The sequence below is a fragment of the Ictidomys tridecemlineatus genome, chromosome 5, assembly GCF_052094955.1.
Source record: "Ictidomys tridecemlineatus isolate mIctTri1 chromosome 5, mIctTri1.hap1, whole genome shotgun sequence".
NCBI lineage: Eukaryota > Metazoa > Chordata > Mammalia > Rodentia > Sciuridae > Ictidomys > Ictidomys tridecemlineatus.
Genome location: NC_135481.1, coordinates 46,347,784 through 46,491,962, shown reverse-complemented (window position 1 = coordinate 46,491,962; position 144,179 = coordinate 46,347,784). Strand labels below are relative to the sequence as shown.

Sequence of the window (144,179 nt, the reverse complement as noted above, 5' to 3'; positions counted from 1 at the left end):
TGCTACAATACAACATATAAGTGCCATATGCAATGCATATTCCTGTATCTCTGTATCTATCTATGCATCCATAAATATGTAAATCTATAATGAGGTGTAAGCATAAAGGAGCAGATGAACAATTCTGCTTAGAAGTCTCAGAGGAGAAAGCTGAGCTTGGTATTGAAAATTGAGGAAGAAGATAAATATGTCCTGGCTCCCAAACATTCAGAATGGTGACTATGGTTAATAGTGATGTATTGTATTCTTGAAAATTTTTTAAGTGGGTAGATCTCATTTATTCCAACCAACAATAAAGGTAACTATGTGAGGTGATGGATATGGTAACTAGCTTGACTATGGTAATAATCTCATTGTGTAAATACTTTTATGAAAACATCCCATTGTACACTTTGAATACATACAATATTTCTTTCTCCATTATACTTTAGTAAAGCTGGTGAAAGTAGGAAATTTGCATAGGAGGTTGCCATCTAAGTGTGAGAAGGCATTTTATGCCATGTGAACACAATTCAAAGGTATGGAATACTGTACAAGGGCAGGCCTAATCAATGAGCTCTGAAGGTGTTCTTTTGATACATCACAGCAATAGAGATAGGGTTGAATGGGTATGAAGAGGCATAATTGATATATTTGGTACCTAGGACTAAGAGTAGTAATAGGTAATAAGAGATACATGAACATGAGGGTAACCATGAAAAGATTTTTTTCTAACATCACTTTTGTAACAGTGTAGGGGGTGAATTGGAGGGGTCCAAAGGTATAATGACTTCTGAAGCACAGGTAAAACTATCTGTAGAAGTGGCAAGTTTAAAGTGAGGATGAATTGAAGATAATTTTTTTGACTTATTGATTATTTCCATCAATAGTAAAGGAGTAGTGGTGAAGGTAAGTTCAAGATTGATGAGTTGTATAACTTAAGCTTATGTTAGATAAATCATCAAACTGAATTTCTGTCCACCTGTTAACTGACTTAAAATTAGATATGTATGAACATACTCTTATAAATTATGGCAACTCTGGCAACTTGTGTCTTGTAATTCATAGTTTCAGAAACTTTATTTTGGCCAGAAAACTTTGAATTTATTCTAAAACCATTTGGAGATATTTTGGAATGACCAGGATAATTAAAAATATCTCTTATAACTCCCCAATAAAATCAACATGTCACATTGTCAGAGTTATTTTGATGAAAATTCTTAGGAATGAAGGCTGAGTGATTTATGGAATGCTCCTTCTCATCTTAATTACCATTGGTGGTACACTTAACGAATGTTTTCTATATACAACCTTATTTATTCCTTATAACAATTCTATGGATCAAGCATTATCATTTTCTTTCTTTTTTGAGGGGGTGGGGGGGCTGTGGGGGGCAGGGGGTAGAGTATAGGGGTGATGTGATGGGGAGTAGGGGGGAGGGGTTACTAGGAATTGAACCCAGGGGTGCGTAACCACTAAGCCACATACCCAGCCTCCTTTTTTTATCTGAAACAGGTCTTGCTAAATTGTTTAGGGCCTCACTAAGATGCTCAGATGGGAATTTATAATCCTCCTGCCTCAGCCTCCCCAGTTACTGGGAGTACAGGTATGAACCACCATGCCTAGCTTAGTTTATTTCATTTTTGAGACAGGGTCTTGCTATGTTGCCCAGGCTGGACTTATACCTGATACCCCCAGCCTCAGCCTCCCATGTAGCTGGGATTACTAGCATGTGTTACCACATCCACTTTAGAAGTAAAAAATACATAAATAATCAAAATTTTAAAAAAGGAAATCTTGGAGAGGAAATTGACTTTATCATTTTTACAGCTTCCCAGTTATAGGAATTGCATCCTTTTAGGTGCTGTGACGAGCAAGCTATGACACAGCCATCCTTGTGCTCAACCAGTCTGTGCATCCTGATAGAGCATGGGAGCTCACCCAGGGAAGCAGTAACCCATGGATCTGAGATGATGTCACCTGCCTGGAATCAAAGACTGTTTGTTAGTTTTTAATATTTGGACATTGTATAACTGATACATAAAAGCATGATAATGAGATATCATGTAGTGTTTGATGCAAATACATTATTTAATGTTTAAATTAGTTTTAATATATCTATCTCTTCACTTATCATTTTTTATGGTTAAAAATGTTCAAAATTCTTCTAGCTTTTTGAAATATATGATACATAACTGTGATCTACAGCCCCCTACTGTACAACAGCACACCAGAACTTAACAAGGCAAAGCTGGCTATTCACAAGCTTTGTATGCAAGTCATTAATGTTTTGCCTCTGGATGGGAAGCTTTTTGCTCTTAGCTGTGAACTTCTTTTTTAAAAATTTTTTGACTCTTTTTTATTTGCTCTTTTTAGTTATACATGACATTGTATAACTAAATGGTGATATAATTATACAAGTTTAGGTATATCTTATTCTAGTTAGAGTTCCATTGTTATGCATATGTATGGTGGTAGGAACCACTGTGTTTTATACACACACACACACACACACACACACACACACACACAGGAAAATTATGTCAGATTCATTCCACTGTCTTTCCTTTCCTTCCATACCCCATTGTCTAATCTACTGCACTTCTATTCTTTGCCTTACCTTCCACATACAAACCTATGGTGGTAGCTTCCACGTATCAGAGAAAACATTTTACCATTGGTGTTTTGGGACTGACTGACTTTACTTAGCAAGATAGTCTCCAAATCCATCCATTTTCTGGCAAATGTCATAAATCCATTCAGATAATTCTCAATTTTCTAACCTCAAGGGAACAAAGACTCTCCTTGACCAAAATTCAGTCAATCTGGTCTCTCTTAGCACTCTTCTCAACTAGGACTTCACTTCACTTTGGTCCCCTTCCTTATTAGGTGTGCATAGCCCAGTTTTAGCAAGGATACTGCTAAGTTAGAGAATCCCCAAAACTTGATATCTAATTATAATGATTTTTAGTCCACTGACACCACAACCTTCTCCTTAGCCATACAAATCCCCACTTGTTTTTATGGTTTTGGGAATTTCTCCCAATGCTGTGCTGAACTCTCTTTTCTCGAGTTACAACAGTTCCTGTGTACACTCTCTGAAATAAGAGCTAGTTATTACTTTAGTGAAATTTTGTAATTAAAAGCCTACAAAATGGAAGAAGATCTTTGCCAACAGCTCCTCACATAAGGGATTAGTCTCCAGAATATATAAAGAACTCAAAAAAACTTAACACCAAAAATAAAATAATAACCCAATCAATAAATGAGAAAAACAAACACATCTCAAAAGAAATACAAATAGCTAACAACCATATTGAAAACTGTTGAACATCTCTAGCAATCCAGAAAATGCAAATCAAACAACATTGAAAAAAATTTCATTGATTTTTCATCTCACTCCTTACAGAATGGCAATTTTTAAGAATAAAAATAATTATAAATGCTGGCAAAGACAGAGGGAAGTACACTCATACATTGTTGATGTGACTGCAAATTAGTATAACCACTCTGCAAAGCAGTATGGAGTTTCCTCAAAAAAATGAGAATGGAACCACCATATGACCCAGCTATCCCTCTCCTTCCTATTTATCCAAAAGAACAAAAATCAGCACACTACAATAATATAGCCATATCAATGTTTGTAGCAGCACAATTCACAATAGCCACACTATGGAATCAGCCCAGATGCCTGGCAATACATGAATAGATTTTTTAAAATGTGGTATCTATACACAATGGAGTTTTACTCAAAGTAGAATGAAATCATAACCTTTGATGGTAAATGGATGGAACTGGGGAACATCATACTAAGTGAAATATGTCAAACTCAGAAAGCCAATGGTCAAATGTTTTCTTTCATATGAAACAACTAGACCAAAATAAGAAGATGGGTAGAGTGGGGGCGAGGAATGCCTTGAAAATAAGAGAGAGATCATGGGATGGAGGGGGAAAGAAGAAGGGCAGGGAAAGAGAATAGTGAAATGAAATTGACCAAACTTTCCCACATACGTATATAAATATAGCACAGTGAATTTCACTTTTGTGTTATCTATACAGCACTAATTTTTAAAAATATAAATAAATAGAAAGAAGACCATCAAGTAGGGGAAAGAAAAGAAGAGAGGGAGGAGGAAGGGAAAGTGGACATACTGGTGAATGGATTGGAGTAAATTATATTCTATAATGTATAATTATTTCATATTAAACCCCAATATCATGTATAATAACAGTAATGGACTAATAAAACAAAAGAAAAGTTGTGATTAAAATGGATGACTGAAGTGGTGTGAAACCAAGAAAGCAGGCAGCTTCTCTGTAAGGTGAGTGGACAAAAAAAAAAAAATGGGAGGGCTCTTTACTGGAATTTAAAACTGGACATTCAAAGTAGATGGGGACTCAGGAGGTTGGATATAATAAGGAAGAAATCCCCAGCAGTACAGCCACTGCCACAGCCTAGCTGGAAGCACCAGCCAGAGTGGTCCCTCTGCGAGCAAAGTGGAGAGTTAAGGGAATTAAAGGAACCCACATTTTTAGGAGGCCTGAGGTATCTAGATATGCAGCACTTAGAGATCAAGGACATTGCCCAACAAACCTGAAAGGTGCTCTGCACAATATCTGTGTTCACGGAAAGAAGCGACCATCTCTCTAGGCAGCATGCAGAAGACAAAGGAAGGAATCATTTTGCAGTTGTGTGGGGGCTAGCAACTGAGGAAGCTGATTCCTGGCAAACCCAGGTTTGGCCCGAAATACAGGCCTCATAAGCATACACTACATGACATGGAGTGTGCCTAAGTGACCAGAAGAAAATCAAACATTGAGAGAGGTTTACATAAGGGACAACTAGTCTCAGAAACCCACCCAGCTCTACCCCTACCCCTCTAATCCCACTGTTTGCAGGACCAGCTGGGAGAGATGCATCCAGCTAGAAATTCAGAAGGGCAGGGGCAGGATAAATTGTTTGGAGACTGAACCCAAGACCAGGAAACAAGGGTCTGCAGGTGATGTAGGGGACTAAGAATTGGCTCCCCGTCCCCACAAGTGGAATCCAGGGCAGCTTTCAGCATGGACCAGCAAGTGCTACTGGGCTCTGGAGGTGCACTGATTTAAAACCTCCAGATCAATTGGCATTCAGCAAAGAGCCTGGAGCCTACCTAAATCAAAACCCTGCCTCCAGGAACTCCTCTATGGGATTACCTCTCTCACTCCACCAATCCAGAGGGTGGAGCATTACACTCCAGAAGACCCCACCTAAAACTGCTGAGAAGATGCTGAGAATATTTTCAACTCCAACAGAAAGAATTCTTTAACTTTTTATCAAGATTTTTTTTAATTCTTTTTTCACTGTTTAATTGTGACCTTAATAGAACATGGACATTTATAGTTACCTACTTTTTTCGTCTCATTTCTAGCTTTTTTTCTTTTTTTAGTACCAGATATTGAGCTCAGGGATTGAACTCACTCAACCACTGAGCCACATCCCCAGCCCTATTTTGTATTTTATTTAGAGACAGGGTCTCCCTGAGTTGCTTAGTGCCTTGCTGTTGCTGAGGCTGGCTTTGAACTCAAGATCCTCCTTTCTAGTCTCTCTAGCCACTGGGATTACAGGTGTGCACTACCACAACTGGCATCATTGCTAGCATTTTTTCAGCCAGCTATTTTACATGGATTACTTTTTTGTAAACCAGGATGTTTGAGTAATATATTTTACGTTTGCTTTGTATTCTTTTTATTTTTTAGTTATAGATGAACACAATACCTTTATCTATTTTATGTGGTGCTATGGATCAAACCCAGTACCTCACATGTGCTAGGCAGGTGTTCTACCATTAAGTCACAACCCTAGCCCCATATTCTTTTATTTTCATTTTTTATTTAAATTTTTGCTTTATGTCTATTTTTTTTTCTTCTACCTAAGTTTTCCCCTGGATTCTCTCTTTTCTTCAGCTAACAGCCAGTCCCTACTATTCTCTCTTTCACTCTTCCTTTGATCTTTTACTTCTGTATTCTCTCCTCCTCCCTCATAATCATCACATCCTATATCACTTCTGTTCTCTCCCTGTCCACCATTTGAAATTGTAAACCCTTTTGCAAACTTCCTGTTTTTATTATAGGCATAATTGATCATAATGTTTCTATTTATTGTGATAATTAACATTGTAGACATCATAGTAGGAACATAGTTGGTTTAATGCTATACATTTTGCATTGTTTGTTATTATTTGTCTCCCCCTAAACAGTGAGGTACTGGAAACCTTCAGGGACACTATAAATCCATAGGGTAGAAACTCTACTGCCTCAGATACATACTGTTACATAGGTAGACAGACAAAAAAATCGCCAAAAGCAAACCAAGATACTTCAATAATAGCATAATAATAATAATACTCCATCAATATCTCAGTGGAGAAAAAATGTCAGAAAAGGAGTTTAGAATGTACCTAGTTAAACTGATCTGCAAAGTAAAGGATAATTTAAGAGAGCAATGACAGGCAGCAAAAGATCGCTTCAATAAAGAGATAGCGATTCTGGAAAAAAAACAGAAATACTTGAAATTAAGGAAACAATAAACCAAATTAAAAATTCAATAGAAAGCATCAACAACAGACTACACCACTTGGAAGACAGAACTTCAGGAAATTAAGACAAAATATATAATCTTGAAAATAGAGTTGACCATGGAGAGAAGATGTTCAGAAACCATGATCAGAACTTTAAAAAATTATGGCATAACCTGAAAAGACTAAATTTAAGATTTATTGAGATAATTGAAGGTGCAGAGATGCAAACAAAAGGAATGCACAATCTTTTCACTGAAATAATATCAGAAAATTTCTCAAACCTAAAGAATGAAATAGAAAATCAAGTACAAGAGGCTTACAGCACCCCAAATGTGCAAAATTACAACAGACCTACATGGAGTCACATTATAATAAAAATGCCTAGCATAAAGAATAAGGATAGAATTTTAAAGGCTGTGAGAGGAAAGTATCAGATTACATATAAAGGAAAACCAGTATAGATCTCAGCTGATGTCTCAAACCAGACCCTCAAATATAGGAGATCCTGCAATGACATATACCAAGCTCAGAAAAAAATATGCCAAACAAGAATCCTATATTCAGCAAAATTGGGCTTCAGATTTGAAGATGAAATAAAAATCTTCTATGATAAACAAAAGTTAAAAAATTCACAATAATAAAGCTTGCTCTACAAAATATACTCAATAAAATAGTCCATGGAGATGAAATGAAAAAAAAACTGAAAACCAATAAAGGGAGGAACTACACTAAAAGAATAGTCAATCAAAGGAGAAAACAATTCAAATTAAAAACTGGAAGTAAACCAAATGACCAGGAACACAAATCATATCTCAAATAATCACCCTGAATGTTAATGGCCTAAAAATCATCAATCAAAAGATAGACTGGCAGATTGGATTTTTTTTTTAAAAAAAAAAAAGACCCAACAATATTCTGTCTCTTCCAGACTCACCTCATTGACAAAGATATCAACAGACTGAAGGTGAAAGGATGGGAAAAAATATACCACTCATGTGGATCACGTAAGCAAGCAGGAGTTTCTATACTCAGATAAAGTGGGCTTCAAACCAAAGTTAGTCAGATGGAACAAAGAAATTACAGTTCATACGATGAACTGGTCTATTATAGGTTACATCAACAAGACCTACCAATCATAAATATTTATGCCCTCCAAAATGGAGCACCTATGCACATCAAACAAACCCTTGTCAACTTTAAGAATCAAATAGACCACAACACAATAATAATACTGGGTAACTTTACACTACTCTCTTGCTACTGGATAGATCTTCCAAACAAAAACTAACCAAAGAAACTATAGAACTAAACAATACAACCAATAATTCAGACTTAACAGAGATACACAGAATATTTCATCCATCAATGAGAAAATACACTTTCTTTCCAGCACATGGACCCTTCTCCAAAATAGACCATATCTTATTCCATAAAGCGACCCTTAAATTCTCAACAATACCATAAGAAAGTTCCATTTCCTGTGTCTCACCTTCACTTGGTATCATCATTTTTAAAAATTTTAGTGATTTTGCTGGGTTCGTGGCTCAGTGGTAGAGTGCCTGCCTAGCATGTATGAAGCCCTGGGTTTGATCCTCAGAACCACATAAAGATAAATAAATATAGGTATTGTGTCCAACTACAACTAAAAAATAAATATTTTTTAAAAGTTTAGTGATTCTAAAACATGTACAATGGATCCTCATATTTTTAATTTGTGTTTCCTTATTAATTAATGACTTCAAGAATCTCTTTATTTGCTTTCATCTATTTATCTTTTTGGCTAACATGATCAAATATTTTCACTTTTTTGTTTATTTATAGTGTTTTTCTTTTATTTTCTTAGTTTGCTTTGAGATTCCTTAATTCTTTTAAAATATCCTTTACAAGATATGAAATTTGCAAATATTTTCTCATATGATTTGGTTTGTATATTCATTCTTTTATTAGTGTCTTTCAAAGAGCAGAAGTTTTAAATTTTAATTAAGAAAATACCATCAGCTTTTTTTTAATGAATTGAGTTTTCAGTGTTCTTTCTAACAAATATTTTCCCAATCACAGATTGCAAAGCTTTCCTTTTTCATCTACTTCTGGATATTTTATTGTTTCAGGCTTTATTTTCAGGCCTATGAATAACTTTGAGTAAATTTTTATATGTAGTTAGAAAAATGATTTAAAGCTCTTTTTTATTTTGTTTTATGTTTAGCATTTGAATTTCTAATTTTGAATTTCTAGAATTTTAGAATTTGCTGAAAAGAAAATCTTGTAACTAAATATTGTCTTTGCATTATTCTACAAATTGGTTGAGTGTATTTTTGTGGGTTGATTTCTGTATTATAATGTTTCATTGATATATTCATGTTTGTACCAACATCACATTGATTGATCATTGTAGCTTTCTAGTAAGTCTTGCTGATGTAGTATAGATTTCCAACTTTGCACTTCTTTTTCAAATATTTTAGTCTATTATAGGTTACTTGAAGTGTCTTGTGAATTTTAGTAATTGTTTGTCAGTTTCTACATGAGTCTTCTGCATGGTACTGAATCTATGGCTCACTATGGGAAATCTGGCATCTGAACAATATTGAGACATTCAAATCTTAAATATGATGTATCTTTCCTAAATTTATTTGCATATTCTTTAATTTCTCTCACTAAAAATTTAGTAGTTTTTAATTCACAGATGTTTTATACCCTTAAAAAAGAATTCTATAAATTTAGGGTAAAGTAAATATGTATAAAGACAGTTTTCAGACTTTCTGCAATTTTTTAAATTCCTATCATCATTCAAGAATCATCCTATGGATGTTGCTTTTCCTGATGGTAATGTTTTTTACCTTTTCTTAATTTTCTTTTTTATTATTATTGCATTATTGTTTTAGATAACTGTGATTCCTCTCCAATTAAAAGATAAAGACTGGCAAAATAGATTTTAAAAACCTTATAGGCAAAGAGAGCCACAGGCTGAAGGTAAAAGGATGGAAAAAGATATATCATGCAAAATGGAGACTGAAAGCAAGCAGGAGAAGCTACTCTCACACTGACATAGTAGACTTTAAGCCAGAGTTAATCAGAAGAGACAAAGACGTCCACTTTTTGCAAAATCTAAGTAGATTATTTTTATGCCTTCCAAGAAAGTTTGTAATTTTCATGAGTCTTGTACTTTTTGGTAAGAGTTAGTGTTGTTTGTATCTGGTTTTTGTTATCATGAATAAACTTTTATAAAATTTTTAAAAAGAGAGACAGCATAAATAGTTTGCATGCAACCTGTTGGTAGTTTTTATGCAACCCTTGAGTTCATAAGAGAGAGCTGTTATAAAAGGAACAAGCCCAGCCCCTTTCTCCTCTCTCTGCTTCCTCATTTGAGATGTGACTTGCTATATTGCCCAGACTGGCCTTGAACATGTAATCCTCCTACCTCAGCCTCTAGAGTTGATAGGATTGCAGGTATGCACCATAGTTCCCAGCTTTCCTGGTAATTTTACGATATACAACATATCATTGTTAACTATAGTCATCCTGATGTGTAATACATCTCTTAAACTTATTTCTTTGGTCTAATTTTATGTTCTTTGACCAACATCTCACCAACTCTTCAACTTCCAGAACCACCATTTAACCCTCAGGGTCTTTCAGTTCAACTTTTCTGTATTCCATATGCAAGTTACATAATATACATCTCATCTACAAAGCTGTAATAAAGACAAAGTTATTGGGCTAGGGATGTGGCTCAAGCAGTAACACGGTTGCCTGGCATGCACGGGGCACTGGGTTTGATCCTCAGCACCACATAAAAATAAAATAAAGATGTTACGTCCACCTAAAACTAAAAAATAAATATTTAAAAAATTCTCTCTCTCTCTCTCTCTCTCTCTCTCTCTCTCTCTCTCTCTCTCTCTCAAAAAAAAAAAAAGACAAAGTTATACCAACCCTTGTTCTCTTAGTTTAGTTTCATGTGCTACAAAATTTTTCTTACCTGTTTAGGAAATTACAGAGGATGAGCATCATTCATAAAATCATCACTGGAATCAGAGTGATTAACAGCAAGATAAATCCAAAACATCATAAAAATACTTAACTTATTTACATTGTTTACATTACCCCAACACATGACAACACTGGACTTAGTTGTAAGTCCAGCTCAGTTACTCATTTCTAATTTTCACAATCATTTCCTTTTGTCACTATTATTCTCCAGTAGTTCAATATATATGCTAGACACTATCTCCACTGCTTTAAGATGACAGTTTTGCACTGTAGAAGATAATAAATATCCACAGGAACATCTGTAACAGAATCATGACTAAAAAGCTAAAGCTGCTCTCCTTATTGTTAAATTTATCTTCAATCCTCCAGTTAACCTACAGAAAGAAAAGGGAATCATCATGGAGTCTGAAATCTTCCTGTGTTCTCTAACACTTAGGGCCATAACATTGAGTCATGGGTGGAAATGAAGCTGATTATGGCTCAAGGACAGTGGCCAGGAGATATTGCATAGACATGAGTTTGGACTCTCCTTACGGGTCAAAGGACTTTGTCCCCAGTGGCTTATTCGGTTTTACCAGAAAAAAAGCAAACATCCTAACATCTTGTAATGAGATAGTAGAGAAGAGGAAATGAGAGTAGAATATTGCCTTCTTAAGACATCTGTACTATTTTCTTGAACATTTTACAAATATAGGTAATGGCTTATTAGAAGCAGTTCCTAACATAGTCATTAAAAAGCAAGTTCAGACTCTATAAAACTCAGCAACACACACTACTAAGTAGAACAGTGGAGAGCAAACTTGCATGTATAATGGGTTGCTAAGCATATAAATATTTACTCCTCTGAGTCAGGTACCATAGTGCAAGCCTATAAGCCAAGATACTCAGGAAGCTAAGGAAGGAGGATCAATAATTTAAGGCCAGCTTGAGTAATTTAACAAGACCTTGACACAAATTAGATATTTTTAAAAAGGCTGGTGTGTGGCTTATTGGCTCTCTAGCATGCATTAGGCCCTGGGCTCAATCCCCAGGTCTGCTGAATAATAAATAAATATTTACTTTTTTGGACAAATAGATATTTTCATAAATTTTTTGATAATTTCAGCACAGAGTCGTTATTAGGGGGGCGAAAATGGATTTTGACTTTCAATTTGGTATATTTGTATCAGTCAAGATCCCAACAGGACAAGAGATGGCACTGTCAAGTACAGAGTTTAATAAAGTTTAATAAAGTCATTTAATAATGACTTTCCTATATTTTAACTAAACATAATTTTATGTACATCAATTATTTGATAAATACATGTTTATTAATATTCATTAGGTATTGAAATGAAAATAAATTTCCTAAGAATACAAATGGGGAAGCCATGATTAAAAATCTCCATAGAATTAGACTCAAAAATTTTAATGTTAATGTATCAAAATGTCATAGGTAAAATCAAGAAGAGAACAACACATTTGGAAAAACACTTTGGAAAATGCTAAGAACAAAGAGTGAATGTCTTTAATAAATAAATGGGTATTGAATTTAACATGACAAACACTAATATTTCACCTGTGAAGGGCTAAAATTCATCCAAGAATATTATTTGTATCTCATATAAAAATGTGTGACTATTTTTTGCCTGTCCTGAATCATTTTCCCCTTTCACAATGGCTATACTCCATTTCCTTCATTTGGGAAATTACCCTCCTCAAATCCGTGTAGCTCTTTATAGGCTGTCAACCACAAGAACTTGGCCCCTCCCAACAAAGGTGAAAATGTGATCCAAATCTGACCCATTAAAGAACATTAAATCCAATTAGAATCCTTTCATTGGATTTTAACCTGGAGGCTAGGAAACTGACCTCTTTTCTCTGAGGTTGGCAATGCTAAGATGAATGTAACTTGAAATTATTTGTTGCCTCTCAGATCTCCGCATACCATCTATTAAAAGTAATGTACAGGACTGGGGTGTGGCTCAGCAGTGGAGTGCTTGTACAAGGCCCTGGGCTCACATTTCAGCACCACATAAAAATATATAAATAAAATAAAGGTATTGTGTCCAACTACTAAAAAATAAATATTAAAAAATAATGTAAAAAACATAGAATAAGACCAAGACACAGAGCTTTTTAAAAAAGAGTTTAAAATGAGAAAGAGTAAAGAGAAAAGCAAAGTGAGCAATAAGCAACAGAAAAGGAATGAATGAAGGAACAAATCCAAGAAGTATGAAATTGAGAGATCCTATAGAGGCCAACAAGGGCAACATAATAATCTTGCAATTCATGGAGAACTGAGAGAGTGGAATAAAGTACACCAGCAACCATGAATATACTTCACTGACCAGAAGGATTCCTCAGGGCAAAGAGGGACAAGGATGCAGGGGCAAGGATGAATGGGAGAGTCCCACTGGGCATCATATTTGTGGACATTCACAACCTCACTGCAGATGCTGGCAACCCTAGGACTACAGCAAAGTTAGAGGAGTACCCTAAAGTCTGCACCATAGCTCTGTTCCAGAAAAGGAACTTGTATTATCTCTTCTGCAACCCATAGAGCCCAGGCTGTAGCAGTGCAGGACACATAGTGGAATGGAGCCACACTGATGACTACAACTGACCCCATGCCACAGCAGGGCCTGAGATGCTGCCATATTTTAGTCAAGCCACATAGTTGATCCAAACTGCTGCCCTAATCAGCCCAACATGCTTCTCTAGTTGGCCTGTGCCATGTAGTTGGCTGGGCCACCAGTGAACCTATGAATGCACTCCATGGTTCATATCCCACATCACAGTTCTAAGACACCCAAACCACTCCTAAGTACAAAGGTCTTATTCTGTAATGTTATAGCAATGAATAAATGTGATTCCTCCCCCTTCCAGAATAATCCTTAAAGTCTAAACTCACTGATATCATGTAACATACATTTAATAAATTTTTAATTATTTATCATCTACTTATATAAATAAACTAAGAAACTATCATAAAAGCATTAATATTATCCTCAGAGTCATTGCCATTACATAAACATTTCAAAATAGTTTCAAAATAGTTGCCTTTCGGCATTTTAAAACCCATGTTCACACTTTAGTGTTAATAGGTAGTAGTATTTGAATACTGGTTAAATATAATAATAAATATTTTTGTACAACATATAATAAATACTTATTTTAAAAAAAAGGAGGGGGAGGGGGATATAGCTCAGTTGGCCAAGTGCTTGCCTCACATGCACAAGGCCCTGGGTTCAATCCCAGCACCACAGAAATAAATAAATAAATATAGAAATTAAAAAAGGAACAAAGATCTTCCACCACTACTAGGAAAATACTCACTGTGCTTGACATTTCCAGTACCACCACTCCAATTGCTGGGATAGCCACAAAGTGGACACACCACTCCTGTTGTGTGTACCACACACAGCAGGACCACTAGACGACACACTTCCCCCTTTTGTCCCTAGAAACACGAGGGATATCTCACCATGTCATCATAAGTACTATACCACAAGTCATTGATTAGAGCTAAAAAAGTTATAGGACAACAATATTAAGGTGCTGAACTGGAAACAAAGCCATTGTAGCACACCAAAGTAATACCAAAAGACATCTTCAGTAGAAAATCACTTACTACAAAAACCTTATAAAAGTGCTACAAACAATTGATCCATCAAATGCACAAATCTCAATTTAGATTCTCAAGAAATATGCAAAACAAGGTAAGGTGGTACCTCCAAAGAAACACCTCTCGCAACAGACCTCAAAGAAAAGATCACTGATGTAAAACTGATCAAGGATTTTCATAGCAATAAATGCCCACACAAAAAAATATTTTCAAATAAGCAACTCAGTGATGCAACTCAAGCAACTAGAAAACAAGAAAAACCAAGCCTATCAGTTGATGAATATATAATATGTAATACAAGCATTCATAAGAATAAAATCTCATTTGCCCCAAATGACTGGAGGACATGATGCTAAGTAGGTGAAATGCTAATTTTTGATCATTTCAAATTGTATACATGTATGGAATTATCACACTGTACCACACAAAGGTTTGTAATTTATTTGTCAATTTAAAACATTTTAGGGTTTTTTTTAAACAGAGAAAAGTGCAAAGAAGTTTTAATTAATCTTCACTAGAGGAAATCTAGAATAATACTTAGAATATTAAAACTTTGCAAGCTTCTTTAATTTTGGACATTGGTGTTTCTAATTTTTGTTCTAGTTTACTTCACTGTGATTAGCCAAAATTTTTGAAACCAAATAAAATAATAAAAACATTTTTTAAATGGACAATAAATTTAAATAGATATTTTTCATAAAAGACATAAAATAGAAGACAGACACATGAAAAATACTCAACATCGACTAACCAACTAATCATTTAAATGCGAATTAAAACCACAATGGGATATCTTAAGTTTTCCAGTTAGAATGATTATTATCAAAATTCTCAGGTGGAGCCAGGCATGGTGACAAATGCCTGTAATCCTTGTAATTCTGGAGGCTGAGACAGGAAGATAGTGAGTTCAAAGCCAGTCTCAGCAGTTTAGTGAAGCCCTAAGCAACTTAGAGAGAACCTGTCTCAAAATAAAAAATAAAAAAGGCTAGGAATGTGGCTCAGTGGTTGATTACCCCTAGGTTCAATTCATGGTTTAAAAAAAAAAAAAGAAAGAAAGAAAAAGAAAAAAAAAAGCTCTAAGGTTGGTATTTTACTGCTACCTATTTTGATGAAGTTTTTAAGAAAAGATTAATACATATAAATGTTTATAGTCCCTATTCTTCTCCCATTCAGAAAAGTGAATCCTTTGTTTGGTAATTCATATTTCATTTTTTCCTCACTCTTGTCTTAACTGCTGCTGGAATAGTCTTATACTTGCAAAATAGAGAACAGAATCAGGAATGAACATATAAGGAATGGGATACCTAGGTCATAGGATGATTCCATTCCTAATCTCTTGAGAAACCTCCATACTGCTTTCCAGAGTAGTTGTACTGATTTGCAATCCCACCAACAATGCAAATTATTTTGCCTCTTCCCCATATCCTTGCCAGCACTTATTATTGCATTCTTAATGATTCCCATTCTAACTTGAGTGAGAAGAATTCAGTACAGTTTAGATTTGGATTTCCCTGATTGATAAGGATGCTGGACATTTTTTCATGTATTTGTTGATCATTTGTGTTTCTTCTTTTAAGAAATATCTGCTTAGTTCATTTGCCCCTTTATGGACTGGGTTAATTTGGTGGTATTTTTTTCTTTTACTTCTTTACATATTCTGAATATTAAACCCCTGTCAGAAGAGTAGCTGGCAAAGATTTTCTCCCATTCTATAGGAACTCTTTTCATGCTCTTGTTTCCTTTGTCTTCAGAATTTTAATTTATTTCTTGAGTTTTAGGAATCTTATTAAGGAATTTGGTTGGTATTTATCCAAAAGAACAAAAATCATGGTTAAAAATATATGAAAAATGTTCAATATCTCTAGCAATTAGAGAAATGCAAATTAAAACTACACTGAAATTCCATCTCACTCGAGTGAGAATGGCGATTATCAAGAATATAAGTAACAATAAATGTTGGCAAGAATGTAGGGGGAAGTACACTCATACATTGTTGGTGAGACTGCAAATTGGTGCAACCATTGTGGAAAGCAGTATGAAGATTCTTTATAAAACTTGGAATGAAATCACCATTTGACCCAGTTATCCCATTCCTCAGCATATACCCAAAGGACTTAAAATCAGCATACTAAGGTGATGCAGCCACATCAATGTTTATGCCAGTACAGTTCACAATAGCCAAACTATGGAATCAACCTGGGTGCCCATCAATAGATGAATGGATAAAGAAAATGTGGCTTATATACACAACAGAGGATTACTCAGCCATAAAAAAGAATGAGATTATGTCATTTGCTGGTATATAGATGGAACTGGAGACTATTATGCTAAGTGAAATATGCCACACCCAGAAATTCAAAGGTCAAATGTTTTCTCAAAATAAAAGAAATATCAGAGAAGTAGAAGGGGATTGAGGGAGGAGGGACAGGATAAGGGAAAAACAGTGAAATTAACCTGACCTAACTTTCCTATGTACCTACATGAATATACCACAGTGAATCTCACCATTATGTATATTTATATATCCATAAGAAACTAATTTTAAAAAATGTAAGAAAATAGCAGAAAGAACAGTAGAGTAAAAAATAAGAAATAGAGGAGGGAGGAAGGAAGGGTAACAACAAGTACTGAAGAATGAATTGGAGCAAATTATGTTCCATGGATTTTTAATTATAAAAATGAGTCCTAATGTTATAAATAGCTAATATGAATGCTGAACAAAATAAATAAACCAAACCTGAATTTCAAACAGGTGCACAGAGATCTGTTTTATTAAGAAATTTGATTGGTATTTATCCAAAATAAAAAAAAATCATGGAACATAATCTCATTCTTGTTTATGGCTGAGAAATCCTCCATTGTGTATATAAACCACATTTACCACAGGTACTCAGTCAACTTTTTCTATTTGAAAACTTGCCTTCTGTTCTGGCCAATTTTTCTCGCCTTTTTTCCTTCACATTTTTTTAAATTTATGCATTGCAGTTGTACATACTGGTGGATTTCTTACTACATATTCTTACATGCACACAAATGACAATATAATTATTTAAAGAATTATTGTGCTCTTGTCCAGCTTCATATAAGCATATAAGTACAACAACATACTACCTGCTATTTTGCTATCCACTTTGTTAACAGTATGTTGCAGTTGTATTTAACCACAACAAAGTTGAACTTACTTTTTAGTGGCTGCAGAGAATTTGACTGTATAGGTGTAACATAATTCATTTAAATCAATCAATAGATATTTTTATTTGTTTTATTCACTTTTAAGCTTTATTGACTGAGTGAACTACTGTATGGCTAAGTCCATTTACACATTCTTAATTGCATGATATATTATAGTATAAAAATAAAGCCTTCATAATATTCTAAAAATGTAGCATTCTGGTTTTTTTTTAATTAAGTGATTATGTTAATTTTTAAGTTAATATTTATCTATTTGTAGGAATTGTGATATATAATTATCAAATTTTCAACAAAATAGCACAAAAATGCCAAAATATTCCACTTTGTTTCCCTCTCTTTTTTATTGATTTTTTAAAAAAAATAAATGACAGCAGAATGCATTACAATTCTTATTACACATATCTCTGGTTGTATATAAAGTATGTTGATACCAATTTGTATCTTCATACATGTACTTTGGATAATGATGTCTATTACATTCCACCATCCTTGCTAATCCCTTGCCCCCTCCCTTTCCTTCCCATCCCTCTGCCATATCTAGAATTCATTTATTATGAGTTTTTTAGATCCTTTGGTCACACTGACAAAAAAAAAAAAATTCTCTAGGGAAAAAGTCCCTAAACCATGAAGTATCATGTTTTGTAGTATCACTTGGTCACTGCTTCTTGATATATAAAATTAGCTTCATATCTTCCTATTGCAAGATATTATATGGACCTTTACACTAGAGAGCACAGGAAAATCTGAGTCCTAGAAGATGCTCTTCTCTTTACAGGTAAAATGGATGTATGGGAATAAATTTAATAATAGGAAGCATGGCTTTAGTTTGAGACATGATTCTGTTCTTGGAATTGCTAGGACCATGAGTCAGATCCAAAGGGCATGAGTGTGTCCTAAACTGAAATAGAAAATATCCTGGAGAAGGAGTTGAATAACACAGGAGAATCATTATGAAAAAAGCCTACAGACATACTGGAAAAGGCTAACTGACTTTAACCTAGAACTGAACCACATTTTCCCTAGGAAAATATGAAAGACATTAGAAAAAGACACAGTTTTGTAATATTTTGGATTCTGCATAGGTTGATATAAGTCATTCTATCGTAACTCATGATGACATTGTTGATCTCATTTTCTGCCACTTGGTGAATAGGCAAAAAAAACGTACATATGAAAAAAAATTTTTTAAGTTATATATTTTCTCTCCATTGGCTTTTCAAAAGATGGGTATAAACTGAAAATCTATAAAACAGAAGAAAATTTACTAGGAACTTATCAAGTTTGCCAGATGGAAAAGACTCTTGTAGACACTTGAACAGAAACAAAAATTTGACATGGTGACCAATGACCCAAAGCCAAATAATTTCCAGGGTAATGTCATTTTGTAATGTACAATCAATATATGAAGAGAAAGACTACAGATGACAAAAATTTCAAAGTGAAATAATATTTAAAAATACCAAGAGTTACTATATTTGTGTTTTCCCCATAGTTTATAGTTAGAGTGTTTATATCAGTTTAATCTCTGAACTGTAAGAAGAATGGAGAAGAGTTTAAAAAGTGTTCATAAAGGGAAGATTGTATAAGGTGTTATTATTTGAATTTTGCAAACGAAAGGAGACAGGCATTTATTTGAAAAGGATATGTTCCCAGAGTATTGAGTATAGATGTTCTCAAATTATAGGGGGTTCGATTTTGCTTGGATATAAAGAATGTTTTGTGACACTATGAAGAGTAAAAACACAGTAAGTTTGAGCTGAGGGAAATAATCAACTTGGAATATTTCTAGAGGACAGAGGAAACATACATGGATAAAGGTTTAGATGAGACCTAGATTTTCTATAGGTCCCATTTAACCTGATGACTCTGTATTTGGAACCCCATTACCAAATATTTCCTTCATTTATAAAAATTAAATGTCTGGGCATCTGAATTGGAGGATTTCTAAATTTCATATAAGTAGAGAAAAAGGAATCGATCGCAACACAGGGTAAAGAGGTCTCGTCTTTTGCATCATGGATATATGATTAGTTCAAATGAACATAATTAAAGCATTTAAGAAAAATTATTTCAAGGACAGCTGATTTATAAGAGAAGATGATTTTAAAAGTGCTCCTTCAGGAGTTTCCCTGAGGGTATTGATGACTTCTAGGTTAAAAAGCATCATGTCCTTGACTCTTCATCTCAAAACCTTTCCAGGACTTTTTCTCTAGAATTAGATTTGAACCCTGACCGTCAAGTGACTTTAAAGCTGTAATAGCTCAAACTTTATGAGCTTTAATATTCCCTGATATTTACAGGAATACAGTCTCATCCATTTGGCACATCTACATTCCATAGCTCCATCTCATTTTGTTTTAAACTCACTTTAAAGAGAAATTTGGGTTCCTATCTACTTCATAAGATCAGAGATCCAAAAAGACAATTGAATTTATCGATCATGAAAACTAACGGAGAAAATCTTCTAAGAGCCTTAGTGCTGAAAAGATTCCTGGAGATATATAATAATTTGTTTATAATTATACTATTTCTAAAGAATAGGTTAAAAGAACACTGTAGATCATATCTTAGAGACTGTCTAAGATATGATTTGAAATGAAATTTTTCTCTCTTCCCTTTTCATTACATGCATACTTCCAAAATTTCATAGCCCTTTTTGGATTTTCCTTTAAATATTTTTATTTCATACTTTCTGCAATTCTTGATCACTTTTATAATACTTCATTTTCTATTTTCTCTGCCACATCAGAACTGCAGTCTGCTTATCGTATTTAATTATATAATTAGGCATAACTTAATATGCCTTTAAATCATCCAAATACATCCTTTTATATCTTTCAGAAAATGCTTACTTGTTCCCATCATGTACCTGTTGTGATTCTAAGTTTTGGGAAGCACTGGAGAAAAGACAGATGTAGTCCATAACTTTATGGGGATTGTGGTCCAATTAAGGAGAACATAACAACAAATTATGTTTGTAGTAAGTACTATAAAGAAATACATTTAATTTATACTTAAAATTTACTTTTGATCACTGAAATAATGAATATTATAATCTTTTATTGATCAAAACAAGGCACTATATTTTGAAATATCTTTCAGACATGGTATTTAGATGTTCTCTACTTGTCAATACCATCTCCTGTTTTATTTACTTATTATCTCATGCACTAAGCACTATAATGGGTAAATGATGAAAGGAAAGTAATGTTAATATTTACTGAATATCTATCTATGGAATACCAACATATTGAATGCGTGATTACAATCTTATTTTATTCCTACAACTTACCATAAGAAGTCAGTATTTAAATTGGTTCGTCTGATAAATAAACTGAGGAGTAAAAGTTTAAGTACCTTGCCCAATATTAGCTTGTCAGTGGCTGAACTATGGTATATAAACAATTCGGTGTTCTGAATCCAAAGTCCTTTTTTGTTCTACTATATTACATTGCTTCCCTAAATACAATCAAAATTACAATGTAATGTCGTAAGTCCTTTCACAAATGTTTAAACAAAGTGCTGTCTACTACACCACAGTGACCTTCATAGGTTTAAGCTTTCAGATCCTGTTCTACTCGAGGGCAATGATTCTCACATTATCTTATTTTTCTCCCCCAGTGCTTCATGGACTGAAACTTTGATAGAATGCAAATTCAGACATTTATCTTTCATTGTAATGTCAGGGTGTTGGAGAAACTCCCAACGGCTTACTCGCCATTCCAGTAGTTAAAGTGATGCACACTGGTAATTGACAGTTCATGGACCTGCATCTCTGGGTCCACCACTTTTTCATTACATCAGAGATTCCAAATAACATAAAATAAGACCTTCTAGCTATGGTAAACTTTGAATATAGTGTTTCCCAGAGGTGAGGAATAGGAAGGAAGGGCTTATTTATCAGAATAATCTTATGGTCTTGGTGGAGACATGAGTTGAGTAAAGTTAAATAGTTTTATCTGACTGAACCAGGCTATGTGTTTTGAAGCAAAAATTGAAAGAACTTGGAGTTGAATCAATTTCCTGTGTTGGCCAACCTTCTATCTCACGTGGAACATCACTGCAACTTCTCTGGGATAAAGCAGAAGGATATTAAATTCAGAGACAACACTACATTGAACAGAACAACTCTGTATGACAGCCATCAACTTCTCTGTGTGGTCACAATTTCAAAATCTGTAGGCATAATAAGTGGATTCCCCTCGCTTCTAGTTTCATTAAGGTACAATTGAAAATACATATTAAATATATTTATGGTGAACAATGTTAGATTTGAATATGTGTATACACATTGTAAAAAGATTGGATTAATCTATGCTTATTTATGATGAGAACATTCCAGATCTACTTCTTAGGAATTTTCAAGTATGCAGTACACATTTATTATAAACCACAATCACCACACTGTATAACAGATATACAAAATTAAGGATCCAAACTGAATATTTGATGAATATCTTCCTATTACATCTCCCCACCACACCACATCCACCCCTGGCCCACATAATAATCTCTGCTTCTATGAAGGTGATTTCTTTTATATTATACATATAAGTGAAATCTTTCAGAAATTGTCTTTTCATGTCTCCTTAATTTTCTTGCCACAAAAACTTCCATTCTCATTCATAATGCCACAAAACACAGAATATTCTTTTATAAGATGAAGAATGTGTGTGTCATTAGCTGGTTTCCATATATTACACTCTCCCAGTATATTGTAAATAAGATTGTGATGAATATAGGAAATTGTCTTTTGAATATAATAATGTCAGTAATCTTCAGATATTTAGCCACAAGTGAAATTGTGGATTATATGGAAGTTCTACTGCAATTTTTTCTTTCTGGTGATGTTAGAGATATAATCCAGGGTACTGTACATATAAGTGTTCTACCACTGAGTTACATACCCAGCTACGATGTTTAAATTTTTGAAAAATCTATGTACTATTTTCCTGAATTGTGTGATACCTTATAGTCCAACTAACAGTTTATAAAGAATTTCTTACATGACATCCACCCCAACATTATATTTTGACTTTGTGATAATAACTCTTTTAACAAGTGTAAATATATATTTCACTGTGATTTTAGCTAATAATTTGCTGATTATTAGTGATGTCAAGCATTTGTTCATAAACTTTGTTCATATACAAGCCTTTGTTGACATTCAGGTTGATTTTAATGCTAAAATAAAACTAGGTTTTTATAACTTTGACTTCTCTCCTCCTAGATAATTAATAAACTTGTCATAATTTGCATTTTCTCCTCTTGTTCTTCAGGCAGCACCTCCAACAAAGCCAATGGATGGAGCAAATCACTCTGTGGTGTCGGAATTTGTGTTCCTGGGACTCACCAACTCCCGAGGTATCCAACTACTCCTCTTTGTTTTCTCCTCCACGTTTTATGTGGCAAGCATGACGGGAAACTCCATCATTGTGTTCACAGTGGCTTCTGAGCCTCACTTACACTCTCCCATGTACTTTCTGTTGGCCAATCTCTCCTTCATTGATTTGGGTTTTTCTTCTGTCATCTCCCCAAAGATGATTTATGACCTTTTCAGGAAGCACAAAATCATCTCCTTTAGAGGTTGCATCACCCAGATCTTCTTCATCCATCTCATTGGTGGTGTGGAGATGGTGCTCCTCATAGCCATGGCCTATGACAGATATGTGGCCATATGTAAGCCTCTTCACTACCTGACCATCATGAGCCCAAGGATGTGCATCTTCTTTTTAGTGGCTGCCTGGGTGGTTGGCCTCATTCACTCAGTGGTTCAATTGCTTTTTGTAGTAAAATTGCCCTTCTGTGGCCCTAATGAGTTGGACAGCTTTTACTGTGACCTTCCTCGGTTCATCAGACTTGCCTGCACAGACACCTATCGGCTGGAACTCATGGTCACAGCCAACAGTGGTTTCATCTCTGTGGGCTCCTTCTTCATACTGATCATTTCCTATGTTGTCATCATTCTCACTGTTCAGAAACACTCTTCTGCTGGTTCTTCCAAGGCTCTGTCCACACTGTCAGCTCACATCACTGTGGTGATCTTGTTCTTTGGTCCTTTGATATTCTTCTACACATGGCCATCTCCCTCCACACACCTGGATAAGTTCCTGGCCTTCTTTGATGCAGTTCTGACTCCTTTTCTGAATCCTGTCATCTACACACTAAGGAACCAAGAAATGAAGGTGGCAATGAGGAGAATATGCAGACAGTTAGTGAGTTCCAGGAAGATCTCTTAAATGATTGTATTTAGAACAGTCTTCTTTGAACACAGACATTCCTTGTTGATGATAAAACTCAGAGATAAGCCTTTCTTTGTCTACTCTCATTTGCTTATGCATGCTGATATTGAGGCCATTTTGTCTTCTAATTAGAAGGAAGCGAAAATCTCTTCTGAAAATAGAAGAAATCAAATAGAAAATTATTTGAAAAGCATAGATTATAATAATCCTGAACCTCAATTCCTAAGGAATAATGTTTAAATGAAGTAAATTTGTAGACATATGGAAGAGGGCAGGCTACTTTAAAGCCTTTAGAACAGGGAAAAGTTTCTTACTTTGTCTTTTTTCTTTTAAAAACTGCAATATGCCTCACATACAGGAATTTCTGGCTGTATTCAAAGAGAGGACATTACAATGGGTTTCTTTTGCTTTCTTGCAACTTGCAAACACTCTCCTCCCTCTTGGTACTCTGCAAGGCTGTGCAAGGAGGTTAGACTCTTGAGAGTACTAACCCGAGTCTATTGGATGAACAGTTCTTTGACAGAAAGGTCAAAGCTGTGTGAGCTATTTTCAGAAGGCCAAGAAGAAACTAAGAAAGCATCATGACTTTTCTTGAAAAGCATTATGCTACCCAAACCCAATTTCCATTGCCCTTTTTATCCTACTTCCTTATATTCGATTTTTCTTAGTATATTTCACCAAATGGAAAGTTTGCATGGTTTTTGGATGTAGAATTGATGAAACATTCACCTTTGGTTTGAAGATAGGTGTACTGTCCCCATGTTGCTTCTGGCATGCTGGCTCACCCTGTGGTGTGGGATAGCACCTAGGTCTGCAGTTCCCACTTCCTACTGGTTCTCTCCCTGAAGTTCCTCCAAATCCTGAGCCAGATGCAAGGACATGATAATGATGAATGTCCCCAGGTTACACAGTTACCTGCATTATCAAAATTGGAAGTACCGAGTTAGGTATGGTGGTGTATACCTATAATCTCAGCAGCTCCAGAGGCTGAGGCAAGAGGATACAGAGTGTGAAGGCAGCCTCATCAACTTAGCAAGGCCCTAAGAAATTTACCAAGACTCTGTCTCTAAATAAAATATAAAAACGATTATGGATGGGGCTCAGTAGTTGAGTGTGCCTAGATTCAATCCCCAGTACAAAAAAAAAAAAGAAAAAGAAAAAAGAAAGTTTTGAGAGACAGACACAATACTGGTTTACCTTTAGTCTCTGCTTCATGTCCATTTGTCCTCGGTCAGGCCAGTGAGATAAGTTGTTGAGAGACCAAAAATCTACACAGAGACAGTATATGAGTCATAAGTTTTATTGAGGAAATGCTCACAGGGAAGGTTCAGTGGTGATAGGATGAACACATAGCACCTCTGTCCCTTATGGAGCTTTCTCAAGAGGTACCTTGTCTACCTCATGGAATTTTATTCAGTGTTGACTGGATGGATGAGTGACACGTATCCTTTCCTCAGCACCTTCAGTTCCACACCTGTCCCCACTCGGAGAGGGGTTCTATATGTTAGGCTGCAGAAGCAATGACATCACCAGCATTAGTTTGCTTAGATTACTTCTATGACCAGCATCCCAAGAAGCAACTCTCCTGGTGAATATGCAAAAGCACCTTTTTACAGTAGCTGTCCCTAGTTCCCATTGTGCATGAGAGAAAGTATCCTTCAAGATAATATTTATCTACTCATTCTGACCCAGAAATTCTATTCACTTGGCTTCGTTATGTTCTTGGGAACTGAGATGGACATCTCAACATCCTGGTGTTTTACTGTCTTCCTTTTCTTTAAGGATGGCACATCTTCCACAATGTTGGCTTCACTGGCCTCAGGCTGGCATGGGGTTCAGTGGTACCAGACCTATATGGACTGCTTAATGGTATCCACCATTGCACAAAGTCTAATTCCAATAAGTAATACCTTATTCTATTGCACTTTAGTGATACCATTTCTTGGGTTAAACCCTGAGTGATAAATACTCAGCACTTCCTTCAGTCTAATCATCTGAAGATTTACATTATAGAAAAACTTTTCAATTCATCTGATATGTATGCAACGTTGTGTCTGAACAAGGGACTCATATTATAGTAAATGAGTTATAATAATGAGGTTATACCGCATGGAACTCATTAGTCCACCCACATGCCCCACCACTTACAAGGAACTGACTGATAGATTTTTTGGAAGAATGTGACTATCTGTTGTTATCCCAGAGATGAAGGAAGGGGGCCTAGATTAAGGGTCATTGTCAAAAGGTCTTTGGTTTTATTTGTGATATTGGAATTTTAAAATAAGAAGAGACTCATATTCTGTGTGCAATTAAAAATATTTAAAATTTTAAAGTAGTGACCTTTGTTGCTATCAAGTCATTCTGTGATTCATTAAACTGGATTTTCAGTTTTTAAAGTTATCATTAGTTAATATTAAATTTGAGATTTTCTTATCTCTAATGTACCATATATTTTCTCTTTTTTTCCAGCTAAAATGAAGCTTGATTACACTGTTTGAATTAGCTGTGTTTTAGACTACTTTAAGAGCAAAGTACCTCTGCGCTGCCAGATCCCATGCCTGCATCACAAAGCATTTTCTCTTTGGTTTCCTAGGCTTTTAAAAAGGGGGTTGTGGGCCATAATATGAACAGATTTGGATAAACACTAAAGGAGATCAGTGTTTTCTCCTACTTTGTTGACATGGGAAGTTTTTCTTGGGAAGCAGTTTAATACAGGCAGTAATAAGAATTCAGTTATTTGCTTATCATTCAACATTATTTTTAATGTCTTTTCTAAAAAATTGATAGTTTCTTAGACCATTGTATCATGACTTTTTCTATTTTAATCATCTTTTATGATTTTATTTTAAAATTATTTTTATTCTTTTTTACATTTTTGCTTTGGATTAATTTATTCATCATATTTCAATTTTGCTCAACTAAACAATTTTTTGTTTTAATTAGTTACACATGACAGTACAATGATCTTGACATATCATATATTTGAATCAGATGGGATATAATTTCTCATTTTTCTGAGTGTACATGTTGCAGAATCACATTGGTCATGCAGTCACGTATATACCCACAGCAATAATAATGTCTATTTTATTCTGCTGTCCTTCCATTCCTCCCTTCCCCTCCCCTCCCCTTCCATCACTTCTCTCTACCCAATCTAATGTGACCCACTTCTTCTTTTTTTTTCCCCCTCACATCATTCTGTATAACGAAGGAGGTCTCCTTCCCTCTTCCATGCAATTCCCATTCTCCCACCCTTTCCCTCCCACCTCTCTTTGCGATCTAGAGGTAATTTTCTTCTCAGGCTCTTCCTCCCTACCCAATTTTGAGTCACCCCCCCTTATATCAGAGAAGATATTCAGCATTTGTTTTGGGGGGGGATTGGCTAGCTTCACTTAGCATAATCTGTTCTAATGCCATCCATTTCCCTGCAAATGCCATGATCTTATTATTGTTTAGTGCTGAGAAATATTCCATTGTGTATAAATGCCACATTTTTTTATCCATTCATCCATTGAAGGGCATCTAGGTTGGCTCCACAGTCTAGCTATTGTGAATTGTGCTGCTATAAACATTGTTGTGGCTGTATCCCTGTAATATGCCATTTTAGGTCTTTTGAGTATAGTCTGAGAAGAGGAATAGCTGGGTCAAATGGTGGTTCCATTCCCAGTTTTCCAAGGAATCGTCATACTGCTTTCCAAATTGTCTGCACTAATTTGCAGTCCCACCAGCAATGTATGAGTGTACCTTTTTTCCCACATCCTCGCCAGCACTTGTTGTTGTTTGACTTCATAATGGCTGCCATTTTTACTGGAGTGAGATAGTATCTTAGAGTAGTTTTAATTTGCATTTCTCTGATTGCTAGAGATGGTGAGCATTTTTTTGTGTATTTGTTGATTGATTGTATATCCTCTTCTGAGAAGTGTCTGTTCAGGTCCTTGGCCCATTTGTTGATTGGGTTATTTGTTTTTTGTTGTTTAACTTTTTGAGTTCTTTGTATATCCTAGAGATTAGAGCTCTATCTGATGTGTGAAGGGTAAAAATTTGTTCCCAGGATGTAGGCTCCCTATTCACTTCACATATTATTTCTCTTGCTGAGAAAAAACTTTTTAGTTTAAATTCATCCCGTTTGTTGATTCTTGGGTTTAATTATTGTGCTATAGGCATCTTATTAAAGAACTTTGGAGATTAGGGCCTACTATTTCTTCTATTAGACTATTTCTTCTATTAGTCTCTGGTTTGATTCCAAGATCCTTGATCCATTTTGGGTTAACATTTGTGCATGTTGAGAGATAGGGATTCAATTTCATTTTGTTGCATATGGATTTCCAGTTCTCCCAGCACCATTTGTTGAAGATGCTATCCTTTCTCTATTGCATGCTTTTAGCACCTTTGTCTAATATAATGTAGTGGATTGGTCTCTGTGTCCTCTATTCTGTACCATTGGTCTACCTGCCTGTTTTGGTGCCAGTACCATGCTGTTTTTGTTACTATTGCTCTGTAGTATAGTTTAAGATCTGGTATAGCGATACCACCTGTTTTACTCTTCCTGCTTAGAATTGCTTTAGCTATTCTGTGTCTCTTATTTTTCCAGATGAATTTCATAATTGCTTTTTCTACTTCTGTGAGGAATGCTATTGGGATTTTGATTGGAATTGCATTGAATCTGTAAACTGCTTTTGGTAATATGGCCATTTTAATAATATTAATTCTACCTATCCATGAGCAATGTATATCTTTCCATCATGTAAGGTCTCCTTCTATTTCTCTCTTTAGTTCTATAGTTTTCATTGTATAGATCTTTCACCTCTTTTGTTAAGTTGATTCCCAACTATTTTTTTTAAGGATATTGTGAATGGGGTAGTTTTCATCACTGCCATTTCAGAGGATTTGTCACTGATATACAAGAATGCCTTTGATTTATGGATGTTGATTTTATATCCTGCCACTTTTCTGAATTTGTATACTAGTTCTAGGAGTTTCTTGGTAGAACTTTTGGGCTTTCTGCTAAGTATAAGATCATGTCATCAGCAAATAGTGCTAGTTTAAGTTCTTCTTTTCCTATATTTATGCCTTTAATTTATTCTGTCTGTCTAATTGCTCTGGCTAGTGTTTCAAGAACTATGTTGAATAGAAGTGGTGAGAGAGGGCATCCCTGTCTTGTTTCAGATTTTAGAGGGAATGCCTTCAATTTTTCTCCATTTAGAATGATGCTGGCCTGAGGCTTAGCATAGATAGCTTTTACAATTGTTGAGGTAAGTTCCTGTTATCCCTAGTTTTTCTAGTGTTTTAAACATAAAGGGAAGCTGTATTTTGTCAAATGCTTTTTCTGCATCTATCAAAATGATCATATGGTTCTTATCTTTAAGTCTATTGATGTGGTGAATTACATTTATTGATTTCCATATGTTGAACCATCCTTGCATTCCAGGGATAAAACCCACTTGATTATGGTGCATGATCTTTTTGATATGTTTTTGTATCCAATTTGCCAGAATTTTATTGAGGATTTTGCATCTATATTCATCAGAGAGATATTGGTCTGAAATTTTCTTTCTTTGAAGTGTCTTTGTCTGGTTTTGGAATCAGGGTGATGTGGGTCTCATAGAATGAATTTGGAAGTACTCCCTCTTTTTATATTTCCTGAAATATATTGAAGATTATTGGTATTAGTTCTTCTTTAAAGGTCTTGTAAAACTTTGTTGTATATCTGTCCGGTCCTGGGCTTTTCTTGGTTGGTAACCTTTTGATTGCTTCTTCTATTTCCTCACATGATATTGGTTTGTTTAAGTTGTGTATATCTTCCTGACTCAATCTGGGCAGATCATATGACTTAAAGAATTTATTGATGCCTTCACTATCTTCTATTTTATTGGAGTATAAGTTTTTAAAATAATTTCTAATTATCTTCTGTATTTCTGTAGTGTCTGTTGTAATATTGCCTTTTTCATCCCATATGCTGGTAATTTGGGTTCTCTCTCTTCTTCTCATTAGCTTGGCTAAGGGTCTGTCAATCTTATTTATTTTTTCAAAGAACCAAATTTTAGTTTTGTCAATTTTTTCAATTGTTTCTTTTATTTCAATTTCATTGATTTCAGCTCTGATTTTAGTTATTTCTTGCCTTCTACTGCATTTGCTATTGATTTGTTCTTCTTTTTCTAGGGCTTTGAGATGTAGTGTGAGATCATTTATTTGTTGGCTCTTTCTTTTTTTGAGGAATGAACTCCATGCAATGAATTTTCCTCTTAGAACTGCTTTCATATTGTCCCATAGATTTCGATATGTTGTGTCTGTGTTTTCATTTATCTCTAAGAATTTTTTAATTTCCTCTTTGATGTCTTCTGTAACCCATTGTTCATTCAGTAGCATATTCTCATTCTCCAAGTGATGCATTATTTTATGGTTGATTTCCAATTTCATTCCATTATGATTGGATAAAATGCATGGTAATATCTCTTCTCCTTTATATTTGCTAAGAGTTGCCCTATAGCACAATATATGGTCTATTTTTTAGAAGGATCCATATGCTGCTGAGAAAAAAGTATATCCACTTGATTTTGGTTGATATATTCTATATGTGTCAATTATGTCTAAGTTATTAATTGTGTTATTGAGATCTATAGTTTCTTTATTCAAATTTTATTTGGAAGATCTGTCCAGTGGTGAGAGAGGTATGTTAAAATCACCCATGATTATTGTGTTGTGGTCTATCTGTCTCCTGAACTTGAGAAGAGTTTGTTTGATGAACATAGCTGCACCGTTGTTTGGGGCATATATATTAATGATTTTTATGTCTTGTTGGTGAATGGTTTCCTTTAGCATTGTGTAGTGTCCTTCTTTATCTCTTTTGATTAACTTTGGCTTGAATTCTATTTTATTTGATATGAGTATGGACACCCCTGCTTGCTTTCTAGGTCCATGTGAGTGGTATGATTTTTCCCAACCTTTCACCTTCAGTCTGTGTATGCTTTTCCTATCAGATGAGTCTCCTGTAGGCAGCATATTGTTGGATCTTTTATTTAATCCAGTCTAATAGCCTATGACTGTGATTGGTGAGTTTAAGCCATTAACATTTAGGGGTATTGATATATGGTTTGTACTTCCAGTCATGTTTGTTTATTTTTGTTATTTAACTTGATTTGGTTTTCCTCTTTGATTACTTTTTCTCCTTACTGTACTACTTCCCACTGTTGATTTTCATTGTTGTTTTTCATTTCCTCTTTGTGTAATGTTTTGCCCAAGATGCTTTACAGAGCTGGTTTTCTACCTGTGAATTCTTTTAACTTTTGTTTATCGTGGAAGGTTTTTATTTCATTGTCAAATCTGAAGCTTAAACTTTCTGGATACAAGATTCTTGATTGGAACCCATTAACTTTCAGTTGTTCCAGGATCTTCTAGCTTTCAGCGTCTGTGATGAAATATTGGCCAGTAACCTAATTGGTTTACCCCTAAATGTAATCTACCTCCTTTCTCTTGTAGCTTTAAAATTCTCTCCATGTTCTGTATGTTGGACATTTGCATTATAATGTGTCTTGGTATGGGTCTCTTGTGGTTTTGTACATTTGGCATCCTGAAGGCTTCTAGGATTTGGATTTCTGTTTCATTCTTCATGTCAGGAAAGTTTTCTAAAATTATTTCATTGAACAGATTACTCATTCCTTTGGTTGGACCTCTATACCTCCCTCTATCCCAATAACTCTTAAATTTGGTCTTTTTATGGTATCCCAGATTTCTTGGATATTCTGCTCATGGTTTCTTATCAGTTTTTCTGAGTTGTTTAGGCTCTTTTCCAGATGATATATTTTTGTCTTTGTTGTCTGATGTTCTGACTTCTAATTGGTCTACTCTACTGGTGATACTCTCATTTGAGTTTTTAACTTGGTTTATAATTTCCTTCATTTCCAGGATTTCTGTTTGGTTGTTTTTTTGTTTGTTTGTTTGTTTGTTTGGGTTTTGTTGTTGTTGTTGTTGTTGTTGTTGTTTTTGTATAACCTCTATCTCCCTGTAGAGTTGATCTTTTGCTTATTGGAATTGTTTATGTAATTCATTGTTAAAGTGACCTTTCATTGTCTGCATTTGCTGTCTAAGGTCTTCCTTGAGACTCCAGATCAACTAAAGCATGTATATCTTGAAATCTTTATCTGACGTTTTTTCTACTGCAGCTAACAACTACTCAATTGTTGAGTTTTCCAGCATTGTTTGTGTCCCCTTTTTTCCCTTGTTTTTTCATGATGCTCACATTTCTTTCCAGCTCTGTGTGACTGCTGTGTTATTATTTACTCCTATAAATTTGTTTTGTTTTTGTATAGCTCTGAGTTTTCTCCTTTGTGATGGGAGATAATGTCTAGAAATGTTGGGTTCAATCATAATTTAAAGTAAATTCATTAGCTTCATAAAAGGCATACAGGTTCTGGTGGCATATAGAGATCTGAGGGTTGGAGGTAGGACTTTATGTTTAGGAGGAAAGATGTGAGGATATGGGGGTGAATATATCTTAGCTACTTTGGAGGAGAGCTCTATTGAAGGGGGTTATCAACAGGAGAATAGACAGGAGTACTTTGGGGTAGCTAAGTACTTGGGAGGACTATAAGAAGCATATAAACATTCACCTATTCGTGTTTAGTAAATTACACATGTTGAAATAATAATGCTGGGGAGGTTGAGAAGGGAAGAGAAGGGGGAAGAGAAATAAAAAGAAAAGAAGAAGAAAGTGAAAGAAAGAAAGAAAATAATTCCATTGTGTAACTCTGCTTTAAACCTGCTGCTCTGCTCTTGCTCCTTTTTATAGGCCCATAGTACACCCTCTGCACTACAGCAAACTGGTGACATTGAAACTCTGTTATTCTCTGTGCCCTGCAGTATGGAAGATTCTTAAAGGCAGGAATGTTGCCTTAGTTTTTCTCTCTTTCTAATTCCTTGTGTATTTTTGTCATATATTAGGCACTCTATAAATAAAAATAGTACAGAACAGGAGAAACCCAGAGTTGTTACATGCTTGAAAACCGGCCAGCAGAACTGAACGCTGCCAGCAGAAAGGAAAGCTTTGGAGTGCTGGCCGGTTTCTGTGCATGGAACAACTTCGGGTTTCTCCCATTCTGAACTATTTTTGTGACCAGACCCTGTTAATAATCCTGTCACAGGATCCATGAAGTTTAAAGTCGTGGATCAGGGCTCCTATGAGTGGGAGCATCTGTCCACCAACTCGGGGTCACGTAACAAGTTCTCCTCTAATCCACCATCTTGGAATGCCCTAAACAATTATTTATAGAGTGCCTAATATTAAGAGACTTGAAATATAATGATCTTTTTTAAAAAGGCTTTTGGTGTCACTTTATAGATTCCACACTGTAGGCTACTTTTTTTAATGCCAAATAAATTCAAGTAAAATATCCTCTTTTGCATTATGGGTACATAAGATGAAGTTCATAGTGAAATCCACATGAATTTGACAAATGTGTTCATCCTTCCCAATAGAACTCATTTTAAGCAACAAATGAGCAAGTCAGAATTGACAGATATAATTGCCAAAAGTGATTTTTTTCTTTTTTTCTTTTTTAAGAGCCTAGTGACACTTTACCACTGAGCTATATCTCCATTTCTTTTTTATTTTGAGACAGAGTCTCACTAAGTTGCTAAGGCTAGCCTCAAATTTGTGATCCTCCTGCCTCAGCCTTCTGATTTGCTGAGATTTCAGACTGCCACAGTCTGGCTGGGCACAATCAGGAGCCACTTGTCAAAAGAACCAAACTTTATTTTTAGAACCACACAAGCCAAAGAAAACTGCTCCTCAGGAAAAACCTTCAGAGCCCAACTGCCACCACCAGCTTCCCACAAGCCTCTCAACCTCCCCCACTCCTCCTGCTCTTGAGGCCGATTGGCTGGGTCACATGGGCGGAGCCACAAAAAGTCCCCCAATGAGCAGCTCCGAAGTCTGAAAGGGCGGGGAAAAAGCCCAATGAGCATCATCACAGAGGAGCCAATCAGATAGAAGTTGCTGGGGCTGCTGTGAGCCAATCATCAGCTGGCAGTCTGACAGTTTGCTGGGGCCCCTTCGGCTGTGGCTCTCAACATCTCCCCCTCTATGTTTAAACAACAAGCATGTGGCTTAGGGACCGTGCCTGCCTTAGGTTGTCCAATAGTACATATGGTCCTTACTCGTTATCAGATGAGCTGACCTCAAGGCATCAGGCCCCTGTCTTAGGTTGGTACCATTGCAATTGGATCTTATCCATCACTGACTACTGGTCCAGTATGCAGCCACACCTGTGGATAGGTCTTTGTACCAGCGGGGGGGTGAGGTTCTTTGCCTCACCTCTGTTGGCCCCCAAATTTTAGCTGAACAATCATGACAAGCAGAAGAGAGGAAGATACACCAAGCCAATTGACGGCTCCTTTTAGAAAAATTGTACCACCGATGACATCAGCAACAAAAATACCCCAACACTACCACAAGTCACTGCACCAACAGATAGTTCACAATGCATACAGGTGAGTTCACAATGCATACAAGTGATACATAGTCCAGGCAAGTTCTGCAAGCAGTTCAGTGATGGCTATTGCAGAAGCTGTAGATTGGTTTTATCTTTGTCTTCACTGGCACTAGGATGAAGATAGGAATTCTGGCAATAAAGGCTAAAGAAAAAATTATGTAACATTCCAGAAGGCACTAAAAGAAAACAATTTTCTTAGCAATTTACATTATCTTGAAGAGAATTATTAAATATAATGAAAAGGAAAGGTGAAAGTAAACAGATCTGTTAACCTCCTTATTTGTTCACATATCAAAACAATCCTCAACAGTTGTTTACCCAATTTAAATTAAACCATTTAAATCACTTGAATAAAAAAATATTTGGATCCATTTTTTCATGAGTGCTCATCATATATGATATATGGACATATGTACATACAAACATACAACATAAAACACAAGTGTGCACACATCACATAACATAATAGTAAAGGCCTTATAACTGTTTACAGGTGAAATCTCCATTGCAATGTTTAAAAACTCTATAGTCAAAAAATAGAACTGATCAGCAAAACATTAACCTAGGTCTGTATGAGCTCAAAAAACAAAATAGAACTTCATGATGTGGGAAAGGGCAATAATTAAATAGATATTGAAAAAAGCATCCTGGTTCTGTCGAAGATGTAAGGGTAGCCAAACTGGAGTTCTGGATATCAGCTGTTATGGGTTTAAGCCAAATCATCTTCTTTTTGGTCTGTAGAAATTGCTTTAGTTAATCTTTCTGGAATCCAAATTGGCTGCTGTTCTCCCTGTGGAAACACATAAACAGACCCCCGACTCCAGGCAATCACTGGGTCAGCACATTAGTTAATCTCTCTGGAATCCAAATTGGCTGCTGTTCTCCCTGTGGAAACACACAAACAGACCCCCGACTCCAGACAATTACTGGGTCAGGACCTTTCCATTGTCCTGTTAGAATATCCTTCCAAAGTACCTTGGGCTTATGTACATTTTTTGGACACATATGCCTTTCCGCAGCACTCAGCCCTAATGAATCCAAATTTAAAAAGTTTAGAGTAAAAAGGGTTATATTAAGTTTATCTTTGGGGAATATATACCCCTTCCCAATTCCATCTTTTTGCTTTAATAAGTACATCTTAATAGTTTGATGAGCTCTTTCAACTATAACTTGTCCCTGTGGATTGTATGGGATTCCTGTTAAATAAGTAATGTCAAATGTTGAGCGAAATTGTTTAAAAGAGGTGGAAGTATAACCAGGGGCACATACTTTGGAACAGCCACAGTGGCAAAATTTTGTAAGCAATGAGCTATAACATCTTTAGTTTTTTCTCCGGTATGAAGGGAGCCCATCAAAAATCCAGAAGAAGTATCAACTGTAACATGCAAATATTTTAATTTTCCAGATTCTGGCAAGTGTGTGCCATCCATCTGCCAAATATGGTTAGGTATCAGTCCTCTAGGATTGACTCCAAGTTTAACTTGTGGTCTTCACCTGAATCCAGTAGCCCATTAAATTCATGTCCTTGAATATTTAGTTTTAGCATGGGGCAAGAATCTAAATTTAAAGAAAGCATATCCCAATCTACACCTGTGGAGCCTAATCCCTTGAAACCTCTTTCTACAGTACAACTGGAAAATTTATCATGTAGGCTGGGTATTATTAGTAACTGTGCTATTCTATCTCCTGGTGAAATTACTGATATATCCTTTGGAGAACTGGCTATAATTTTTATTTCACCTTCATAATTGTGATCAATTACCCCAGAACTTATCATAAGTCCTTTTAGAGTAGAAGAGCTGCGTCCCAATAATAAGCCTACAGTTCCTTTGGGAAGAGGTCCTTTTATCCCTGTGGGAATGATTTGAACTCCCATCTCTGGAGTTAGTACTGCTCTGATGGAGGCGTAGATGTCCAACCCTGCGCTCCCTCTGGTTTGTCTGATGAGGGATCTGATGGACAATGTGTCCTGGGTACTACCCTGATGGGGTTGCTGGGTTCCTCCAGTGCTCCGTATATTTGTGGTCTTGGGTCCCGGAGCATTGGGCCCCCCTGTCCATTTTTTGGCAATGGAGCCCAATGCCTTTCTCCACGATATCGTGGATAAACACATGGTCCTTGTTCGTTTTTTATAATGGAGTACGCTCTATGGTGGTTTGAGAACAGCATTCATTAGCCCAATGTCTCCCTCTACTGCATCGTGGGCAAATACCCGGTATTCTACTCCTTTGATACCTAGTTTTGTTAAGCCCTCCTCCTATGGAGCAATTCCTTTTAAAATGTCCTGTTTGTTCACAATTGTAGCATGTTCTTGGCCTGGCATCTAAAGCGTGTTTTACTGAAGCTGCCAATATTTGCCCTTGTTCATTAATGTCTCTGGCATCTAAAGCCTGTTTTACTGCAGCTGCCATGACTTGCCCTTGTTCATTAATGTCTCTGACATCTAAAGCCTGTTTTACTGCAGCTGCCATGACTAGCCCTTGTTCATTAATGTCTCTACATAATTTAATATATGTGTTTAAATCTTCATGTTTCCATGGTCTAATGACTTCTCTGCACCAATGATTTGCTTACTCATAAGCCAGTTGTTTTATTAATGGCATTGCTTGTTCTGTATTCCCAAAAACTCTGGTAGCTGTTTGAATAAGCCTATCTACAAATTCAGGGTAAGATTTATTAGCTCTTTGTATTGCCTTAGATAATTGACCTTGTAAACCTCCATGTCCTTGTAATGACTTCCATGCCCTAATCGCATCTGCAGCAATTTGTGTGTATACACCAGGATCATATGCAATTTGTTGCTGCTCATCCTCATAAGGTCCCTTTCCTAACAATATATCTAGATTTCTCTGAGGATAACTAGCTGCTGCATTTTGCCTAGCCATCTCCTTGCAAAATTCCTCATTGGCAACCTTCCATAACAGGTATTGTCCTCCATTTAGCACATCTTTACACATATTAGCCCAATCTGCTGGCGTCATGTTCAAGTTGGTAATGGATTCAATCATGCTTACAGTGAAGGGTGCTTGAGGACCATAGGTTGTTACAGCCTCTTTTAGCTGCTTCACTTTTTTGAAATTTAAAGCATGGTGAATTCGCTGCCCTCCTGCCTCAAATACAGGGCATGTTAATATTTGAGATCCTGTCTCAGGATCCCAACTATCAATTGTGGGGGTTGGGAGCCTCCCAACATATGGAGGTGGCACTATTGTTTGGACACTTATGCCCTCTGGTGATAGAAAGGTGTTAGTAGCAGTCTCCTGTTGTAACTTTTCCCCTGGTGGCTTTTTCTGCTCTAAGCTTTCTTCCTCTATCTGACTAGCTCGAGAGACCTTCTCTTTTACTTGAATCTTTTCCTCTGTCTGACTAACTTGAGAGACCTTCTCTTTTACTTGAATCTTTTCCTCTGTCTGACTAACTTGAGAGACCTTCTCCTTTACTTGAATCTTTTCCTCTGTCTGACTAACTTGAGAAACCTTCTCTTTTACTTGAATCAACATGTCTTCTCCTTCCTCTACCATTGTCTGAACTGAAGGCTTTGGACTAAGCAAACAAGATACGAACATCCACAATGGCAATGTGCCAACTGGCAGAGTCCCTGGGCTTTTCTTTTCTATTCTTTTTAAATCTTCACCATGATGGTTCCATTGTGATATATTCAACAACTCCTCCTTAAAAAGCCATGGGCTACATTTTTGTATTGTATCAACATATGCCCTGACTGCTCTTGATTTTACTGGGATGCCTCCTTCCTCTAACAATTTACTTAACACTCTTTCAGTTTGTTTTTTACTAATTTCTGATCCCATATTTCTACTATAATACAACCCAACAAGATGACACCAAACAAAACCGAGACAGAATGAAATAAAAATGGAACAACTAAAAATCATTATAGGGGCTGGAGATGTGGCTCAAGCAGTGGTGGATTAAACCCTGGCATGCATGTGGCCCGGGTTCAATCCTCAGCACCACATACAAACAAAGATGTTGTGTCCGCCGAAAACTAAAATAAATAAATAAATACTAAAATTCTCTCTCTCTCTCCCTCTCTCTCTCCCTCTCTCTCTCACTCTCTCTAAAAAAATCATTATAGCCTTTCTATCCTTCTGAAATGTGCATCCATCCTTTCTCCCTATCTGTTCCTCAGACGTAAATAGTTTTTCCTCAGATGTGAGCAGTTTTCTTCCATCTCACTCATCTCCAGGGACAGGCAACTTAAAACAAAAGTGAAGCAAAACAAAAGAATAATCTTAAAATGGCTACCCATCCTCTCGCCCTGCCCTCAGGGGTGAGCAGTTTACCTTATCACTTACCCTCAGTCATTCCTGGTGTGGCCCACCAAATGCCACAATCTGGCTAGGCACAATCAGGAGCCACTTGTCAAAAGAAATGAACTTTATTTTTAGAACCACACACGCCAAACAAAACTGCTCCTCAGGAAAAACCTTCAGAGCCCAACTGTCACCACCGGCTTCCCACAAGCCTCCCAACCTCCCCCACTCCTCCTGCTCTTGAGGCCGATTGGCTGGGTCACATGGGCGGAGCCAAAAAAAGTCCCCCAATGAGCAGCTCCATAGTCTGAAAGGGCGGGGAAACAGCACAAAGAGCATCACCGCAGAGGAGCCAATCAGAGAGAAGTTGCTGGGGCCGCTGTGAGCCAATCATCAGCTGGCAGTCTGAAAGTTTGCTGGGGCCCCTTCAGCTGTGGCTCTCAACAACAGACATATACCACTCACAAGGCAATACTTTAAAAATATCCAGTTTCAGTTTTGCTTCCTCTCCAGTGACTCATTAGAAGGTTTTTCTTCTGGTTATTCTGACCAGAACAATTGGGTTTCAGGGACAATTCCTCTGATCTTATGAGAAAAAGTGGCAATTCCAGGTTTCTGCAGAAGTACTTGGTCATTATTCTCCAATGTTGATAATTAAGCACTTTTTTTGATTATTATAGTTTTTATATAATAGCAGTCATACAAGCCCAAAACTCAGCTACTCAGGAAGCCTAATTACTTGAAGATGCTGTGGTCTAGGAACTGGTAGGTGCAAAGACAGAAAGTAAAGATAACTACAGAAAAAAAATTGGACTTGATATATAAAATTCAGTTATAGAAAAATAGTCTAGTGATAGAATCTCCCTTTTCAGATGTCAAATACCTTTTTAGTTACAGTCAGCTAAGTATCAATGTAAAGGAGAAGAAACAGATCATACTAGCGAGTAAAGATTGGGGGAAAAGTAAATAAATAACTTTGGCTTTCGCTTTATAATAAAAATGTGTCTTGGTTTCAAGGGTAATACTAAAGCTAAGAGACTCAGGGTAAGCAAATGTGACATCTTTAACATAAACAGTGCATTTGGGAGTTCAAGAGATGATTTAGTAAATGATTTATTTATTTATTTATTTTACATCTTTAATCATTTCAACAAGAATGAAAGAAAATTAATAACCCATAGAAGTTCAAGTTTGAAATACTCACTTTGTCTTGTTTTTGTCTTTTCAGAAAAGGTGAAAGTTCACTACAGTCTAGGGAGGGGGCAGGAGGTTAGTAATGATAGTGGAATGTATTCAAAGGAAATTAATGGAGACATACTTTATATACAAACAGAAAAACTGTGTTCTATTTGTGTAATAAGAATTGTGATGCATTCCGCTGTCATATATTTAAAGCAATTTATAAAATTAAAAAAAAACACAGGAGATCCTGGAACAACATATATCAAGCTCTGAAAGAAAATAGATGCCAAGAATATTATGTCCAGCAAAATTAAGCTTCAGATTTGATGATGAAATAAAAACCTTCCATGATAAACAAAAGTCAAAAGAATTCACAGTGAGAAAGCCTGCACTACAGAGTACTCTTGGCAAAAGATTCCATGAGTAGGAAATGAAAATAAATAAATAATAAATAAATAAAACTATGTAAAGGGAGGAATTACACTAAAGGAACAGCCAAAGGAGAAACTAAGTCAAGTTAAAAACAAAATACCAAAATGCCCAGGAACACTAAATATATCTCAATAATAACCCTGAATGTGAATGGCCTAAACCCATCAATTAATACAGAGACTGGCAGATTGGACTTAGAAAAAAACCCAACAATATGCTGCCTTCAAGAGACACATCTCACAGGAAAAGACATACAAAACTGAAGGTGAAAGGATAGGGGAAAATGCACCACTCACATGGACCACATAAACAAGCAAGGTTTCCAGCCTCAGATCAGATAAAGTGGACTTCAAACAAAAGTTAGTGAACAGGGATAAAGAAGGACATTTCATACATCAGGAGGACATAACAGTCATACATATATATGCCCCAAAAACTTGGGCACCCGTGTATATCAAATAAACCCTTCTCAACGTCAAGAATCGAATAGAACACAACACAATAATCCTGGTGACTTTAACACACCTCTCTCACCATTGGACAGATCTTACAAACAAAAACTAAAAAAAGAAAACTTTAGAACTCAATAAAACAATTGATGATTTAGACTTAACAAACATATTAGAAAATTCCATCCATCAATAAGCAAATACACTTTTTTCTTAGCAGCACATGGATACTCCCCATATGAATCCTCCCCACATGGATCCTCCCCTACACCATATGTTATGCCACACACCAAGTCTTAGCAAATACAAAAAAATAGACATACTATCCTGCATTCTTTCTAACCACAATGAAGTGAGATTAGAAATCAATGATAAAATGAAAAATAGAAGTTACTCTAACACTTGGAGTCTAAATAATACACTATTGAATGACACATGGGTAACAAAAGGCATCAGGGAGGAGATTTAAAAAATTCTTAGAAGTAAATGAGAAATCTGATACAACATATTAAAGTCTCTGGGACACTATGAAGGCGGTACTAAGAGGAAAGTTCGTTGCATTAAGTTCATTCATAAAAAAAAAGAAAAATTCAAAAAAAAAAGACTTGAAATTACATGTCAAAGCCCTAGAGAAAGAAGAACAGACAAACACCAAAAGTAATAGAAGACAGGAAATAATTAAAATCAGGGCAGAAATCAACAAAATTGAAACAAAAGAAACAATTCAAAAACTTGACAAAACAATAAGCTTGTTCTTTGAAAAAATAAATATAATTGACAAACCCTTAGCCACCCTAATGAAAAGAAGAAGAAAATTCAAATTACTAAAATTTGTGATGAAAAGGAACTATCACGACAGATACTATTGAAATACAGAAGATAATTAGAAACTATTTTGAAAATTTAAACCTTGAAGATACCAACAGATTTCTAGAGGCATATGATCTACACAAACTGAACCAGGAGGACATACACAATTTAAACAGATCAATTTCAAACAAGGAAATAGAAGACACTATCAAAAGCCTACAAATGAAGAAAAGCCCATGACAAGACAGATTCTCAGCCAAGTTCTACAAGACCTATAAAAAGACTTAACACCAATACTCCCCAAATTATTCCATGAAATACAAAGGAGGAAACCCTTCCAAACTCATTCTATGAGGTTAGTATCACTCTGATACCAAAACCATACAAGACACATTAAAGAAAAAAAATTCAGAGCAATAGCTCTGATGAACATAGATGCAAAAATTCTCAAAAAAGTTGGCAAATTGCATACAAAAACATATTTTAAAAAATAGTGCACTGTGATTAAGTGGGGTTCATTCCTGGGATGCAAGGTTGGTTCAACATGTGGAAATCAATAAATGTAATGCCTCACATCAATAGACTTAAAGACAATAATCTTATGATTATATCAATTGATGCAGACAAAGCATTTGACAAAATACAACATGCTTTCATGTTCAAAACACTCAAAAAACTAGGGATAGTATGAGCATACCTCAGCATTGTAAAAGCTATCTATGCTAAGTCCAAGGCCAACATCATTCTAATGGAGAAAACTTGAAAGCATTCCTTCTAAAAACTGGAACAAGTCACGGATACCCTCTCTCACCAATTCTATTCAACATAGGCCTGGAAACCCTTGCCAGAGCAATTAGACAGACAAAGGAAATTAAAAGGATACCTGAAAAGGAAAAGAAAAACTCAAACTATCACTATTTGCTGATGACATGATTCTCTACTTAGAAGATCCAAAAAATTTCCACCAGAAAACTTCTAGAATTAATAAATGAATTCAGCAAAGTAGCAGTATACAAAATCAATACCCATAAATAAAATGCATTTCAATACATCAGTGATGAATCCACTGTAAGAGAAATTAGGAAAGCTATCCTATTCACAATAACCTCAAAAAAATACTTGGGAATCAATCTAACAAAAGAAGTAAAAGACCTCTACAATGATAACTACAGAACACTAAAAAAAAGAAATTTAAGAAGACCTTAGAAGATGAAAAGATCTCCCATGTACATGGATAGGCAGATTAACATTGTCAAAATGGCCATACTATCCAAAGTACAATACAGATTCATTACTATTCCAATTAAAATCCCAACGAAAAGGCAATTAAGAAATTCACTTGGAAAAATAAGAGACTCAGAATAGCCAAAGCAAATCTTAACAAGAAGAGTGAAGCTGGAGGCATCTCAATACCAGACCTTAAAATATACTACAAACCCATAGTAACAAAAACTGCATGGTATTGGCACCAAAACAGACACATAGACCAATGGAACAGAATAGAAGACACAGAACAAACCCACATAAATGCACATAAATACTAGACAAAGGCTCCAAAAACATATATTAGAGGAAAGATACCCTCCTCAACAAATGGTGTTTGGAAAACTGGAAATCCAAATGCAGCTAAATGAAACTAAACCCCTATCTATCACCTTGCACAAAACTCAACTCAAAGTAGATCAAAGACCTAAGAATTAGACCAGGTAACCTACATGTAATAGAAGAAAAAGCAGGCCCAAATCTTCATTATGTCAGATTAGGCTCTGATTTCCTTAACAAGACTCCTAAAGCACAATAAATAAAATCAAGAATCTATAAACAGAATGGATTCAAATTAAAAAGCTTCTTCTCAGCAAAAGAAATAATCAGCGAGGTGAAAAGAGAGCCTACATTTTGGGAGCCAATTTTTGCCACACACATCAAATACAGCACTAATCTCTAGGATATATAAAGAACACAAAAAACTTAACACCAAAAAACAAACAACCCAGTCAATAAGTGGGCCACAGAGCTGAACAGACACTTCTCAGAAGAAGATATATAATCTATCAACAAATATATGAAAAAATGTTCAACATCTCTAGTAATTAGAGAAATGCAAATCAAAACTATTCTAAGATTTCATCTCACTCCATTCAGAATGACAGTTATCAAAAATACAAGCAACAATAAGTGTTGGAGAGAATGTGGGGGGAAAGGTAGGAAAGATGGTGGAATGAGAAAGACATCATTACCCTAGGCATATGTACGATTGCACAAATGGTGTGATTCTACTTCATGTACAACCAGAGAAGCAAAAAATCTGCTCCATTTGTGTACAACGAATGGAAGAGCTTCCTATGGTCATGTATAATTGATCACAACTAATAAAAATGGGCTGGTTTATAGGGAAAAATGAGAATAATTAAAATTTCTTAATTAAATTCAATAAAATGTGTTTTTATTTTTAAACAGCAAAGAGCCTACATTTCTATCATTTAAAACCTATTTTATTATAGTTAACTGATTCCAACCACTTCTGTATTAGTAGTCATACACAGTAGTTTGTCATGCACAATAGTTTGTGTTACAAAAATTGCTTGGCAATAATTTATCTATTTATTGGAGTATAAATTTTCAAAATAGTTTCTGATCATTGTCTGTATTTCAGTAGTATTGTCATGATATTTCCTTTTTCTCCACAAATTTTAGTAGTTTTTCTCTCTCTTTTCATTTGGATGGCTATGGGTTTATCAATTATATTTATTTTTTCAAAGAACCAACTTTTTGTTTTGTCAGTTTTAAATTGTTTCTTTTGTTTCAATTTCATTGATTTCCATTCTGAATTTTAATTATTGCCTGTCTTCTACTGCTTTTGGTGTTGATTTGTTCTTGTTTCTCTAGGGCTTTTGAGATGCAATTTCAGATCATTTTGTTGTTGTTGTTGACTTTCTATTCTTTTAATGAATGAGCTCAATGTAATGAATTTTGCTCTTACCACTGCCTTCCTACTGTCCCAGAAATATGTTCTCATTTATCTCTAAGTATTTTTTTTAATTTCATCCTAGATTTCTTTTACTATCCATTTGTCATTAATAGTGTACTACTTAGTCTCCGGGTTCTGGAATTTCATCATTGATTTCTAATTTCATTCCATTGTGATCTAATAGAATGCAGGATAGTATTCTATTTTTTTATTTGCTAAGAGTTGCTTTTTGGTGTAAGATATGGACTAGTTTATAGAAGGATTCATGTGCTGTTGATAGAAAAATATGTGTCCACTCATGAATGGATAAAATGTTCTATATATGTTCATTAAGTCTAAATCATTGGTTGTATCATTTAGTTCTATAGTTTCTTTGTTCAGGATTCTTGTTTTGTTTTGCTTTGGTTTTTGTGGTTGTTTTTTTAGAACATCTATCCAGTAGTGAGAGAGATGTATAAAAGTCACCCAGTATTATTGTGCTATGATCTATTTGATTCCTGAAATTGAGAAGGGTTTTTTTTAATGTACATAGATGCTCCATTGTTTGGGGCATAAATATTTATAATTGTTATGTCTTATTGATGTATCAAACCCTTAAGCAGCATGAAATATTGTTCTTTGTCTCTTCTGACTAACTTTGGCTTGAAGTCCACTTTACTTTATATGAGGATGGACCCTACTTGCTTACACCATCTATATGAGTGATACGTTTTTTCCCATCCTTTCACCTTCAGTCTGTGGATGTCTTTGCCCTGAGGTGAGTCTCTTGGAGATGGCATATTGTTGAGTCTTGTTTTTTAATCCAATCTGCCAGCCTATGTCTTTTGATTAATGAATTTAGGCTATTAAAACTCAGAGTATATTGAGATATGATTTGTATTCCTAGACATTTTGATTTATTTCTGATTTTTAATTTGACTTAGTTTCTCCTTTGATTGACTTTTCCTTTAGTGCAGTTCCTAACTTTGCTGGTTTTCACTTTTTTTCTGTTTCACCCTCATGGAAATTTTTATTGGGAATGTTCTGTAGTGTAGGCTTTCTAGTTGTGAATTCTTTTAACTTTTGTTTATCATGGAAGGTTTTTCTTTCATCACCAAATCTGAAGCTTAATTTTGCTGGATATACAATTCTTAGCTAGCATCCATTTTCTCTCAGAGCTTGGTATATGTTGTTTCAGGAACTCCTAGGTCTCAGAGTCTGGATTGAGAAATCAGTTGAGATCTGAACTGGTTTCTCCCATACATAATCTGAAATTTTTCTCTTGTAGCCTTTAAAATTCTATCCTTATCTGTATGCTAGCCATTTTCATAATAGTGCGCCTTTGTAAGAATCTAATTTAATTTTTTATATTTAGGATCCTGTAAGCCTTCTGTATTTCATTTTCCAATTCATTCTTTAGTTTTGGGAAATTTTCTGATATTATTTCATTGAAAATATTGTGTATTCTTACATTTGTATCTCCAAGCCTTCATCTATCCCAATAAATCTTAAATTCAGTCTTTTCAGGTTATCCCATATTATGTCCAAGTTCTATTCATGACCTATTAACATCTTTTCTCCATAGTCAACTTTATTTGAAATATTATATATTTTCTCTTCATTACCTGAAACTCTGTCTTAAAAGTATTCCAGTCTGTTAGTGATGGTTTCAATTGAATTTTTAATTTGGTTGATTTCTTCATTTAGAGGATTTCTGCTTGATTTTTTTTCAGAATATCTATTGCTTTTTTGAAGTGATCTTTCACTTCCTGTATTTTCTATTTTTTTACTCCTTATATCATCCTTTATTTCACAGATCAGTTTAACAATGTACATTCTAAACTCCTTCTGTTACATTTCTTCCACTGTGGTGTCAATGAATTCTGTTATTAGAATATCTTGGTTCATGTAATATGATTTGTTCCCTTGTTTTTTATGACGTTTGTGTGTGTGTACCCATCTAACTTTATGTATCTGAGGCAATAGAGTTGCTATCCTGTGCACTGATAGTGTCTCTGAAATTTTTCAGGGCCTCACCATTTAGGGGGAGACAAAATAACAACAACCAATTCAAACGTTATACAGTATTAAGCCAGTTTCTGCTATGATGTCTACAATGAGAATTGTCACAATAAACAAAAATGATATGATCATTAGTGCCTACAATAAAAACAGTAAGTTAGCAAAAGGGTTTACAATTTTGAATGGTGAACAAGGAGAGGGCAGAAGTTATATAGGATGTGATAATTATGAGTAAAGAGGAAAGAAGATAGAACCAAAAATTTAAAGGAAGAATGAAAGAATAATAGAGACTATCTCTTAGCAGAAGGAAACAGAGAAAACTGATAGAAACAGGTTAGAGAAAAAATATATATAAAGTAAAATTTAAAAAAATAAAACTATACAGAACAAAATGGAAATATACTAATCAAATATCATAGTCCTCAAAAAACTGATCCATGAAAATAACTGGCTTCTACTATAGTGATACATGTGTACCAATATGTACGTCATCATAATTCACAATAGCAAAGTTACAGAACTAGTCTAGGTATCCATTAACCAATGAGTTAATTGATAAAGAAAATGGGATATATATATACACAATGCAATTTTACTCAAAGTAGAATGAAATTAAGGCATTTGATGGCAAATGGATGGAACTAGAGAAAATCATGCTAAGTGAAATAAGAAAGCCAAGGGTCAAATGTTTTCTCTCATATGCAGAAGCAAGACAGAAATAAGGACTTTTTAAAGAGGAAATCTCATGAAAATAGAAGTCATCTCAGTAGAATATAAGCAGGGGACTAAGGGGCAGAGATAACCAGAGAAACTGGAATAAATTGATCAAAGTATGCTGATAACTATTACATAATGTCCCTTAAATGTGGACTCTAAAATAGTCTAACTCATAGAACCTGAGAGTAGAACTGTGGTTACCAGAACCTGGGGAAAGGAGAAACTGAGAGGTTGATCAAAGGATTCCAGCTGAGAGCAGTAAGATTCATAGGTTCTGGGGATCTAACGTCCAACATGGTAACAATAGTTCCTAAACCTGTACCTTTCACTTAAAATCTGATAAGAGATCAGAATCTAAGGGCACTTACCATACACACACACACACACACACACACACACACACACACACACACACATACACACACAAAAAAAAAATATTTGGAAAGCATGTCATAGAAGCAAACACTTTGTAAGAGCTTTATGCCATTATTTCCTGCAATGGACAGATGTCACTTAAGCAAAACGTCCTCTACTGACACAATCTCAAATCTTCTACCTAGTAGAAAAGATTAATGGAACTCAAAAAATTAAAATTAGTCAAACTTTCAGATACATGGAACATTTCCTACTCAGTCTTTCCCCTTATGAAATAAAATACTTAATCACAATATTACATGCTCCTTTGAATTTTTTGTGGTAGGCAAATAATTCAGGAGGAAATTTATAAATCCTTGATCAATGGATGCGGAAGTGCTCTAAAAATGCTATCTCATATCACCTCAGAGCACAGTAATAATAAATACCCTACAATAGATTTACACCTCTGAGGTAGCACATGAAAATCTTGATTAAATGACTACTAGGAGATGAAAATATAGGTGGCCAGGCTGAATACAGACCTAAGGACTTTTGGAATATCCTGTAAATTCTTCTCTTGATGAGATACTCCCTTGGCTATATCAATGATTTTAGAATTATGCTGATCTAATAAATCAGCATAGAGTTATAGGTTGACCAAACAGCATGAGGTCAACTTGCCTTTATTGCAGAAAAAAGGCAGGAAGCCTCGTTCCCATTTCAGTCTTTCTCCCTCTTCCATAAATTTCTACTGAAAATATAAAATCTTACTTTCCCCAAAGAACAAGTACCTTTTGACTGCAAATTTCCAAATTTGAAAGCAGTGCATTATATTCTATAGCTATGGCATCTGTGCATAATTTATTTTAAAATTATGTGGAGTAACTGAGAGTAAACAGCCAATTATCATTAGAAAGTAGACAAACCAAAATACTAAATCAGCCATTTGTCCCTCTGTAAAATATGCATATTGACTACTTTACAAAAATGCTAAGCAATTTTTAATTTCTTTAGTGTGACTGGCTTTCAGTGCTTATCTCTAAGTCTAATTGACAAAGATGTAGACAGTATTAAAGGAAACAAAAAAGGAATGATAAGGTATCCAGGATCTAGATTTAAGCAGAAATGATTACTATGCCCAGGCTGAGGGCCCATGGCAGGGAGCTTTAACAGAAACCAAAGAACTCTGCCAGTAAATAAAGGCCACCAAGGAGAGCTGAGGGCTTTGGTGGAGAAATTCAGAAAAGAGGAAGATGAGAAAATCCACACCCTGAGTCCACTTTTTTTCCGTTATCCAAATTCCTGCCATAGCCTCTATTAGCTTCACCCAAGCAGAAGCCTGAGGGTAAAAACCACCCATTGATCCAGCCCCAAATGTTCATTTTACAGAGCAGAGTGAACATGATGAAAATTAAGTATAGGAGGGCAAGTAGGGACTGGCCCTCACAAGAGTTTGTATAACCATCCCCAATTACTGTACATTTAGCTTTCTGTCACATTTTGCTTTGTAAATATTTTTATATACCAGCAAATATTTTTAGATGCCTTTTTCTCCACATGTGCAAGTACTTCCAAAGCATATATCTCAAGTGCAGTTTCTAGAAAACACTTCTAAGGTATACTGCTAAGTAGTCCCATATGAAAGTTCATGACCACAGTTGTTAGTTAGATAATAAGATGAACACCTTCACATATTTACCTATATGAGATACTTGTTGATTAGGGAAAAGAATAAGCTATATTACCTAGTGGACACAGCTTATTGATGCCTTCCTTTCTTCTTGGTTGGTAGATTCATGACCACTGAAGTTTGTAACTACCAGATCCAAGGCTTCTGGGTATCATCATTGTGGGATTTGATTCCTTCTAAAATCAGGAGTATTTCATCAACACCTTAGCCAACAAACTACACACTACCACACTGGACCTAGTGTTAGGGTTGCAAGGATGCAATTTCTCACTTCGTCAAACAGCTGGGAAACTTTCCAACCCAGCTTTTATAAATAATATAGTATATTATTGAACATAATGACTTTAGTCATAATCAGTCTAGAGAACTGATTTGATTTGAATTTCCATAGTTAATAGTAAATTTGAGAATTATTCATTCTGACTGCCTCTCTAATATTTCTTAAATGTCTTAAAATATATGTTGTTTCTAGATCATGTATCAAATACTGTCATTATATCAACTAGGATCCCACCAAGGGAAAAGAACTGTATTAAAAAATGAAATGTGAGGAAATATAATTTATAAGGATATAAAATATTTTTCTAAATAAGAGGTATCCTGACTAGTGTTTTTTTTTTTTCTTCTTTGGGTTTGTCTCTTAAAAGTTCTGAAGTGGTCACAGTTCATTAGCCCATTTATAAAACATTGCCACTGTCAGAATCAAGAAATTTGTGAAATCAAGAGCCCTTAAATTGCACTTTCAGGGGGATTCCTTCTGATTCAGAGATTCCATTACAATGGAAGTGTTTAAAACTGACTTATGGGCTGGGGTTGTGGCTCAGCAGTAGAGCGCTGGCCTAGCAAGTGCCAGGCCCTGGGTTCGATCCTCAGCACCACATATAAATAAATAAATAAATAAAGGTATTGTGTCCAACTATAACTAAAAAATAAATATTTTTTAAAAAACTGACTTACAAGTGAGATGAATAAATGACACATGACCACTTTTTATAAATGTGTCTTTAATTCTTTAAAAAGTATCCTCTGACCCCTCTGAAACTTCCATTGCAATATCCAAGTGAGTACATGTTCTGGAGCCAGCTAATCTACTTCCCAAATAATGAATCTCCTGCTTAAGCCCAGTCATGTCTCCTCCAGATTCCTATAGAGATTATCAAGCAGCAATCTAACATCTGCTTTGTTTTCTGATGTGGTGATTTTTATATATTTTTCTGGATTTGGGGCAAATTTGGTTCTGGTTCTGATTCAACATGTCTCATAAGTAATGAATTCCTCACTGGTGATACTAAGAATTACAAATTTGATTTCAAGATCTGATCATTTGGTAATCTCTATTGGGATAGTGTGGACGTAGTGTGCATGAAAGATAATAGATAATTTGTTTAGTTTGCTTTTTTTATCTATTGGTCTGTTTGTGCAAAAATTTTTCTTCATTCCATGGGAAATAGAGCACCTCTTACAGATCTGGTATGTGGGGCATGTTGCATCAGAAAGGAGGAAACCTAACTTGATGTAGGGCATACAACATGTGGGGAATGTTGCATCAGAAAAGAGGAAACCTAACTTGCTACCCACTTCCCGGTCCTGGGGACACATGTGGCTAAGATAGCACCTGGCAATCAGCCAGGAGGCAGTGCTGTGTGTTGTGACGAAAAATCAGACCACCTCTAGGATAGGTTCAGGGCTCTTCTGCCCTCATGGACAGCTCCTGTCTCCTATTACTGCCTGTAGGATGGGTGTACCCATGAACTCTCTCCAACCTGCTGACCTTTATCCTGATTGGCTCCTATACATTATATTAGCTGTGTGTGTTTTCTCAATAAACTGAGCTCCTGCTTTGACTGGTCTCCCTGATATGTCTGATTGTCCTCCTGTGAGGGAGGGCTGGGTCAGTTGACCCTTTCCTTTCTTGGTTCATCCTGCTCAGGGTGTGCTCTCCCTATCTCTCCCGCAGGCCAGGAGGGAACTGGAGGGGGGGGCTAAAAACCCCTGACAATCCTACATATAGGACACCTATAAAAACTTAAATTTTTATGACACCTTTAAAAATGCTTAAGTTTTTTAAGTATTCTAAGATAAAATGTCCTATATGAGGGATGATGGGACATAATAGATTAAAAATAGCACTTACTGCCTTTAACATTTGGGTAGGATATTTGCAAAAATAGGGGGTTATATCTTGAGTGTTCATGAGCTTTGCTGGCCCACTAAAATAATTGTATGTCAATGATTCTCAATTTTCCTCCTTTGAGGGACAAAAGACTTTTTCCCTGACCAAAATTAGTCAGACCTTTCTGAGCCCTCATCTCAATTAGGCCTCTACCTTGGCCCCTTTCCTGATGCATATGTATACCCAGTTTTAGCAAAAATCATATTAAGTAGAAATACAGAGAATACCACACCCTTGATATCTTCTCTTAATAATATCCACTGACCCAGATTCTGCTGCTTAGCTATAAAATTCTCCACTTATTCTTACTGTATGGAGAATTCAACCCAGTGCAATGCTGAGAGGTCTCTATTCTCCTATTGCAATAGTTCCTGAAAAAAATATATTTTTACCATATTAACTGCGGTCAGGCTACAGGGCATTTGTTGTTGTTGTTGTAGTTGTTGCTTTGATTTGTTACTGGGGATGGAACCCAGGGATACTCTGCCACTAAACCATATCCCTAGCCTTTTTTAAATACTTTATTTAGAGTCAGAGTCTCACTAAATTGCTTAGGGACTCACTATGTTGCCAAGGATGACTTTGAAATCATGGCCCTCCTGCCTCAGCCTCCCAAGCTGCTGGGATTACAGGTCTGCACCATTGTGCCTAGCAGACTTTAGATATTTTTTTAAGTATTCTCTATAAAATAAGAGTAAGTCACTTTGGTTAAAGTCATAATTAAAAGGAGTAACTGAGACGAGAAGAAATAGTGGACAACATACAAATGGCTATGAAGGGTAAAAGAACATGGCTTTGTTGTTCAACAGGAAAAAAAGTTAGATTCTAAGATAAAATTACTGGGTTTTTTTTTCCAAATACAGACCTCAAACTTGGCCCACTTCACTGACAGATATGCATAGCCCAGTTTTAATGAAACACAAAACCTAATGGGTATAGACAGTAGAAAGTAAATTCTATTATCCTTTGTTGTATAGGTATAACTTCAAATAATGAAACTAAAGAGAGGCAGTGATAAATGTTAACAGAGTGTGACTTTGTGAATTTACTAAAATAAAAAACAAAAAAACACTTAGAAATGCTGAATTACCAATTGCTATATCAAATACTAGAGTTCAGTTTTCTCTAAGTTACTTCTACTGTGTTAATTAAATACATTTTCACTCTGTAATTATACTACAACCATTTTAGTTCCCTGATAGCTTCACTACTTATACTTCTACTTTGGGTTGACTGTGTCCACTAAATAGATACTTCACAGTTTTGTTAAAGTGAGATTTTTTGTGAAAAGTGAGATTATTTGCAAATGGGATCTTTGCAAATGTAATCAACTTAAGATGAGGCCATATTGGATTATAAAGGAATAAGAAGAAATTTCTCCCTCTTCTGAAGGCCTTGAAGCAAAGTGGCCTGTTTATAATAATTGTTTAATATAATATCATCCCTTTGGAATTGAAATTCAAAATCATTATAATCTTTGGTTTCTAAACACTTTAATTCCTCCTCTTCTTTCAGAAGTGAATGACCCTCCTTCTTTAGTGAAAGAAAAAATGGACCTAATACAATATGGATTATCAAATCATGGTAGGACAAAGAGAAGCGTTCATCTGAGTTTCACCACCACAGTGAACTTCAATAGTCTATGAGAACTTTTACACCACCAATCACTTAAGAAATCTTCCTGTAACTCACTAGCTGTCTGCATACTTTCCTCATTGCCACCTTCATTTCTTGATTCCTTAGTGTGTAGATGACAGGATTCAGAAAAGGAGTCAGAACTGCATCAAAGAAGGCCAGGAACTTTTCCAGGTGTGTGGAGGAAAATGGCTGTACATAGATTAATATTAAAGGACCAAAGAACAAGACCACCACAGTGATGTGAGCTGACAGTGTGGACAGAGCCTTGGAGGAACCAGCAGAAGAGTGTTTCTGAACAGTAAGAATGATGACAACATAGGAAATGATCAATATGAAGAAGGAGCCCACAGAGAAGAAACCACTGTTGGCTGTGACTATGAGTTCCAGTCGATAGGTGTCTGTGCAAGCAAGTCTGATGAACCAAGGTAGGTCACAGTAAAAGCTGTTCAACATGTTAGGGCCACAGAAGGGTAACTTTACTACCAAAGCCAATTGAACCACTGAATGAATAAGGCCAACCACCCAGGCAGCCACTAAAAAGAAGATGCACATCCTTGGGCTCATGATGGTCAGGTAGTGAAGAGGCTTACATATGGCCACATATCTGTCAAAGGCCATGGCCATGAGGAGCACCATCTCCACACCACCAATGACATGGATGAAGAAGATCTGGGTGATGCAGCCTCTAAAGGAGATGACTTTGTACTTCCTAAAAAGGTCATAAATCATCTTGGGGGAGATGACAGAAGACAGACCTAGGTCAATGAAGGACAGGTTGGCCAACAGAAAGTACATGGGAGAGTGTAAGTGTGGCTCAGAAGCCACTGTGAACACAATGAGGGAGTTTCCCATCATGCTTGCTGTATAAAGCATGGAAGAGAACACAAAGAGGAGTAATTGGATACCCCAGGAGTTGGTGAGTCCCAGGAATACAAACTCCAACACCACCGAGTGATTTGCTCCATCCATTGGCTTTGTTGGAAATGCTACCTGAAGCAGGATAGTATGAGAAAATGTAAACTATGTTAGTTTTATTAATAGTATAGAAGGAGATAAGTTAAATTTATGAAAGTTTACTTACACGTTAGCATTCAAACTGACTTCACATTCAAATTTGGTCACTGTTATGTGGATGTCCTCTCTACCACTTACGTTCTGTCTGTATGTAAATATAACTCTCTGCTTTCTCCCATCTAGATGATGTTATAGTCCTCATGAGATACAAGATGATCAACATAAATAACAGAACTCAAAACAAAACCCTTCTGATTTGGGTTCAAAACTAATATGAGAAGCTCCAGTCACATGAAACTAGTTGATCCATTTCCAAGCCAATAAAACTTCACTTAGGAAACATATTTTTTATTTCCTCCTTCCCACTCCTTACCTATGGGAGTTTTACCTATGTTAATCTTCAATGTTAATTTAGGTTTACCCCATCTGTGGTATAGTTTACTCTCCCTCATATTATAGTGAATGGGTTACAAATATACCCGAAGGCAGGCATTATGACTTATTCATATTTGGACTCTCCAAAGCAATAAAAAAGTGGTCCAATGAAATGTACAGATCTATGAACTATTTCCATTTTGCACCATGTTAGGTACAAAAATTGAGAATATGTGTATACACTTTTCTAGAAACTAGCATTCTAGTAATACCCTGTTTCTGATTTTGTGTTCCCAAAAGAATCCATCCATGAAGGACTAGAATTAAAAGTGAAAAACAATTTGCCCCTCAATATAGGTAATTTGATAAATGCTGCATGAGAGTACTTAATTCATATTCTGAAGACTTTTAAGCTATGAAAAATCATCATAAAGTAATAGAAAACATTCCTGCAAACTTCTATGTAATGATTTATCACATTATCTTGGAAATTATTTAATTTCATTTAGAGAAGCAGCATAACAAAAAGAATATGGGTTTTAGATACACAAAACCAAGATTTGCTCCATTATTTTATCCACTGACGTGTTGATCTTGGGCAAGTTACATAAATTCTTTGAACTTAAGCTTATTTGTGAAACTGTAATTGTAATTAGAATATCTTAATCATATGACTATAGTATACATTTAGTAAATATTTATTTCTCTTTATTTTACTTGTCCAAGACAAGCATGTAGTTTAAGAGAAAATGAATGAATATGAAAATAATATGCTGTTGGATAGCAGGAAACATCAAAATTCCATATCATAAAAGATATTTCAAAAAAATAACTGTGGTTCATTTAAAATTCACCTTGTTTTGTTGAAAAATTATTGTATAAATTAAACTGATTTGCTTTCAAAATGCACTGTAATTCTTAGTAATGCATTGCATAAATGTAATTTATTATTTGTATAATTCCTCATCCCCAACTAGATTACAGACATGACATTAGAGATCACAACTATATTATTCAATCCAATGTATGAAAAATTTAGAATCTCTCCAGATATATAATAAGGATAAATGAATATATGCTGAATAAAATCCACTTGTTTGGGATTATAGATGGATCATATGAGGAAAGAAGGAAAGGTGGAATTGAAATTTTCAAAACTGTCCTATCAAAAGACAGAATAGAACTAAAAGGAAATCTTCAACCTAGACTTGAAGAGACATGAATAATAAGGTCAGCTTTAGGACCTACTGATAAACTGAAGATAAATAATTTAGGAAATTTTCTAATCATCACAAATCAGGAAATTCATTCCCAAATGTGTTAAATAACTTTACCAAAATCAGAACTTTACTTAGTGACAGAGCTGAGACTACAACCAAAGTCTATTGACTTCAAGACCAGTGCTCTCTCTAATTCCCTGCCCTCTTATTTATCTGTGACTTCATGTAGAGACAACCTGAACAAAAGCATGTGGCAAGGTGATGACAGAAACTGTTGGTGAAAGCTTTTTTTAAAAATAAGTCAATAAGTAGCTCTAAAAGAAGCTCCTCACTGCTACTTATTGACTTATGAGTACTCCCTTAGCCACCACAATCAACCTCCCACCCAACTATCAGCTTTTTAATGTACCACAGTGTCTTCAGAAAATTGACAGTTCACCAAAGCAATTATTATTATTCTAATAATTAACAATTATTATTATTCTAATTGTTCAAGCAAATACTCTTATTTGAAATAGATAGGTTTCTGGATGGACTCATAACAAAAAATGTGGTTTAATACTCAACGTTCTACTGATCCCGTGAAAAGGTTTCAGCATGCTGTAGAAGCCTCCATAATGTTGGCTGTGTTCAAATTTGTCCTTCTTCAAATAATCATTCTTGGCTACTTCAAGCTGAGTTTGAAGTTTTCTATGTCTAAAGTTTCATCTTAACTCCACAAGTGAATTACAGGACTATTCCATCAAATGTCTTTCTTTCTGATCTCCATAGTGCTTAGAAAAGTACTAGACAGTGTACAACCAGCGAGGTGAAAAATTGAGTTCAATATGTGTAATATGAATTGTAATGTATTCTGCTGTCATATGTAACAAATTTAAAAAATTTTTAAAGTACTAGACATATGAAGTTTCGCAGTAAACAGTTTAAGTGCCCTGAGTCAAAGTATATTAAGATTGATCATCAATCTCAATGTGGGTACAAAGAGTCTAGATTCCTTCTCAGTTTTCATGTTAAAGATGGACTCTGTATGATTATATCTTCCTTTAAATTAATCTCTATTTTATCTCTTAAAACAAATAGCAAGTTTTTTTTTTTTAGTTCTGAGATTGAACCCAGAACCACTTAGCCATTGACCCACATCCCCAGCACTTTTTCTTTTTTAACTTAGAGACAAGGAATTGCTGAGTTGCTTAGGGCCTCATTAAGTTGCTGAGGCTGGCTTTGAACTCACGATCCTCTTACCTCAGTCTCCCAAGCCACTGGGACTACAGGTGTACACCACCATACCTGATTCTATTTTTATAAAGAAGCTGTACATGATAATTAATTATAGGTTTTATTATCTGAAAAATAATAAAAATCTGCCACTCAATAACCTACTGACCATGAATAAAACATTTTATGAGCCCTTTTCCCACTTGTAAATAAAGTTATATATGACCCTACATCTAGTCATTTCTTCCTCTGAAAAATATCTAGTATTAAAAATAATTTATAAATAAATTTTTTAATATTAATGCAGTGGAATGAATTATTTGGAAAGTAATCTGAATGGACCAGATTTATAATTGTTACCATGGGGAAAACTTGAAAAATTTGTGTTATTGTGAGTATATATTAAGAAGAATCTATAAATATACAGTAAAAATACAAAAGTTTGAACAGAAAGAAAATCCAACAACGTTGAAAAAATGACTTGCTCTGGGAAGGCAGAAAGAGGAAACTTACAGCACAAGTTAATTCAGCTGTGTTTGTAATGATTTACTACCAAAAAATAAATAGATATGATGAAAAATAGCAAATATTCATGTGACAAATTTGGAAGCTAAACACGCAGTACCCATGATACAGTGAAGAGCACTTTTTGAGAGGTTAGTGTATCATATTTCCTTTTTAAATTTCATACATCAACCATATATCTGCACCTTTCTCTTCTCCCCTGTTCTCATCAGGTTTCACCAAGGTCACCACAAAGCCTCCACAGCATCTTGCTGCTTCAACAAGCCTCTATCCACACTCAAAGCAGATGCTTACCATCCCATAAGTGACTTAAAGCATCCTCTCTGCCTCCAGGTGAACTGCAGCCTCTCCATGCATTCAACCCCTTTACAGCTGCTACCTTCTAAATTCATTTTCAACCTCATTTTTCTGACTTTTTTTTAAACTCATGATCTAGCACTATCAATTCATTATCTGGCAATACCACAAATTACACATTCTTTCATGCCTTTAAATATACAAGTCCTTCATCCCAAAACCCTTCCATCATCTCCAACCATTGCTCTCCTCTATCTAGGAGAAAAATACTATCCATACTAGGACAGCTAAACAAATGCTTTAGTAGACTCCCATTCCAAATAAAATCAATCAAATCAATATCTCTCTCTCTCTCTCTCTCTCTCTCTCTCTCTCTCTCTCTCTCTCTCTCTCTCTCTCTCTCTCTCTCTCTCCCAGAGGGGGTTAAACCCAGGGGTGCTTAACAACCACTGAACCAGCTACACAGTCCTTTTGATTATGCTCTAAAACCACTTTTTAGAGACTGACTATTCTCAAGAAAGGTATTGAGGAGTTTTCCTTGAATGCATTATTTATGCTTTTTTAGCTAATTATAGATACATGTAATAAGGTCTAGTACTTTTATCATTTTTATTGTGATTAATCCAAATACTTGATCTACATAGAATTGACCAATTCTCCAGAGTTCCCAAATATTTCCCCCTGTATAGATAGAGGACTTAGTGGTAACTAGGGTGCCAAATAAAAGAGTTATCTATTCAATGAGACAGACTTACAGACAGCTCTTAACTTTGGAAATCTAAACCATTGTTCATTGATCCCAGTGACCAGGAAGGCTGAAGCAGGAGGATCACAAGTTTGAGGCCAGCCTCAGCAATTTAACAAGACCCAAACCAACTTAGTGAAAACCTGACTCAAAACAAAACAAAACAAAAAAAAGGGATGGTAATGTAGCTCAGTGGGAAAGTACCCTCTGAGTTCAATCCTCAACGTGTACACACACACACACACACACACACACACACACACACAAAGAAAAAAGTCAAATTGTCACAAACTCCTTCTTTGTACCCACGTAAAGGTCTGCCTTCCCTAATTTAAGACTATTTCTGCTTTTAAGTTTTATAACTATGTGCAATATAAATATTTTTCAATGTTTCTTTCATGCACACAGTTATTTTTATGCACATAGACTCCACAAAATCAACCTCTTGCATTCTCATTCCAAGACTCCAAAACTCAATTTCTTTTATATTTCATCAAGATCTATTTCTAACCCACATCTCCTTTCCACTTCCCCTCCACCCCAGAACTTGTCAACATTCTCCAAAGGCTTCTTCTTTAAATATACAAGTCCTTCATTTTACTTACAAAATTAATACAAAACACTGAGAGGCATAAGCACATAAGAGAACAGAAAAACTAATTCAATCTCCTATAGTTCTTGTTTTGTAATATTTTAAATTATCCACATCATAATTCCACTTCCCCTCCACCCCAGAACTTGTCAACATTCTCCAAAGGCTTCTTCTTTAAATATACAAGTCCTTCATTTTACTTACAAAATTAATACAAAACACTGAGAGGCATAAGCACATAAGAGAACAGAAAAACTAATTCAATCTCCTATAGTTCTTGTTTTGTAATATTTTAAATTATCCACATCATAATTTAAAACAGAATTTATACTGCTAGCAGCATATTCACCTTTAGATCTTTTGCAGGCTCTTCTGTTCTTCGGATATTTCTTCCATCCTGAAAACTTAACAAGTTCCTAAAAAGTTTACTTCTTTCACAGAAGGAAATCAGTTTATATCCCATCTCTTTTTTTAATTATTAGTTGACAACTACAAATTTTATATACTTATAATGTACAAAACAATGTTTTGACCCATATAAATACTATGGAATAGCTAACTCAAAATATTTAAAATATGCATATGTTATAACTATTGAAGAACATGAAACATCTACTCTCATAGCAATTTTCATTTTGTATTGCTTTGTTTGTTACTGGGGACTGAACCCAGGGATGTTATACAAGAAATGACAACAGTCTTTTTTACTTTTATTATGATCCAGAAACTTGCTAAGTTGACCAGACTGGCCTTGAATGAGTGATCCTCCTACCTCAGCCTCTAGGGTTGATAGGATTGCAGGCATGCACCATAGTGCCCAGCTCTCATGACAGTTTTCCAACATACAACATATCATGGTTAACTACAGTCATACTGATGTACAATACATCTCTTAAACTTATTTCTTTGGTCTAATTTTATGTTCTTTGACCAATATCTCACCAACCCTTCAACTTCCAACCATCATTTTATTTTCTGTGTCTGTCAGTTCAACTTTTTTATATTCCACATGCAAGTTACATGACTCACATCTCATCTATAAAGCCGCAATAAAGACAAAGTTATACCAACCCTTGTTCTTAGTTTCATAAACCACAAGTTTTTCTCACCTGCTCATAAAATCATAGAGGATAAGTACTTTTAATATAGTTATCACTGGAAACAATGATTAACAGCAAGATGAATCCAAAGCATCATAAAAATTCTTGAGTTTTTAACATTGTTTACATTACCCAAACACATTATAATACTGAACTTAGGTGTAAGTTCAGCTCAGTTAATCATTTCTATTTTCACAATTATTTCATTTTTTCATAATAATTCTCCAGTAGTTCAATATGTCATGCTAGACACGGTCTCCTCTGCTTTAAGATGACAGTTGTGCACTGTAGGAGATGATACATGTCCATAGGACTTCCAGTAACAGAATCATATCTGATCAAAAAGCTAAGCTGTACTCCCTATTATTAAATTGATTTTCAATCTTCCAGTTAACCTACAGAAATAAATATTCATGGGTGTCTTCCTGGAACGCTAAGAGCTGTAACATTCTGCCATAGGTAGAAATGAAGGTCCAGGACAGTGGCTAAGTGATACTACATAGACATGAGTTTAGAACATCCTCATGAGTCAAAGGACTTTGTCCCCAGAGACCTATTTGGTTCCACCAGAAAAAAACAAAGGTCCTAACAACTCATAATGAGACACTAGAGAAGAGGAAATGAGAGTAGAATATTGCCTTCTAAATATATCTGTACTATTTTGTTGAATATTTTACAAATATAGATAATGGTTTATTGGAAGTAATTCCTAAAATAGTTATTGAAAACAAAGTTCAGACTCAATAAAACTCAACCACACACTATTGAGTAGAACAGTGGAAAGCAACCAGCATGGATACTAGGTTGCTACGCATATAAATATTTACTCCTCTGAGTCAGGCACTGTGGTACATGTCTACAATTCCAGCTACTTACAATCCCAGTTACTCGGGAAGCTAAGGAAAGAGAATCACTAGGCTAGTTTGGGCAACTTAGCAAGACTCTGACTCAAATTAGATATTAAAAAAAATAATCAAACACTGGGGTGTGGCTCAGTGATAGAGCTTTTCTGTAGCATGAATGAAGCCCTGGGCTCAATCCCCAGAACTGCTAAATAATAAATAAATAAATAGATATTTACTTTTATAGACAAATAGTTTAAGACAAATAATTATAGACAAATAGAGATTTTAAATTTTTCCATAAATAATTCAGGAAAGTAGGATTATTGGAGGAGCAAACAACGGTTTTGACTTTCAATTTTGTACACTCATATCAGTCAGGATCCCACCAAGATAAGAGATGGAACAAATTAAATAACTTGAGAGAGCTTAATAAAGAGAATATCCACAAAGCTGTGAACAGTGTAAGGAAAAATAAGGGTCCTACACTAAAGACAGCAGGGGAAGCATTACCTCTCCTGTGCCTAAAGGGACAAAGGCAAAGAATAGTTGTAAAAATCTAGAAATAAAGCATTTGTGGTTGGAGAGGACCATTGAAGAGTAACACAACCAGCCCACTGTGTCTCTGAAGAGAAAAAATGAATAAAATGATCTGATCTAGGATCTCAAATCTCATCTGTTGGCCAAATCCAACAGACAATATAGTACAATGCAATCTGTTTATGAAGCCCAGTGAGGTCAGATTCCCACGACACATAACACAGAAGGATTGAGGAACAAGGGAGGCTATCTGTAATATTTGTACCCTTTCTTCTTCTATGAAGAGAACAAACAGGAAGGAAAAAGAGGAAAGTAAGCAGCATAAAGAATTATTGGCTGGATGTGGTAGAACATACCTATAATCCCATTAACTCAGGAGAATGAGGCAGGAAGATCAAAGTTCAAGATCAGCCTGGGCAATTTAATATGACCCTGTCTCAAAATAAAATTTTAAAAAGGGCTAAGGGTATATCTCAGTGGTAGAGCACTCCTGGTTAAGCCCCAGTACCACAAAAAAAGAATTATTATTTATTAGTTATTGTATCATTGCAAAGTGATCAAATTCCAAAAAGTAAACCACCATAAGTATATTTCTTATGAATTACCTAGAAGAAAAATATAATTAATATTACACATAACTGTCATAATCCCCATTTTGTGTATCTGCTTATAAGGCCTATTTTGACAAGAGCTTTCTCAATTCATTTTGTCTTCTGTTAGTCTTTATATCTTCTTCAATTCTGAAAGACAACCTTGCTGGGTATAATAATCTTGGTTGATAGTTACTTTCACTCAGAACTTGAAATACCTCATGCCATGCCCTACTGGCCAATAGTTTCTACTGACAAATCTCTCAGTCAGATGGAATTGCCCTTAAATGTGACTTGACACTTTTTTTCTTTCACATTTAAAACTCTTTCTTTTTACTATACTTTTAAAGGTTTCATTACAATATGAGGATCTTTTCTGGTCATGTCTATTCAGAGTTCTGTAAATGTCCTGTATCTGGATGTCCATATCTTTCCCAAAATTAGGGAAGTTTTCTACAAGTATTTCATTGAATGGGTTTTCTATGCCTTTAACCATTATTTCTTCACCTTTGGATACAATGATGAGCATTGGATCTCTTAATGGTGTCTCAAAGATCATGAATGCTCTCTTCATTCTTTCTTAATTTTTCTTCATTTCTGTCTGAATCTTACAATTCAAGGGCCCTGTCTTCAAGCTCTGACCAATATTGTCATATTCTTTCCTCCACCCAATCTAGTCTGTTGTTGAGGCCTACAGTTGAATTTTTATCTGATATTGAGCTCCTTGTTTCTAATATCTCTTATTTGTTCTTTTTCATAATCTCTATCTCTTTGCTGAATTGTTCATTCATATCTAGCATTTTCTTCCTAATTGCATTTAACTATTTATAATTTCTTAGATCTCAAATGAGCTTTTTTTAAAAATAATATTTTGAATTTGTTATCAGGCACTTCACCTACTTCAGTATCTTTGGAATCTGTTACCAGAGAGTTATGATCTCTAGGACATGCCACGTTACCTTGGTTTTTCTTATGTTTTTGAAAGGGTAAAGTTTCTAAGCTGCAAAGCCTGAGTTAAAATGTAAAGGACCAGGCATTGTAAAGCTGCATCTAAACTGCAAAGCCTGGGTTAAATTCCTGAGGCAGTTAAGACAATGCCCTACTGGCCATTTAGTTGATTTATAGCCTAGGACTCTGTGTAGCTTGTCATGTAAGCATTCAAGATGCTGTGCAGCTTGTCACGTAAGCATACAGGGCCCGAACCAATCAGTTTAAATGTAACCCCTCCTTAGGAATGACCTATCACTCCAGCTCGCCCTGTTCCTGCCAATGAATGTACTGATCAAGTCTAAGAATTATTGTTTGATTTTTCCCTCGGTGTAAGGTGATTTGTTAAAGGAGATTGTGATGTATACAAAGCCCCCTTCCTCCCCAAAAAGTGTACTTAAGCATTGTTCAACCCCTGCTCTGGGCTCTGGGCTGCTCTCCCTTCTGGAGTGGGCACGAAGCCTCAGCATGCTGGAATCTCAATAAATCCCCTTCTGCTAATTGCATGAGTGGTCTCTTGGTGGTCTCTTCCTCCGACGTTTCGCCGGTCCCTTACATTTTAATTTGCACATCTACTAGACATCTCTACCACGTTTATGGGATAGTCTTCATACACAGCTTTCTCCTGAGAATGTGTCCTGGAGTGTCAGTTTTGCGGCAGTCTGGCTGGGCACAAATAACGGAGCCGCCACAAAGCCTTGTAGATTCAAAAAGCAACTCTTTATTTCCCAACTCTCACCGGCACTGCACACACCACACGGGAACACACTCCCTCCACCGGGCTTGGTCCAATCTCTCCGAAACCCCACGAGAACTCCGGGAACTCCAAAATAGCAGGTACCCCAGGCAGCAAGAGCTGCCCTATTGCCTGACAGTAAAGGTCAAATATACAATTCAATCAATCCAGCATCACAGCAATTATATATAGCTTAATTCAAATCATCATCTCAATGGTTCGCTGGTGTCACCTTTCAACCACTCCCTCTGGCAAATGCCAGGCATCATTCTGACTGGGCCGTGGCTCTCAACACAGTTTGTCCTGCCTTGTTGAGTTTATTGCCAGTTGAGCACCACAAGGTACATTCCTTGTAGCTTCCTTGGTGATCATTAGTGATTTGGAACACAATGTGGAGTTGGAGAGGCCCACTGTCTTTGTGGATTGCACAAGAGTGGGGACTCTAGCATTTTAGGTAGGTATGGTACAGGCAGAGAGTGTGCGGGGTTACTCCTACAATGGAAATGGTGGCCTCTATTCAGTGATGGAGAATTTCCTCAAGCATTGTTGGTATTGTCTCTGTAACATGAAAGTTCTCTAGTATTGGTGGCTCGAGAAGAAATGGGGATCTTGAGGCACTTGTCCTTTGATTAGACACTTTGTGGGTCCAGATGTTTCTTGTAGAAAGGCAGGGGCAAGAATTACAATACCCAACTGTGGGCACTCAAAACCAATCCTGTCAGCAGTTCTTGTTCACAGAAGGTATGGGGCACAGGATGCAGGAGGAACTGCACAGGTGTGATGGCAGAAAAGTTGCATTTTCCTCTCTGCTACTGTGGTTGTGCCTACCCAGTACACGGACCTCAGACTCTTCCCCAGTTTTGCAAGCCTTGGGATGGGGCCATGACCAGGGACTTTTATTACCCCAATTTTCTCAGCAACAGTACCCACCAGAGATCTAGCAACAGTGGGTCCTTGTTAGAACCAGGCAAAATTCCTCTCCACTGAGGTATTCACAGGTGCAACTGAGAGAGGAATGTAGCTGGCACCAGACACTTTTTCTCTGGACCTTCTTAGGCTGTTCACCCTGGGAGCAAGATGAGAGCTAGAGCCATGGCTAGGGACTGCCCCAGTATGCCTCTGTGGGCAGGCAACAGTGGAACCAGAGATTTCTTTCTCTGCCTTGTTTCTCTGCATGACAGGCCACACTTGGTGCTGGAAGACTAGTGAAGGGGACAACATGGACAACTTTCTTCAGGCCTGACACCTGTGAAAAACTACTACGCCATTGACCATGCTCCCAAAACCTGGAGAAGAGGCCCCTGGTCCCTTGGTTCTTAAGTACCGCAGTCTGGCTGGGCACAATTCAGGAGCCACTTGTCAAAAGAAACAAACTTTATTTTTAGAACCACACAGGCCAAACAAAACAGCTCCTCAGGAAAAACCCTCAGAGCCCAACTGCCACCACCGGCTTCCCACAAGCCTCTCTCCCAAACACAAGACCCACCACCTCCCACAATCCTCCTGCTCTTGAGTCCGATTGGCTGGGTCACATGGGCGGAGCCAAAGAAGTCCCCCAATGAGCATCACCCCAGAGGAGCCAATCAGCTAGATGTTGCTGGGGCCGCTGTGAGCCAATCATCAGCTGGCAGTCTGAAAGTTTGCTGGCAGCTGGAAGTTTGCTGGGGCCCCTTTGGCTGTGGCTCTCAACACTTAAGGATGGTGACCTCTGCTCCCCTCTACATAAGAACACCATTTCTCCATAATACAGCATTCTCAATGGGTTTGCATCAGTCACTCTACTAAGCAAAGTTTGGTACATGAAGCAACTACCCACTGAGCTATTGCAGTGGATCATCTGTGGGGTCTCAGAGATGAGAACATATAGGGCATCTGATCCCCAAGAGGGGTCCAAACTCAGACAATAGTTCTCTTCTCAAGGTGGCTCCTAGTTATAACACCATGGGGGTTTGCTTGCAGATGAAGTGAATTCCTTTTCCAAAGAGAAGATATTGTATTTCAAATTTCTTATCTACTTAGGCTGTAAACCCATGAGGGTTGTAAAACTCTCCAATAGATGGGATTGCCATTATCTACTGTGATGGATTTTTCAGGCACTCTATCTTCCTTTACTCCTACAAAGGGTAAAATCCTCCTCCCCCAGCTGTGAAGCTAAGGCAACTAGTGCTAACTTGTGATATTTTGTTTCTCTTGCTTTGCTGCTGTCCCAGGTCTAAATACTATATGGGTTCCATTTTTCTTTTCCTTTTTTTTTGGGGGGGGGGCGGGGGTAGTTCGTGATTTTTCTATTTATCTACTGTTGAGTTTAGTTCTGCTTCTATGTGCACTACCTCAATCACAGCTATACACCTACTGTTTTGATCTTTGCAGAGAAGCAAATGAAGTGCTCTGTGCCTCTATTCAGACACCTTAGTGATTTTTTTATTGATTTTTTTAAAATAAATAAATAAATGACAGTGGAATGCATTACAATTCTTAATACACATATATATCACACTTTTTGATATCTCTATATATAAAGTATTTCGACACCCAATTCATGTCTTCATACAAGTACTTTGAATAATGATGTCTATCACATTCCACCATCCTTGCTAATCCCCTGCCCCCTCTCTTTCCCTCCCACTCCTCTGCCCTAAGTAGAATTCATCTATTCCTCCCACACTCCCCCTCCCTACCCCATTATGAGTCAGCCTCCTTATATCAGAAAAACCATTCAGCATTTGATTTTTGGGGGATTGGTTAACTTCACTTAACATTATCTTCTCCAACACCATCCATTTACCTGCAAATGCCATGATTTTATTCTCTTTTATTGCTGAGTAAAATTCCATTGTGTATATATGGTACATTTTTTTTTATCCATTCATCTACTGAAGGGCATTTAGGTTGGCTCCACAGTTTAGCTATTGTGAATGCTGAGCACTGTTTCAGATCTATTCAGTCAAAGCACATAAGAGGCATCTAAGAGATGTCATATGGGACTGAATCACAAAAATAACAAAGACTACATTTTATATAATAAAGTAACTTAACAAATGGATATTATTACAAATTAGAAGGGAAATGAAAGATTACTCACTAGTTTGCTGAGAAAATTAATGAAGCAAATTTTAAAAAAATAGATCTTTTCCTATATTTCCACCAAAAATAATTTTATGTAGATCAAGTATTTGAAAAATACATGTTTATTAATATTCATTAAGTAATGACAGGAAAATGAATTTCCTAAGAATGCAAATATGGAAGACACAATTTTAAATTTTCACAGAGTTAGACTCAAAAATTTTAATGTTAATGTATACAAATGTCATACATAAAATCAAGAAGAAAACAACAGTTTTGGAGAAACACTTTGGAAAATGCTAAGAACAAAGAGTGAATGTTTTTAACAAATAAATGAGTATTGAATTCAACATGACAAACACTAATATTTCACCTGTGAGGGGGGATACTTCATCCAAGAATATTAATTTGTATCTCATATAAAAATAGGTGACTATTTTTTGCCTGTTCTGAATCATTTTTCCCCTTTCACTGATAGCTATACTCCACTTCTTTCATTTGGAAAATTACCCTCCTCAAATCCATGCAGTTCTTTATAGGCTGTCAACCACATGACCTTGGCCCCTCCCCCAAAGGTGAAATGAGATCCAAACCTGACCCATTAAAGAACAAAAGCAATGCCAATTAGAATCCTTTCATTAGATTTTAATATGGATGCTAGGAAACTGATCTCTTTCTCTGAGGTTGACAATGCTAGGATGAATGTAACTTGAAATTATTTGTTGCCTCTCAGCTCTCCCAATACTACCTATTAAAAATAATGTACTTGGACTGGGGATGTGGCTCAAGCGGTAGTGTGCTCGCCTGGCATGCGTGCGGCCTGGGTTCGATCCTCAGCACCACATACAGACAAAGATGTTGTGTCCGCCAAATACTAAAAAGTAAATATTAAAATTCTCTCTCTCTCTCATTCTCTCTCACTCTTTCTTTAAAATAATAATAATAATAATAATAATAATAATAATAATAATAATGTACAGGGCTGGCGTTGTGGCTCAGCAGTAGAGTGCTTGCCTAGCATGTGCGAGGCCCTGGATTTGAGCCCTAAAAACACATAAAAATAAATAAATAAAATAAAGGTATTGTGTCCAACTACAACTAAAAATAAATATTGAAAAAATGTAAAAAATATAGAAGAAGACCAAGAAACAAAGCTTTTTAAAAAGAGTTTAAAATGAGAAAGAGTGAGGAGAAAAGCAAACAGAGCAATAAGCAACAGAAAATGATTGAATGAAGGAACAAATTCAAGAAGTATGAAATTGAGAGATCCTATGGAGGCCAATGAGGGCAACATAATAATCTTGCAATTCATGGAAAACTGAGAGAACGGAATAAAGTACACCAGCAACCATGGACATACTCCACTGGCCAGAAGGATTTCCCAGGGCAAGGAGGGACAAGGATGCAGGGGCAAGGAAGAATGGGAGAGTCCCATTGGGTCTCATATTAGTGGACACTCACAACCTCACTGCAGATGCTGGCAACCCTAGGACTACAGCCAAGTTAGAGGAGTACCCTAAAGTCTGCACCATAGCTCTGTTCCAGAAAAGGAACTTGTATTATCTCTTCTGCAACCCATAGAGCCCAGGCTATAGCAGTGCAGGAGACATAGTGGAATGGAGCCACACTAATGACTATAACTGACCCATGCCATAGCAGGGCCTGAGATGCTGCCATATTTTAGTTAAGCCACATAGTTGATCCAAACTGCTACCCTAATCAGCCCAACATGCTTCTCTAGTTGGCCTGTGCCATGTAGTTGGCTGGGCCACCAGTAAACCTATGAATGCACTCCATGGTTCTAAGACACCCAAACCACTCCTAAGTACAAAGGTCTTATTCTGTAATGTTATAGCATTGATTAAATGTGATTCCCTCCTCTTCCAGAATAATCCTTAAGTCCAAAATCACTGATATCATGTAACATACATTTAATAAATTCTAAATCGTTCATCATCTACTTATATAAATAAGCTAAGAAACTCTCATAACAGCATTAATATTATCATTATCCTCATCAATATTATCCTCAGAGTTATTGCCATTACATAAACATTTCAAAATAGTTTCTCAACATTTAAAAATGCCCTCTGGAATTTTAAAACCCATCTTCACACTTTAGTATTAACAGGTAGTAGTATTTGAATATTGGTTAAAAAATAATAATATATATTTTTGTACAACATATAATAAATACTTTTCTTACTTTAAAAAAAAAAAAGGAGGAGCGGGGGACATAGCTCAGTTGGCCAAGTGCTTGCCTCACATGCACAAGGCCCTGGGTTCAATCCCCAGCACCACAGAAATTAATTAATTAATTAATTAATTAAAACAGAAATAAAAAAGAAACAAAGGTCTTCCACCACTGCTGGTAAATACCCACTCTGCTTGACATTTCCAGTGCCACTACTCCAATTGCTGGGATGGCCACAAAGTGGACACACCACACACACAGCGGGACCATTAGATGACCCACTTTCCCCTGTTTTCCCTAGAAACATGAGGGATCTCTCACCACGCCATCATAAGTACTATACCACAACTCATTAGAGCTAAAAAAGTTATATGGTAACAACACTAAGGTGATGAACTGGAATCAAAGCCATTGTAGCACACCAAACTAACACCAAAAGACACATCTTCAGTAGAAAATCACTTACTACAAAAACCTTATAAAAGTGCTACAAACTATTGATCCATCAAATGCACAAATCTCAATTTAGATTCTCAAGAAAACAAGGTAAGGTGATACCTCCAAAGAAACACCTCTTTCGAAACAGACCTCAAAGAAAAGATCATTGATGTAATACTGATCAAGAATTTTAAAAGGGGGCTGGTGTTGTGGCTCAGTGGTAGAACAGTTGTGGTTTCAATCCCCAGAGCCACATAAAAAATAAACAAATAAATAAAGGTTGTGTCCATCTACAACTAAAAAAATTTTAAAAGAAGTATTTAAAATAATGATTGTAAGGAAACTGAATGAAATTAAAGTAACAGATAATTCAAAGGAATTAGAAAGACTATTCAAGGTATGAGTGAGCAATTCAGCAAAGAGAGAGTTCTTGAAAAAGAAACAAACAGAAATATTGAAAAGATGAATAAATCAAATTTTAAAATATAGTTTAAAACCTTAACAAAAGATTAGATTGGTGACAGGCCTTTGAAATATTTCAGTTAGTCAAAGAGGTTGGGAGGGGAGGAAAAAAAGGAAGAAAGAGAAAAAGACCAACCCCAAAACCTCTGGGAAACCATTAAACAAACACATCTTTGAACATTGAGGGCACCTGAATGAACAAAATGGGAAAAGCATTACAAAGCTACTCGATACTATGATAGAATGATAACTGCCCTAATCATGGGGGAAAATACAGACATTCAGGTACAAGAGGTCCACAGGACCCAAACAGACAGAATAGAAAAGAATCAGAAAAGACCCTTACCACAACACATGATAGTCAAACTGTCAAAACTGTAAGACAAAGAGAAAAAAGTGGCAAATCACATTTAAGGAAACCCCAATTAAAATGACAGATTTCTTAAAAGAAACCTTATAAATCAAAAAGGTATGAAATGATAAACTTCAAACCTGAAATAAAATAACTGCCAACAAAGAATATTATAATAGATGTATAATATATGTACAGTAAAATAGATGTACAAAAGAGAAACAGAAATGGATAGAACTTTATCCATGCAGTAAACCACCAAAGCACAAAGAGGAACAAAAGAACAAATAATATTCTAATAAAACAAAAGAAAATGAACAAAATAGCAGGAGTATGTCCTTCTTCATCAGTAATAACCTTAAATGTAGATGAATTAAATTTCCTAATTAAAAGAAACAGACTGGCTGAGTGGATTTTTTAAAATTAATATAGCCAGCATTATGCTGCTTACAGTAAACTTGTTTCACTAATAAAGATGCACAGACTGAGAGTAAAAGGATAGAAAAAATATATATATTACATGCAAAAAAAACGTGAGCAAGAGCAGCTATGTTTATATCAGATAAAGTAGACATTAGTCAAAACTGTAAAAAGAGACAAAGATAGTCATTAATACTGAAAAAATATCAATTCAACAAGAAGAGACAATGATTAAAAATACACTTTTTGCTGGAGCACACAATTTTATACAAGAAATGTCATTAGAGCTAAAGAAATTCAATACAATAATAATAAAAGGACTTCAACACTATACTATAGATCTAATGGACCTCACCAACATTTACAAAACATTTCATCCAATAGCAGAAGAATATACATTATTTCTTTTAAGCACTGGGGATAAAATCTAGGGGCACTCTAACACTGAGTTACACTCACCATCCTTTTTATGTTTTCTTTTGAGACAAAGTCTTGCTAAATCGCCCAGGAGGGCCTTGAATTTTCTTTTTTTTTTTATTGGTTGTTCACAACATTACAAAGCTCTTGACATATCATATTTCATACATTAGATTGAAGTGGGTTATGAACTCCCAATTTTTACCCCAAATGCAGATTGCAGAATCCCATTGGTTACACATCCACATTTTTACATAATGCCCTATTAGTAACTGTTGTATTCTGCTACCTTTCCTATTCCCTACTATCCCCCCTCCCCTCCCCTCCCATCTTCTCTCTCTACCCCATCTACTGTAATTTATTTCTCTCCTTGTTTATTTTCCCATTCCCCTCACAACCTCTTATATGTAATTTTGTATAGCAATGAGGGTCTCCCTTTATTTCCATGCAATTTCCCTTTTCTCTCCCTTTCCCTCCCATCTCATGTCTCTGTTTAAAGTTAACCTTTTTTTTTCCTGCTCTTCCTCCCTACTCTGTTCATAGTTGCTCTCATTATATCAAAGAAGACATTTGGTATTTGTTTTTTAGGAATTGGCTAGCTTCACTAAGCATAATCTACTCTAGTGCCATCCATTTCCCTGCAAATTCCATGATTTTGTCATTTTTTAGTGCTGCATAATATTCCATAGTGTATAAATGCCACTTTTTTTTATCCATTCATCTATTGAAGGGCATCTGGGTTGGTTCCACAGTCTAGCTATTGTGAATTGTGCTGCTATGAACATCGATGTGGCAGTATCCCTGTAGCATGCTCTTTTAAGGTCTTCAGGGAATAGTCCAAGGAGGGCAATAGCAGGGTCAAATGGTGGTTTCATTCCCAGCTTTCCCAGGAATCTCCAAACTGCTTTCCAAATTGGCCGCACCAATTTGCAGTCCCACCAGCAATGCACAAGTGTACCCTTTTCTCCACATCCTCGCCAGCACTTGTTGTTGTTTGACTTCATAGTGGCTGGAGGGCCTTGAATTTTCTATCCTCTTGCTTCAGTCTTCAGAGTTGCTGGGATCACAGCCATGTGCCACTGCCCCTGTCTACATTCTTTTCATCAGCATGAAACATTCTCTAGATCATACCATGTATTAGAACATAAAACAAGTATTGAGAAACTGATATGACTCCATTTTTAAAGATAAATAAATAACAGCAGCTTCTACCTCAAAGCCTGTCCTAAGGAAGGGGGCATGACCCTTGTCCTTGGAAAAACCCACAGAGCACTCCTAAGCACATACCCACCCTGCTGAGTTGTTTGTCTGTAAATAAAGGAGAGGTCTGAGGCGCCAGGTGTCCCTGACTCAGTTAAGCTAGATGAGGACCCATAGCAACCCCCTAGCAGCCTCCTATCAGCATTAGACAGGGAAAATACCTAGAATGCCAGATGACCCCCAAGTAGTTTATGGTGGTTGATAACATGTTGGGAAACCATATAGTTTAGCACGTACACCCCTCTTGGCTTAAACCAATCAGTTTAAACGAATCCCCCTATTGTACTAACCAATCACCCCTACCCAACTTGTTCCCGCCATTGAATGTGCTCATCAATGTTAAGAGTTGTTTGATTTTCCTGCAGTATGGAATGATTTGCTGTGTGATGTTGTGACGCATAGAGTATCCCCCCAAAACCTATAAAATCTCACTGAACAAAGGACCGGGACTCACTCCCTGGGACCACTGTGTCGGGAATGGTTGTGAGTCCAGGCTCGAGCCTACAATAAAGACTCTTGTGTGATTGCATCGGATTCGGCTCCTGGAGGTCTATTGGGGTCCCACGAGTCTGGCATAACAGTATCAATAAATACAAAAAAATGAAATCAGACCATGTATCTTTTCTGACCATAATGGAATAAAACTACAAATCAACCAAAAAAAGAAACTGCAGAAATCTTACAAACACACACAGAGCAAACAACACACTTTTAAACAAAGAGTGGGTCATCAAAGAAATCAAAAGGAAAATTTAAAGTTTTCTAAAAACAAATGAAACTGGAAATTCATCATACTAAAATTTGTGCTAATACAAAAGATTTTCATAACAATAAATGCCCACACAAAAAAATTATTTTCAAATAAATAACCCAGTGATTCAACTCAAGCAAATAGAAAGCAAGAAAACCCAAGCCCATCAGTTGATGATTTTATACATAATTCAGGCATTCATAAGAATAAAATTTCATTTGCCCCAAATGATTGAAGGGCATGATGCTAAGTAGGTGAAATGATAATTACTCTGATTTGATCATTACAAATTGTATACATGTATGGAGTTATCACACCATACCATACAAATGTTTATAATTTACATGTCAATTTAAAACAACTTTTTCTATTTGAAAACTTGCCCTCTGTTCTGGCAAATTTTCTCTTCTTTTTTCCTTCATATTTTTTTTAAATTCATACACTGCATTTATACATAGTGGTGAATTTCTTACTACATATTCATACATTCACACAATATAACAATATAGTTACTGAAAGAGTTATTGTGCACTTGTCCAGCTTCATATAAGCATATAAGTACAACAACGTACTACATGTTATTTTGCTATCCACTTTGTTAACAATATGTTGCGGTTGTGTTTAACCACAACAAAGTTGAACTTGCTTTTTAGTGGCTGCAGAGAATTTAAATGTATAGGTGTAACATAATTGGTTTAAAATCAAACAATAGATATTTTTAATTGTTTTATCACTTTTAAGCTTTATTGACTGAATGAATTTCTATATGGCTAAATCCATTTATACATTCTTAATTATATGATATATTATTGTATAAAAATACAGCTTTCATAATATTCTAAAAATGTAGCATTCTGTCTTTTTAGAATTAAGTGTTTATATTAATTTTTAAGTTAATATTTACCTATTTATAGGAATTGTGATGTATAATTATCAAATTTGCAACAAAATAGCACAAAAATGCCAAAAAATTTCCAGTTTCCCTCTCTTTTTTATTGATTTTTTGAAAAATAAATGACAGCGGAATGCATTATAATTCTTATTATACAAATACAGCTCAATTTTTCATATCTCTGGTTATATATAAAGACACCAATTCGTGTCTTCATACATATACTTTGGATAATAATGTCTATTACATTCCACCATCCTTGCTAATCCCCTGCCCCCTCCTTTTTCCTCCCACCTCTCGTCCCTATCTAGAATTCATTTATTATGAGTTTTTTAGATCCTCTGGTCACACTGACAAAAAAAAGAAAAAAATTCTCTAGGGAAAAAGTCCCTAAACCATGAGGTATCATGTTTTTGTAGTATCACTTGGTCACTGCTTCTTGATATATAAAATTAGCTTCATATCTTCCTATTGCAGGATATTATATGGACTTTTACATTAGAGAGCACAGGAAAACCTGAGTCCCAGAAGATGCTCTTCTCTTTATACAGGTAAAATGAATGTATGGGAATAAATTTAATAATAGGAAACATGGCTTTAGTTTGAGACATGATTCTGTTCTTGGGATTGCTGTGAACATGAGTCAGATCCTAAAGGGCATGAGTGTATCCTAATGTGAAATAGAAAGTATCCTGGAGAAGGAATTGAATAACACAGGATAATCATTGTGAAAAAGCCTACAGACATATTAGAAAACGCTAACTGACTTTAACCTAGAACTAAACCACATTTTGCCTAGGAAAATGTGAATGACATTAGAAAAAGGCACAGTTTTATAATGTTTTGAATTCTGCACTGGTTGCAATAAATCATTCTGTTGTAATTGATGATTACACTGATGATCTCATCTTCTGCCACTTGGTGAATAGGCAAAAAAAAAAGACACATGAAAATTAGAAACAACTAAAAAAAGTTCTACATTTTCTCTCCATTGGCTTTTCAAAAGATGGCTATAAACTGATCGTCTATAAAATAGAAGCAAATTTACTAGGAACTTATCAAGTTTGTCGGATGGAAAAAAGTCTTGTAGATATCTGAATAGAAATAAAAATTTGACATGGAGACCAATGAATGACCAAAAACTGATTAATTTCTAAAGTAATATCATTTTGAAATGTACAATCAATAGCATAAAGAGAAATCCTACAGATTTCAAAAATTTCAAAGTGCAATAATATTTAAAAATACCAAGAGTTACTATATTTGTGTTTTCCCCATAGTTTATAATCAGCCGGTTTATATCAGTTTAATCTCTGAACAATAAGAAGAATGGTGAAGAGTTTAAAAAGTGTTCACAAAGGAAAAATTTTCTGGAGTTGAGTGTACCTGAGAAAGGAAATCAAAGAGTAAATGTATAAGGTGTTGTTTTCTGAGACTTGCAAATCGAAAAGCTACAGGGTGACTTTGTTTCATTTAAGCAAACAGGCATTTATTTGAAAAGGCTATGTTCCCAGAGTAATAAGAGTAGAGATGTTCTCAAATTAGAGGGGGTTAGATTTTGCTTGGATATAAAGAATGTTTTGTGACACTTTAAAGAGTAAAAACACAGTAAGTTTGGGCTCAGGGAAATAATCAACTTGGAATATTTTAGAGGTCAGAGGAAACATATATAGATAAAGGTTTAGATGACACCTAGATTTGCTATAGGTCCCATTTAACTTGATGACTCTGTATTTGGAACCCCCACCAAATATTTCTTTCATCCATAAGAATTAAATGTCTGGGGCTGGGGATGTGGCTCAAGCAGTAGCGTGCTCGCCTGGTATCCGTGCGGCCCGAGTTTGATCCTCAGCACCCCATACCAACAAAGATGTTGTGTCTGCCGAGAACTAAAAAATAAACATTAAAAATTCTCTCTCTCTCTCTCTCTCTCTCTCTCTCTCTCTCTCTCTCTCTCTCTCTCTTTCTCTCTCTCTCTCTGTCTCTCCTCTCTCACTCTCTCTTTAAAAAAAAAAAAAAAGAAAAAGAATTAAATGTCTGGGCATCTGATTTGGAGGATTTCTAAATTTTATATAAGTAGAGAAAAAGGATCAATCACAAGACAGGGTAAAGAGGTCTTGTCTTTTACATCATGGATATATAATTATTTCAAATTAACATAATTAATGCATTTAAGAAAAATTATTTCAAGGACAGCTGATTTATAAGAGAAGATGATTTCAAAAGCGCTCATTAGGAGTTTCCCTGAGGATATTGATGACTTCTAGCTAAAAAAGCATCAGCTCTAAATCTTTCCAGGACTTTTTCTCTAGAATTAGATTTGAATCCTGACCCTATGTCAAGTGACTTTAAAGCTGTAATGGCTCTAATTTTAAAATTTTTTATATCCCCTGATATTTACAGGAATATAGTCTCATCCATTTGGCACATCTACATTCCATAGCTGCATCTCATTTTATTTTAAACTCACTTTAAAGAGAAATTTGGGTTCCTGTCTACTTCATAAGATCAAAGATCCAAAAAGACAAGTGCGTTTATAGATCATGAAAACTAATGGAGGAAAAACTTCTAAGAGCCTTAGTGCTGAAAACACTCCTTGAGATATAATTTGTTTATAATTATACTATTTCTAAAGAATAGGTTAAAAGAGCAGTATAGATCACATCTTAGAGACTGTCTTATTACTTTGAAATGAAATTTTTCTCTCTTCCCTTTTCATTACATGCATACTTTCCAAATTTCAGAGTCCTTTTCAGATTTTCCTTTAAATTTTTTAATTTCATATATTCTGCAATTCTTGATCAATTTTATAATACTACATTTTCTATTTTCTGTGCCACTTCAGAACTGAGGTCTGCTTATCATCTTTAATTATATAATTAGGCATAACTTAATATGCCTTTAAATCATCCAAACACATCGTTTTCTATCTTTCAGAAAACACTTACTGTTCCCATCATGTACCTGTTGTGATTCTAAGTTTTGGGAAACACTGGAGAGAAGAAAGATGTAGTCTGTAACTTTAAGGGGATTGTGGTCTAATAAAGGAGAACAAAACAACAAATTATGTCTGTAGTAAGTACTATAAAGAAATACATTTAATTTACATTTAAAATTTACTTTTGATCACTAAAATTATAATCTATTATTGAGTAGAATGAGCCACTATATTTTGAAATATCTTTCAGACATGGTGTTTAGATATTCTCTACTTGTCAATAACATCTCTCATTTTTATTTATTTATCTCATGCACTAAGCACTATAATGGGTAAGTGAAGAAAGGAAAGTAATATTAATATTTACTGAATATCTATATATGGAATACAAATATCCTGAATGCATGTATACAACCTTTAATTATTTTATCCCTACAACTTACCATAAGAAGTCAGTATTTAAATTTGTTCGTCTGATAAATAAACTGAGGAGTAAAAGGTTAAGTACCTTGCCCAAAATAGCTTCTCAGTGGCTGAACTGTATACATTTTGGGTTTCTGAATCCAAAGTCCTTTTTCATTCTACTATGTTATGTTGCTTCCCTAAGACAGTCAAAATTACAATGTAATGTCCTAAGTCCTTTCACAGATGATTCAACAAAATATTGTCTATTACGCCACAGTGACCTTCATAGGTTTAAGCTTTCAGATCCTCCAAGGCAATGATTCTCACATTATCTTATTTTTCTCCCCCAGTGCTTCATTTAGTAGAATGCAAATTCAGATGTTTATCTTTCATTGTAATATCAAATTGTTGGAGAAACTTCTAACACTTACTCATCATTTCAGTAGCTAAGGTGATGCAAACTGGTAATTGACAGTTCATGGACCTGCACCTGTCTGTGGATCACTTTTTCATTGCATCAGAGAATCCAAATAACATAAAGTAAGACCTTCTAGGTTTGGTAAACATTTAATAAACTTTGAAGATAAATGTTTTCCAGAGGTGGGGAGTAGGAAGGAAGGCTTATTTATTGGAATAATCTTGTGGTCTTGGTGGAGGCATGAGTTGAGAAAAGGTGAATAGTTTTCTCTGACTGAACTATGTGTTCTGAAGGAAAAATTGAAAGAACTTGGGGCTGAATCAATTTCCCATGTTGGCCACCTATCTCATGAGGAACATCACTGCAACTTCTCTGGGACAAAGCATATTAAATTCAGAGACAACTCTACATGGAACAGAACAACTCTGTATGATAACCAACAACTTCTCTGTGTAGTCACAAGTTCAAAATCTGTGGGCATAATAAGTGAATTTCTCCCCCACTTCCAGTTTCATTAAGGTACAATTGAAATACATATTAAATATATTATTGGTGAACAATGTTAGATTTTGATATGTATATACACATTATAAAAATATTGGATCAATATATGCTTATTTGTGATGAGAAGAACATTCCAGATCTACTTCTTAGGAATTTTCAAGTATGCAGTACACATTTATTATAAACCACAATCACCACACTGTATAACAGATATACAAAATTCAGGATCTAAACTGAATATTTGATGTATATCTTCCCATTACATCTCGCCAGCACACCCCATCCACTCCTGGCCCACCATAATAATCTCTGCTTCTATGAAGGTGATTTCTTATATAGTATACATATAAGTGAAATCTTTCAGTAATTGTCTTTCCATGTCTCTTTAATTTCCTTGGCACAATAACCTCCATTATCATTCATGATGTCACAAAACTCAGAATATCCTTTAATAAGGTGTAGAATGTTTGTGTGCGTGTGTGTGTGTGTGTGAGAGAGAGAGAGAGAGAGAGAGAGATCTATACAACTGTCAATGGACATGTCAGGTTGTCTCCATATATTATACTCTCTCAGCATATTATAAATAAGGCTGTGATGAATATAGGAAAATGTCTTTGGGGTATAATAATGTCACTAACCTTCATATATATGCCCACAAGTGGAATTATGAATTATATGGAAGATCTATTATATTTTTTTTGTTTCTGTTGATATTAGAGCTATAATGCAGGGTCCTGTACATACTAAGCAAGTGCTCTATCACTGAATTACATAATAGCCACTATGTTCAATTTTTTTTGACAAATCTCTAAACTATTTTCCTGAATTGCTGCTATCTTAAAGTCCAACTAACAGTGTACAAAGAATTTCTAACTTGATATCCACCCCAAACTTGTTATATTTTGACTTTGTGATAATAACTGTTTTAACAAGTATAAACTAATATTTCACTGTGAGTTTAGTTAAGACTTCCCTGATTCATTAGTGATGTTAAGCCTTTTTTCATATACTTGTTGATATTTAGGTTGGTTTAATGCTAAACTAAAACTAGGTTTTTATAACTTTGACCCCTCTCCTCCTGGTCTATTAATATACATGTCATAATTTGCATTTTCTCCTGTTGTTCTTCAGGCAGCACCTCCAACAAAGCCAATGGATGGAGCAAATCATTCTGTGGTGTCGGAGTTTGTGTTCCTGGGACTCACCAACTCCTGGGGTATCCAACTACTCCTCTTTGTTTTCTCCTCCATGTTTTATGTGGCAAGCATGACAGGAAACTCCATCATTGTGTTCACAGTGGCTTCTGAGCCTCACTTACACTCTCCCATGTACTTTCTGTTGGCCAACCTGTCCTTCATTGACCTGGGTGTTTCTTCTGTCAGTTCCCCAAAGATGATTTATGACCTTTTCAGGAAGCGCAAAGTCATCTCCTTTGGAGGCTGCATCACCCAGATCTTCTTCATCCATCTCATTGGTGGTGTGGAGATGGTGCTCCTCATAGCCATGGCCTTTGACAGATATGTGGCCATATGTAAGCCTCTTCACTACCTAACCATCATGAGCCCAAGGATGTGCATCTTCTTTTTAGTGGCTGCCTGGGTGGTTGGCCTTATGCACTCACTGGTTCAATTAGCTTTTGTAGTAAAATTGCCCTTCTGTGGCCCTAATGTGTTGGACAGCTTTTACTGTGACCTTCCTCGGTTCATCAGACTTGCCTGCACAGACACCTATCGACTGGAACTCATGGTCACAGCCAACAGTGGTTTCATCTCTGTGGGCTCCTTTTTCATACTGATCATTTCCTATGTTGTCATCATTCTCACTGTTCAGAAACACTCTTCTGCTGGTTCCTCCAAGGCTCTGTCCACACTGTCAGCTCACATCACTGTGGTGGTCTTGTTCTTTGGTCCTTTGATATTCTTCTACACATGGCCATCTCCCTCCACACACCTGGATAAGTTCCTGGCCTTCTTTGATGCAGTTCTGACTCCTTTTCTGAATCCTGTCATCTACACACTACGGAACCAAGAAATGAAGGTGGCAATGAGGAGAATATGCAGACAGTTAGTGAGTTACTGGAAGATCTCTTAAATGATTGTATTTAGAACAGTCTTTTTTGAACACAGACATTCCTTGTTGATGATAAAACTCAGAGAAAAGCCTTTCTTTGCCTAATCTCATTTGCTTATGCATGCTGATATTGAGGCCATTTTGTCTTCTAATTAGAAGGAAGGGAAAATCTCTTCTGAAAACAGAAGAAATCACATAGAAAATTATTTGAAAAGCATATATTATAATAATTCTCAACCTCAATTCCTAAGGAATAACATATAAATGAAGTAAATTCATAGATGTATAGAAGAAGGCATGCTACCTTAAAGCCTTTAGAACAGGGAAATTTTCTCACTTGGTCTTTTATCTCTTAAAAACAGCAATTGCCTCACATACAGGAATTTCTGGCTGTATTCAAAGAGAGGACATTAAAACGAGCTTCTTTTGCTTTCTTGCAACTTGCAAACACTCCCTCTTGGTACTCTGCAAGGCTGTGCAAGGAGGTTAGACTCTCAAGAGCACTCACCCTAGTCTAATGGATAGATGGTGTTTTGATAGAAAGGTCAAAGCTATTTTTAGAAGGCCAAGAAAGGAACTAAGAAAGCATCATGACTTTTCTTGATTAGCATTATGCTACCCAAACCCATTCAATTTCCATTGCCCTTTTTATCCTACTTCCTTTTCTCCCGTTTTGCTTAGTATATTTCTGTCTGAATTTCACCACATGGAAAGTTTGTGTGGTTTTTGGATGTGGAATTGATGAAACATTCACCTTTGGTTTGAAGATGGGTGTACTGTCCCCATGTTGCTTCTGGTATGCTGGCTCACCCTGTGGTATGGAACAGCACCTAAGATTGCAGATCCTATCTCCTACTGGTTCTCTCCCTGAAGTTCCTCCAAATCCTGAGCCAGATGCAAGGACATGACTATGATGAAAGTACCCAGGTTACACAGTTACCTGCATTATCAAAATTGGAAGTACCGAGTTAGGCGCAGTGGTGTATGCCTATAATCTCAGCAGCTCCGGAGGCTGAGGCAAGAGGATACAGAGCTCGAAGGCAGCCTCAGCATCTTAGCAAGGCCCTAAGAAACTTACCAAGACCCTGTCTCTAAATAAAATATAAAAACTATTATGGACGGGGCTCAGTAGTTGAGTGTGCCTAGATTCAATCCCCAGTACAAAAAAAAAAAAGGAAGTTTTGAGAGACAGACACAATACTGGTTTATCTTTGGTCTCTGTTTCATGTCCATTTGTCCTTCTGTCAGGTCAAAGCACACTTGGGCCAGTGAGATAAGTTGTTGAGAGACCAAAAAACTAACCAGAGACAGTATATGAGTCATAAGTTTTATTGAGGAAATGCTCACAGGGAAGGTTCAGTGGTGATAGGCTGAACACATAGCGCCTCTGTCCCTTATGGAGCTTTCTCAAGAGGTACCTTGTCTACCTCATGGAATTTTATTCAGTGTTGACTGGATGGATGAGTGACACGTATCCTTTCCTCAGCACCTTCGGTTCCACACCTGTCCCCACTCGGAGAGGGGTTCTATATGTTAGGCTGCAGAAGCAATGACATCACCAGCATTAATTTGCTTAGTTTACTTCTATGACCAGCATCCCAAGAAGCAACTCTCCTGGTGAATATGCAAAAGCAACTTTTTACAGTAGCTGTCCCTAGTTCCCATTGTGCGTGAGAGAAAATATCCTTCAAGATAAACTTTATCTACTCATTCTGGCCCAGACACCATTCACTTGGCTTTGTTAGGCTCTTGGGAACCGAGAGGGGCATCACAAAACCCTAGTGTTATAATGTCTTCCTTTTCTTTAAGGATGACTCATCTTTCATAATGGTGGCTTTACTGGCCTCAGACTGGCATGAGGTTCAGTGGTAACAGACTATAAGAACTGCCTAATGGTTTCCACCATTGTACAAGTCTAACTCCAATAAGTAATACTTTATTCTATACACTCTAGTGATACTATTTCTTTGGTCAAACACTGAGTGATAAATATTCAACACTTCTTTTAGCCTAATTATCTGTGGATTTACATTATAGAAAAACTTTTCAATTCATGAGATATCTATGAAACATTGTGTCTGAACAAGGGACATATTATATAGCAAATGAATTATAATAATGAGATTATACCACATAAAACTCATTAGTCCACCCACATGCCCCACCACTTACAAGGAACTGACTGATAGATTAGTAGAATAGGCTGCTAGGTTCACTTATAATGCTATTTAGGGCAACGCACCTTGGGATAATGGGATGGTCTCTTGGGATACAGGAAAAGTCTGTGATAACCTACAGGAGCAGGCTCTGTTACAGAGAAGAGGGTGACACCCTCTTCTTCAGCAGTAGCTTATTTGTGATTCTAGCATTCCCTTTCTTTCCAGAGCCCTGTTGCCATAAGGATGATAACAGCTCACTGCTTTTGCTAGCCCTAGGTTCCTTGTCCGTGTCTTATTGGTTCTCTCAAACCTACCAAACTATTGAAGATAGTGCCTTCAAATACTTACCTTCAATTTCCCAATTGAGTGTTGTATCATACTTAAAGAAAAGGGAGAGAGTAAAACACCATGTCCCTGAATGTCCCCTTTCTGTTCTCAAAAACCTAGCCAAGTTAACACTGAGAACAAGCCTGGGCTTCAATGTACAGATGTATATTATTTTGAAATATCATGGCTTTCTCTAATGCATACTGAGAACTAGGGAAAAATAATTTCATCTTTACAAAGTCACCTATTATTATTATTTTTTCACATGTACTTCACATTTTGGCCCCTTGGGATGCTGGGCATACAAGCAAACCAAGCTTATGCTGATGATGTTACTGCTCCAGCAGCCTAACATATAGATCCCCTCTCAATGGTGACTGCAATAGAACTGAGGTACTGTGCAAAGGTTATGTGTTACTCATTCGGCCAGCCAACACTGGACAAAATGTCATGAGGGTGAGAGGGCACTGCTTGGCAAAGCGCCGCTGTGGATGGAGGTGCTACTTGTTCACCTGTCACCACGGGATCTTCCCTGTAGGTATTTCTCATGAAGCCCTATGTCTCATATGAATCTCCAGACACTCTACTTCCCCCCTTGTCTGGCACAACTGGCTGTGAGCATGGCAATTGTGACATCTCTTCTTCCCTGGGCCTTGATTAATTTCTGGCAGTATCTATAAAACAGTGAAAAGAAACTAGAGTCCTCTGTCTACAATGTTAAATACACATAAATACAAAACTAAGCAAAGGGTTCCATCAAACCCTGAGTGATAAAGATTCAACACTTCTTTCAGCATAATCATCTGTGGATTTACATCATAGAAACACTTTTCAAGTCATGTGATAGCTATGTAACATTGTATCTGAACAAGGGACACATTATATAGCAAATGAAGTATAATAATGAGCTTAAACCACATGGAACTCATTAATCCACCCACATGACCCACCACTTACAAGGAACTAACTGATAGATTTTTTGGAAAAATGTGACAATCTATTGTTATCCCAGAGACAAAGGAAGGGGACCTGGATTAAGGGTCATTGTCAAAGGGTCTTTGTTTTCATTTGTGATATTGGAATTTTAAAATGAGAAGAGATTCTTATACTTTGAGTGAAATTAAAAATTATTTAAAAATTTAAAGTAGTGATCTTTGAAGCTATCAAGTCATTCTGTGATTCGTTAAACTGGATTTTTAGTTTTCAAAATATCATTAGTTAATATTAAAGTTATGATTTTCATAACTCTAATATACTAGATATATTCTCTTTTTTTCCAGCTAAAATGAAGCTTGATTACACTCTTTGCATTAGCTGTTTCAGACTACTTTAAGAACAATGAGCTGCCAGCTCACAGGCCTGGATAAACAAAACATTTTCTGTTTCATTTCCTAGGCTTGAGAAAAGGTTTGTGGGCCATAGCATGAGCGGTTTTGGAGAAACACTGAAGGATGTCAGGGGATTTTCCTGCTTTGTGGACATGGTAAGTCTTTCTTGAAAAGCAAATTTAACATAGACAGTGATAAGAATTCAGTTATTTGCTTTTTTTGAATCTTTTTTTAAAGAGAAAAGATTTGGGGGGAGCAATGTTATTTTTTAATATCTTCTCTCTAAAATTCATAATTTTTTAGACCATTGTATTATAGCTTGTTTCTATTTTAATCATCTTTTATGATTTTATTTTAAAATTATTTTTACTTTTTTTCACATTTTTAGCTTTGGATTAATTTATTCTTAATATTTCAGTTTTGCTCAAATAAGCAAATATTTATAGAGTGTCTAACATATGGCAGAAGATATATAAGGCATTGGAGAGAAAGAAAGAAAGAAAAAAATAAGGCAATATTGCTGCCCTCGATAATCTTCCACACTGCAGGGAACAGAGAACAACAGAGTTTCAATGTCACCAGGATGCTGTAGTGCAGAGGGTGTACTATAGGACTATAAAGAGGAGCAAGAGCAAAACAGCAGTTTTAAAGCAGAATTGCACATCAGAATTATCTCAGGCACTTTCAAAAAATATTGAGAGTCTTAGCCCACCTTCAGAGAGTTTGATTCAAATAGTCTGGATCAGGTGTGTTATTTTGTAAAAACTCTCCTACCACTCTCCACTGTACTTACTGTCCTGTTAGTTCTAAACCACTTAGTTTCTCTGACGTGCTGAACTTGCCATACTTCATTCTGCAAGCTGTTACTGTCTTAGAATTCATCCTTCCACCCTCATTCCCGTCTCGAACCTCATGTATCCACTCAGGTGTTACTTCCCCTGAGATGTCTGCTTCCTCACAGACAGATTTAAGGGTTCTTGCTTCTATCTACCCACTGCTTGGATTATGTCTTCAATGGAACTATTACCCAGAATGGATTAAGATGCTTTGCCTGGAGGGCTTCAAGCTCCTTGGGCAGAGACTAATATATGGGTAGAAGAATGAGCTGAATGAATAAAACCCATGTCTAGTCCTAGTTTTAAGAGGTTTGCAGTATAATGGTCTTTTTAAATACTGGCTTTTGGTTTAATTTTATAGATTCCAGATTGTAGTCTACTTTTTTGACTGCCAAAGAAATTCAAGTATAATATCCTGTTTTACATTATGGGTACTTAAGATGAAGTTCTTGATAAAATCCACATGAATTTGAATAATGTGTTCATCCTTCCCAATCTGCCTCATTTTAAGCAATAAACAAGCAAGTCAGAATTGACAGATATAATTGCCAAATGTGATACTTTTTTTTTTTTTTAGTGTTAGGGATTGAACCCAGTGGCACTTTACCACTGAGCTATATCCTCATTTCTTTTTTATTTTGAGACAGAGTCTCACTAAGTTGCTAAGCCTAGCCTCAAATTTGTGATCCTTCTGCCTCAGCCTCCTGATTTGCTGGAATTACAGGCATGTACCGCTTGCAAAGCAATATTTTAAAAATATCCATTTTAAGTTTTGTTTCCTCTCTAGTGACTGATTACAAGGTTTTTTTCTTCTGGTTATTCTTACCAGAACAATTGGGTTCCAGGAACAATTCCCCTGACCCCATGAGAAAATCTGGCAAATCCAGGTTTCTGCAGAAGTACTTGGTCATTATTCTCCAATGCTGGTAATTACCTCTTTTTTATTATTGTAGGAGGTTTTGTTTGTTGGTTTGTTTTGTTTCCTCCAACAACAAATCTACAACACATTAAAGTACAGCTGAGATGACAGCACAGGACCTCCAAGGCTAGATCATAAAAGGTCATTACTGTCTCTGCTTGGTTTCTTGGATCACTAGTTTTGGGCAAAGCTAGTTCCCATGTCAGGAGTCTATTGAAGCAGCTCTGTGAAGAAACCCTCACTGAGAGAAAAGGAGACACCTACCAACAGGAAGTACCAACTTGCCAGTTATATGAGAAAACCACTCTGGAGCTGACCCTTTAACCCTAGATAACAATCTCAAGACAGCCTCAGCTGACATGACTGCAGTTTCATTAGAGTCTAAGCCAGAACTTCTGAATTTCTGAACATAGAAGCTATGAGAATGGAGGAATTTTTTTAAGTTACAACACTTTGCTAACTTAGAATGCATTAGATAATACGATATTCATAACTCTCCACTAATACACACTGTGTAGTTTCATGTAATAGCAGTAACACAAGCTGAAAAGTAATCTACTCAGGGAGCCTACTTACTTGTGGTCTGGGAACAGGTAGGTGCAAAGTGAAGATAACAACAAGAAAAATTTGGACTTGATATATTAAATTCAGTTACAGAAAAATAGTCTAGTGGTAGAATCTCCATTTGCAGTGTAAAGGTCGGGCGAGCGTCGGAGGAAGCGACCACCAAGAGACTGTCTCATGCAACAGCAAAGGGTTTATTGGGGGTCCAGCATGCTGGGGCTCAGAGCTCACTTGAATAGAGCAGAGAGCCCCGAGAACAGCTTAAGCAGAGCTTATATACTTTCCTTGGAGAGGGCAGGGAGGGAAGTTCATTGACGGGTCAGGGCGAGTGGGCAGTTTGCGTGCAACTGAGTGAGGGAGTACATTCTATGGTTTAGCAGTTGAGGACAGCACATTCTGGGAACAAAATTAGCAAACAGTTCTCAAGATTTCAACAGTGTTTTGTTAAGCATACAGAAAAACAGGGAGTGACAAGTACCTATTTTATTAACCTTTCAGCAGATGTCAAATATCTTTTTGGTTTATAGTCAGGTGAGAAGGAAAAGCTCATTCTAGGGAGTACAAATTGTGGAAGAGGAAAATAACTAACTTTGACTTTCACACTGTAGTAAAAACATGTTTTTCAAGAGTGATAATAAAACTATAGGGAGACCCGGGGTCAGCAAATGTGATGTCTTTAACATAAACATTGAGTTTTGGGAGTTCAAGAGATGGTTTAGTAAAGGATTTATTTATTTTACATCATTTATCGTTTCACCAAGAATGGAAGGAAATTAATAACCTATAGAGAGTTTTTGTTACTATTGCTCTGTAGTATAGTTTAAGGTATGAAATACTATTACCACAAGTTTCATTTACCTTGCTAAGGCTTGCTTTGGTTATTCTGGATCTCTTATTTTTCCAGATGAATTTCATGGTTGCTTTTTCTATTTCTATGAGGAATGTCATTGGGGTTTTAATTGGGATTGCATTGAATCTGTATAGTGTTTTTGGTAGTGTGGTCATTTTGACAATAATAATTCTGCCTATCCAAGAACAAGGGAGATATTTCCATCTTCTAAGGTCTTCTTTAATTTCTCTCTTTAGGGTTCTGTAGTTTACATTGTAGAGGTCTTTCACCTCTTTTGTTGATTCTCAAGTTGGTTTGTTTGTTTCTTTGTTTGTTTTGAGGCTGTTGTAAATGGAATTGTTTTCCTAGTTTCTCTTTCAGAGAATTTGTCACTTATGTGCAGAAACGCCTTTGATTTATGGGTGTTTATTTTATATCCTGCTATTTTGCTGGATTAATTTATTAGTTCTAGAAGATTTCTGGTGGAATTTTTTGGGTCTTCTAGGTATAGAATCATATCGTCAGCAAATAGTGATAATTTGAGTTCTTCTTTTCCTATCCATATCCATTTCTTTCATCTGTCTAATTTCTCTGACTAGAGTTTCAAGAACTATGTTAAATAGAAGCAGTGAAACAGGGCATCCCTATCTTGTTCCAGGTTTTAGATGGAATGCTTTCAATTTTTCTCCATTTAGAATAATATTGGCCTGGGGCTTAGCATATATAGCTTTCCAATGTTGAGATATGTTCCTGATATCCCTAGTTTTTCTAGTGTTTTGAATATGAAGGGGTGATGTATTTTGTCAAATGCTTTCTCTGCATCTATTGAGATGATTATATGATTTTTATCTTTAAGTCTATTGATGTGATGAATTACATTTATTGATTTCCATATGTTAAACCAACCTTGCATCCCTAGGATGAACCCTACTTAATCGATGGGCACTATCTTTTTGATATGTTTTTGTATTCAGTTTGCCAGAATTTTGTTGATAATTTTTGCATCTAGAGTAGAGACATAGATTAGAGATATTGGTCTGAAATTTTCTTTCTTTGATGTGTCTTTGCCTGATTTTGGAAGCAGGGAAATATTGGCCTCATAGAATGTGATTGGAAGTGTGCCCTCTTTTTCTATTTCATGAAATAGCTTGAGGAGTATTCCTGTTAGTGCTTCTTTAAAGGTCTTGTAGAACTCATTTGTGTATCCATCCAGTCCTGGGCTTTTCTTGGTTGGTAGGCTTCTGTTGGCATCTTCTATTTCCTTGCTTGAAATTGATCTGTTTAAATTGTGTATATCATCCTGATTTAGTTCGGGCATATCATATGCCTCTAGAAATTTGCTGAGGCCTTTGATATTTCTATTATATTAGAGTACAAATTTTCAAAATAATTTATAATTATCTTCTGGACTTCTGTAGTGTCTGTTGTGATAATTCCTTTTTCATCCTGTATGCTAGTAATTTGAGTTTTCTCTCTCCTTCTCTTTGTTAGCATGGCTAAGGGTTTATCAATTTTATTTATTTATTCAAAGAACAAACTTTTTGTTTTGTCAGTTTTTTCAATTGTTTCTTTTGTTTCAATTTCAGTGATTTCAGCTCTGATTTTAATTATTTCCCTCTTCTACTGCTTTTGTTGTTGGTTTGTTCTTTTTCTAGGGCTTTGAGATGTAATTTTAGGTCATTTATTTGCTGACTTTTTCTTCTTTGAGGAAATGAACTCTATGCAACAAACTTTCCTGTTAGAACTGCCTTCATAGTGTCCCTGAGATTTTTATATGTTGTATCTGTGTTCTCATTTACCTCTAAGAATTTTTTAATATCCTCCTTGATATCTTTTGTGACCCATTGTTCATTCAGTAGCATATTATTTAGTCTCCAGGTGTTGGAGTAGCTTTTATTTTTTATTTTATCATTGATTTTTAATTTCATTTCATTGTGATTTGATAGAATACAGGAGAGTAGCTCTACTTTTCTGTATTTACTAAGAGTTGCTTTATGGCATAGTATATGGTCTATTTTAGAGAAGGATCCCTGTGCTGCTTAGAAGAAAGTGCATCTGCTCATTGATGGATAATATACTCTATATATGTCAGTTAAGTCTGTTATTAATTGTATTATTGAGTTCTATAGTTTATTTGTTTAGCTTTTGTTTGGAATATCTTTTCAGTGGTGAAAGAGGTTTGTTAAAGTCACCCAGAATTATTGTGTTATGGTCCATTTAACTCTTGAACTTGAGAAGAGTTTGATTGATGAACATAGATGTTCCATTGTTTGGGGCATATATATTTATAACTGTTATGTCTTGTGGAGGTATGGTTCCCTTAAGCAATATGAAATGTCCATCTTTATCCCCTTTGATTAACTTTGGCTTGAAGTCTACTTTATTTTATAAGGATGGAAACCCCTGCTTGTTTACATAGACCATGTGAATGGTATATTTTATCCTAACCTTTCACCTTAAGTCTAAGGATGTCTTTTCCTATGAGATGAGGCTCTTCAAGGTAGCACATTGTTGGATCTTTTTAAATCCAATCTACCAGTCTATGTCTTTTGATTGGTGAGTTTAGGCCATTAACATTCAAGGTTATTGAGATATGATATGTATTTATGTTCATTTTTGTTTATTTTTGGTATTTAACTTGACTTGGTTTCTCCTTGGGTTAGCTTTGCCTTTACTGTAAGAGTTCTTACCTTTGCAGATTATCATTGTTGTTTTCCATTTCCTCCTCATGGAATATTTTGCCACAAATGTTCTCTATTACAGGATTTATTGCTGTAAATTCCTTTAGTTTTTGTTTATCATGGAAGTTTTTATTTCATCATCAAATCTCTATTTCTTTATATTGTTAAGATGGCTTTGTGGCAGAAGATATGGACTATTTTAGAGAAGAATCTGTGTGCTTCTAAGAAGAATGTGCATTTGCTCATGGATGGATGAAATATTCTATATATGTGCATTAAAAATATATTATTGATTGTGTTATTGAGTTCTGTGGTTTCTTTGTTTAGATTTTCTTTAGAAGATATATTCAGTAGTGAGATTGGTATGTTAAAGTCACCCAGTGTTATTGTGGTGTGGTCTATTTGATTCCTAAAATTGAAATTGGTTTGATGTACATAAATGTTCTATTGCCTAGGGCATAAATATTTAAGATTATTATCCTGTTTATGTATAATTCCCTTAAGCAGTATGAAATATCCTTTTTTGTCCCTTCTGACTTAACTTTGTCTTGAGGTCCATTTTATCACATATAAGGATGGAAACCCCTGCTTGCTTCCACAATACATATGAGTGATACGTTTTTTCCCACCCTTTCACCCTCAGTCTGTGTATGTCTTTGCCTATGAGGAGAGTCTGGTGGAGACAGCATATTGTTGGGTCTTGTGTTTTAACCTGCTCTCCCAGTCTATATCTTTTGATTGATAAATTCAGGTCACTGACATTCAAGGTTATTATTGAGATGTGATTTGTGTACCCAGTAATTTTGGTTCATTTCTAGTTTTTAATTTGTTATGTCTCTCCTTTTATCGAATTTTCCTTTAGTGTAGTTCCTCTTGCTTGTTTGCATTTTTCAATTCATTATCAAGTGATATTTAGCTGAAAATGTACTGTAGTGCTGGCTTTCTAGCTGTTAATTTTTTAACTTTTGTTTCATGGAAAGTTTTTATTTCATCTTCAAATCTGAAGCTTAATTTTTCTGGATATAGAATTCTTGGTTGTCATCCATTTTCTTTAAAAGCTTGGTGTATATTATCCCAGGATTTCCTAGATTAGAGGGCCGGGGTTGAGAAATCAGCTGTGATCCAATTGGTTTCCCCCTATATGTCATATGATACTTTTTGCTTATAGCCTTTAAAATTCTATCTTTATTCTGCATGCTAGGTATTTTCATAATGCTGTGCTATGGTGTGGGTCTGTTGTAACTTGTGGGTTTCTTGTAACTTTGTAACTTTATAACTTCAGGGTCCTGTAAGACTTCTGTATTTGATTTTCCAATTCATTCTTTAGATTTTGGAAATTTTCTGATACTATTTCATTGAAAAGATTATGCAGTTCTTTCATTTGTATCTTCAAACCTCCATCTATTCCAATAAATCTTAAATTTGGTCTCTTCAGGTTATCCCCTATTTCATGGAAGTTCTGTTTATGTTCTCTTAACATATCTTCTCCACAGTCAACATTGTTTTCAAGATTATATATTTTTGTCTCCATTGCCTAAAACTGTCTTCCAAGTGTCCCAGTCTTTTGGTGATGCTTTCCATTGAATTTTTAATTTGGTTTATTGGTTTCTTTATTTTGAGGATTTGTGCATGATTTTTTAAAATCAATCTATTGAACAAAACTTTAGTTTTTAATTTTTTTGTAGTTGCACATGAACACAATGTCTTTACTTTATTTGTTTATTTTTATGTGGTGCTGAAGATCAAACTCAGTGCCTCACATATGCTAGGCAAGTGCTCTACTGAGCTACAGCCCCAGCCCTTGATTTTTTTTCAGGATCTCACTTCTTAGAAATGCTCTCTCACATCCTGTATTTTCTGACTTAACTCCTTATATTGTTCTTTATCTCACAGATCAGTTTAACAATGTGCATTATAAACTCCCTCTCTGACTTTTCTTCCAATGTGGTGTCAATGGCTTTGGTTATTGGAATATCTTGGTTCATTTGGGACAATTTGTTCCCTTGCTTTTTCATGTTGTTGTGTGTATTTCCATCTAACATTAGAAATCTGAGGCAGTAGAGTTTCTACCCTGTGGATTTATAGTGTCCCTGAAGGTTTCCAGTGCCTCACCATTTAGGGAGAGACAAAATAACAACAACCAGTTCAAACAATATACACCATTAAACCAAATACATTATGCTATGATGTCTGCAATGTTAATTGTCACAATAAACAGAAATGATATAATCAGTTATTGTCTACATTAAAAACAGTAAGCTGGCAAAAGGATTTACAGTTTTGAATGGTGAACAAGGAGAGAACAGAGTGGTATAGAATGTGATGATTATGAGGGAGTAGGAGAGAAGACAGAAGTAAAAAATTAAAGGAAGAATGAAAGCGAGAACAATAGCAAATAGCTCTTAGCACAAGAAAAAGGAGAATTGAGGGAAACACCTTAGGGAAAATATATATATATAAAGTAAAATTTGTAAAAATAAATAAATAAATAATTTTTAAAAAACAGAAAACTGAAATATTCTAATCAAACATCCTAGCCCTCAAAAAAAAACTAATCCACAAAAAATAACTGGCTTCTACTATAGTGATACATGCATATCAATATTATGTTGGCATAATTCACAACAGCAAAATTATAGAACCAGTCTAGGTATCCACCAACCAATGAATAAACTGATAAAGAAAATGTGATATATATACACAATGAGTTTTACTCAAAGTAGAATGAAATTATGGCATTTGATGGCAAATGGATGAAACTGGAGAACATCATGCTAAGTAAAATAAGCCATTCAGAAAGCCAAGGGTCAAAGGTTTTCTCTCATATGCAGAAGAAAGAGAAATCAGTATTTTTAAAAAGGGAACCTCATGAAAATAGAAGGCAGCTCAGTAGAGTATAAGCAGAGAATTAAGGAACAGAGATGAGCAGAGGAACTGTAGAATGAAATTGAACAAAGTGTACTGATAACTATTACATAATCTCCTTTACATGTGGACTCTAAAATAGTCTAATTCATAGGATCTGAGAGTAGAACTGTGGTTACCAAAAGCTAGAGAAAGGAGAAACTGAGAGACACTGATCAGAGGATACAAACTGACAGCAGTAAAATTCATAGGTTCTAGGGAATCTAACATCCAACATGATAACAATAGTTCATAAACCTGTACTTTTCACTTAAAATTTGATAATAGATCAGATTTTAAATGCACTTACCATGGACATCCACACACACCCACACACAAGACACATTTGAGAAAAGTGTTATAGGAGCAACACCTTGTAAAAGCTTTATGCTATTATTTCCTGCAATGGGGAATTATCACTTAGACAAAAAATTCAATTTTCACACAATCTCCAATCTTCCAGCCTAGTAAAAAAGATTAGTGAAATTCTAAAATTAAAATTAGTCAAACTTTCAGAAATATTGAACTTTGTCAAATCAGTCTTTTTCCTTATGAAATAAAATACTTAATCGAGCATTACATGCTTCTTTAAATTTTCTGTGATGTGCAGATAATTAAGGAGGAAGTTAACAAATCAAAATGGATGAGGAAGTGCTCTAAAAATGCTAGTTCATATCAGCTCAGAGCATAGTAATAATAAATACCCTACAAAATATTTACACCTCTGAGGTAGCACACGATAATCTTGATTAAATGACTACTAGGAAATAAAAATATAGGTGGCCAGGCTGAATACAGACTAAAGGACTTTTGGAACATCCTGTCAATTCTTCTCATTAATAAGATATTTCTTTGGCTATATCAATGACTTTAGAAGTATGTTGATCTAATAAATCAGCATAGAGTTATAGGTTGACCAAACAGCATGAGATCAATGAGAAACTGATGTGACTCCATTTTTGAGAAACCAGCCTCTATCTCAGAGCAAAGCCTGTCCAAGGAAGGGGGCATGACCCTTGTTCTTAGAAAAACCCAGAGCACATACCCATCCTGCTGAGTTGTTTATCTACAAATAATAGGAGGGATCTACAGAGCCAGGTGTCCTGACTCAGTCAGGCTAGGTGAGGACCCATAGCAACCTCCTAGCAACCACCAATCAGTATGAGACAGGGAAAATACCTGGGATGCCAGATGACCCTTCCAGTAGTTTATGGTGGTTGATAACATGTTGGGAATCCATGTAGTTCAGCTTGTACTCCCCTCATGGCTTAAACCAATCAGTTCAAACAAATTCCCCCTCTTGTACTAACCAATCACCCCTACCCAACTTGTTCCCACCAGTGAATGTGCTAATCATGTTTTAGAGTTGTTTTATGATTTTCCTGCGGTGTGTGATGATTTGCTAAGAGATGCTATGATGTATGTAAAGTCCCTGCCTTCCCCAAAGAGAGTATAAAACTGCTGCAAACCCTGGGCTCAGGGCCTCTCAGCATCACCAGTTGCTATGTGCATGGAGCTAGCTCACAATAAATGACTCTTTGCTACTTACATGGATCTTGGTCTCTGGTGGTCTTTTAGGGGTCCCAAATTCGAGCACAACAGACAGAAAAAGGCAGAAATCCCCTTTCCCATCTCAGCCTTTCTCCTCTTTCCATGAATTTCCACTGAAAATATAAAATCTTTCTTTCTTCAAAGAACCTGTATCATTTGACTGTAAATTTCCAAAATTGAGGGCAATGCATTATATTTCTATACCTATAGCATCTATAAATAACTCATTTTAAAGTTATGTGTAATAACTAATTGACAGTAAACAATCAGTTATCATTAGAAAGCAAATAGACACAAAATATTAAATCAGCCATTTTTCCTTTTGTAAATTATGTTGTATTGACTACAAAATGCTAAGCAATTTTTGATTTCTTTAGTGTGACTGGCTTTCAGAGCTTCTCTCTAATCTAATTTATAAGGATGTAGATAGTATTAAAGGAAATCAAAAAGGAATGATAAGGTATCCAGGATCTAGATACAATCAGAAATGATTACTATAGGGAATGTAGCTCAGAGGTAAACATCCCAATACTCAGTACCAAAATTAAAAAAAAATAAAAAAATAAATGATTACTATGCCTAGGATGAGGGCCCATCCCAGGGAGCATTAACAGAAAACAAAGAGCAATTCCAGTAGATAAAGGACATCAAGGAGAGCTGAGGGCTTTGGTGGAAGAATTCAGAAAGGAGAAAGAAATCCACACCCTGATTCCACTTTCTGTCTTCCAAATTCCTGCCATAGAGTCCATTAGCTTCACATGTGCAGAAGCCCAAGGGCAAAACCTACCCATTGATCCAGTCCCAATGTTCAGTTTGACAGAGCAGAGCAGAGTAAACATGATGAAAATTAGGTATGGGAGGGCAAGAGGGACTAGCCATCACAAGAGTTTGTATAATCATCCCCCATTACTGTACATTTAGGTTTCTGTTAATTTTTGCTTTGCAAGGTAACCACCAGCAAATTTTTATGTCTTCTTGTACACATGTGCAAGTACTTCCAAAGCATATATAATCACAAGTGGAGTTTCTAGAAAACACTTCTAAGGTATACTGCTAACTAGTTCCATATGAAAGTTCATGACCATAGTTGTTAATTAGACAAAAGGATGAACACCTTCACATATTTACCTATATGAGATACTTATTGGTTAGGAAAAAGAACAAGCTACATTAGCTACATTTTTATAAAACAAAACACAGCTTATCGATGCCTTCCTTTCTGCTTGGTTGGTAGATTCATGACCACTGAAGTTTGTAACTACCAGACCCAAGGCTTCTGGGTGTCATCATTGTGGGACTTGATTTCTTATGAAATCAGGAGTATTTCATCAACACCTTAGCCAACTACACACTACCACACTGGACCTTGTTTTCAGGTTGCAAGAATGCAATTTCTCACTTTGCCATACAGCTGCGGAACTTTTCAACCCAACTTTTATTAATAATATACCATATTCTACCCAACATAATGACTTTCAGTCTAGAGAACTGATTTGATTTGGATTTCACGTTTAACAGTCAATTTGAGCATTATTCATTCTGATGACCTCTCTAATCTTTCTTAAATGTCTTAAAATATAGGCTGTTTCTATACATGTATCAAATACTGTCCTTACATCAACTATAATTCCACCAAGGGAAAAGAACTGCATAAAAAATGAAATAAGTGGGCTGGGGATGTGGCTCAAGCGGTAGCGCGCTCGCCTGGCATGCGTACGGCCCAGGTTCGATCCTCAGCACAAAGATATTGTGTCCACCAATAACTAAATAAATAAATAAATAAATAAATATTAAAAATTCTTTCTCTCTCTCTCTTAAAAAAATTTTTAAAAAATTAAATAAGTGAGGAAGTATAATTTTAAGAATATAAAATATTTTTCTAAATAAGAGGTATCCTGACTAGTTTTTTCTTCTTCTTCTTCTTCTTCTTCTTTGGGTTTGTCTCTTAAAAGCTCTGAAGTGGTCACAGTTCATTAGCCCATTTATAAAACATTGCCACTGTCAGAATCAAAAAATTGGTGAAATCAAGAGCCCTTAAATTGCACTTTCAGGGGGATTCATTTAGACTTAGAAACAGATTGCATTACAGTGGAAGTGTTTAAAACTGACTTATAATCTTGCTCTTCCCTCACCAGTGAGATGAATAAATGACACATGACCACTTTATATAAACGTGTCTTTAATTCTTTAAAAAGTATCCTCTGACCCCTCTGAAACTTCCATTGCAATATCCAAGGGAGCACACATTCTGGAGCCAGTTAATCTACTTCCCAAATAATGAATTTCCTGCTTAAGCCCAGTCATGTCTCCTCCAGATTCCTATAGAGATTATCAAGCAGCAATCTGACATTTGCTTTGTTTTCTGATATAATGATTTTTATTTATTTTTCTGGATTTGGGGAAATTTTGGTTCTGGTTCTGGTTCTGATTCAACATGTCTCATAAGTAATTAGTTCTTCACTGATGATAGTAAGAATTACAAATTTGATTTCAAGATCTGATCATTCAATAATCTCTACTGGGATAGTAGAGATGTAGTGTGTATCAGATGAAAGATAATAGACAATTTGTTTGCTTTTATTATCTATTGGTCTGCTTTTCTTCATTCCATGGGAAATAGAACAGCTCTAATAAATCTGGTATGAGATTGCATATGAAAATATTTGATACTTGCATATGTGAGTGTCTGTGTGTGTATGTGTGTGTAAGAGATTTTACCTATACTTGAATAGAGTCTCTGTATCTTCAAAACATATTAGTAAAATATATTCATTTTTTTCTGCTTTTAACCCATTATGTTCCATCATTCTACATATAGGACATCTATAAAAACTTAAATTTTTATGACACCTGTAAAGGGGAAGGGAAGGAGAGGGGTTAGCAATGATGGTAGAATGTGATAGACATCATTCTCCAAAGTATATGTATCAAGTCATGAATTGGTGTAAACATACTTTATATACAAACAGAGATATAAAAAAATTGTGCTCTGTATGTGTAATAAGAAATGTAATACATTCCACTGTTATGTATTTTTAAAAAATTAAATATTTAAAAAATTTTATGATACCTATAAAAATACCTACATTTTTATAAAACAAAAACTAAGTTTTTATAAAAACTTAGATATTTTTATAGGTGTCATATATGAAGGATGATGGGAAATAACAGATTAAAAATAGCACTTACTGCCTTTAACATGTGGGTAGGATATTTGCAGAAATAGGGAGTTATATTTTGAGTGTTCATGAGCTTTTCTGGCCCATTAAAATAACTATATGTCAATGATTCTCACTTTTCCTTCTTAAGAGGTGAAAGATTTTTCTTTTCCTGACCAAAATTAGTCAGACCCCCTCTGAGCTCTCTTCTCAACTAGGCCTCTACTTTGGCCCCCTTTCCTCATGGGTATGTATACCCAGTTTTAGCAAAAATCATACTAAGTAGAAATACAGAGAATACCCGCACCCTTAATATCTTCTCTTAATAATTTTCATTCCACTGACTCACAACCTGCTGCTTAGCTATAAAATTCTCCACTTATTCCTACTGTATGGAGAATTCAACCCAGCGCAATGCTGAAAGGTCTCTATTCCCCTATTATAATAGTTCCTGAACAATATGTTTTTATCATATTAACTGTAGTCAGGCTGCAGGGCATTTGTTGTAGTAGTAGTGTTTTGTTTTGTTTTGTTTTGTTTTGTTTTGTTTTGTTTTGGTACTGAGGATGGAACCTAGGGATGCTCAGCCATTAAACCACATCCCTAGCCTTTTTTATATACTTAGAGTCAGAGTCTCACTAAATTGCTAAGGACCTCACTATGTTGCTGAGGATAACTTTGAAGTCCTGCCTCAGCCTCCCAAGCCACTGAGATTACAGGTATGCACTATCATGCCTGGCAGATGGCAAGATTTTTTTAAAGTATTCTCTATGAAATAAGAGTAAGTAACTTTGATTAAAGTAATAATTAAAAGGGGTAACTGAGATGAGAATAAATAGTGGACAACATAAAAATGGCTATAAAGGGTAAAAGGATATGGCTTTCTTTTTCAAGAAGAAAAAAGGTAGATTCTAAGATAAAATGGCTGATTATTTCCAAATATAGGCCTCAAACTTGGCCCCCTTCACTGATGGATATGCATAACCCAGTCTTAGTGAAAGACAAAACCTAATGGATATAGAAAGTAGGAAGTAAATTCTATTTTCCCTTGTTGTATAGGGAAACAAAACTAAAGAGAGGTGATGATATCTGTTAAGTTTTGGGCAAAGTTTATAGAGTGTGGCTTTGATGAATTACTAAAATAAAAAACATTAAGGAACACTTAATTACTAACTGTTACATCAAAGCAAGACTAAAGCTCAGTTTTCTCTAAGTTACTTCTACTATGTTAATAAAAAATATATTTTACTCTGTAGTTATTCTACAACCATTTTAGTTCCCTGATAGCTTCACTACCTATACTACTACTTTGGGTTGACTGGTGTCCACCAAGTAGATTCTTTGCAGCTTTGTGAATGTGGGATCTTTACAAATGTAGTCAACTTAAGATGAGGCCATACTGGATTACAAAGGACTAAGGAGAAACTTCTTCCTGTTCTGAAGTCCTTAATTAAGGTAGAGTTTCCTGTTATGTATTTCTAATAATTACTTCATATAATATCATCCATTTGAAATTAGGCTCAAAATCATTATAATCTTTGGTTTCTAAATATTTTGCATGTAATTCCTCCTCTTTCAGAAATTAATGGCCCTCTTTCTTAAGTGAAAGATAAAATGGACTTAATACAGTATGGATCATCAAATCAAGATAGGACAAAGAGAAGCTTTTATCTGAGTTTGACCATCACAGTGATCTTCAATAGTCTATGAGTATTCTTTATAACACCACCAATCACTTAAGAGATCTTCCTGGAACTCACTAACTGTCTGCATATTCTCCTCATTGCCACCTTCATTTCTTGATTCCTTAGTGTGTAGATGACAGGATTCAGAAAAGGAGTCAGAACTGCATCAAAGAAGGCCAGGAATTTGTCCAAGTGTGTGGAGGGAGATGGCCGTGCATATACAAATATCAAAGGAACAAAGAACAAGACCACCACAGTGATGTGAGCTGAAAGTGTAGACAGAGCCTTGGAAGAACCAGCAGAAGAGTGTTTCTGAACAGTAAGAATGATGACAACATAGGAAATGATCAGTATGAAGAAGGAGCCCACAGAGATGAAACCACCATTAACTGTGACCATGAATTCCAGTCGGTAGGTGTCTGTGCAGGCAAGTCTAATGAACCAAGGAAGGTCACAATAGAAACTATCCAACACATTAGGGCCACAGAAGGGCAATTTTACTACAAAAACTAATTGAACCACTGAGTGAATAAGGCCAACCACCCAGGCAGCCACTAAAAAGAAGATGCACATCCTTGGGCTCATGATGGTCAGGTAGTGAAGAGGCTTACATATGGCCACATATCTGTCATAGGCCATGGCTATGAGGAGCACCATCTCCACACCACCAATGAGATGGATGAAGAAGATCTGGGTGATGCAGCCTCTAAAGGAGATGACTTTGTGCTTCCTGAAAAGGTCATAAATCATCTTTGGGGAGATGACAGAAGAAAAACCCAGGTCAATGAAGGAGAGGTTGGCCAACAGAAAGTACATGGGAGAGTGTAATTGAGGCTCAGAAGCCACTGTGAACACAATGAGGGAGTTTCCCGTCATGCTTGCCACATAAAACGTGAAGGAGAACCCAAAGAGGAGTAGTTGGATACTCCAGGAATTGGTAAGTCCCAGGAACACAAATTCCGACACCACAGAGTGATTTGCTCCACCCATTGGCTTTGTTGGAGGTGCTGCCTGAAGAACAAGAGGAGAAAATGCAAATTATGACAAGTATATTAATTATCTAGGAGGAGAGAAGTCAAAGTTTATTTATACTTTAGCGTTAAAACTGACTTCACATGCTAATAGTCCCTGAAATATAAAATTGGTCACAGTTATGTAAATCTCCTCTCCACACTTATGTTCTGTCTTTATTCAATATAACACCCTGATTCCTCCCAGCTAGTCTTTGTGATGTTCCTTGTGAGAAAGAAGATGACCAACATAAGTAATAAGAACTCAAACCAAAAAAACTCTTCCTTTTTTTGTCAGCTCCAGTCACATGTAACTAAGCACTATTGCATCAACTTTCAATACAATAAAACATCTGGAAAACACTCCTTTTCTTCCTTTATTTCTAACCCTACCTCTAAGATGTGGTCATCTTCACAATTAATTTGCATTTGCCACATCGATGAAATCTCCCTTTATTATTACTACTATTTATTTTTCTGTCCCTTATATTAAAATAAAATTGGTACAAATCTAACTCATCAAGGAGACCATAAACTTCCTGAAGGCAGGCATTATGATTTACCCATATTTAGGCTCCTAAATTAACAAAAATATGGTCTACTGAAAAGTACCTATGAACTGTTATCATTTTGTATCACATTAGGTACAAAAATTGAAAACAAATGTTTAGAAACTTCTCTAGAAATTAACCTTACAATGATACCAATGTTTCCGATTTTGTATTTTTCAAAAAATCTCCACCTGTGAAGGACTGCAAATTAATGGGGAAAAGGACTGGTCCCTTGGGGTACAGTAATTTGAGAAGGGCTACCTTAGAGTACATGATCCATGTTCTGAAAAGCTTAAAGCTAGCAGAATCATCACAGTGAAATGGAAAATATATTTTTACAAATCTCTGTGATGATTCATCATGTTAACTTGTAATTATTTAATTTTAATTACAGAAAGAATACGGGGTTTAAATTCACAAAACAAGATTTCTTCCATTATTCATCCATTGACAGTTTTGATTTGGGGCAAGTTACTTATACTCTTTGATCTTAAGTTTATTTATCTATGAAACTCTAATTTGTGCAATAATTAGTATATCTTAATCATATAATTTTTGTAAATATTTGGGAATTTTTTTCTCTTTATTTTACTTGTCCATGATAGTATTCAATTCATGAGATAAAACTGATGAATGAATAAAAAAATAAGATGCTACTTGCCAGCAGAAAACATGAAAATTCCATATCATAAAATATATATTTTAATAACATAGTATGCCAAAAAATAATCAATAAATGGGTAAGGAACTGAAAAGGCACTTCACAGAATAAAAAATGCAATCTGTCAACAAATATAAGAAAAAAGGTTCAATATCTCTAGCCATTAGAGAAATGAAAATTAAAACTACACTGAGATTCCATCTCCCTCCAGTCAGAATGGCAATTATCAACAATACAAGTCACAATAAATTTTGGCAAGGATGTGGAAGAAAAGGTACACTCATACATTGCTGGTAGGACTGCAAATTGGTGCAACCACTGTGGAAAGCAGTGTGGAGGTTCCTCAGAAAACTTGAAATGGAATCACCCTCTGACCCAGTTATTATCCCATATTATCCCATTCTTCCACATATACCCAAAGTAACAAAAATTTAGAATCACTCCTGATGTAAAATATGGCACATAAATTTTTGCTGAAAAGATAAATAAAATCCATTTGTTTGCAGTTAAATTTACCAGATGAGGATAGAATAAAAGGTAGAATGAAAAAAAAATTGTTCTACCAAAAGTCAGAATAGATCTAGATAAATCCAATCTAATAGATCTAAATAGATCCAATCTATTCTAGGAGACCCAAATCAATGAGGTCAGCTTTAAAACATACAGAAAAATTGAAGATCTCTAATTCAGGAAAGTCTCTAATCTTTTCAGATCAGGAAATGCATTACCAAATATATTAAATAACTTGAACAAAAAAATAAACTTACTTAGTGATAGAGCTTAGACTAGAACCCAAGTGACAAGGTGATGATAGAAACTGAAAGATGAGCACCTTTTACAGCTCCTCACTGCCACTTAATGACATTGATGAGTGCTGCTTTGGCCACCAAATTTAACCATCCCAGACAACTCTCAGCTTTCTAATATCTTGAAAATATGACAGTTTGCTAAAACATTTGGTATCATTCTCATTGTTCAAGAAAATACTCTTACTTGAAATAGATGGGTTTCTATATGGGCTCATAACAGAAAATGACAGTTTAACACTCAACTCTGTCTCCAGAGGAATGAAGCCTCTAGAGAGGGTCCAGCAAGCTTTAATTGTTACTAGAGGTTGCAAGATTGTGTCTTCCTTTGAATTCATCTCTATTTTAGCTCTTATAAGATCTAATAACAATTTTAAAATCTCCATGTAATAATATAATGATTATAGGTTTCAGTATATGAAAAACTATGTTTCACATTCTTCTACCTAATAACTTGATGATCTTGAATAACATACATTTCATCTCTGAGCACTTTTCCCATAAGTAAAATGGAGAAAATTAATGTCACCAAAATGAGAATGTGAACTAATATGATACCAAATATAATTATTCTTCCTCCGAAATGCATCTAGTAATGAAATAATTTATAAATAAATTATTGTATATTAATTCACTGAAATAAATTATTTGGAAATTTTGGAAAGTAATAAGAATGAATCAGATTTAATATAATATTTAATGGAAAATATCAGATTATAAAATAGTATATTCATATAAATCTACCAAAGTTTTAATTCCATACATATTAAATATTATTAAATATAAATATAAATGCATATACATATATACCATAAAATACATATGTACCATAAAAAAGCTTGAACAAAAAGAATATCCAACTCCAGAAAAGTGATTTTCTCTGGAAAGGAAGAAAAAGGAAACTGACAGGACAAGTGAATTCAGCTGTGTTTGTAATGATTTATTACCAAAAAAAAAAAAAAAAACAGATCTCATGAAAAAATAGCAAATATTCATGTGTTAAATCTGGAAACTAAACACGCAATACCCATGATACAGTTAACGGCACTTTTTCATAGGTTAGTGTATCATATTTCCTTTTTAAATTTCATACGTCAGCCATATATATCTGTACCTTTCTCTTATCGGGTTTCACCAGGGTCACTACAAAACCTCCATAGCATCCTGCTGCTTCAGCAAGCCTCCATCTGCACTCAAAGCAGATGCTGACCATCCCATTAGTGGCTTAGAGCATCCTCTCTGCCTCCAGTTGAACTGCAACCTCTTCAAGCATTCAAAGCCCCTTTAGAGCTGCTACCTTCTAACTTCATTTTCTATTTCATTTTTTCTAGTTTTTTTTTCATCTCATGATCCAGCATTATCAATTTATTTTTTGACATTGCCACAAAATAAACATTCCATCATGCCTTTAAATATACAAGTCCTTCTTTCCCAACTCCAGTCCCATCATCTCTAACCATTGCTCTCCTCCACCTGGGAGAAAACTGCTATCCATACCTCATGGAGAGCTACACACATGCTTTAGTAGACTCCCCTTCTCAACAATCTCATTACATCATAAGCAGAATCCATACTTTACTCATCTAAATGTTCCTACTCATAACATTTGATTCATGCCAATAAATAACACTGAACACATTATATTAGTTTTAGATTTGTATGAATTGAGGACATGAATTGTGCTATGTGCTTTTTTACATTTGCAACTGCTGACACAATGCACAGAATAAAAAGAGGCAAGAGGAAAGACACCAAAAATATTATCTCCATCAAAAATCAGTTAAAGGTTTCAGTAATGGAGAACTTAGACCTCAGATATAATAAAGGAAACCTGGGAAAATCACATTGCAATTGAAAATCAGAAAATAGAACAATCAGATTACAATTGAAATACCGATAGATACAGCATATCACGTATTTATGATATCACAGTTTAGGATAAAAGAGTTTACATTGAAATTACTTAAAAATGTAAAATATACCTAGTAATATAATTAGGGAAGATGAATTTAAAAAACTGATAAGAGTTCTGAAGCAACAAAAAAAACAGAAAATAGAAGATTATGAAAATGAAGTAGAATTAAGGAAAAAGAAAATATATAAAAATCAAAGCCATAAAGAAAAATAAGGAATATAAGAAATTGGGAAATTTAAGGAAAACTGAATATAAAAGCAAAGATATTGTAAGTATAACCTAATTGGGCAATACTAAGTTGTCTTTAATTGCCCTAAAACAGGTACTGGGGAAGAAAAGAAAATGGCAGAAGTCAATAAGAAATTATCCCTAGATATACTAAAAGAAAAAGAAGTATAGTACCAAACATTAGAAAACAGAAATCCACACAGTTTGGGTCATCAAAACTAAATCCACTTGAGGTAGAGTCAGGATCCAATTCTCAGTCCTAAGCAATAGTCATAAGCATGTTTCTAATGGAATAACAAGGAATGGTGCCCATTCACATAAAAATGATCAAATACTTACAGCCCTGTTGATTATGCTCTGAAGCAACTTCTTAGATTGACTGTTCTCAAGAGAGAACATTTTTACCTGACACCAATATAGTCAAATAAGCCAATTAATAAATGGGCAAATGAATTAAGCAGACACTTCTCAAAAGGAGAAACACAAATGACCAACAAATACGTGAAAAAAATTGCTCAACATAATTAGCAATTATGGAAATACAAATCAAAACTACATTGATATTTTACCTCTCAGAATGGCAGTCATCAAGAATACAAATAATAGGGCTGGGATTGTGGCTCAGTGATAGAGCACTTGCCTGGCACATATGAGGTACTGTTTCATTCCTTGGAACCACATAAAAATAAATAAATAAATAAGATTTTTTTAAAATACAAATAATAATAATACAAATTCAATATTGTCCAATTAGGTTAATAAATGCTAAAGAGGATATAGGGGGAAGTTACACTCAAACATTGTTGGTAGGAAAGCAAATTAGTACAACCACTCTGCAAAGCAGTATGGAGATACCTCAAAAAACTAGGAATTGAATGACCATATGACCCAGCTATCCCACTCTTTCATATTATCCAAAACAACTAAAATCATCATACTATAGTGATACAGTCATGTCAATGTTTGTAGCAGCACAATTCACAATAGCCAATTTATGCAATCAGCCCAGTTTCCTGGCAACAGATCAATGGATAAAGAAAATGTGGTATATATAAACAATGGAATTTTATTCAATCATAAAGAAAGATGAAATTATGGCATTTGAAGGGAAATGGATAGAACTAAAGAGCATAATGTTAAGCAAAAAGACTCAAACTCAGAAGGTCAGGGCTCATGTTTTCTCTCATTTGCAGAAACTAGAGAGGAAAAAGGAAAAGAAAGGTGGAGGTAGGTCTCCAAAAGGCAAAGGAAGATCAGTAGAGGAAAAAAACCACAGGGTGGGAAGCAGAGAGGAACGGGAAGTGCTGTGGATTGATATTGGCCAATTTATATTGTTATACTGTGTGCATGTACAAATATGCAACACCAAATCCCACCAACATGTACAACTATAATGTACCAGTAAAAAAAAAAATATGGGAAAAAATGTGTTTTAAAGAATTTTTCCAAAACAAAAAAATGATACAAAACACTTTGAAATTCAAAAGCACATAAGAAAACAGAACTAACTCAATTTCCTGGTAATTTTGTTTTACTTTAATTTTCCACGTTTTATTTTAAAATAACATCTATACTAGTAGCAATTTATTCATCTCTGAATTTTGGATATCTCTTCTACTCTTTGGACATCTCTTCCATCCGGAAAACTTAAACATATCTTAATAAATTTGCTTCTATTTTCACAGTTTGTACCTCATCTCTTTTTTTAATTAACAAACACAAATTTTATAGATTTATAATGTACAACATAATGTTTGGATACACTGTAGAATAGCTAAATCAAACTACCATATGCATTAGCACATATACTTATTTACTGAATTGAGAAATCTTAAAATCTACTCTTTTCATATACAACATATCATTAATAACTACAGTCATCCTGATGTACAATACAGCTCTTAAACTTATTTCTTCACTAACTAAATTTTATGTCCTTTGATCAACATCTCACCAATGCACCCATCCCTCAACCTCCAAAACCACAGTTTTGCTCTTTGTCAGTTCAACTTTTCTACATTCCATGCAAAAATGACATGACATACACACATCATCTCTTTTGAAGCTATAATAAAAACAAAATTATAACAACCCTTGTTTTCTTAGTTTCATGTGCCACTAAATATTTCTTACCTGTTTACCAAATTACAGAGGATGACCACCATTCATACAGTCATCACTGGAAACAGTGTGATTAATTAATAGCAAGATGAATACAAAACATAAAGCTGTTTGAATTTTTCTAATATTTTTCACATTATCCCAACACAATGTGATTCTAATTGAAAGTCCATGTCAGTTAACCACTTCTGTTTCACAATTATTTCCTTTTATCATAATTATTCTCCAGTAGTTCAATTTGTCACCCTAGACACTATCTTCTGTGTTTTACGATGATACTCATGCACTGTAGGAAATGATGTATGTCCATGGGAATTCCTATAACAGAATCATGTCAGACCAAAAACTTAAACCTGTTCTCCATATTATTAATTTATTTCTGATCCTCCATTTAACCTAAAGAAAGAATAGGGCACCTTCATGGAGTATGAGATCTTCCTGTGTTCTCTTAACAATAAGGGCCATAACGTTCTGCCATGCATGGAAATGAAGCTGATTATAGCTTAAGGACAGTGGCCAAGTGGTACTGCATAGATATGAGTTTAGACAGTCCTCATGGGTCAAAGGACTTTGTCCCCAGAGACCTATTCAGTTTTACCAGAGAAAATAAACATCCTAACATCTCGTAATGAGACACTAGAGAAGAGGAAATGAGACTTGAATATTGCCTTCTTAATACATCTGTACTATTTTCTTGAACATTTTACAAATATAGGTAATGGCTTATTCTAGGCAGTTCCTAAAATAGTCATTAAAAAGAAAGTTCAGACTGTATAAAACTCAGCCACACACATTACTAAGTAGAACAGTAGAGAGCAAACTTGCATGTATAATAGGTTGCTGTGCATATAAATATTTACTCCTCTGAGTCAGGCACCATGGTGCATGCCTGCAATCCCAGCTACTTAGGAAGCTAAGGAAGGAGGATCTCTAATTCAATGCCAGCATGGGAAACTTAGCAAGACCATGCCTCAAATTAAATTTAAAAAAAAAAGTCTGGGGTGTAGCTCAGTGGTAGAGCTCTTACTTAGCATGCATGAGGCCCTCAGCTCAATCCCCAGTACCACTAAATAATAAACAAATACTTACTTTTATGGACAAATAGAGATTTTAAATTTTTCCATAAATAATTCAGGAAAGTAGGATTATTAGAGGAGCAAACAAGGAATTTGACTTTCAATTTTGCACACTTTTATCAGTCAGGATCTCATCAAGATAAGAGATGGCACAGTCAAATTAAATAACTGGAGAAAGCTCAATAAAAAGAATATTCACAAAGCTGTGAACAGTGTAAGGAAAAACTAGGGGTCCTAGGCTAAAGACAGCAGAGGAAACATTACCTCTCCTGAGCCTAAAGGACCAAAGACAAAAAGTAGTTGTAAAAGTCTAGAAATAAAGCATTTGTGGATGGAGAGGGCCATTGAAGAGTAACACAGCCAGCCCACGGTGTCCCTGAAGAGGAGAAATAAATGAAATGATCTGATTCTGGATCTCATATCTCTCGCTACAGTTACACTTTGGCCAAAACCCAAAAGAAAACAGAGGACAATGGAACCTGTTTGTGCAGCCCAGTGAGGCCAGATTTCCAAAGCCCATAAGAAGTAAGTATTGAGACTGAAACTAGAGGCTATTTGCACTTTTTTTTTTTTTGGTACCAGGGATTGAACCCAGGGTCACTTAATCACTAAGAAACATCCTCAACCCTTTTTTATATCTTATTTAGAAACAAGGTCTCACTGAGTTGCTTAGGGCCTCACTTAGTTGCTGACTTTGAACTTGCAATCCTCGTGCCTCAGCCTCCCTATTTGCTGGGATTACAGTCATGCGCCACCACACCCAACTCCCATTCACCTTTTATCAAGGAAACAAACAAGAAGGGAAAGAGGAAACTGAGTAACATAAAGAATTATTGGTCATACATGGAAGTACAAGCTTGTAATCCCAGCGACTTGGGAGACTAAGGAAGGAAGATCCCAAGTTCAAGGCCAGACAGGGCATCTTATTGAGACCTTGTCTCCAAATGTAATTTTAAAAAGAGCTAAGGGAGCCAGGCACGGTGGCGCACACCTGTAATCCCAATGGCTCAGGAGGCTGAGGCAGGAGAATCTCGAGTTCAAAGTGAGCCTCAGCAACAGCAAAGCACTATGCAACTCAATGCAACCCTATCTCTAAATAAAATACAAAACAGGGCTGAGAATGTGGCTCAGTGGTCAAGTGCCCCTGAGTTCAATCCCAGTACACCCTCCTCCACCAAAAAAAAAGAAAGAAAAAGAGCTGAGGGTATATAGCTCAGTGGTAGAGCACTCCAGAGTTAAATCCCCAGTATGGAAGGAAGGAAGGAAGGAAGGAAGGAAGGAAGGAAGGAAGGAAGGAAGGAAGGAAGGAAGGAAGGAAGGAAGGAAGGAAGGAAGGAAGGAAGGAAGGAAGGAAGGAAAGGTAGGGAGGAAGGAGGGAGGAGGGGAAAAATAAGGAAAGAGAGGAATGAATTATTAGTGATCTAATCCAAAAATGTGAGCCACCATGAATGTATGTGCTTCTTACAAATTAGCAAAGAGGAAAATGTAATTAACATAACACATAGCTGTCATAGTCCCCACTTTGTGTAGCTGTTCATGAGGGCTATTTTGACAAGAGAATTTCTCTCATTTCACATTGTCTTCCATTAGTATGTACCCTAGAGACTTCTCTACTTGATAGAATGAACAAAGCTTCTTTCCTATAGGATACTCATCATGACATAATCTTTTATTTATTAGGATGCCACTGTTTTCTATTGATGAGAACTACTGGGCAAAGGAGTACTAAGAATCATCCCATGGATCCCCTGAGTTCTGGATTTAATATTCCTTGTCCTTGGTATACAGGAGGAATCAAATTTCTCCCTGGTAATTGGGATGTGTCATCCAATAATCATACTGTCCCTTACCCAAACAAAAAATAATATACTGCTCTGACCCATGCCATAAAGGCCCTAAACTGACCTCTCTCCAGCCATGCCCATCAACATGAAATGAAGATTTTGAGAGATACCTACCTGGACCCTACTTCCCTCCTTATTCATTTTTTTCTGATCCTCAAACATCACAAATCCATAAATGTGGTTTTTCCAAATTAGGTATAAATATACAAATATTAACATAGTATACATTTATCAACACAGAAAGATAGAACACACTATACCCAAGAATTAATTACCTTGATGTATAACTTCAAATATTTCAACTAATGACTCATGAGTTTCCATTTTAACTCTTTCCTCAGACCACAAAATGTCAAACAGAGACTTTTTGAACTTTGGTACATGACATAAAGAGCCCCAAGCAGTCAGAGGCCATTATCAGCTGTGTTCCCTGTGGAAAATTCTTCTCTGGGGCCCAAGGACCTCCAATCTCATTAAACAGAATTCAAAAGAATAGGAGGCACACAGTCTCTATGGTTTACACCTATAATCCCAGAAAGCCAGTAGGCTGAGGCAGGAGGATCTAAGTTCAAGGACTCCTGTAAATAGAGCATCTCTTTTTCACTTGAAGCCTCTCTTCACATCAGGACTGGCACACATGGATTAAGGCAAGGGTATCAGAGTGGCTCAAGTGGCCTTCTCTACACCCAATATTATGCAGATATAAAAGAGGTAATAGACTTGGTCTGAGTGCTGTAGAATAAGAGGCATTAGCCACATGTGAGGTTGATATGTAAGATTTCCCTAGAATCAAGATACATAATATGTATAGAGAAAAGATAAAAATCATCCTACTAACTTAATATTGACCATATGTTAATGTCAAGTAACATAGATCTTACTGCATATTGGAGTTTACATAGCGTTTATGGTATGTTATCATATTTCCATGTCATAGAGGAATTCAAAGTCTTAAAAAGTAAAAGAGAGAGATTTTTCAAACATATAGTTTTGTTTTACATTTGTGACTTTTTTCACATTATATATATTCTGACCATATAAATATATGGTATATGTATATATATAAATATAATATGGTATATATATTTATATGGTCAGAATATATATAAATATAATATATATTATATATAATATAATATATATACTACAAGAATCAGTACATATTGCCACTGATTTAAAGGATGCACCGAATAAATTATACAACATGCAAAGCATTTACCAGTGAGTGGTTTTGACTTACAGAGTACAAATATAGCCAGTGAATTCAATACATATCAGTCCATTGTTATACTTCATTTTCTATAAAACTGAAATTACACCCTAGTAATAGATAAGGCAGGAGAGGTATTCTACAATTTCATGAACTGTAGTGTTGGAAGGAAAAGTCAGAACCTAGGATAAATGTATATCTCTATGAAAACCAGTCTTTATGCCTTCCATAAAATAAGGGCTTACCTTTTTTCCACCTGCCACACAGTGAACAGCTAGTCCAGTTGAAGGCATGATGAAGTACGGTACCACACAGTATACAAAGGATCTACCTTCATGCTGGTGGTTTGGGCATGCAATAGTGATGATACAAGATTACCCCTAGTGAGGGGAAACTGTTGTTGACTCCATACAAAGACTTTATCTTTGCTGTATGGTCACTATTTAATACCAATTAAGCACCAAGTATATACTTATTTAGTGCCAATTAATGAGTCCTAGGATAGATAGGGAAAGCAGCTGAGTGACATTACAGAAATTAATCATCTTGTTCTTATTCAGAGAATAACTTCTAACATCATTTTTCATAGGCCATAAATATCTTAATTCCCCACAGCCTTTCTGAAAAACCCAGCTATATTCTCTCTAAAGAAGCTCATTCCTTTTTTATTCCTCAGGGTACTTTACCACTTAGCTAAGTCCCCAGTCTTTTTTGTTTGGTTTGGTTTTGTGTTTATTTTGAGACAGGGTCTCACTAAGTTGCTTTGGGCCTTGATAAGTTGCTAAGGCTGGCCTTAAAATTATGATCCCCCTGCCTCAGCCTCCTGAGTCTCTGGGATTATAGGCATATATCATCGTGCCTGCCTCTGCAGAATCTCATGTCAGTAATTTTATGATCTTCATTCTTTAGCCCTAACAACCAAACAAATCATTCATTTGCCCTACCAAAATTAGAAAGAGATGTTCCTCAAGTCATTATACTTTCCAAGGGAAGTATATAGTGAATTCCCTGAAATTCTTCACATTAAAAGGGTTTTACTTCATAATTATTCTCAGGACAACCTCAGAGTCTGTTTTAATAATGCAGTGAACATTCACTTACATGACATATTTATCCATTCATAATCCAAACTCACTGTTAATTGATCATATAGAACATGCTCACTGGAAAGAGATGTTGAAGGAGTTGGACACCATAGGAATCTGAGTCTGCAACTCATGAAGGTTATTTATTGCCTCCAGCCTGTCTAGAGAGACTTTCTTTGCTCCAGACAACTCTCATATCTGGAAGCTTATGAATCCTCCCAATAAATATGCTAGAGCAATACTCTCACATACTGTATATACTGCCTCCAAAATCCAAAGAGATTAGGTGAGGACTGGGTTTCTTTCTCTGCAATGTGGCAACTTCAGAAAAAACAACATGACATGACTCAAACCACTTAGAGAGAGAAGTCACTAATGTTGGAGGTCTATGAATATATGCAGGATTCATCTTCCATTATGTGGAACACATATGTCTTATTAAGGCATCTAGGATACTTACTACTTCTAAATCATCAAGTCCAGTTATCAAGTTATTATTAGAGTGGTGGACCAACATAATATTCCATATCATACCAATCCCCTCCAGACTCTGAGATGTAGAACAGCATGCATCAAGTTTATCTGAGATTGCTCTCAGGATCAATTCTATTTGAAGATAGGAGGTAAGCCAGATGCAGCAGAGGGAGAAGCTGGACAACAGTAAAATTATAATATAGTTTCATCTCCCTTTCAGAAAGTTCTACACTTGGGAAAACCTTTGATAATTGTCCCAAGTGGACTACTAACAACTGATTATATTCAAATTACCACAAAGTGAGGGCATAGCCTTAGATAAGTCAGCTCTCCCTAGCAAAGACTATGCCAAAGAGGGAAGATTGATTAGAGACATAAGACAATAGGGCTTCCATCAGCTGGGGGACAGAACCCTTCTGACCTAAGGAGGGAATCTGAGTAGCACAATACAGCATCCATAAATTCCACCTGGAGCCACTTGCATCTTTATGCTTCACCTGAGTTCTGGGAAAGGCTCATTCAGGATTTAGATACATCTCCTAATGTAAAGGCATATTATAAGAAAAGTTAATGGGATGAGTTACAATACTTGCTCCTGAAGTGAATCTTGAAATCACATCTGGCACTCATATGCCTCCTATCCTGTACTGGCTAGAGTCCTCAGCTGGCAAAATCTAACCTACTTGGCTCATAAGTTCATTTAGACACTTACCCATGAGTACGCTAAACCACTGAACACTATGTACTTCCCAAGCCCTGGCTGTTGTAGCGGCCCATTTACCATCACAGTTGGTTAAGGAAGTACTAAAAGTCACCTGTGTAGATCAATTAGTGCCAAACTGTGTTTTCCTTACTCTGATAACAGCCTTACTTCTTCCTAATGAGCAACTGTCCCTGCTAAGATGATGGTTGCTCATTTTGTCTGTTTGTTCTTGGCAGAAGCAGCCTGACTTTGCTGAGCAATTTCCATTAATCACATTTTAATGCGACTCTTGTGTCTGTGGTAGAAAAGCTCCATCTAACTGTGAAAATCAGGACTTCTATACACATAATGTCCAAAGTTGCAAGGATGTGAGGCTTAAGTTCCCAATCATACCTTGTTTTCTGGACATATATATGCAATCTAATGGAGACACAATACCAAATGATAATTATTGGTTTATTATCTATAGAGTAACCTACAGAATTCATCCTATTCTCAAAATATCATATCCAAGCAGGTGCTTCAGCTTCATATGAAATGAGCCATCCCTGCTCTATTAGACCAGCAGATTCTATTACTGAGTACAGTAGATGTAATGGTCATAAGCTAACTCTCATACCTCCATTTCTTTAATGTGGGTCCTTGGTATAGTATTATGTGTGGTGGCATCTTCTGTCTACATATTACTCTGTAATACTTAAGAAAGTGGTTGCTCAAGCCCACACAGATTTTTGTTGTAATAATCCAACTGGTGCTTGGCAATAAACATCTTTTCTCTCCACCAATTTTTCTAATACCACAGAATATGCCAGATAGTATGGCCTACACAGAAAGGCTATTTTCAAAGAATCTTGACCCACTGCAAAAAATTTATATATTTTTTGCATATCTGTACCCCGCTCAAGGATGTCAGCCTTTCATATCCTCTAGTACATAGACTGGAGTGGTATTCCTGATTATAGAATAGCCTTCCTCCAAAGAAACCTACCTGGCATAGTGCTTCCTATTCAGTGTTGGAAGACAGAAGATGCAATAATTTTCCTTTACTTTGAAAACAATGACCTGACATGCTCTAAACTAAACTCCTAAAATTTTTAATGATGTGACAATTTAATAATTCTTCATAGAACTTATTTGCCCCTTTGAGAGCATATACGTATTACCAAAGCATCCAATACTGGCCAATTCTTATTTGTCAGGTTTTGAAGAATGCTATCTTAAGATAATGGATCATTATAATGTTTTAAAACACTCAACTGGTCCAGGTCTTTCCAGACTATATTGTTACAAAGGATAAAACTGTAAATGTATATATAGGTCCATTCCAAATAAATTCTATTTCGAATTCTCCTTTCTGAAAGAAATGTAAAAGAAAGTTTACCAGATCAGCAGTCACATATCATACATTCAAGACTATGTTAAATGACTCCAGCAAAAAATACCACCGTTAGCACAGAAGCTGCAATTAAGATCACTCATGGGTTGCATTTACAGTGGTTCATTGTCATTCTCTAGCAATTGTCTAATTTCTGTAAGGGGACACACTAGTGAATTAAGTACAGATAAGACAGGGATCATCATTCCCATACTTTGCGGGTATCTTTTTACCACCACTACCATAAAAAATGCAAGAGAAATTTTGAAACACTATCTTAGCCCAGGAATGGAAAATTTTCAGTACCTTCACCAATATAACAACTATAACTCACAGGGCAAGAAAAGATTGTGGAAGTTGAACCAACTTCCAAGTACATACATTCCAATTATACATTCAGGAAATGGTGTGACCCTCATCATTGGGGTTGTCATTTGGTGAACCCAATATACATTTGATCAGAACTAGGAATCCATGTATTACATAATTCCTATATGCTTCCACTCAAACCAGAGGGCAATGATGAACCCTTAGGAATGTAAGTCCAATGTCAACTCTGAGTCCAAAAGTCTTTAAATGATGTGCTATTTCTTTTTTCCTGGCATTTGATGATGCAAATAAATGGTCATAGGTACTTTTAGGCAGTAGAATTATGAAGCTGTTGAACAGTATTTTTATCACAGCAGACTTGGTAATACCATGTCTCTCCACCCCTTTCCAGAAGAGTAGAGTTAAGGATTGTCTATATAGCTTATACATACTGAATCCACTCAAATATCTTCCTGAGCCTTTACTTTTCTCTCTACAACCTATTAGGGAAATTCCAGAATTTCAACTTCCCTGATAGTAGTGAGTGCATAAAACAAAATACATAGTTTATTATAAATAAATAATAACTATTTGTAAGCTGACCCATAAATTTGGGGCTTTGGTGGTGATGAGGTCACCAGAGGAAGATCCATAAATAGGGATAGCATTCCTTTTTTTCCTTTATTAGTTCTTTTTTAGTTATACATAACATTAGAATTCATTTTGACAAAATTATGATAGCATGGAATATAATTTGTTCTAATTCAATCCCCAGTATTTCCCCTTTCCCTCCAGTTGTTCCCCTCTCTCTACTCTAATGATCTTTCTTCTATTCACTTATAGTTTTTTTAATTGTGGATATATACATGATGGTGAGATTCACATGGTGGTTGTGGTATATTCATGTACATACACAGGAATAATTGGTCAGATTCATTCCACTACTCTTTCATTATCACATCCCTCCTCCCTCCCCTTCAAAGATCAGTGAAGTATATGAAGAAAATGCTTTCAAGTGAAAAAATTCTTCTGACATCTTAATTACCAAAGAATCACTGTAGTGCAGGAATTATGATAGCAGATCCTAAATTCAAACTGCCAGACTTTGAGTCTAACCTAATAGATCTTGAGGGTAGTTAGTATATCTGCACCCCAGACTCTTTCTCTGTATTGTGGATAATGAAAGAATCTGCTACAAAAAATTCAAAGTAAATCACTTAGAAAAATGTCTGGATCATGAGAAGTACTATGTGAGTCATATCGGTTGTTCCTTTCCCTAGCTTACAAACAATCATAATGCCATCAAACGTAAAAAGAAAACTTCAATCAATAGGGTTCTTTCCAATCTTTAGTAACCAAGTTACTGCACAATTTTTAGACAAAGAGAACTTTCACACTATTTTACTAATATTCCATTTTCTATTTTCTGAAATATTTGAAATTTACCTTTCTGAGAAAGAAGCATAATGATTTTAATGTGACTTAATTAAGCAGCATACACAATTCACCAATCACGTTTCTCACAAAAAGTAAGTATCATCAAGCTACCTGCATGTATGGAAATGTTACAAAAATAATATGTACAAATAATACGTGTTAATTTTAAAAGATAATTTTAAAAAATTACTAAGAAAAGTATAAATAGGAAGTTGGGAGGCTGACCTTTCCAGATGTTGCACTTACCATAAGTCCACTGTCCTCAAGAGTAAAGTTCAGCTTTCCTGCTGTGACACTCTGGCAGTGCGGAAGCGCAGAGCAGCCCAAACCTTGCGCGTGCGCATGGGGACCAGGTGTGAAGGCTTGTGTCTAAGCTAGGGGTTTGCCAGCCTTACTGGTAGTGGTGTTCAAGTGCTCTACTTCCACATTGATGAGACAGAGAAGTGTTGCTTCGTGGAGGAAATCCTCAATGAGACCATGGTCATCTGCAGTTATAGAACCCAGTGGCAGTGCAAGCAAAAGTTCTTCCTTCCCCTGATCGGCATACAGGTGGAGATGAAGGACCCTCATTTCCTCCACCATTTGACCCAGCTATCCCTCTCCTTGGTCTATACCCAAAGGACTTAAAAACAGCATACTACAGGAACACAGCCACATCAATTTTTACAGCAGCACAATTCACAATAGCTAAACTGTTGAGCCAATCTAGATGCCCTTCAATACATGAATGGATAAAGAAATTGTGGTATATATACACAATGGGATATTACTCAGCTTTAAAAAAGAATAAAATTATGGCTTTTGCAAGTAAATGGATGGAGTTGTAAAATATCATGCTAAGTGAAGTAAGCCAATCTCTAAAAACCAAAGGCCGAATGTTTTCTCTGATATGTGGATGCTGATCCATAATGGGGATGGCGGGGAGGCAGCATGGGAGGAATGGAGGAACTTTAGACAGGGCAAAGGAAGGGAGGACAAAGGAGGGGGCATGGGGGTAGGAAAGTTGGCGAAATGAGATGGACATCATTACTGTAAGTACATATATGAAGACACAATTGGTATGACTATTTTGTGTACAACCAGAGTCATGAAAAATTGTGCTCTATATGTGTACTATAAATTGAAGTGCATTCTGCTGTCATGTATAGCAAATTAGAATAAATAATTTTTTAAAAAAAGCTTCTCTGAGGCCAAGAAGTTAATGTAGTGCCCTCTCCATATGAGCCTTTTCACTTGAATACTTTTGTACTTTCCCTAACCAATCCATGAACTACCCAAACCACTTGGATTTTGAGGATGAGAGAAATGAAAAAGAATTATTTCTCAACTCTATGGCAACAAATAATTCAGTATAGTAACTTGCTTAAACCTGGTTCTCAAGGACGCAGGACATTGCTCCAAGAGTTTTAAGGCTTATGAGGAGTTGAAACTAATCCAACACTAAATCTTGTTTGTTTTGCCTCCAGCAATTTCCCTGTCCTCTCACAAAATGAGCAAATGACCTTCGGTTTTGTCTTCATCTAATTATCTAGTATGAGACTGGCATACCCCACAGAGAAAACCCTGCCTCAGTGCTCCCTGGCCAGTTCTGGGTTCACTCAATGGCTTTGGAAATGTAAATAAGGGGGAGGTCTTGGTCCCAGAGAATTGAAATGTTTTTCTACATATTAGAATGATTTTTTATAAATTATTTATTTTCTTTCAAAGTTGAAGTATTACTGCCAACAATCCAGTTCCTAGGCATTCTGTTTATTCACACATTTTTAATAATTGCCATAGCAGCTCTCAAGATTTCAGCAGTCTGTAGGCCAGAAAGCAGCTACTCTCAAGGCCAAATCAGGCTTAGCAGAATTCTCTTGGACACCTGTGATTCTCATAGGGCCTCAGAGTCAGAGATAAGATAGTGGCAGAACCATAAGGGACAAAGCACTCTTACCCTCCCTCTTACCCTCACTTTTAAGGGAACCAAATTTGGTTCTTTGTTCAGATTTTTTTCAATGAAATAAAATATCTTATAGTAACTGTGTTTGAGACGAAATAAGAGTTTATGGGCACAGGAAGGTAAAAAGGGAAAGATTCTTGTTCTGCCTGGGTGGGTGACCTGGAATGGACTTTTGTACGGACTTATGCTAGGGCTTAGCTTGGATGGGCCTCTTTCCAGGGGTCTATAGGTGGACAGAGTGGTTGCTTAACCATTTTCAGAAGCCAACCAAGTAAAGAACATGTCAGCAAGAACATGTGAGGAAGTTAAGTACTTGATTTCTTAGCCCCTGAATCATAAATGTGAATAGCTAATGCCCTTCTCCTATACTAAAACTTTATGATTAATTGCCCATTCTTGACATTTTTGTTTCATAATTTTATTATACATTTATTTGGAATATTATTTATTAAATTATTTTATCTGACCTGCAAAAAAAAAAAAAAAGAGTACGGTTTGGACAAAACAATAGACAAATAGAACAGCTGATAAAATAGTTCCAGAAATAGGTCCCAAAATATATAATAATTTAGTGTATTAAAATACATTGCTTCAATTCAAAGGAAAGAAATGGAACAGAGAAAAAGTAAATGCAAGCCTTGCCTCACCATATAGAAATTCAAAATAGATTAAATATTGATAATTTTTAGGGATAAGGAAGCATCATTTACTTTGTTACTCAGGGGGCATTCATGCCCATATAGTAAATTTTAATCAAGCATCCTCATAAACACAACTATAAACAAAAGAATACTACTTAGTAGTGAGGGTTAAACTTTTTGTAATTAAAACAATGGCTTAAAATTCAGCTTTGGTAAGTCTTGAACAAAGAAATGTAGTGATAGAAATTAGGGAAGGATTTAGGAATGATAAAGAAATGCTAATGACAACTTACTCAGAGGAATGAATAAAAAAGAGGTATATAAAGCTCTATTGCTCAAAATTAAGCCTATAAAAACTGTTTAAGAGTAGGGCTGGGGTTGTGGCTTGGTGGTAGAGTTCTTGTCTATCATACATGAAGCATTGGGTTCAATCCCCAGCACCACGTTAAAAAAAAAAAAAAAACTTTAAGAGTGAATTGTGAGCATAAATTCAAACACAAAATTGATTTGAAAGTGAAAGGGCACTGATTGATTACCTAATAAGCAGACTCAGAGACTCAGTTTCTAGTGCTTAGTGCTCCCTGATGATTTCTAATGATGTGCCCTTGGACAAATCACAGCTGTTTCTCTTCTTTTTTTTTTAACATATATAACTTGAAGAGATCAGGAAAAATGTTGTCAGTAATTCATTCCAATTTTAAATTCTAATAGTCTACATATACAAATAACAATTTTCCAAACTGTGAGACAGAGGAGCCTGATAAAGAAGAAAAAGATGTACACACTGGGTCAGTAAAAAGCAAAAAAAAAAAAAACATTAGGAATAAAAGAATTGAAATCAAAATAGGTAATAAGCAGATTAAAGATCATAGAACATAGTTTGTCTTTCAATAGACTAATCTATCCAATATAGGAAAAAGATAAAATATAATTTATTATCTGCTCAATTACATGACACCTTCTTAGAATATAGACTTTTAACATGGTAGATTACAAAAGACATGTGATTTTATTTTTAACACTTTAATGTACAGAGTGTCAACAATAACATCACTTCTAATATAATGGTAAAACAGATACTTAGTAGTTAGTAAATCTCTGTGCATATAACATGGCATAAATCTTCAATGTTTCTGTGAAATTGCAGAGTATCTTTTCTGCAACTACCATGAGAGAGAATCTATAGTTCCACGCCTTTTATGAAATCTTTCTAAAAAGATTAAAAAGGCAATCCATTTATGAAATCTTTCTATAATGCATAAGACGGCTCCATAGTTTCCTCATTGCCACTTTCATGTCTTTGTTCCTGAATGTATAGATAACTGGATTTAGAAAAGGAGTAATAAATGCATCAAAAATAGCAAGATATTTATCCAGGTGTGATGTGGGAGAAGGCCATGTGTAAAAAAACATGAGTGGTCCAAAGAACAAGACAACCACAGTAACATGAGCTGACAGAGTAGAGAGGGCCTTGGATAGACCACCAGGAGAGTGTTTCCAAACAGTGAACAGAATGAAGATATAGGAAATGACTAGCACAACAAAGGAGCCCACAGAAATGAGTCCGCTGTTAACAGTGACCATGAACTCAAGTTCTTGAGTGTTTGTGCAAGCAAGTCTGAGGAGCCGGGGAAGGTCACAGTAAAAGCTGTCAAATATATTAGGGCCACAGAAAGGTAAATCTACCACAAAAACTAATTGGACTGATGAGTGGATAACTCCAATGATCCAGGAAGTGACTAAAAAGTATAGACACATTTTTGGACTCATGATGGTCAGGTAGTGCAGAGGCTTGCATATGGCCACGTATCTATCAAAGGCCATAGCTATGAGCAGCACCATCTCAGTGGCCCCAACAGCATGACTAAAGAAGATCTGGGTAATACATCCCAAAAATGAGATGGTTTTGTGCTTCTTGAAAATATCACAAATCATCTTAGGAGCTGTGATTGAGCAAAACACCATATCAATGACTGAGAGGTTAGCCAGGAGGAAATACATGGGGGAGTGCAGGTGAGCATCCAAGGTTACAGTGAACACAATGACAAGGTTTCCCATTATGCTTGAAAAGTAGAACAACAAGGAGAAGACAAGAAGGAGAAACTGAATATCCCATGAATTAGTGAGTCCCAGGAACACAAACTCTGATACTACAGAGTGATTCATTCCATCCATTGCCCCAGAGAACAGCATCAGTTTTCATGTGCCCTAAGGGAAGAAAAAAATGCACAAGTATTAGTACTCAAGAAATCAAGCCTCTAACCATGGAAATAATTCTCCTGTTAACAACTCACACAGCAAAATAACTTCATCACATTTACACTGGTCTCTACGTAGAGGGATAGCTAGCTCCTAAATAGCATTATGATTTTCAAAACTTCTACTACTAAGTTAGTTTCATCTTTTGACCTATTTCCCTTCTGCTTTTGTTTTGCATTACATGAATACTTTGTATTTCCTCCTGCCCAGTCTGTTCTTCTACCTGGATGACATCTAAGGTCATCTTCAAATACTTTAGACTTTGACTTCTTATGAATGGACAGATTTCAACCAGTCATATGAACCATGTCACAATTACTCATACACAGCATAGAGTTTTCAAAGTCTCTATATTGCTCATATATATATTGCTCAAATGAACGTCAAATGTTTCTCTTCTTTTTTCAGCTTTCAGATTTTCTCTCATTCTATTCTCTATCTCACAGAATCCAATTCTCAAAGTTCATTTTTCCCAGCTAAAACTCCCTCATTGGTGAAATCTTCCCAATCTGCCTAAATCTCTGTATGCTTTCTGCACTACTAGCATTTATTTTGCTTTGCCTCTCATGATTATATAAACATCCATCTCTCCAGTTAAAATATAGCTTCTTGGGTACGGGAATCTGTCTGGTCCACATGTGCAGCCCCCACTACCACCACAATCACCAACAGTGACTAACAGTCACATAAGTGCTTCACACTGGTTGAATGAAGAAATAAATCAGTGGGACTGAAGAATGGCACTGGAGTTAAGAGAGTATATCTTGATTTAGTGAGGTTCATATTAATAGTCTTCAAATAAAGATTCATATTAATAGTATGCAAATAAAAAGTTATACTCAAAGAACTTGAAATCAGCATACTATAGTGATGCAGCCACATCAATGTTTATAGCAGCTCAAATCACAATAACTAAACTGTGGAAGCAACCTAGATGCCCTTCAATACATGAATGGATAAAGAAACTGTGGTATATATACACAATGGAATATTATTTGGCTTTAAAAGAGAATAAAATTATGGCATTTGCAGGTAAACTGATGAAGTTGGAGAATATCATGCTAAGCGAAGTAAGCTAATCCCAAAAAGCCAAAGGCCAAATGTTGTCCCTGATAAGTGGATTCTGATCCATAATGAGCGGGGAGGGAGAATGGAGTAAAGCCAGAATGCCAGACACAATTCCAGAAGCTAAGGATTCACCATTAACAAAAATCCTTGATTTTGTGTAATTCGCCTTCACCATAGAAAATGCAATTCTGGTATTACATACAGATCTTCTTTCTCCAGAAAGGGTAAAAACACTTGAAGAAATTCTGTAATTCATCAACTCTCAGGAAGCCCCAAACATTCTGCTTGCTACTAAGTTAATTTTCACCTTCAGAAAGTCTCTTCTTGTTGATTCTAACTTCTTTTATCTGAATTCTTGTACTGATAGCTTCTATTACACTATTTAATTTTTCAATGATTTTGTCTAATAAATATGCCTTTGTTTTATCTTCCCACATATATTTATAAAACACTATGTGTGGGTTTCATGTATCATAATTCTTTGTACTGAATGAATGAAAAGCAACTCAAAAACAATGCTGGGAATATTTCTTGGCTTATTCACTTATTAATTCAACAAATATTTATGCAGTATTTACAAAAGTGCTTACCAATGTGTTGAAATTTGAGATAATATGAAGATGAAAAAATTAGATATCAATTTTGTGGAATAAATGAATAGAATAAGAAATTTAATATATAAAAAATAAGAATAAAAAATAAAACCCTAAGGTTGTTGTAGCAATTTATTTTCTTATTGGTTCATTATAATTAAACATAATAGTAGGGCTGATTGTGACATATTCATATATGCACACAACACGGTGTAAAAAATCTCATTCCCTAGTTCCTTCTCTTTCCCTCCCCTCCTTATTTCACCTGATCCCCTTGCTGTACTCTACTGGTCTCCCTTCTATTATTACTTTTTAATTTGTGCATTTAATTATATATAAACAGAATTCATGCAGTATATTCATACATGGACATAGCATAATTGGCTAGACTTCTTCAAAACAATTTTAAGTAAGAACAGTATAAACCATCTTATTATTTGTATCCAAACCCCCATCATGAACTATAAACTAATCAAAACATATCTAAGGGGGCTGGGGATGTGGCTCAAGTGGTAGCGCACTCGCCTGGCATGTGTGCGGCCTGGGTTCGATCCTCAGCACCAAATACAAACAAAGATGTTGTGTCCGCCAAAAACTAAAACATAAATTTAAAAAAACATATCTAAGAATGAACCAAAGCACAAGAATTTATCTTGATCACTAAGGGAAAAAATATGCTTCTAACCAAAATTTTATTAAGGCTCCCCTGATGTAGGAACAATGAGAATACACTAGAAAGTAGGATTATAAGTAATTGTTCCTCCAAATTGAAATTCTGACAGCAATAAAAGGCAGATAAGAATAAGAAAAGAAATGATTGTGCACTTGCCTGTTAATGAATTTATAAGGAAAAGAGAAAAACCAAGAGAGGATTTATTAGATCATTCAGAGGGAGAAAACATGATCCTGTGTAAAGTCTACACAAAGACAAAGCCTAAGCAGAGAGCAAGGTAGATAGTTTTAGAAAATTAAATTCATTTTTTAAATCAGAAAGAAAAAATAAATAAAAACAGAAAGAAATAAATTAAAAACTGAAGAAAATAAATACAAAGAGAAATTGAATAATTGAAAGCCACAAGAGACCTGGATAGTCAATTAGATGGAAATTTATGATAGAGAGGAAGCAGTGGCAGAATAGGCATTTATTTAAATGTTTAATCCTTTTTCATTGGTACATTATGATTATAAATAATAGTGGGATTCATTAAGACATATTTTACATGCTAAATGTGAAATCTTAAAAGCTCCAGTGCCCCAAAATATTTTCTATTAGCATCCAGAACTGTCTTCTTTCAGCTTATCATATTGCATGCCCTGGACTCACTCACACTGCTAAGGTAAGGGTTAAGCTATGACAGACAGATAAATAAGTTACCAGATGGCTTTCCTTAACTGAGATTTTACCCACGCAAGATGTAAGAGTTCTGATAATAAAGACGTGTGATGCCTTTTAAATCTGAGTCATTACTTATGGAGGATTAGCTTGGATGGGTTGCTGCAAGTGACAGATTATGAACAGAAGCACTGTTATTCATTTCACAGGAATGACAACTAGAACTAAGAATAGGACTAATGGGACTGAAAGCAAAATTTAACCCACTCTATAAGCTCTTAAGAACAAAGGGAAAATAATACAAATAGAAAAATATCACCATACCTGGAAACCTACTCAGCTCTTGTCTTGAGTCTTCAGATTTCGTGAGTACTAAGTATCCATCTCTGGGCATCAGTCTCTGAATGGCTTCCAGAGGGAGATGCTGGGCACTTGATCACTTTAAGGCATCCTGCACCCTCATGGAAAAGAGTGCATCCCCTCCTAAGATCATTGCCAGCAGGGGATAGATATTCTGCTCTGAGATTTCTAGTTCTGTCTTCATTTGAATAGAATTAGGCTATATTTTAGATTTGCTTCATGATAACTTTACATTTTAAATTTTCAGAGGGGAAAAGAGCTATTCATTATCTCTAATTAATAAAATCATTAAGCTAAAAGAAAACTAAAAATATATTCTGAATCAGTTCCTTTCTTATGTTTTTCCACCCAGGACATGTCAGTTCTTCCCCAGTTAACCAGGTTTTAAAATTCATTTTATTGTCTGGGTGTCCTGCTTTTTATTGACTTAATAATCAAAAGACTGTCCTTTGCAAAAAGAAAATCTTTCATCCTTTTGATGAAGCCAATGTCCAACCTAATTCATCCTCTGTGGGCACAAAGAAGTTGCCAGCAACTATCTCAGATATTTATCTGAGTTTAATATCCTTAAACTTGATAAAATCAAATAAGGTCACTTCTCTGTACCCTCCAGTTTTAATCCCCTTAGATTTTCTTCATAGGATCCATCTTTTATCCCTTTATCCCTTTTGCCTATTCACCCCATTTCACCACCAAACCTGTCGTTGAATTGACCTAGAAAAAATTATAATAAATGTTTTAAAAACACAAACAAGAACCAGAAGATTGACTCCTGGCTGTTAAACATTGCACATCTAGTTTCCCACTTTTTTCTCCATTTTTTCATCACCTAACTCTAACTGATATCACATTATTTCACTTTAGGGCAAGTTAGGTTCCTAAATGTTTTTTTTTCCAGGAAAGTTTTCAGGCATTCTTTTTCCTTCTTGATTCCATAAAAATGGAGTTTTATTTTTTTTTAAGTGTATTTGTCGCTAGTATCTAATGAACTTCCTCTTCTTTATGTCTTAGCTCTCCTCTAAAGAAAAGTAAAGCAGACAACAAGCTTGTTAGGAAGATGATAAGCATATTTGTCCTTATTTTCAATGCTAACAAATTTTCCTAAAGGTTCCTTGATATGGTTAACAACTTAACCTTCATCTTCATCCTATCCTGAACCAAGCCATGGTACAAACTCCAGATCTGTCACCAACTATCAGCTGCACCTGTGAATCTCCAAGTCATTCCCAATTCTAGTTTAAAATTAAGGTTACTTTTCTATATCCACAATAGTTCATATTTATTTTTCTGCTGTGATTCTCATCTTGCCCCCCACCACCACCACCACCTGCTTCTGTGTGTCCCCAACTTAGTGATGTGTGCAATGAGTAAGATGTTACCTGGGTCTTCCTCGCCGCTGAAGTTAAAATAATTTAATGTCTTCCTGTTCTGAGCATGCCATACTTCCTTCAAAGCTATTCACAGACTGTTATCTCAATTACTTTGAAGTGTATCAAATGTTTCTATAAATGAAAAAATGCTAATTACTGCACTGGGGAGGCCAGTGACCAAACAAAACTATAATGACCTGGTACTGCAAAGCTAAAGTCAATTAGCCAAGGAAATTGTCTCCAAAAATGCATTCACCATGTCCAAAACAACAAGGGAAAATGCTGATAATGGGTCACAGGAGGGCAAGGTAACACTGGAATCGTTAAGAAAATCAATCTCTACCACTTTGTTTGCCAGTTTAAGTCCTCTCGTGTTGAATTAAAATATCTCCAGGTAATCTGATTATACTCATTTCCCAAGAGCTTTATAGACTTCATATTAAATATCCTTATAAATGTCGATTTTCTCTATGCATAAATAAATTTAAAAAGTGAAATAATAAATTACCAAAAAGTTACTTTAAAACTATCTTGTGACTTTTATTGAATTTCAAACTTTACACATTGTCATAGCATTTTGAAATTCAGGCTTTATTTAACTCATGTTCACTTCCAAAGAAACTTATGCAGTTTCCTGCAGTCAAGTGAACCAACATAATTAATGAATTTAACAAAGAGATCCAGTTGTCAAAATGATTCATTGTCCCTTTACTATGCCTGTCATTTGGAAGCAGAAATAATATAAATAAGTGTTTACTTCAAAATATTAAAAGAAAGTAATAAGATTTGTTCTTTTTTTATTTTTTGACAGACAATAATATTTCATCCTTATAGGGTACAATGTAATGTCTTCACATGTCTATGTGGTGTAAGGATCAACTCAAGGTATTTAAGTTATCCATCATCTTAAACATTTATCATTGCCTTGTGTTCAGAGGATTAAGATAATCATATTTTTCTACTCATGGTACATTATATGCATTGGTTTATAAAGAGTTCTGTCTCTCTTTTTTTACTTATTTGTTACCTTTTTAATTATTATTTTATTCTAATTTGTTATATATGATAGCAGAATGCATTACAATTTATATTATACATAGAGCACAATTTTTAATATCTCTAAAGTTTCCCTGGTATGGTTAACAACTTAACCTTCATCTTCATCCTATCCTAAACCAAGCCATGGTACAAACTCCAGATCTGCCACCAACCATCATAAATTAGAGTCACACCATTCGTGTCTTCATACATGTACTTATGGTAATGATATCCATCTCATTCCACCATTCTACCCTCACCCCCCTTCCCTAACCTTCCCTCCCCTTTGCTCTATCTTGAGTTCATCTAATCCTCCCATGTTCCCACCCCAACCCCATTATGAATCAGCATCCTTATATCAGAGAAAACATTCAGCATTTAGGTTTTTTGGGTTATTTGTTACCTTTAATCTCCATTCCCCATTACTAATTCCTTTCTCTCAAAGATAACCACTCTGGTCTTTAAAAAGTATACCCTATTGTTGTGTGTGTTACTGTGAAAAATGTACTGATTTTTATGGATGTATGTATAAAATAATCTCATTCATCTCATTTGAATTTTTTTTCCCTCTTAGCCCATGTTGCTACGTGTACACCTTACTGAATAGCACTCCAAGGTGAGTATGCACCACCTTCTACATGCCTGATTACCCAGATTACCTCCAAGTTTTTCAGAGCCACTACAGTATGATTTTGGAAGAACTGGATGATCTCCTCCAACTTAAACCCACACACCAGGAAAATAATACTTGTTAAAATTCTTCAACACTTACATACTGGTTAGAATAGTCACTTTCATGAGTCCCTTGGAGTTTCACCTATCCCCAAGTTCTTTTCCCAGAAATCTTTATGAATTAACTAATAAAAGTTAGTGCCAAAAACAGCAGGAGTTCTCAGACTCCTCCAACTCTGGCCAGCATCTGTTCTGAGAGGTCCTAGTCTATACATGTAGTTGTGTCCTCTTTCGAATATCATACTTGCTCTATAATAAAAGCTGCAATGACATCTTCATGAATGTCTCTCTGAAGATCAGCAATGACTATTATTTTGGTCTTTCAGAGCATTATGAGGCATTGATTCTTTGAACCAGTGATCATTATTTTATTAATCACTCTTTTATCACATAGAAAAAATAATATAAATAAGGCAAATGACTGATCTACTTAGTAATCAAGTTCCAGCCTTAAAAATAATATAATGGTAGAAAAAAACATTGTCTTCCCCCATTGTCCTTGATCCCAATGTGAAGGTATAGAGAGAAGTTGTTAATTCATCCATGTGGGCATGCTAACAGTTATAGGACAAAGATTTGTGACACAGTATGCAAATGCCCACTCAAATAGAAGTAGACTAGAGGGTCTGGGTAAAATATAGGGTAGCCAGGAGCTGACCAAGGTGATTACACAGCCAAAGATACTTCAGTAAGAATTTCTGGGGGAAACTAACAGTCAAGAGATTATCAAATATCAATTCTAAAGGCATAAAACTAGGAAACTCAAAGAGAAAGAGGCCAAGAGTTCTGTCTGGATAGGATCAAAAAGTAACTGAGTCAAAGATGAAGCAAGAGAAGAGGATCCAAAGCAATCATGTATCCAGAGTGCCTTTACAGTCTGACCAATGTGAATATTATGTTTCCCAAAATCATGTAATAAAAGCTCTCTTCACCTCTTGGGTGTTCCTTACAAAAACTCAGTACCCAAGTCTAAAACTTCAGACAAATTCAAAATAAGGGACATTCTACAATGTACCCAACTAATACTCTTCAAAGCTTTGACAGCCATGAGAAACAAAATAAGACAAAGAAACTATCAAAATCAGAGGATACTAAGAATACATGATAACTAAATATAATGTAGTATCCAGGATTGAATTCTGGAACAGAAAACAGACATTAAAAGAAAACTAGTAAAATCTGAGGAGAATCCAGACTTCAGTTAACAGTAATGTGTCAGTGTTGCTTCCTCAGTTTGGGAGAAAAGTAAAATGATAACATTAGGGGAAACTAAAATTGAGTGAAGGGCATATGGGAACCCTCTCTACCGACTTTACACTATTTTTGTAAATCTAAACTTATTCCAAAATAAAACCATTAGAGGAGAGGAAGGGCAGTAAGGAGAGGAAGAAGAGAGGAAAAGAAGAGACTCTAGGGACTGAAATTAAATTCCATACACATATGATGATGTCAAAATGAACCCAATTATTATGTATAATTATTTGTTCAACAATATGCACTAATAAAAGCATTAAAAGATCTTATTTTAAAATAGAATAAGAAATGTAAAATAGAACTGAAAATGTCAGCAAAAATCAAGTGAAACATCATGCTTGAGCATTTGTTGAAATTCTGCTACTTGACATTTAATGTACAAAATGAATAATATATGGTGTATGTCAGTGAAAAATTAACAGTCCAGTTGGGACACCATACTTACCAACCAAGGCAACATGCTCTCAAATGATAAGAGACAGCAAAAGACCAGGAGTCCGTCAACCTATATTCTAAATTTGGACCTCTTATATATTACTTTTTTTGGGGGGGTACCAGGTATTAAATCCAGAGGCATTCAAAAACCTAGCCATATTCCCAGCCTGTTTTCATTTTTTAATTTTGAAACAGCATCTCACTAAGTTGCTTAGGGCCTCGCTAAGTTGCTTAGGGCCTCGCTAAGTTGCTGAGGCTGGCTTTGAACTCATGATCCTCCTACCTCAGCCTCTGGAGCTGCTGGGATTACAAGAATGTGCCACTGGGCCTGGCTCATACATTACTTTTAAGATCTTTAGCTAATTACTTAATTTTCCAGTAGCTGAACTTCCTAAAATGTGAACTTTCTAAGATGATGAACAATTTATTACAAAAGTTTATATCTACAGTAAGTTTAATGTTTTTCCAAGTAACTGCATGTCTGTATGTAATCTTTCAGATCTATGGTACTTATTTTCTCTGTGATTCAATGGAGCTGGGACTCTGCCAACTTTCTTTCTGCATCCCCTCCTTTTTTAAGCCATACCCTTAGAGGGGGATAGAGTGCTACTGCAAGGCTGGAAGCAGAAGAAGGGTTTGCTTCTTCCAGTTGGCTTCCAGTGGACATCCTCTCTGTTGGCCCCTGAGATTCACCCAACCACACACCTCACCTCAGCAGCCCTGGTTACTTTTTAAAGCAGTAGCTGGTTAGTTGTAGTGTAAGAGGAACACAACCCACACCCTCCTCAAGAATACCAGCACCAGCCAGCGCCACATCTCCCTCAGGACTGTGTTCTGTCCCATAGGCCCTCCTTCAAACAGAGACACCAGCAGACAGCATCCACTCCTCAAGGATTTAATAGTTTGGGGGCTTGAGTTTTAATAATTCTAAGGCAAAAGTTGCTTCCTACAAATGCTACATCTATGACTTTAGAGTTTATTCTTTTCCAAATAACTACTTCACTGTCAGAGACAAAATTACATCAAATTTTGTTTAAAGCTGTAATTGAGTATTATTTGAGATTCTAGAATCAGGTGAAACCTCATTCTGTATAGTATAATAGATGTCTGATGAGCTGAGCAGAGGAAGTTGGTTTTAATAGCAGCAAAAGGCTAGAAGAAATCAGAATCAAAGACAAAAAGTAGAGTGACTTCCCTTAAAGGATTAAACAGGAGATTTCCTTGTTCCACTGACTCAGGTTGTTTGGAATCTCTTGGGTTGGTTTTGGTTTGTTTTGGTTTGGTCTGGTTTGGTTTGAAAATGGGCCCATTTCAAAGTTAGGATTAATTGCATAGCACTGAGCAGAGAGAGTCCATTCTGGTTTGGTCTGGTCTGCTGGGGCTTAGTGTAGGCTCCTACTCCAAAATAATGGCTTCCCACAAACATTATATAGTACAATTTTATATTTAGTTAACAACTCTTTTTTATAAATTAATTTCATTTATTTTTTATACAAATGGAGCATTTAGTTAACAACTTTTTACATCAAAATTTCTCTTTTCAAAAAAACTGGTATGGCTTTTGCCTCCTTACTGGACTTTGAAAAAAAAATCATATTCACAAATAAATAGCTCACAAGTAATGTACTAAAGAGATGAAAACAAATCAGCTAAATAGTAAGACAAATCAGAGTCAGTAAAATTAATATTTATATTTATAGAAAGATCATCTACTTAAAATGGAAAAAAATACATAATAGATAATAAACTACATACTGACTTTAAAAATGGATTCTTTAACATTTAAGTTACTCTGTTTGCCCTTATATATAGGTAAGCCCACTAGTGAGATGAAGTAACCACAACATTTCATCTTCAATTCTGTTTATAAGGCAGTTAACAGACTTATATCACAATTAAATATGGGCAGAAAGCAAAAAACAGAGCACAACACAAGTTAGTAGATAGTGGCATTCTGGCTAAATTTAACATAGCTTACATAACATGTTTTCATCTGAAATTCAAATATACATTGCTATTTCATATAATACCAACTATATATTTAAGAAATTTCATAATTTACAAACTGAGTGCAGAGTCTTCTCATTGCTACCTTCATATCTTTATTTCTAAAAGTGTAGATGAATGGGTTTAGAAAAGGAGTGATAACTGCATCAAAGATGGCAAGGAATTTATCCAGATGTGATGTGGGAAATGGCCACATGTAGAAAAAGATTAATGGCCCAAAGAACAAAACCACCACAGTGACATGAGCTGACAGAGTAGAAAGGGCCTTGGATAAACTACCCAAAGACTTTTTTTGGACAGTCATCAAAATAAAGACATAAGAGATGATCAGAATTAAAAATGAGGCCACAGAAATAAATCCACTGTTGGCAGTTACCATGAATCCCAGTGTATGGGTCTCTATGCAAGCAAGTTTTATAAATCGAGGAAGGTCACAAAAAAAGCTATCTAATTCATTTGGCCCACAGAAGGGCAAGTCTATAACAAAGGCCAACTGAGTCACTGAATGAATAAAGCCAATAATCCAGGAAGCAACTAGAAACAAAATGCACCTCCGTGGGCTCATGATGGTCAGGTAGTGGAGAGGTTTACATATGGCCACATATCTGTCAAAGGCCATGGCTATGAGCAGCACCATCTCAGTGCCCCCAACTGCATGGATAAAAAAGATCTGAAGTACACAACCTCCAAAGGAAATGGTTTTGTGCTTTCTGAAAATGTCATAGATCATCTTGGGAGCTGTGGAGGAGCAAAATATCAAATCAATGATGGAAAGGTTGGCTAGCAGGAAGTACATGGGGGACTGTAAACGAGGGTCAGAGGTCACAGCCAGCACAATGAGAAGGTTTCCCATCAGACTTGCTACATAGAACACACAGGAAAAGAAGAAGAGGAAGATCTGGGTTGCCCATGAATTGGAGAGTCCAAGGAACACAAACTCAGACACCACAGAGTGGTTGGCTTCATCCATTGCCTCTGTCAGCAGTGATGTCACTCATGTTCCCTGAAAGAAAGTAAAGGAACACTCTTAGGATAAATGGCACTGATCTTGCAAAATCATGGGCAATTCAAAAGTTGTCAGAAAACCAAACAACAGTTAATTTATTCTTCTGGAGACAATTTTAATCATAAAGCAATTCATATTCCTCTGTTATATATTTTATTGCCAAAAATATATTGCACAGAATAACTTATTTCACTTTTTTTATGGAAATCTCTATTGTGTTTTTAAGTATTAATTTATAGTCATACTTCATATAAAAATACAAATTTAAAAAACTTTTTATACATTAACTGTAGAATTAAGTGACAATGGGTTTCATAACTTGGATATTCCTCAATATATTAATACCATATGTATGACCATATTCCCAATTTCTTTCATGATCTTTCTATGCATTTTTAAAGGCATAAATTTCCCTTATTTGTAAGACATAAATTTTCCTTATTTTTAAAGTGGACAAAGTGGGTTATTTTAGAAGAGAGCATTAAATACAAGAGCAGAGTTTGGCAGATCATGGCACTCACCGTGAGTGCTGGAGAAAATGGTGTAATTATAGGTACTGTGGAGGAGATTCTGACTAAGGGTTGGGGGAGAAAAAATGTGAGCTATCAAGTAAAAGAGGTAACCAGAATGACAGCAATGAGTCATAAATCCCAAGTAAAGGAGAACAAGTAAGACTGAATACAGAAATGTTAGAAGTGTTAGAAATGTTCTTATCTACGTTCTTATCTTAAATACCTTTATTTAAAGATGTTTAACCTTATGAAATAAATGCATGCTAAAATAGCAAGATACTTGGGATTTTTTTCTTATCAGTTTGACAGATATTTACACATTTGACAAAATTCAGGGTATTGGGGGGAAGGAGACAAGCAGTCTCATACCGAGTGATGGAAAAACAAACTTATAAAACATTTGTCAATTTGGAAACACCCTCTGAACTTTTACGAGCTCCGGATACTTTGACTCAGCTGTTCTACTTCTAAAAGGAGGAAATTTTTCCGAACATATGTTTGTGTACATGGACAAGGTAGCCAAAGAAATAACATTTTTTGTTATTTTTGCTAAAGTATTGTTTTTTAATTTAATATTTATTTTTTAGTTGTAGTTGGACACAATACCTTTATTTCATTTATTTTTACGGGGTTTTGAGGATCGAACCCAGGACCTTGCACATGCTAAGCAAGCGCTCTACCGCTGGGCCATAATCCCAGCCCCTAAAGAATTGTTTTTAAGAGCAAAAGCTTGACAATTGCAATGTGTAGACCAGGAGACTAGAAAAATAACTGTCCATGGAGTACTATGCAGCCATTCATAATACAGAGGTAGACTTAATGTATTTAGGGCAGACAGGAGAGAGATCAGTAATTTCCAGCACTACATTTTGCCAAGTGGTTTTAAAAATAAAATAAATAGGTAGAAAACATCTAGGTTAACACCCAAAAGCCTGTTAATGATAATTGTCTCTAAATTTTAAAAGTAATGAAGGAGAAGAGAACTTTTACTTTTCACTTTGTGCCTATCTTAAATTTTGCAGTCAGCATATACCAATTTCATTCTTACAGCAAGGTAAAATGTATGTGGATTTTGAAATTACACAATTTGTATCTTCAGAATGACCAAAGATATAATCTGTCTTTGTGACTCTACTTCTCCTTTTACCTCACACTCTAAGCTAAACTACTTCTTCGCTAGATGTGCATCTGAATGGTATTTTCTTTTCCCTCATGCACACCGTTGGCTGAGCTTCACTCCCCCATCCGCTGGGCCTGCAGTGCCCTCGCCCTCATGACACTTCTCTAATTCTTCCCATTCTCTCCAACACCCCACCCAGCAAAATTCCTTCTTCCATGAAGTCTTCTTTGATAACTTTACTTTCGTATGCACTAAATGGAGATGAATTTTTCATGTATTTCGGTAACCAAGCCAAAAACACTAATAATAGTAGTACTGTTCTTAGTGTTCCAAAAAGGGACCCAATTGAATTCTCTGTTATTGTAGGTAATGTTTCTCCAATATGCCTTTAAAAATTCTTTTTCAGACTTTCTCATAACAGTATAAATGACAATCATATTCATAAAGAACAGCTCAGCTTAGATTCTTTTTATAGTGGTTATCATTAGAAACCTCCCCCACTGAAAATTTGATCCAAGCAAATGATTGAATTCTGAATTGCTCCACTAGAAAATGGCAGTTATTCTGTTCAAGCTCAATTCTAAACCCTTTTAATTTTTACACAAAATCTTGTTTTATCTCTAGAATTTTCATGTATATCACATTATAAAGATTTTTAAGGGCTGGAGCTGGGGCTCAGCAGTAGAGCACTCGCCTGGCATGAGCGAGACCCTGGATTCGATCCTCAGCACCACATAAAAAATAAATAAGTGAAATAAAGGTATTGTGTCCAACTGCAACTAAAAAAAATAAATATTAAAAAAAAGCTTTTTAAATTAGATGTATTACTAGTGTTGGTAAAAATTTGGAAAGCAGACTTGTATACCGGATAGTTCTGCTTTCTAGCCAGTTTTCCATTTTCTATCTATTTTGAAATCTTGAGGCCTCTAACTTTCCTATGTACATAAATTAACAGACCACAATGAATTTCCCCTTTATGTATATCCATTAGAGTAGAGTGAAGAGAAGAGGAGAGGGAAAGGGGAGTTACTGGAACTGAAATAGAGCAATTATATTCCACACTTGTATAATTGTGCCTCAATGAACCCTAATATTATGTGTAACTACAAAGAACTAATTTAAAAATATTTTTTAAAACTTGATGTCTCTAGCTACCACACTTTGAGCCAAGCATAGCAGCATAGACCTGTAATCCCTGCTGAAGCAAAAGGATCTCGAGTTTGAGACCAGCCTGGGTAACATTGGAAGACTCCATCTCAAAAAGGAAAAAAAAAAATCTAGGTACCACTTGGTATTAGTCCTCACGAAATGACATCCCTTTTTAACACAGGCAGAATCATAGTTTGGATCTGAGCTTTCAGTGAATATAGAGTGAAAAGTTGTCTAGTTAGGTCACTAATATAAAAGGAAAACAGGTTATTAGTGGGGACAGGCAACTAAACCCCAGGTGTCTTTGCAGTGTTCTGAACCCCAGGATTATGTTTTAACACAGAGCACTCATCTCTGCCTACACTCCCACCATTAAGAATAGAAGGAGGACAAAGAAAACCATCTACTGCTCAGGTCTGCTCATTCCTGTACAGGCGACTATAAAGAGGAAATGAACTATAAATCACATGAGCTTACCACCAATTGAACCAAGCTGATAATTACAGAGTTTTAGAAAGTTAAACAATGTTTGGAGTCATTCATATAAAGATATGTAGTCCTCTACTTTCTAACCTTCGGTCTCAAGTTACTAACAAAGTTTAGTTAAAACTAGACTTTCTGGGTAATACTGAAATTTGCAAGGAAGCATTTCAGTCTGGTGATGATAAAAGTTCCTCCATTGGTCCGCTAGTTTGTTCTTCCTGAAATGAGTAGAAAGAGTTCAGAGCCTATTCAGAATACAGGAACAATATATGTGAACTTGAAACAGAGCTACATGCTTCAAAATTAATTGTTCTTACTACTACCAATGCAGCAAGACTTGTAGACTGCTATAACCTGAATGGCATTTTACTAGTAAATGTAAAATCCTTTTATTTTAGAATTAAGGAAAACAAAGTATAGGGAGGGTAAATGACTCTGCTGAAGATATAGAATAATTAGTAACAAATCCAGAATTAATAGAACTAGTTAGTAACAAATCCAGAATTAATATGTTTGACTCTTGGCCTCATCAGTCCCGGTTATTTCCACGTGGCATCTTGTCTGTGACCCAAAACCATAATATGCCAAATCTACAAAACAGCAAGAAGAGATGATTTTGAAAGTTTTACCACAAAAAAAAATGACAAATGTTTAAGGTAATGAAGATGCTAATTATCCTGATTTGATAATTATACAAACTAGACATGTATCAAAACATCACATTGTACTCCATAAATCTGTACAATTATTATGTGTCAATTAGACTTTTTTAAAAGAAAACTAAAAGTACATATATGTGTGTATTTCTTTAGTATTGTCCAAAATTCATATTACTTCAGCTAGACAAATCTTACACTCTTAACTTATTCTTTTCCTAGAGATCCATGTGCACAACATCTGTGCAAACATCATTTTTAGAATATCCCCCACAATACTGAAAACAAAATCATAATTTGAGTCTATTCATCCTTTGGTCTTCTATATTTCAATCGTTGGTAAATTAGCTGCAATCCCCCTGTAAAATAACAGAGTTTGTTTGTTTCTTGAGATTTAGGAAATTCTCCCTCAGATAACTGTGTGTTTCAACTTGGAGTTCTGATCCCCATCAAAGACAGTTCCCATCCATCTAACCTACCTGGACCAATGTTCAAATTATCATGGACTTAGAAGACCACAAAATGCAGAGTTCTTGCCTTTGAAACGTTAACATTGCTTGGCATAAAAAGTCACAGGTAATACCTCCATAGAGGCAAAGTAACTAATTAGCAGCACTGAAAAATTACTTAATGCTGTTGCAGAATCCTGGGATTGGCTTCTTGAGCACATTTGGCCAAGGGAATTGTTTCCAAGGACCACAGATATTTGGCCACAGTAATCAAACAGAAAAATTGGTAATGGGTCACTTGAGAGGAAATAGGAGAGAATAGGGATGTATGGGGGGGGGTGAAAATTTCATATTTTTTAATCTTTTTGCCTGTTTGTTTTTCTCATTTATGAGGTAAGAAACTCCACACAAATGAAAATAAATACTTTCCAAGAAGTGAAAATAAAGCATATCATCTCCACAGGAAGAAACAAGGAGAGTTGAAAAGTAGTAACAGTGTCCTCTGATGTGGAATCTGAATGTGCTCCATGTCCCATAATAAAGGATAACTAAATTAGAGGTAGTAAAATGTACAGCTGTCTGGTCAATATTTATTTAGTTCTTAATTATGTGTGAGATATGGAAAAATGAACAGGGTGTCAGCAGAGCAACAAAAGGGGATGGACTCAAAATGCTAGTGGAGGTAGGATAAAGGAAATCACTAGCAGTGTAACCTCTCATAGCTTAGGTCTTTTCTGTTAAAAAAAATCAACAGAATTGTTTAAATCTGATTATATTTTATTTATTTACCTAAAAAGTATTCAGAAAGTCAATGAAAGGGCCATTCATAAACAATACTCTGTATCTATTTTCTATTGGTGTATAACAAAGTAGCTTACATCAATAACATTTTACTTACTCATGAGTCTAAAATTCAGGCCAAGCTTGGCTGGGTAGTTCCTCCCCTGGTCTCATGTGGGCTTCCCCAATGGCATCAGTCATCTGGCAGTTTGACTAGGTTGGAAGGTTAAAGAAGGTCTCACTCAGGTTTAAGACAACCTTAGTGTAGCTTATAGACTGGGTCTCTCTTTCAAGGGAGTCATCTGTCATTCAGTAGTTTTGCCCAAGCTTCCATATAGGGCGATGGAGAATGCCACAAGAGGGCACAAGGGGAAGCTGCAAAGCAACTTTTGCCAAAGTTCTAGAACTTAGAAAACATCCCTTTCGCTATATTCCACTGGTCAAAGCAAGGGACAACACCAAGACAAATTTAAGTTGGAGAATTAGACTTCACTTGTTGACAGAAAGAAATATAAACTATCCTAGCCATGTTTTTAATCAACCAAAGATTCCATAACCACACCATTCAGTTAGAAATAACTTTAATATAGTGACCTGATACAATGCTCTAAAGTGATATTATTCCAGATTTTATTAACTCAAAGGGGCTCTCTTCCATTCCTGTTTGTGTCTTATATTATTCAACAAATTAGTAATAAGTGATTTGCCTTCTTATTTTCTTATTGAGCCTCTGTCCTGATACTGCACACATCTCAACTCAGCTGCATAAACTCCTACAGGCTTTTTTTGCCAGAGCTGAACAGTGTCTTGATTGCCAAAGTTGTTCAGGAACACTGAAATAGAGACACAGCTACAAAGATTTGAAAAGAGACTTGAAGTCCTGTGAAAAGAAAATTCTCATCATCAACAAATGAGATTAGATACATATAAAGCTGACTTATAACTTGAGGCATCCAAAGAGAGAAATTTGGTACATCTAAGAAAAAGTCTTGCCAGGTACAGTGGCACACACCTGTAATTCCACCAACTCAGGAGGATCACGAATTCAAGGCCAGCCTCAGCAACTTAACAAGGCCCTAAGACCCTGCCTCAAAATAAAAAATAAAAAGCTTAGGAATGTTAAGCATAAAATATCAAGCAGGGTAAGCCACATTAAGCAGCAGGACCTAGTAACAGAGTGGACAGCTACAGATCAAGAGTGTGCATGACCACCTTCCAATACAGCCTTTCTGTCCCTCCTCACACTGCCCTAGATTCTCAGTCTTTTACACTCTTGGGGAATGGTAAGGCTGTAGTAAGAAAAGCCTCATTAAACTAGGTACTCAAAAGTCCCTCTAAAAGAGCTGCAAAGGGGAAGTAAAAAAAAAAAAACAAGCAAAAGAGCCAGGGCAGTCAACAAAGTTTCAGGCAGCATGATATGGGCAACTCAGAGCTGGCAGCTTGAGAGAGGTGGGCAATGTCAGAAGTAGATAACTATGTGCCATGCATGGCTTATATCCTCCAAGAAGAATGGCTGCACCATGGACCGTGGCAGTGCTGATTATGTGCAAATGCTTGGGGAAATAAATCCAAGGAAAAATTAAATCTCTGTTGCTCAAGCTGATCATAAAAGTCTTAAAATATTGTGGCAAATATGACACATTTGTATTCAACAAGTCGTGCTGATTGTCTTAAATTTTTTTTAACTTCATTCCTATGCATGCTTATTGAATAGTGGGTGAAAACATTTGTTAAAATGTTGAACAACTAGATAAATATTTTTGCTTATTCCAAGTATTATTCTACATCTTTACCAACCCAAAGATACTCAAGGCCTAAGTTTACAAAATATGTGAATCAATATGGGGAAGGTTTTACTTATAAAACCCTTCATTTACAGCCAAAACATTTATGGCCCTCATTCATATAAATGCTATGAAGAAAGCATGCTGATATCTTTTCATTTGAGATTTGATGTATTCCACCTACTTATACAACAGAGATACCTTATATAACAGAGATGCATGATTACTGTATACTATTATATATGACAATTATGATTATTAACTATGGCCATAAAAATTCATCAGGGTTTCAGGAAAAGCTCATTTTCCAATTGTAATTCTCACTCCCAGTTGACTTGCTTTATAAATTATCATTCTATTATACTCAATGCACACTCAAAGGATTTGTCTCTTCTTTCAAAATAAATTCAAATTTATCAATATTGAAGCATCTGCATGGCTAAAATTGTAGGCAAATATACTACTAGTTTTCACCTAATTTACTACAAATCCTCCTAAATGGTTTTTTTTCCCTACTCTTACTTCCTTAAATCTTTTCTCCAGTCTAAAGATGTAGCTCAGTGGTATCGTATAGCCTAGCACAGGGGGGGAAAAAAAAGTACTCTGTTCTCCAGATAGAAATTCGAGTGATATTTCTCAGTTGAAAACAACATCTTATCATTCCTCTGCTTGATTTCTTCCAGTGGTTTCCAAGAATAGCATAGAATAGAAAAGAGGGAAAGGAAAAAATAAAGTTGAGGAAAAGATAAAGTTGAAGACTAAACAAGAGCCAAATGAGGAAAAGATTTATAACCATGTTAATGAGCTTAAGCTTTCTCCTACTGGTGAGAAGGAGGCCCTGGAGTTTTAGCAAGGTGTGATATAGTAAGATCTATACTGTAAAAAGAATACTTTAGTGGTGAGGCAAACGTTACATGATATACTTGCATCATAACACTACATGCTATTCCATTAATATTTACAACTTTCATGCTTTTATTATCAGTTTGAAATGTTCAAATCTTACAAAAAAAAAAAAAAAAACCTTGATACCCAGCAGGTGACATCATCTCAAATCTATGGGTTACTGCTTCCCTGGGTGAGTTCCCATGTTCCATCAGGATGCACAGGCTGACCTGAGCACAAGGATGACTGTGACCAATATATTATTCTTCACAGCACCTAAAAGGATGTAATTCCTATAACAGGAAAGCTGTCAAATTGATAGTCATTTTTCTTCTCCAAGATTTTCCTTTTTTATTTTTTAACTTCTAAAGTGGATGTGGTGACACATGCTAGTAATCCCAGTCACATGGGAGGCTGAGGCTGGAGGGTATCATGTTTAAACCCAGCCAGGGCAACATAGCAAAACTCTGTCTCAAAAATAAAATAAACTATGCTGGACATGGTGTTTCGTGCCTGTAATGCCAGCAACTCAGGAGGCTGAGGCAGGAGGATTTCAAGTTCCAATCTAAGTCACTTATTGAGGCCCTAAACAATTTAGCAAGACCTGTCTAAAAATAAATTTAAAAGGAGGCTGGGTATGTGACTTAGAGGTTAGGCACCCCTGGGTTCAATCCCCAGTACCCAAACCCCACCCCCACCCCCTACCCCCCCAAAAAAAGGAAGAAAGAAGGAAATATTAGTTCTCGATCTATAGAATTATTGTAAGGAATAAATAAGGTTGTATATAGAAAACATTCGTTAAGTGTACCACCAATGATAATGAAGATGAGAGGGAGCATTCTATAAATCACTCAGCCTGAAGTCTCATCAAAAGAACTCTGACAATGTGACATGTTGATTTTACTGGGAAGTTCTAAGAGATATTTTTAATTATCCTATTAGTTAATGTTCCAAAATATCTCCAAATGCTTTTAGAATAAATTCAAAGCCCTCTTGAAACAATCATGGCTCTGAAACTATGATTTGCAAGACACAAGTTGCAAGACTTGCCATCATTTATAAGAGTATGTTCGTATATGTCTGATATAAAATCAATGATAGGTGAACAGAAATTCAGTTTGATCGTTTATCTAATATAAGGTTAAGTCATACAACTCAGTAAACTTGAACTTAACTTCACCACCACTTCTTTATTATTGATGGAAATAATCATTAAGTCAAAAAAATTTATCTTCAATTCGTCCCCATTATAAACTTGCTATTTTGCAGGTAGTTTTACCTGCGCCTCAGAAGTCATTCTTCCTTTGGACCCCCCAAATTCACTCTCTACACTGTCATAAAAGTGATGTTAGAAAAAAAATCTTTTCATGTTACCCTCACATTAATGTTTGTCCCATTACCTATTAATGCTTTAGTCCTAGCTACCAAATACATCAATACGACCTCTGCCTACCCCTCCAACCCGATCTCTATTGCTGGGATGCACTAAAAGAACACCTTCAGAATTCATCGATTAAGCCTGCCATTGTACAGTATTCCACACTTTTGAATAGTGTTCACATGGCATGAAATGCCTTCTCACACCTAGATGGCAACCTCCTATGCAAATTTCCCTTTTTTCCCCAGCTATTGAAGTATAATGCAGAAATAAATATTGTATATATTCAAGGTATGCAGTGGGATGTTTTGATAAAGGTATCTACATAATGAAATTATTACCATAGTCAAACTAGTTACCATATCCATCACCTCACATAGTTACTTTTATTGTTGGTGGGAATAAATAAGATCCACTCTCAGAAAATTTTCAAGGATACAGTACATCACTATTTTTTCTCTTTGCTTTATATTATCTTTTTTTAATTTATTTTTTATTTAGATATGTCAGCAGAATGCAATACAATTCTTATTACACATATAGAGCACAATTTTCATATCTCTGGCTATATACACAGTATATTCACACCAATTCGTGTTTTCATACCTGTACTTTGGATAATAACACACTACAGGAATACAGCCACATAAATGTTTATAGCAGCACAATTCACAATAGCTAAACTGTGGAGCCAACCTAGATGCCCTTCAATAGATGAACGGTTAAAAAAAATGTGCCATATATACACAATGGAATATTACTCAGCAATAAGAGAATAAAATCATGGCATTTGCAGGTAAATGAATGGAGTTAGAGAAGATAATGCTAAGTGAAGTTAGACAATCCCGAAACACCAAATGCCGAATGTTTTCTCTGATATAAGAAAGTTGATTCACAGTGGGATAGGGAGCGGGAACATGGGAGGAATAGACAAACTCTAGATAGGGCAGAGGGGGTTGGAGCGGAGGGGAGGGGGCATGGAGTTATTAATGATAGTGGAATGTGATGATCATTATTATCCAATACATCACTATTAACCATAGTCACCATGCTGAATGTTTGGGAACCAGGACATATTCATTTTCCTCCTCAATTTTCAATACCAAGCTCAACTTTCTCCTCTGAGACTTCTAAGCAGAATTGTTCATCTGCTCCTTTATGCCTACACCTCATTATAGATTTACACATTTATGGAATGATAGATACAGGGATATGCATTGCATATGGCACTTATATGTTGTATTGTAGCAATTTGTGTCCTAACCCTCTCTTTCACTAGACAGTGATATCCCAGAAATTTGTAATTGTGTATTTTTCATCTTCTATTTCCATCCCCAGCTGGCACATAGCAAGTTATTCTGAATCCTACTTAATTCCTGGAGACATTGATTACAGGACTGATTCTCACCTTTTTGAGTTTTTTTATTATTATTCTTTGTTTTAATTAGTTACACATGACAGTACAATGATCTTTACATATCATACATTTGAATCAAATGGGGTATAATTACTCTTTTTTCTGAGTGTACAGGTTGCTGAATCACATTGGTCATATAGTCACACCATATACATACAGCAATAGTAGTGTCTATTTTATTCTGCTGTCCTTCCTATCCCCCCTCCCTTCCCATCCCCTCCCTTCTCTCTACCCAATCTAATGTGACACACTTCTCTTTTTTCCCTCACATCGTCATACATGTAATCTGTATAATAATGAGGGTCTCCTTCCATCTTCTGTGCAATTCCCCTTCTCCCTCCTTTTCTCTTCCACCTCTCTTTCCTATCTAGAGGTAATTTTCTTCTCATGTCACCTTTTGATTACAACCCAACCTTCTGCATCCACTTGAGAGAGAGAATGGGCTAACCAGAGGCTCCATCGAGGCTACCCTCTGGCAGTCAATTCCAGCTGTAAACCAAACACTCATGAAAATTGGCTCATTCGCTCCCACTAATGAGTGCACTAATTTAAATTCTGTTTCTATGAGAATGAAGGAACCTCACGAAGTGTCCACTTAGGCTTCCACATTTTCTTCAAATGATATGATTCTATCGTGGACTAAGGATCTCCAAGGAGTACACAATGCACTACCTCCATAATGATGGATAGGAGAAACCTATAAAATTATCTTATTATATAAATTACTTACCCCCTTCAAATAATAAACCCATGGATATTTTAATGATATATTAAAATGACAGAACATAAATTTCAAATAGCATATTTTGTGGCCTGGCACAGTGGTGCATGCCTGTAATCCCAGTGACTTGAGAGGCTGAGGCAGGGTCATCACAAGTTCACTGTCAGCTTCAGAAATTTAGTGAGACCTTAAGGAACTTAGCAAGATCTTGCTTCAAAAATAAAACAAAATGGGGCTGGGATTGTGGCTCAGTGGTAGAGCGTTCACCTAGCATGGTCGGGACCTAGGTTCGATACTCAGCACCACATTAAAAATAAATAAATAAAGGCATTGTGTTGTATCCATGTACACCTAAAAAATAAATATTTTAAAAAGTAAAATAAAATAAAAAGAGTTGGGATGTGGCTCAGTGGTTAAGTGCCCCTTGGTTCAATCTTTGGTACAAAAAAAAAAAAAATCAAATAGCATATTGTATTGAGTTGATGTATATTTTATCTTTACCATTTAGGCTGTTAAGTAAAGAGAAAAATATTTAAATTTTAGAACCATACGTGAAGGGACCCACCATCCTGGGAGGTAATAAAATATGGTGATTCAAAGCAGGATGCTGAAGCAGAAGCCACCTAGATTTAGATCTTTGCTCTATTGTTTAGCAGCTGCATGTCCCTAAACTACTTGCTAAATATTTCTGTGCCTACTAGTTATCTAACCTGTGGAATAAAAATGAAATATTATCTGGCTGACTGCTGTTGGAATTAAAGTAGTTAATGTGTGTAGGCAACCTAGGATATTGCCTGCCACATCATTAGTATTCAATAAATGGTGGTAGTGGTCATGTCGATGTTGGTAGTGGTTCTGCTGATATTGGCAGTGGTGGTGGTGGTAGTGATATTTGAATGAGAACAACAAATGAGCTTCAATGTGTTGTGAAGATACAAATAGATGAGAAAAAAG

The 144,179-nt window shown here is 35.7% G+C and overlaps 6 protein-coding genes and 1 long non-coding RNA gene across 7 annotated transcripts; 3 read left to right on the top strand and 4 right to left on the bottom strand.

Annotated features, from left to right (window-relative positions):
- The first annotated feature begins 22,622 nt into the window (after positions 1–22,622).
- LOC144377528 (olfactory receptor 4F21-like) lies at positions 22,623–23,561 on the top strand. Its single transcript, XM_078048967.1, has one exon. The coding sequence runs from the start codon at positions 22,623–22,625 to the stop codon at positions 23,559–23,561; it is 939 nt and encodes a 312-aa protein (XP_077905093.1).
- Positions 23,562–52,772: 29,211 nt separating this feature from the next.
- On the bottom strand, positions 52,773–53,714 carry LOC101978051 (olfactory receptor 4F3/4F16/4F29). The gene has a single exon (XM_005337153.3). It carries the CDS (start codon positions 53,709–53,711, stop codon positions 52,773–52,775), a length of 939 nt encoding a protein of 312 aa, XP_005337210.2. The 5' UTR covers positions 53,712–53,714.
- Positions 53,715–79,186: 25,472 nt separating this feature from the next.
- LOC144377527 (olfactory receptor 4F21-like) lies at positions 79,187–80,128 on the top strand. The gene has a single exon (XM_078048966.1). The coding sequence runs from the start codon at positions 79,190–79,192 to the stop codon at positions 80,126–80,128; it is 939 nt and encodes a 312-aa protein (XP_077905092.1). The 5' UTR covers positions 79,187–79,189.
- A 3,434-nt stretch (positions 80,129–83,562) lies between these two features.
- Positions 83,563–137,018, top strand: LOC144377779 (uncharacterized). Its single transcript, XR_013438868.1, has 6 exons — positions 83,563–83,633; positions 83,989–84,076; positions 107,851–107,941; positions 126,231–126,304; positions 127,032–127,073; positions 136,204–137,018. It is a non-coding gene; the product is annotated as an uncharacterized LOC144377779 (long non-coding RNA).
- On the bottom strand, positions 99,100–100,038 carry LOC101977774 (olfactory receptor 4F3/4F16/4F29). Its single transcript, XM_005337152.4, has one exon. It carries the CDS (start codon positions 100,036–100,038, stop codon positions 99,100–99,102), a length of 939 nt encoding a protein of 312 aa, XP_005337209.2.
- Positions 119,347–124,692, bottom strand: LOC101977489 (olfactory receptor 4F15). Its single transcript, XM_005337151.5, has 2 exons — positions 124,014–124,692; positions 119,347–120,644 (listed from the first exon to the last, which is right to left on the bottom strand). The coding sequence occupies exon 2, from the start codon at positions 120,627–120,629 to the stop codon at positions 119,673–119,675; it is 957 nt and encodes a 318-aa protein (XP_005337208.1). The 5' UTR covers positions 120,630–120,644; positions 124,014–124,692; the 3' UTR covers positions 119,347–119,672.
- Positions 130,773–131,875, bottom strand: LOC101977217 (olfactory receptor 4F6). Its single transcript, XM_005337150.4, has one exon. The coding sequence runs from the start codon at positions 131,853–131,855 to the stop codon at positions 130,920–130,922; it is 936 nt and encodes a 311-aa protein (XP_005337207.1). The 5' UTR covers positions 131,856–131,875; the 3' UTR covers positions 130,773–130,919.
- Positions 137,019–144,179: the final 7,161 nt, after the last annotated feature.

What these genes read in the sequence shown, in the direction of transcription:
- LOC101977217 (XM_005337150.4), bottom strand. Translation starts at nt 131,855, where the DNA reads ATGGATGAAGCCAACCACTCTGTGGTGTCTGAGTTTGTGTTCCTTGGA.
- LOC101978051 (XM_005337153.3), bottom strand. Translation starts at nt 53,711, where the DNA reads ATGGATGGAGCAAATCACTCGGTGGTGTTGGAGTTTGTATTCCTGGGA.
- LOC101977489 (XM_005337151.5), bottom strand. Translation starts at nt 120,629, where the DNA reads ATGCTGTTCTCTGGGGCAATGGATGGAATGAATCACTCTGTAGTATCA.
- LOC101977774 (XM_005337152.4), bottom strand. Translation starts at nt 100,038, where the DNA reads ATGGGTGGAGCAAATCACTCTGTGGTGTCGGAATTTGTGTTCCTGGGA.
- LOC144377527 (XM_078048966.1), top strand. Translation starts at nt 79,190, where the DNA reads ATGGATGGAGCAAATCATTCTGTGGTGTCGGAGTTTGTGTTCCTGGGA.
- LOC144377528 (XM_078048967.1), top strand. Translation starts at nt 22,623, where the DNA reads ATGGATGGAGCAAATCACTCTGTGGTGTCGGAATTTGTGTTCCTGGGA.